Source organism: Rattus norvegicus, chromosome 9 (assembly GCF_036323735.1).
Source record: "Rattus norvegicus strain BN/NHsdMcwi chromosome 9, GRCr8, whole genome shotgun sequence".
Classification (NCBI taxonomy): domain Eukaryota; kingdom Metazoa; phylum Chordata; class Mammalia; order Rodentia; family Muridae; genus Rattus; species Rattus norvegicus.
In genome coordinates, this window is record NC_086027.1 from 573,367 (window position 1) to 695,262 (window position 121,896).

General features: G+C 43.5%; 2 long non-coding RNA genes and 3 pseudogenes across 4 annotated transcripts; 1 reads left to right on the forward strand and 4 right to left on the reverse strand.

Moving 5' to 3' along the window:
- Positions 1 to 15,964: 15,964 nt before the first annotated feature.
- LOC134480465 (uncharacterized) lies at positions 15,965 to 21,895 on the reverse strand. Of its 3 annotated transcripts, XR_010054909.1 has the most exons (4): positions 21,674 to 21,891; positions 19,816 to 19,864; positions 17,382 to 17,560; positions 15,965 to 16,933 (listed from the first exon to the last, which is right to left on the reverse strand). It is a non-coding gene; the product is annotated as an uncharacterized LOC134480465 (long non-coding RNA). The 3 variants fall into 3 exon arrangements; XR_010054907.1 differs by having other exon boundaries at positions 15,965 to 17,560; positions 21,674 to 21,895; XR_010054908.1 differs by lacking the exon at positions 21,674 to 21,891 and having other exon boundaries at positions 19,816 to 19,982.
- A 20,957-nt stretch (positions 21,896 to 42,852) lies between these two features.
- LOC134480464 (nidogen-2-like) lies at positions 42,853 to 49,622 on the reverse strand (annotated as a pseudogene).
- On the reverse strand, positions 42,853 to 69,081 carry LOC134480463 (nidogen-2-like; annotated as a pseudogene).
- Positions 69,082 to 80,821: 11,740 nt separating this feature from the next.
- Positions 80,822 to 100,339, forward strand: LOC134480466 (uncharacterized). The gene is made up of 2 exons (XR_010054910.1): positions 80,822 to 81,488; positions 99,281 to 100,339. It is a non-coding gene; the product is annotated as an uncharacterized LOC134480466 (long non-coding RNA).
- Positions 100,340 to 117,429: 17,090 nt separating this feature from the next.
- On the reverse strand, positions 117,430 to 118,472 carry LOC134480462 (glyceraldehyde-3-phosphate dehydrogenase-like; annotated as a pseudogene).
- Between the last annotated feature and the right edge of the window lie 3,424 nt (positions 118,473 to 121,896).

Genomic DNA, 121,896 nt, shown 5'->3' on the forward strand with positions numbered 1-121,896 from the left:
GCTTGGGAAGGACATGACTGTTCAAGGGGCAGCATGCAGAAGAGATTTTATGATAATCTCTCCCTGGTTGTGTTAAGGGCTATTGAAATCTACACATGTGATAAAATTTCACACACACACACACACACACACACACACACAAAGACACACACACACACAAAGACACACATACACACACAGGCACACATGCACACACAGGCACACATACCCATAGATACACACAGGCACACACACACACAGACACACATACACACACAAAGACACACATACACACACAGGCACACATGCACATAGATACACACAGGCACACACACACACAGACACACAGACATACACACACACACAGGCACACACACACATAGATACACACAGGCACACATGCACACAAAGACACACATACACACACAGGCACACATGCACATAGATACACACAGGCACACACACACACACACACACACGGGCACACACACACATAGATACACACAGGCACACACACACAGACACACAGACATACACACACACACATAGACACACACACAGACATAGACACACAGACACACAGACATACACACACACACACACATGCACACACACACACACACACACACAAAGACACACATACACACACAGGCACACATACACATAGATACACACAGGCACACACACAGACACACAGACATACACATACACACATAGGCACACACACAGACATAGACACACACACACAGACACACAGACATATACACACACACGCATACACACACACACACACACACACACACACACACACACACAAAATGAGATCTAACATAATTTCCAAAATGTCAATAGGTGACTTTATTTCACAGATAACAACTTTCCATTTAGAACAACCAGCTCTATGGTTCTACAATGGAGGCTCCTTGGACGAGGCTGGATGAAGATTCCGTAGTTTTCCTGAACCAGTGCTACATTATTTTTTTAATATTAAGGGCTTTTTTTTTCAGTTGGTTGTTTTTGTTTTGTGTTTGGTTTTGTGTGTCAGACTGGATTGAAACCTCTAGACAGTCTGATCCTGTGGTTTAATTTTCCTACACATTTAAACACAGTTAAACCTCAGGGATGGCTACCTTGAAATTCTGTTGCAAAGTAGCAAAGCTCCCATGATCTTTAAGGTAAGAATGGAGTCTATCAGCTGATAAACAGGACCTGGGGCTCGGACCCAGAAAGGAATGATGTGGGACTTTTTGTCTTTCTTTTTTTTTAAATTTTTCATTAGATATTTTTTATAAATTGCTTTTTGTATTAACTTTTCTTTTTTTAATTTTTTATTAGATATATTTCTTTACTTACATTTCAGATGTTATTCCCCTTCCCGCCTTCCTGTCCATCAGCGCCCATTCCCTCCCCTTTCCCTCCCCCAACTTTTTGTCTTTTTAATTGAAAATAGTTTCTTCGCTCACACGATACACCCCAAGGAGAGTTTCCACTTCCTGGGATCCAATAGGAGGGAAGTGTGAATCTTCCTGGGAAGGGGAAATGGAATCCAAAGGAATTTTGTAAACATCTGATTTGCTAGGGGCTTCTTTAAAATGTGTGCCATGTTAAGTTTGAACCCTCACACTGCATGGAAAACTGGCTTATGAGGTGCACCTAGGTAGTGGGGACACCAGCTCAGGCTTAAAGAGCAACAGAGCAAATGAGTAGCATCCCAGGATGGCTCACAAATGAGCCCCCACCCACAAGAATGAGAGCCCACTGCACATGACAGGTGCACATGTCGAAGCCTGATTTGCCAGAGGCTGAGAGTGACATGTTTACCTGGCGGCCGGATGGTTAGCATTTTAAGGAGAATCCATGTGTTGCCAGACAAAGCAACATTCCTACCTTTATTCTTGTCAGGTTTGTATCCCCCGCCTCCCAAGATATCTTCGAGATCCTTCTCTGACCAACCTACAGAAAAACCACACATTGCAGTGGCCAAAAGAAAAAAACCTCAGCAGCAAATATTTGGATTAGTCAAAGTTGTCCATGACACGTGAGTGTTCTTCATGGAACTGAGAGTGTGGTTCAGTGGTGCAGCAGATGTAAGGTCTCAGAACCACACCTTGTGCTCACACTAAGGATCGATGGGGAGGGGGAGGAAGAGAGGGAAGGGAAGGAGGTTGAGGGAAATGAACAAGGAAGAAAGGGGGTAGGCAAAATTTCAACCGGCCCCTCAGACAGCTCATTGCCGATGTATATGTTCTGTAGAACGTCCAATCATCTTGAGTGTTTTGTGTGACCACAGAGAGAAGAAATACAATCCTATAATTAAGTTCAGATGAGATACCATCCCCCTGCCTCGATGGCAGCTCTCTGAGGCTCTGACTCTATAGAAGACTCTGCTTCTTAACTGAACCAAGGAGATTAATGCCTTTCTGCAAAAATAAGTCTCAACTTTCTCACGATCTGCAACACAATCACAGATGACTAATACAAGAAGCAGAATCATTATTAACCATAGTTCAGTGATTAAGTACACATCTTCCTGAATGTCCTATGCTCTGTGTGCAAAGTGTGCTTAAAGCCGTCCCGCTGTATTCCAGAGGACAGAGGGGTGATTTGCTAAGCCCCTGGCATCACTGTTCCTTCTCTTACTTGGCTTTGTCTGCTTTGTGTCATGAGACCACTTTTGCTGGGCAGAATGAATGTCGTACCAACTGGATGACTTGGGAAGCATTTCTTAAAACTGAATGAAATGAATCCGTCAGTCCAGGTCAGCCACTGATGGTGCTTGTCGACAAGATTTCGGGTGAAGCCTTTGTAAGCTACCGTGAGTCTTTTCCAGTGGTATGGGTGGTGTTAGCAGCAAGTTAGATTTTTTTTATTATAGCACGCAGCATTACACTGAACTTTTATAAACCATAAGAGAACAAGGTTTTCCAAAGACTAACCTGCAATGCTAGAAAACTACAAATGGGCACAAGTCCATTGAACGGGTGTTGTAGTTCAAACGTGAAATGTCCCTATAGGCTCATGTGCTGGGACTCTTGAGGCATACTTTTGGAAATACATCACTGGAAGGTGACATCTGGGTTTTACTAGCCCACTTCCTGTCTCCGTCTCTCTGCTTCCTGTGTGTAGATACAACTCGAGCAGCAGAGTCATATCGGGGCCTCATCGCTTCTAAAATGATAAGCTGAAAGAATCCTTCCTCTTCTCTTCGCTTGCTAGGTACTTGGTCAGGGCAACCAGAAAAGTAATGAAAAGAGAACTAAGTGAGGAAAGGTACTAAACACTTTTTAAAATGTATTATTCATTTATATGTCTGTTTTAAACCCTTTTGAATTTAATTGTATTTAAGTGTGTGTGTTTGTGTGTGTGTGTGTGTGTGTGTGTGTGTGTGTGTGTGTGTGTATGAGTGTGTGTAGGTCAGAGGACAGCTTTCAAGCTGCATATCTCAATATGAGAATCCAGGTATCTCCTAGCAAGATTGACATTCTAGAAACTTCTAAGAAGTATAAAATAATGCAACTCTCTGACAAATTGTTTTTCTCTCGACACACAGACTCATACAATGTGCTATTTATGTTAATATGTATTGGTTTAGTATTATCATTTTATATGAACAATACTGATTTTTTTAAAAAATTAAATATATAGATGATAAACAGAGGTAGATATGACACACACAGACAATAGTTATTGAGATTCCCAATAATTCGGAGAATCCCAAGACCAAAATACATCAGTACTACTGTTGTGGGGTTCTCCTGCAACTCGACGTGGCCCATATCTGGCCCAAATCTACAGTACTCTGGACCTATCAGAATGCCATTGCAGGTATAAGACAAACCATACCAGGAACTATAGCACTGGCCTGTGATGTTGAGCATCTAGAACTTACCTCCTCCTCCTGTCCTTGGCTTTTTTTTTTTATTATTAACTTGAGTATTTCTTATATACATTTCGAGTGTTATTCCCTTTCCCGGTATCCGGGAAAACATCCCCCTCCCCTCCCCTTCCTTATGGGTGTTCCCCTCCCAAGCCTCCCCCCATTGCCGCCCTCCCCCCAACAGTCTAGTTCACTGGGGGTTCAGTCTTAGCAGGACCCAGGGCTTCTCCTTCCACTGGTGCTCTTACTAGGATATTCATTGCTACCTATGAGGTCAGAGTCCAGGGTCAGTCCATGTATAGTCTTTAGGTAGTGGCTTAGTCCCTGGAAGCTCTGGTTGCTTAGCATTGTTGTACATATGGGGTCTCGAGCCCCTTCAAGATCTTCCAGTTCTTTCTCTGATTCCTTCAACGGGGAACCTATTCTCAGTTCAGTGGTTTGCTGCTGGCATTCGCCTCTGTATTTGCTGTATTCTGGCTGTGTCTCTCAGGAGCGATCTACATCCGGCTCCTGTCGGTCTGCACTTCTTTGCTTCATCCATCTTGTCTAATTGGGTGGCTGTATATGTATGGGCCACATGTGGGGCAGGCTCTGAATGGGTGTTCCTTCAGTCTCTGTTTTAATCTTTGCCTCTCTCTTCCCTGCCAAGGGTATTCTTGTTCCCCTTTTAAAGAAGGAGTGAAGCATTCACATTTTGATCATCCGTCTTGAGTTTCATTTGTTCTAGGTATCTAGGGTAATTCAAGCATTTGGGCTAATAGGCACTTATCAATGAATGCATACCATGTATGTCTTTCTATGATTGGGTTAGCTCACTCAGGATGATATTTTCCAGTTCCAACCATTTGCCTATGAATTTCATAAAGTCGTTGTTTTTGATAGCTGAGTAATATTCCATTGTGTAGATGTACCACATTTTCTGTATCCATTCCTCTGTTGAAGGGCATCTGGGTTCTTTCCAGCTTCTGGTTATTATAAATAAGGCTGCAATGAACATAGTGGAGCATGTGTCTTTTTTATATGTTGGGGCATCTTTTGGGTATATGGCCAAGAGAGGTATAGCTGGATCCTCAGGCAGTTCAATGTCCAATTTTCTGAGGAACCTCCAGACTGATTTCCAGAATGGTTGTACCAGTTTGCAATCCCACCAACAATGGAGGAGTGTTCCTCTTTCTCCACATCCTCGCCAGCATCTGTTGTCCCCTGAGTTTTTGATCATAGCCATTCTCACTGGTGTGAGGTGAAATCTCAGGGTTGTTTTGATTTGCATTTCCCTTATGACTAACGATGTTGAACATTTCTTTAGGTGTTTCTCAGCCATTTGGCATTCCTCAGCTGTGAATTCTTTGTTTAGCTCTGAACCCCATTTTTAATAGGGTTATTTGTTTCCCTGCGGTCTAACTTCTTGAGTTCTTTGTATATTTTCGATATAAGGCCTCTATCTGTTGTAGGATTGGTAAAGATCTTTTCCCAATCTGTTGGTTGCCGTTTTGTCCTAACCACAGTGTCCTTTGCCTTACAGAAGCTTTGCAGTTTTATGAGATCCCATTTGTCGATTCTTGATCTTAGAGCGTAAGCCATTGGTGTTTTGTTTAGGAAATTTTTTCCAGTGCCCATGTGTTCCAGATGCTTCCCTAGTTTTTCTTCTATTAGTTTGAGTGTGTCTGGTTTGATGTGGAGGTCCTTGATCCACTTGGACTTAAGCTTTGCACAGGGTGATAAGCATGGATCGATCTGCATTCTTCTACATGTTGACCTCCAGTTGAACCAGCACCATTTGCTGAAAATGCTATCTTTTTTCCATTGGATGGTTTTGGCTCCTTTGTCAAAAATCAAGTGACCATAAGTGTGTGGGTTCATTTCTGGGTCTTCAATTCTATTCCATTGGTCTATCTGTCTGTCTCTGTACCAATACCATGCAGTTTTTATCATATTGCTCTGTAATACTGCTTGAGTTCAGGGATAGTGATTCCCCCTGAAGTCCTTTTATTGTTGAGGATAGCTTTAGCTATCCTGGGTTTTTTGTTATTCCAGATGAATTTGCAAATTGTTCTGTCTAACTCTTTGAAGAATTGGATTGGTATTTTGATGGGGATTGCATTGAATCTGTAGATTGCTTTTGGTAAAATGGCCATTTTTACTATATTAATCCTGCCAATCCATGAGCATGGGAGATCTTTCCATCTTCTGACGTCTTCTTCAATTTCCTTCTTCAGTGTCTTGAAGTTCTTATTGTACAGATCTTTTACTTGCTTTGTTAAAGTCACACCGAGGTACTTTATATTATTTGGGTCTATTATGAAGGGTGTCGTTTCCCTAATTTCTTTCTCGGCTTGTTTCTCTTTTGTATAGAGGAAGGCAACTGATTTATTTGAGTTAATTTTATACCCAGCCACTTTGCTGAAGTTGTCTATCAGCTTTAGTAGTTCTCTGGTGGAACGTTTGGGATCACTTAAATATACTATCATATCATCTGCAAATAGTGATATTTTGACTTCTTCTTTTCCGATCTGTATCCCCTTGACCTCCTTTTGTTGTCTGATTGCTCTGGCTAGAACTTCAAGAACTATATTGAATAAGTAGGGAGAGAGTGGGCAGCCTTGTCTAGTCCCTGATTTTAGTGGGATTGCTTCAAGTTTCTCTCCATTTAGTTTAATGTTAGCAACTGGTTTGCTGTATATGGCTTTTACTATGTTCAGGTATGGGCCTTGAATTCCTATTCTTTCCAGGACTTTTATCATGAAGGGGTGTTGAATTTTGTCAAATGCTTTCTCAGCGTCTAATGAAATGATCATGTGGTTTTGTTCTTTTAGTTTGTTTATATAATGGATCACGTTGATGGTTTTCCGTATATTAAACCATCCCTGCATGCCTGGGATGAAGCCTACTTGGTCATGGTGGATGATTGTTTTGATGTGCTCTTGGATTCGGTTTGCCAGAATTTTATTGAGTATTTTTGCGTCGATATTCATAAGGGAAATTGGTCTGAAGTTCTCTTTCTTTGTTGTGTCTTTGTGTGGTTTAGGTATAAGAGTAATTGTGGCTTCATAGAAGGAATTCGGTAGTGCTCCATCTGTTTCAATTTTGTGGAAAAGTTTGGATAATATTGGTATGAGGTCTTCTATGAAGGTTTGATAGAATTCTGCACTAAACCCGTCTGGACCTGGGCTCTTTTTGGTTGGAAGACCTTTAATGACTGCTTCTATTTCCTTAGGAGTTATGGGGTTGTTTAACTGGTTTATCTGTTCCTGATTTAACTTTGGTACCTGGTATCTGTCTAGGAAATTGTCCATTTCCTGAAGATTTTCAAGTTTTGTTGAATATAGGTTTTTATAGTAAGATCTGATGATTTTTTGAATTTCCTCTGAATCTGTAGTTATGTCTCCCTTTTCATTTCTGATTTTGTTAATTTGGATGCACTCTCTGTGTCCTCTCGTTAGTCTGGCTAAGGGTTTATCTATCTTGTTGATTTTCTCAAAGAACCAACTTTTGGTTCTGTTGATTCTTTCTATGGTCCTTTTTGTTTCTACTTGGTTGATTTCAGCTCTGAGTTTGATTATTTCCTGCCTTCTACTCCTCCTGGGTGTATTTGCTTCTTTTTGTTCTAGAGCTTTTAGGTGTGCTGTCAAGCTGCTGACATATGCTCTTTCCTGTTTCTTTCTGCAGGCACTCAGCGCTATGAGTTTTCCTCTTAGCACAGCTTTCATTGTGTCCCATAAGTTTGGGTATGTTGTACCTTTATTTTCATTAAATTCTAAAAAGTTTTTAATTTCTTTCTTTATTTCTTCCTTGACCAGGTTATCATTGAGTAGAGCATTGTTCAATTTCCAAGTATATGTGGGCATTCTTCCTTGATTGTTATTGAAGACCAGTTTTAGGCCGTGGTGGTCTGATAGCACGCATGGGATTATTTCTATCTTTCTGTACCTGTCGAGGCCCATTTTTTGACCAATTATATGGTCAATTTTGGAGAAAGTACCATGAGGAGCTGAGAAGAAGGTATATCCTTTTGCTTTAGGATAGAATGCTCTATAAATATCCGTTAAGTCCATTTGGCTCATGACTTCTCTTAGTCTGTCTACATCTCTGTTTAATTTCTGTTTCCATGATCTGTCCATTGATGAGAGTGGGGTGTTGATTTCTCCCACTATTATTGTGTGAGGTGCAATGTGTGTTTTGAGCTTTAGTAAGGTTTCTTTTACATATGTAGGTGCCCTTGTATTTGGGGCATAGATATTTAGGATTGAGAGTTCATCTTGGTGGATTTTTCCTTTGATGAATATGAAGTGTCCTTCCTTATCTTTTTTGATGACTTTTAGTTGAAAATTGATTTTATTTGATATTAGAATGGCTACTCCAGCTTGCTTCTTCCGACCATTTGCTTGGAAAGTTGTTTTCCAGCCTTTCACTCTGAGGTAGTGTCTGTGTTTGTCTCTGAGGTGTGTTTCCTGTAGGCAGCAGAATGCAGGGTCCTCGTTGCGTATCCAGTTTGTTAATCTATGTCTTTTTCTTGGGGAGTTGAGGCCATTGATGTTGAGAGATATTAAGGAATAGTGATTATTGCTTCCTGTTATATTCATATTTGGATGTGAGGTTATGTTTGTGTGCTTTCATTCTCTTTGTTTTGTTGCCAAGACGATTAGTTTCTTGCTTCTTCTAGGGTATAGCTTGCCTCCTTATGTTGGGCTTTACCATTTATTATCCTTTGTAGTGCTGGATTTGTAGAAAGATATTGTGTAAATTTGGTTTTGTCATGGAATATCTTGGTTTCTCCATCTATGTTAATTGAGAGTTTTGCAGGATACAGTAACCTGGGCTGGCATTTGTGTTCTCTTAGGGTCTGTATGACATCAGTCCAGGATCTTCTGGCCTTCATAGTTTCTGGCGAGAAGTCTGGTGTGATTCTGATAGGTCTGCCTTTATATGTTACTTGACCTTTTTCCCTTACTGCTTTTAATATTCTTTCTTTATTTTGTGCATTTGGTGTTTTGACTATTATGTGACGGGAGGTGTTTCTTTTCTGGTCCAATCTATTTAGAGTTCTGTAGGCTTCTTGTATGCCTATGGGTATCTCTTTTTTTAGGTTAGGGAAGTTTTCTTCTATGATTTTGTTGAAGATATTTACTGGTCCTTTGAGCTGGGAGTCTTCACTCTCTTCTATACCTATTATCCTTAGGTTTGATCTTCTCATTGAGTCCTGGATTTCCTGTATGTTTTGGACCAGTAGCTTTTTCCGCTTTACATTATCTTTGACAGTTGAGTCAATGATTTCTATGGAATCTTCTGCTCCTGAGATTCTCTCTTCTATCTCTTGTATTCGGTTGGTGATGCTTGTATCTACGGCTCCTTGTCTCTTCCTTTGGTTTTCTATACCCAGGGTTGTTTCCATGTGTTCTTTCTTGATTGCTTCTATTTCCATTTTTAATTCCTTCAACTGTTTGATTGTGTTTTCCTGGAATTCTTTCAGGGATTTTTGCGATTCCTCTCTGTAGGCTTCTACTTGTTCTCTAAGGGAGTTCTTTATGTCTGTCTTGAAGTCCTCCAGCATCATGATCAAATATGATTTTGAAACTAGATCTTGCTTTTCTGGTGTGTTTGGATATTTCATGTTTGTTTTGGTGGGAGAATTGGGCTCCGATGATGCCATGTAGTCTTGGTTTCTGTTGCTTGGGTTCCTGCGCTTGCCTCTCGCCATCTGATTATCTCTAGTGTTACTTTGTTCTGCTATTTCTGACAGTGGCTAGACTGTCCTATAAGCCTGTGTGTCAGGAGTGCTGTAGACCTGTTTTCCTCTCTTTCAGTCAGTTATGGGGACAGAGTGTTCTGCTTTCGGGCGTGTAGTTTTTCCTCTCTACAGGTCTTCAGCTGTTCCTGTGGGCCTGTGTCTTGAGTTCACCAGGCAGCTTTCTTGCAGCAGAAAAGTTGGTCTTACCTGTGGTCCCGAGGCTCAAGTTCGCTCGTGGGGTGCTGCCCACGGGCTCTCTGCAGCGGCAGCAACCAGGAAGACCTGTGCCGCCCCTTCCGGGAGCTTCAGTGCACCAGGGTTCCAGATGGCCTTTGGTGTTTTCCTCTGGCATCCGAGATGTGTGCACAGAGAGCAGTCTCTTCTGGTTTCCCAGGCTTGTCTGCCTCTCTGAAGGTTTAGCTCTCCCTCCCACGGGATTTGGGTGCAGAGAACTGTTTATCCAGTCTGTTTCCTTCAGGTTCCGGCGGTGTCTCAGGCAGGGGTCCTGCCGCTCCTGGGCCCTCCCCCACGGGAGCCCAGAGGCCTTATACAGTTTCCTCTTGGGCCAGGGATGTGGGCAGGGGTGGGCAGTGTTGGTGGTCTCTTCTGGTCTGCAGCCTCAGGAGTGCCCACCTGACCAGGCGGTGAGGTCTCTTTCCCACGGGGTCTGGGAGCAGAGAGCTGCTGCGGGCCGGGATCTGCAGGCGTGGGACCTCCGGCAAACACAGGATGTGCCGGTCCTAGATGAACTCTGCCTCTGTGTGTCCCGATCTCACCAGGCAGCTCTCTTGCAGCAGACAAGTTGGTCTTACCTGTGGTCCCGAGGCTCAAGTTTGCTCTCGGGGTGCTGCCCAAGGGCTCTCTGCGGCGGCAGCAACCAGGAATGTACTTGGCTTTTTGGGGCCATCTAGATCGTTCTGATCATCCAAGGCATCTTCCAACTCAAACCCATCAAGTTCTGGGGACCACAGAACAAAAGAGATAATCACTGCTGTACTGGGTAGTTTTTATGTCAGCATGAGCTAGAGCCATCTACAAGGAGGGAACCGTGTTTAGGAAAAGGCCTCCATAAGCTCAGGCTGTTAGGCATTTTCTCAGTGATCGATCAGTGGGGAAGGACACGGTACACCGTGGAAGGTACCATCCCTACACTGGTGGTCATAAGCCAAATAAAATAAACCCTTTCTTTTCTATGTTGGTTTTGATCATGGTGTTTAATTATCACCGTAGAAACACAAACTAGGATACCCACTGAAACAGGTAGCTGATGTGGAAAATCCTTCCTTCCTTTTTTCCTCTGAGAGCTTGTCTTACCCATAGGATTTGACGGTGCTCTAGTTGTTCCTGGCCTTCTCGTTGTAGTAGTGGTGACGTGGTCCCCTCTCTCTGACTGTAGGAGGGAAAACAGCAATAAAAAATAAATAAAAATAAAATGTATACCTACATCATAGTTTAAGGAAGTCACACCATGAATAGACCATCGTTAGTACTTATTAAAGCTCCTATACAACCTCATGACTACCCGGAAAAAGATGGCAAAGAGATGGAACAGGTTTAAGTGAGGGAGATTCTAACCATTCTTCATAGGTTGGGGACCGAGAGACCCACATCTCACCACTTGACCAGAGCTAGAACATGAGCCCAGATCTGCTGCGCACATGGAGTAGGGAATTCTAGACGATCCCCGAGACCTATGAGCTATGGTTTCCTCTACTGTTAGTGCAAGAACTGAACAGCAGATTACGATGCCCAGAGATGAATGAGCTGGTGTTGTCTGTAATGTGCAGAGAATTGTTTTATAAGCTAGCATTTATGTGATGTACAGAGAACTGCTTTACAAACTGAAAGTGGTTAAAGAAGCAAATTTGACCATCATGCTATACCGTACATTAAAATCAACTAAAAGTGGATCAAAGATCTAAAAAGCTAGTTTCTAAACACTCAGCAGAAAACATTTTGGAAAAAATATATATCCGGTTCCTGTCAGCCTGCACTTCTGTGCTTCATCCATCTTATCTAGTTTGGTGGCTGTATATGTATGGCCACATGTGGGGCAGGCTCTGAATGGCCGTTCCTTCAGACTCTGCTCTAAACTTTGCCTCCCTATCCCCTTCTAAGGGTACTTTTGTTCCCCTTTTAAAGAAGGAGTGGAGCATCCGCATTTTGGCCATCCTTCTTGAGTTTCATGTGATCTATGGCGATGCACTCTTTTAATCACAGCACTCCAAGGAACAGAGCAAGAGGATCTCTGAACTTCAGAACAGCCTGGTCCACAGAGTGAGTTCCAGGACAGCCAAGAGAAACCCTGCATTAAAGAAACAACAACAAAAACAAAAAGAGAAAGAAATGAAAAGAAAAAACAACAAGGATTTCCAAACAACTCACTTGCACCGTCACAGAACAACAAACAAATGGGTGTTGTAGTCAAACGTGAAATGACCCTACAGGCCAATTGTTGGGAATACGTCACTAGAAGGTGACATGTAAGTTTTACTATCCACTTCCTGTCTCTGTCTCTGTGCTTCCTGCGTGTCACTCCAACGTGAGCAGTGGGGTCACATGGGGCCCAGGTTAAGAGTAAAGGAGAACTACTGTGGCATTTTGTAAGTGATGGATAGGACGCTGCCTTGTCATCACTATTACATGTCGATGCTACTGAACTCATTTCAGCAGTGTCTCAGAAAGCAAAGTATTTAAAGCAGAGGTGAGGGAAATTACTATAAACGTAAAGTAAACCTAAAAGTTTAAAACCAAGAAGATCCAAATAAAGACACACACCAGAAAACACACCAGACTGGCAACATCAGCTCCCACACTCTCTATGTTCAATGAAAGCCTATAGAAGTCCCACTGATTGTTTCTTTCCAGAAATAGTCAAATTTGATCTAAACTTTTTGGGGAAGGCAGAACCTGAGATTGTCTTTTTTAAACCTTAAAAAGAATAAAGTGGGATGAATCACTCTACCTAATATTTCATAGTTAACATTTATCAAAGATGTGGCAAACAGATAGATACAGGCAACAGAACAGAATGAAGAGCTCAAAAGACCTCAGATCTGCTCAAGTGATTTTTGTTATACATATGCAAAGCAACTCAAGGGAGGAAAAAATCTTTTCAGCAAAAGGTGCTGGAATAATTAAACTTCCAAAACAAAAAGCAATGGGTTTCATTTTATATAAAACTAACTGCAAATGGATAGGTTCTATTTGCTTAAATATTAAACCATTAAATTTTCAGAAGGAAGTGTTTCAGAATTGAATGCTTAGTAAAGAATTCAGATCTTCGACAGCAGAAACACGGCCCATAAGAGGAAAAGTTGTTATGAAGCTGGAAAGAGCAGGCCACCTGGTGCACGGCCACGATCCAGGAAGCTGAGGTGGGAGGACCTGGCATTTGAGATCCAGCTAGGACTGCTTGCCAAGATAGTAAGATTCAGTCTCAAAAGAGGGAGGAAGAGGAAGAAGTGGCATAGGGATAGGATGTGTAGAAAGGAGAGAGGACAAAGAATTCTAGAGAAGAAAACCATCAGGAAGCTTTAATGGAGCTAAGGTTCTTGTGGGCTGGTGGCGTAGCTCAGAAGCAAGCATGCATTTACTTAGAGGTCCTAGGTTTTTCCTCAGAACAAACAGAGAAAAACAAGGGGGAGGAGAGGAAAGAAAGGAAATCTGGAGTTGGCTTTTTGAGAAAAGAAAACAAGATTCAAAACTTGTTCTAATGACTCAAAATTATAAATGGGAGAGGAGGCATTGCAACTAATACTAAATAGGTACAAAGGAAACTACAATGGACAATGTATTCCAACAAATCAGACACGCTAGAGGAAGTGGATAGAGTTCTAGAAGCACACAAACTATTAAGGTGATTATGAAAAATCAAAATATAAATGGATGGATGATAATTAGAATAATTAACAACCTCCCAACAAAGAAATATCCAGGTAAGAGAAGATTATAAAAGTGAATTCAAAGGGGGCTGGGGATTTAGCTCAGTGGTAGAGCGCTTACCTAGGAAGCGCAAGGCCCTGGGTTCGGTCCCCAGCTCCGAAAAAAAGAACCAAAAAAAAAAAAAAAAAAAAAGTGAATTCAAAGAAAAGTTAAAGCTAATCCTTCTCAAATCCTTGCAAATCTGAAGAAGAGGAAAGAATTCCAAATTCACTTTATGAGAACAGCCAGAGGAGAATGCCAAAAACAAGCAAAACTACATGAATAGAGGCAAAAATCAAGGAAACATTACGTTAGCAAAGAAAATGAACAGCATATTTAAAAGATTGCACCCTATAATCAAAACTGGATTTATGCCCGGGACACAGCATTGCTCAACATAAATTAAATCATTAAACATTAAAAGTATGAAGCATAAAAACCATGTGATCATGTCAGTAGGTATAGAAAGAGAAATTGACAAAATTTAACATCTTTTTGATGACAATTCCACATATCAGCCATAGAAGCTAGAGTGGTTAGCGGGAGTTGTCAACTCAATGAGTTCTAGAACCTCCTGAGAGAGCGGCCTCCAGCAATATGGTAGGAGATCATCTTGACTCGGTAAACTATGTTGAAAAGAAGCACCTACGGCAGATGACATGGTTCTTCTGTCTGAGATCCTAGCCTGTACACAGGTGATGGAGTGAGCTGAATGTACGCCATCATCACTCAAACTGGGCAAAAATAACTCTCCCTTAAGCAGCTTCCACCCTGGCGCTTTCTTACAGCAACTAGAAAAGTAACGAAGATGAAAGGGATGTCACCCAACGGAATGAAGACCACACAGGATGAGGCACCAGGGCACATAGTCAAGGGAGAAACACTGAAAGATTTCCTTCTAACCTGAGGAACAAGACAACCGTGTCCAATCTACCAATTCTATTCAATGCAGTACCAGCAGTCCTAGCAAGAATGAGGAAAGGATATTGAAAACGGTCTGTAGGTGACAGGACTGTATGCACAGAAGATCCACGAGAACCAAGTGTGGTGGTGCCCACCTATGAACCCAGAATCTGACAGGCAGATTCAGGAGGAAGAGGACTTGGAGGGCAGCCTGAATTATATAACAAATTTCAAATGAGCCTGGGCTACATACAGATATGGAAAAATAGACAAACTGAAAGAGGAAACACTGGCATATCCATGGTTTTGAAGATGAACGAAGTAGTCATAAGCCAAAGAATGTATATGGCAAAAGGAGAGAAATAACTCCCCCGCAGAGCCTCCAAGAGGAATGCTGCCACACAGGCACTAGTGCTTTGTGCCACTGAACTATCCCTGCAGCCTCCCTTGATCATATCTGCTGCCAGTAACGAAACTTGGAATTTAAAACAGTTTTCCGAAAACTTGCTGGTGGCTGTGATATGAGCAGCTTTTCAATACCTAGGTGGTTTTTTAAATCATTGTTTTACTCATCATTTATTTGTTTATTTGTTTTTGGACAAGAGATCTTTCTGTTGTAACCCTGAGTACCCTGGAACTTGCAATACAGAACAGGATTATCCTCAAACTTTTGGTATTCTCCCCACCTCTGCCTCCACAGTGCTGGGATTACAGGTGGTGCCACCCCGTATGACTTACTGAACGCTTTGTTTAATGAGATAGGTGGCAGCAGGAATCGGTGTGATTCTGTAATATATTACATTGTGCATTGGTTGGGGTATCAGTGTTTCCAAGTGACCAGTGCACAGCGCTAGCAAACTGTGAATGATCCATTCAAAGAATAGGAGAGTCCAATGGAAGAGCTGGAAGAAGGACTGAAGGACCAGAAGAGGTCACAGACTCCAAAGGACCATGAACAGAGTCAACTAACCTGGACCCTTGGAGCTCTCAGGGTCTGAACCGCCAACCAGGGAGCATGCACATCTGGCCCTAGGTCCCCACACATATGTAGCGGATATGCAGCTTGGGCATGTTGGCTCCAAACAACTGGAGCAGGGGCTGTCCCTAAAGCTGTTGCGTGCCTGTGAATCCTGTTTCCCTGACTGGGCTACCTTACTAGCCTCAGTGGAAGAGGATGAATCCAGCCCCAAAGAGGCTAGATGTGCCAGCTAGGTGTGGGGGGTGGAGAGTGGGGACGGATACCCTGGGGGCTCCACCCTCTCTGAGGAGAAGGGGCGAGATAGAGGGAGAGACTGTGTAAGGGAGCAGGGAAACTGGCAGCAATTTGGACAAAAAGGGAGTAAATAAATAAATAAGAAAATACTAAAGAAAAAAAGCACATTGAGTTCTTCCCCCTTTTCTCCTACACATTTGCAGGAGTCTGGATTTTCTCTGCATGTTGTACTGAACCTTAGGAACTTATAACTGCTCAATCCAGATACAGATATTAAAAATCCAGGAGGAGTGGTAACACACATCTGTAGTCCCAGCACAGGGGTCGGGGGGGTGGGGTGGGGAGGTAGAGGCAGGTAGATAGATCTCTGTGAATTTGAGGCCAGTCTGGTCTGTCTAGTAAAGTGTGGTCTACATAGTGATTCCTAGGTCTGTCTCACAGTAACACACACACACACACACAGACACACACATACACACACACATACACACAAACACACACACATATACACACAGACATGCACACACACACACATACACACACAGACACACAAACATACACACACACACACAAAGAATCCAGATGCATTCTATTGAAGCCAGACATTACAGAAAACTATAAAATAATGTCATTCATTACTCTAAATTATGTTTTCACCTTATAAGCAGAGTTATTTCTCATAAAAACCCACCACATATGTCAATGCATATGACTTTTTATTTTCCTCGGATTAATATAAGTTTTTAGTTCTAACTTCTCAGATGAGAAGTATTTATAGATGTGACCCACATACACAAACTCTCCCGAGATCTTCAAAAACTTAGAGAATTTCAAGAAAACGTCTGAATATCTTCATTGAAGACTTCTCCTTAGGCCTCAGGTTGCCCAACTCTGCTCGACTATGGATGGCTCATGTTTAACCTGGGAGCTATGGGGATAGGCTGGGGCTTAAGTCAAGTCCAGCTCACCCCTTCTGCCTCCTGTACCTGGATTCTGGCAGCCATCGTCACCCAAAGCAATAGGGAAGTGGAAATGCATGGCTTTCACGTAAGGCACAGTGACCAACCAGATGGGATTCTGTTGAATTAATTCTAACATTCACATGGGTGCCTTTGCTGACTTTTCATATGTGCAGCTAAAAATTCTACACGGCTCCTTTTGACCCTGTCCCAGATGGAGTCCCAACGAGTCCCTCCTTGTGTCCCTTCTCAGGTGAGTCTGGCCTTCCTCACTTCCCACACCTCATTACCTGCTGGATTTGATGAGGCTCTGGTTGTTCCTGTCCTTCTAGTCGTGGTGCTAAAGTGGCTCTCTGAAGGGAGAAGGGAGGATGAAAGGAAGCAGATTGTAAAACACAGTGGCTGCTTTATGGTTTACAGAAGTCACATCGTGAGAATGGTCTCGGTATCGGTCCCCGAGGCCATTGTGGGGATCACACTGAAGAATCATAAAAAGTCATGGGTTCTGAAGCTAGAAATGCACATCAGTGGCCAAGAGTCACTGTTGCTCTAGCACTGGACCCAAGTCAAAGCCGGCCTTGTTGGCACAGAGAATTTCAGGACAACTTGGGCTAAATCAAGAGACCCTGTCTCAAAACAAAACAGTGAGGGGTATGAAATGGGTCGGAGTTCTCTTTTTGTACAGCAGAAAAAAGGCTAAGGCAGATGCATGTTCTCTCATGGACTCGACATAGACTGAATGAAAAAGGAAGATGACACACGTATGACGAGACGACACAAGCCTTGCACAACAGAACTAACAGGTATCTGGAGGTACAGCTAGTCTCATATGCGTGTACTTTTCTGAAGGCAAGATTGTGACTGTGGTGCACGGCCGACCACAGTGTCTGCCTGGTGGACTTGTTGGTTTGAGTCACGCTTTACTCAGGAAGTTTCTTTCAGCGCATCCTCCAGATTAAAATCATCGAAGTCTCCATATCCTGCAAAGAAGAAGACAATTTTAAGTTTAGGTAGTTTTTAAAATGAAGGAAAGATTGTAATATTTTCTTTGTCCTTACCATTATAATTTGTGGTTCTGAGAACTGAACCTAGGACCTAGAACGTACTAGGCAAGTGTTCACCACTGAGGCTGATGCTAAAATAGACTCTTGACATGGTGTTTGTCATTTAAAAAAAAAAGGGGGATGTGAATGCAAACAGAAAACAAAAATCCAAAGTAGCTATACTTACGTGTAGGGAGCCGTATTGGATTTGGGCCTGGCTGCTTTGTGTGGCTCAAAGTGTCTACATGACTCTTGACTGCATGGCCACAGATGTTCAACCTTGAAATGACTGTCATAAGTCTTGAGAGTGTTGGACAAAAGCCTCTCCCATGAATTTACGGCACAGGAAGATAACATTCACCGGATGTTACAGTCTGAGGAAACACCAGACGTCTCCAGCGTCTCCATCGCATGACCTCTTCACCTTCTGCTCTCGCTGCTGGAATGCCCTTCTCCCTCCATCCTTTGTGTTTCACTAAGGACACTCCCCCTACCTGAAAGCCTTAAAAGCTGTAATGTTCACCCCAATAAACGAGACCTTGACAACAGATTTTTTGCTTGGTCTCCTTCTCTTCACCCCCATTTGATACACAGGTAGAAGGCCTCTTCGGGACCCTGAATAACTGGACCTGCTGGACGGGTCACTTACGCCAAGAAAAAATAGAGCAGAAGTCAAACACTCCATTGTTGAAACACTCCATGATTGAAAGAAACAGGTCATTACAAAATGCAAAAGGGCTACTTCAGCAACAAGTCAAATGCATTTGAGATATGTGCATGTGTGTGTGTGTGTGTGTGTGTGTGTGTGTGTGTCTCCATTGTCAAGCACCCAAACATATATGGCAATCATTAATAGATATGAACATAGAATGTAACACAGTAATAGGAAACTTCCATCATCAAATGGATGACCTAACCATGGGGAGAAACAGTGGGTTTTACAAGTATTCTTTGCAAATGCACACATAGGGAACATCACAGATCATGTGCTAATACACAAAGCACAATCCAGCGGTGATTATGGAAGAGTGAGATCATATCAAGTCTCTTTTCTGACTACAACAGCATGAAACTAAAACTGAATGGTGAGAGAGACAGCTCACAAATACGTAGAAATTAAACAACACTCTTCTCGACAATCCATAAGTCAAGGAAAACCAACTAGACGGAAACCAGTCAGGATCCGGACACAAGGGCAAATGGGATCACAATACATTCAAATGGAAAGCAGTCCTGACTGGAAGCCTGCAATACATCAGCCCTCATGTTACACCTCAGAAAGCTAGAAAGCAGAACAAAGGGAAAGCCAAGCAGAGCAAAACATTTTTAAAAAACAACAAAGTGGGTAATCTAAAGGAAACGATTGAAATTCCTTAAAGTGTGTGTGTGTGTGTGTGTGTGTGTGTGTGTGTGTGTGTGTGTGTGTGTGTGTTGTGTGTGTATGTTTTGGGGCGCCATGTATGTTTCTGCATGGCATGCATGCAGTGCCTTTAGAGGCCAGAAGAGGGTGTCAAGTCCTCTACAACTGGAATACAGATGACTGTGGTCTGTCATGTAGATGTTAGGGATCAAACAAACCCACGTCCTGTGGAAAAGCAGTCAGTGATCTTTACTGCTGGGTCATTTCTGGAACCCCACAGAAGAAGCGGTTGTATACAAGGATTAATTCAGAAAGCTGAATATCACACACTTTGTCTCAAATGGGAGAGTCTAGATTTTAATTTTTATTTATTTTTAATTTTTAAAAATTACACGTATGTGTGTATTTGTGGACATAGGTCCAGGTGCTCTTGGAAACCAGAAGTGAATGTCAGTTCCCTGGGAGGTAGAGCTAGCAGCCCACCATGGATGCTGGGAACCAAAATCTTAATGACTAAGCTAGCTTTCAAGTCTGAGTCTAGATTTTAAACAAGCACTCGAGGAACAGAACAAATAAAATCACACATCACAAATCCTAGGACTCAGTTTAGAATAAGTGAAAGCCCTGTGTGGCCAGTGTGGAAAGTGACAGGGCCAACATTGGTCAGTGACAGGCAAGAACTAAAAGTCGGCGATAATATAAAAGTCAGAAATACAAAATGATCTAAAATCCGTATAAGCGGTACTTGACCTGTATGCTACAAAGCTGCCAAAAATAAAAGCAAAATAATAGTAGTGTAAAATACACAACCCAGAAATAAACTCGAACTTACGGAGAGTTGAAAATGCACAAAGGGTTAAGGATAGTGTCTTCAGGAATCACTGGTGGGAAAACACAAAAGAATAAAATTAGACCTTTATTCCAATACAGTAACTGAATCATAATTAATTTGCAATTTATTAAATGTGATACCCAATCCTGAAGAGCTACTAAAAGAAGTAGCGGGAATTGGTCTGGCTTATGGTTTCCTGAAGAGCATTCCCAAAGCATAGGCAAAAAAGCAAACTGCAGCAGTGAGGCGGAGCTTACAGGCCAAGGGCTCACTCCGCAAGTGGAAAGCCCTGGGTTCAATTCCCAGCACCACAAAACAAGGAGACTAACATGCGTCCAACCAAAATGCTTCACCACAGCTAAAGAATGACCCATGCAATTATGTGACATTTTCCACAAAGAAATGATGTTTATGGTCAACCGATGAATTAAAAGATAATGCACGACAAGTCTAATCTTTGAGGAAACAAAAATCGCAAGTGCAATGAAGCTAGCTTTAATCCTAGCCCATGGAAAATGGTATGGACGCTCCTGAAAAGTAAGCATAGAATCATCCTATAATCCAGTTATATGAAGCTTGGGAACTGAGGTTGGTAAATCAGAGGCATCTGCACGCTCACGCTCAGTGCACAACTATTCACAGTAGCCAAGGTATGGGGAAAAAAACTCAAGCTTTATCTAGGTAAATGAATACAGAAAACGGTTATTAGACTAGGGAAATGGCTTGGTGATAGCACACTTACTTGGTGTGTGCAAAAGGCCCTTTATTTTTGAGATTATAACTACAACACTTTTCCCTTCCCTCCCTCCAAATCTTCCCATATACCCCTCCAAACAGCACTGTCAGCCCCACTTAAATGGAACCACCCAGTATACCATACTCAACCTGCCCAAAGCTACAGGGTCATGTGGACCCTCTCCACAACCTGGCGATTATTGCTAGTGCCAAGCTTACAAATGCACTGAACAAGTTTCTGAGTCAAAAGCTTACAGCCTAGTAGCCAAGTCTTGCTTCTTTTCAGAGTCCTTTACATATTACTTCCAAATCCTGAACATGGGATTCAGTATTATCAAGTCCAACTCTTATAATCTTCCTCCCACAGTGACACAGGGGAGATCAAGGTCCCCTCTGGGATTCGGAGTCACACTGACAACAGGACTTAAAAACAGACTCACAAAGAACCACAAGGACGATTTATTAGAGTTCAGAAGAAGAACCCCAGGACTGGCAAGCTGTAAAGCCCTAGCAGCTCCCAGAGGACGAGAAAGGAGAAGGGCCAAGCCATGCTGCTTAAGCTGCCATAGAGGTTAAACTCATGGACAGCAAGCAGCCACATGTGGGGTTACAGGTTTTAAGGAAAGAGTAGGGAGGCCCAAAATGCTGGGGATAAAGACCCCAGTACTAAGGAAAGAACACTTAGAAAAGAGATAGAAAATGTGAAAAATATGTATGCTTTTCTGACTTGGTCATAGAGTAGGACTTAGGACCTTTTACATGACTGGTCGGTAAGCTTCTGAACAATGGTGGTGGGAATCGTGGGAAAGAAAAGTACAATGTCTCATTTTAAAAACCATTCTATTTTTTCAGTAAGGTTTTAGCTGGTGAGCCAACCTTTCTATGGTGATCCCTTACCAAAGGGATCGAACCAGTCTCCACTCAGACCGGAGATCTTATCCTCTTGACCGACACTAACAGTACCATAAACCAGTAGAGATGGACAGTTCTCTCTCTAGCCCTGGGCCCAAAGCACAACCCCAGAAACACACACTTGAATGCTAACCCAACTTAACAGAACAAGCAGTCCATTAAGCAGTTTTCCCTGAGATACCAGTCTGGAAGTAATGCAAAATTATTTCACCTGTTTTATTGCTCCTCTCCCCTTCTCATGTTCTGGTCCATCTAATTACTGCTGCTCATAAGGAGATTCAAGACTTGTGTGTGAGCTGGATGATGGCTTAGGGGCAGCTAATTTGAAAGAGGAAACCTTTCCTCAGCAAAGGCAAAGAGTGATACTCTGCACCTACGTAGGCAAGAAATATATATAAATATATTTTTTGTTTATTTAATATATGTTATTAATATGACACACACACACACATAAAATCAACGAGTGTGCAAGAATCCTTGGAGATCAGAAGAGGGCATTGGATTCCCTAAAACTGAACTTAGAGGCATCTGCGAGTTATCATGTGGATGCTGAGAACTGAATCCAGGTCCTCTCGAGAGCCTCTCTACTCCCAGGAACTGGGAGTCAGCAGACGTTCTACTACAGGTGCAAGGCAAGCCTGGTATGCACAGCGATTTCAAGTATAGCTTGGTGTACGTGTCAAGTCCTAGGCCAGCCAGGGCTACACGCTGAAACCCTACCTCAAAGAAGAGGAGGAAGGTATATCATGAAGGAGGCCTCTTGAAGATAGAAACGGACTGGAGTGAAGCAGCTCTAAACAAGGCAGGGCAAGGATTTTAGTTCCAGTCTAGCTACAACCTACCCTGTGACTCTTTACTGTACACCGTTTTCTTTAAGGACTTTTGTCCCTTCCAACAGCTCAAAGTATGGTTCTCCATAAAGTCAGTCACTGCTAATCCCTTCCTACAGTGAGAAGGTAGACTTGTAGGGCACATAAAACTTAACAAAATGCCTCTGGTTCCTTGGGCTACCTGTAAATTGTTCAGAGCGCTCTATGTCTGTAGCTTTGGTGAGTCATCACCCATGCTGGGGTGGAACTTCAAAACCAAACTTTGTAGATGTATGTGCAGGTGTGTGTGTGTATGTTTCTAGGTTTGGGTTCACACACACCTTTGTGGGTACTTGAAGGCCCTTCTTTTTTTGAGACAGATCTTTTATACATACACAGAACATAGCAATTAAGTCAAGTCAGCTTGCTACTCAGTGCCAAGGATCTGCTCTCCCCCTTTCACCAACAATGAGAGCACAAGTGTGTGCCACTAGCATTGGCTTGTCACGTGGGTGTTCGGTATTGAGCTCAGACTCCTGTGCTTATGCAGCAATCACTTTACGGACTGAACACTCTCCCCAGCCTCTGTGGTGAGCTTTTGGTGATGCAGCTGCCTTTCAGTCACACAGTTTCTTCTCAGTAACTAAGCCTCAATAAATTAATTGATTTACGAAGCTAATAGACACGCCAAAGTGGATGAGAGCCTGTGAAGCCTCAACTCTACACAAAAACTACATGCAACTAAGAAATGCTGAGACTTTGATAGTCTTCCCTGGGGAAGAGCAGGTCAATTTTTACCCAATACCAAGTAGTCAGTACTGAAAACATAAACATACAAGCAACATCAGTCAGGTTGAATAGGTTATATTTATGTATGTAGGAAAATCTATACATAGTTGCATGTAACAACAATTAATGAAAAGGGAGGTCGTGGACTTGAAAGACCAGGCAAGAGTAGATGGGAGTCATTTTAACATTTTATTTTATTTTATTTTCATCCTGTGTATGTATGAATGCCCAAGGCAACCAGAGGCATCAGAGCCTGTGAGCTAGAACTCCAGGCAGTTGTGAGCCATCTGCCAAGGGTACTAGGCACCAAACTCAGTTCTTCTGGAAGAGTAAAATACACTTCCAAATACTGAGCCATCTCTCCAGCCCACATGCAAGGGTTTGGTGGGAGGAGAAGTGGAGGGAATGGAGAAATGTTGGGATTATGTTATAATTTCAAAAGTAAAAGTGATAATTTTTAAAACACACTTAAAGCATCATGTCCCTTTTCCCCTCCCCCCCAACCAGAGAATCATTATGTCCTGGCTATCACCCCACATCCCTGTGGGATCACTGGGTAGATGAGTTCTAACATTTCTGCACAAAGAATGCCCAAGAGGCCTGAGACAAGACACCTGTGGTAGAGCCGCTGAGACACAACCCCACTGTACACTCGACATGTTTGTCACACCTAGACCTGCATTGTGAGTAACATAGATATTACCAAATGAGACACATGCAAAAACATGAATACCAGACCTGTGCAAAAATAGCAGAACCCAGGCTACAAAAGAAGAAGACTGCATGCACAGTCCATTTAGCTTACTGTGTGCTCATTAACCACCACTTAGTGGAAGGAAAAAGTACTTAGGCCCCTGCAATGGGTCTGAGTCATTTCAGCTGACCCCACACTTAACACACATATTGTGGAATTTTCATTTCTGGTTTTCATAAGATCTTACACTGTTTTTAAAACCATATATGGAAGTTGTCTAGATATGATCTTTTCTGAGAATCTATTGTGGTTTTATGTAAAATAAAAACAGTGTGACATCATGACACAATGCTAATGATATAATGTTCAATTTCCTGTAATGCATGCAATCCCTCAGGGGTGTTCTCATTTCGAGTGTCAGGGCATACACAGTTGATACTTTATAAACTATAAAATATAGTTCACTATATTTTATATCATTATAAAAGCTTCACGGGCTTTCGTCCACTTTGGCGTGTCTATTAGCTTGGTAAATCAATTAATTTATTGAGGCTTAGTTACTGAGAAGAAACTGTGTGACTGAAAGGCAGCTGCATCACCAAAAGCTCACCACAGAGGCTGGGGAGAGTGTTCAGTCCGTAAAGTGATCACTATAAAATGTATCTAAGCTAGCTTCTAAGGTATTGGAGATACAGTTATTATCTTGTATTATCTGGACAGGCTCAAAGTGAATTCTAGGGTCATGATAAGAAAAGAAGAGTGATAATCAGACAACATGTGGTCAGTGGATCAGAGGAAGGAGCCACACATTTCACAAAACAAAAAGAAACAAAACAAACAATAAGAACAAACTCAGGAAAGGCAAAGAAACTAGAGCCTTCAGAGGAGGACAACGCTGCTAAAGCTGAACTTTATTCTAGTGGGAATCTTTCAGCCGCCTAATACCCAAAATGTTAATGGATGGATTTGTGTTGCTTTAGGCATCTAAGTTCAAAGCAGAAATAGAGAGACTATTTCCCCCTTTCTCCTATGTATATAACAATCCATCACAGGCCTGGAGAACAGTAAGAACATTGTATTCTTTGCCTGAAAGAAGTTTCCACAGCAGGTGACATCTGTTTAAAATAAACCATGTGCTCGCCTTTGATCTTCTGAGGTCTGCAGTATTCATTGGGAAATCTTTCCACATCCTATTAAGCTAACTCTTGAATGTCACACTTTTAACGAGCAAATATTCTTTTTGTAAAAAAAAAAAAAAAATGGAGTCCTACTTACCATTATGTATATTCTAACTGGGCAATATGACTGGCAAAGGCCTTAATTGAGGTTCATAATTCACACCTAGTGTATTATTAGGCCTTTGCTACACATTGGCATTTGTGAACATTGTACAATGACCCTGTCGTCTGCACAGCTTCTTGCAATTACTGTGATTACAAAGGATTTGTGAAAGCTGAGGTGACAAAGAATGCCATTCCACTCACCTGAGGGACACATCCTTTGCTCACACTAATCTAAATCCAGAAGAAAGGCTTCCAAGACATCACATCTATCCACAGGAAACTGGTTAGCTGTTCTTATATTTTAGAGAGATACAAAGTAGTTAAGAATGGCATGGGGGGAGGAAGGAAGGATTCCATTCAAATCCAGGAACACTCAGGAGCATGGCTCTGCTGATATTTGGAACTCTGGGGAATTCTACTCTGGGGAATTGGAAAAAATTATTATTTCTTTTCAAATTTTAAGTTATCCAGTTTATTGTACAGTTATCTTCTGCATAAAAAGCAGAAACCCTGATAGCCTGAACTCGATTCCTTGAACCGATGTAGAGGTGGGAAATTATCAACTCCATAACTTTTCTTGGACTTCCACAGGCACCATGGTACATATCAATCTCTCTTTCTGTGTGTGTGTGTCTCTCTGTCTCTCTGTCTCTGTCTCTCTTCTTACACATATACACACACATACACATAAATGTACACACTCTTGTGCATGCACGCACGCACACACACACACACACACACACATACACATGCACACACTCACTCATGCTCACACTAAATTACCCAAAATGTAAGCTCTCAGCTGCTCCTGACACCATGGCTTCTCTCTGCCATCATGGACTCTAACCTTCTGGAAACATCATCCTAATTTTATTTTTAATTTGCTTTGGCCATGGTGTCTTTCAAAGCAATAAAGAAATAAATAATACATACTGTCATGTATTCAGTCTTTAATGGATCAAATGTTGCTGTGTGGCCAGTTGTTAATATATACTTTAACTCCACTGTATCCCAGTAGCCCTAAGAAAGCAGTGCAACACAGATACCTACAGTGTCCAAACATAAAAATAGTCTGACAAGACTTCCTAAAAGCTGCCTGCAAGCCAGTCTTCTCCTATCTGCCCTTGGAAGATGTTGAACTCTCAGCTTCTCCAGCCCCACATCTATGTGGACACTGTCCTGCCCCGGCCCTGATGATAATGGACTGAACCTCTGAACCTGTAAGCTGGCCCCACTTTTTCCTAAAAGCAGGAACCATAGAGGTTGGCAAGGAAAAAGACAATGGACAAATGGGGTCTGTCTTTGATTAGAGTACTGAGCACTCCTTGAAGGAGGAGATAGTGAAGATACACTATTTTACACCTATCCTGTGATCAAAAATTATTACACAGATCAATAAGGAGGCAACAGAGAATCATTGATAGAGTGTTTGTCTAGCACACACAAGGTCATGGTTTCCAGCATCAGTACTCAAAAGAATGGAAAGAAGGGAGGGAAAATGGAGGAGGGTGTGTTTGAAACATTAGAAACTATAGCGTGTCAAATGACTATCTTTCCAGTATCTTTTTCTCCCTCAATGACCTGCTCCTCCTCACACTGTACATAGTGTACTAATGAATGCTCATGAACAGATCATAAGCACAAAAACACACATGTCAAACTATGCTTTGAAATCAGAGCAAGTTATAATGTGGGATGCCTCAGTAGGTATGGTTTCTAAAAGCAAAGATAGATCATCTTCGACTGGTCCTTTAGTTTTTGTCTAATACCTGACTGCAATTGTCATGTCCTCTTTACATGGGTACATGGGTATGTTACCTTCTTCATCTTCTAGATTTTCCCAGCATTCTCTGCTGACTTAACAGTCAGCCTGTAAGAGAGGGTGTGTGCTCCTGGCACGGTTTGTTGCCAGCCAAGGCAGGCTGGTGTGCACACGTGTGTTCTTTCTTCACACTCAAGAGAGAGGAAAATGGACTCCCATTTTGGAGTGTTTTCCTCCAAACAGACTCTTAAAAATCCCTCTGGTGCATTTGTATCTTTGGCCTTTTGCAAGAAGGGGAGAGAAGGAAGAGAAAGGACGACTGACTGAGAAGGTTGTTCTCATTCCCACTGTTGGCGAGGGGTTTGATTTCCTAAGTATTAATCAAAATCACTCTTGATTATAGCAAAAACAACCTTTGCTATAATTTTAATGAAATTAATGAGAATATATGGTAATTCTGAGCAACCTTGCTCTAGAGATTAAAGAACAGCCTGCCAGGAAACATACGAATAAAGCTTTAAGATCAAAATTTGCATAATTAAGTTTCTTCCCTTAATTGCCCACCCCACCCCCAGCATCACTAGCTGTGCTAAGATCTATGAAAAAAGATGTTTAAAGTCAGGTTGGCAAAGCCTGGGTTTCCCCCTGAGCCAGAACATCCTTTTCCAATACTGTTTTCGTGTTTTTAAAACTCATGCCTGCCAGACAAACAGATAGCCAATGATGATTGACCAAAATTACAGAGTGCACAGGTTTTGAGCCCTCCTCTTAAATTCTTAAATGAAAAAAAAACTGCTTTCCTGCCACTTTGGTACCATACGAATCTGTGTGTCCTGCTCTATGGAAGTGTCCTGCCAAGTCGTAGCCTAAGATGACAAGCATTGTTTAATGATACCGGACAGAAAGGCACCCCCCTCCAGTACTACTCCCTCAACAGAGGCTGTGAAGGCCTCAGCCCAGTCTACCACGTGACCCTCTATCAGCACAACAAACTCTGGTCCTTTCAGGAGGGTATGTGTTTGTTCCAAGAGTACAGACAAAGCAGTAGCCGCCTGTTTCCTGAGAATGTAAGGACACTCAGGACAGTGCACACATTACAGGTGTTTGTGCCCTTAGCCCCACCCTCAAAAAGATCTTTAACATTTAAAAAAATCCTGTAAAATGTCAACAGGCCCATTTCCCCCTTCAATGAGTAGTTCTTGGCTTTGTGATAAGGCTACAGCTGAAAGGTTAACAGTCTTTGATCAGAGGGAACAGAAATCATCATTTTTCGTTATCTGCCTCTATACAGAGAAAAAGCAGAGAAGAGGAAAGTGTCAGGGACAGCAGACCTGTTTACAGAGAACTTCAAGCTGGATGCCACACACATCTTATAATTAAAACATTATGTCCTCAGGCATGCATGTCTGTGTCCTTGGTCTGTCCAAACACCTGGGAAACAGTAAAAAAAATAAAAAAAGAGCACACGGGTGTCCACAGACACTAGCTAGACACAGGAGGCATTCCAAAGTGCTTCTACCATTTTTCTGTGTTTCAGTCAACATTTATTAGTGATTCAAAGCTCTTCTTGAGTGAATTTGTTTTTCTGATTTAAGCCACGTCTGTTCCTCTGGAGGTTCCTCTTACTCTGAGGAAGGATGGAATGTGCCATGCGTTGCTGCTGAGAGTGTAACATGGTAGGAGCACTTTAGAGAAGTTTCTTAAGACATGAGACATGTATGTGCTCCGTTAGTCAGGAATGCCCCTCCTTGGTCTCTCAGATATGTTTCATTGTAATAAAAACAAAGCAACTCAAATACCTATTTTCAGGAGAAACACGTGGAATACAGAAAATTACCCAAGAACAATGAAAAGGGTGATGCTGGCCAATCACATATCACTTGTAACACTACTGAGCAGACAGCAACACAGCCATCTTCCATTGCATGACAAGCAGAAGTGCAGGATCACTGGGGCAGTCCAGTCTGCTGAAAGGAATACAAGAAGAAACGGGGTGGGGAGAGAGGAGAAGGAAAGAAGAGAGAAGTAAAACTAGAGAAAGGTGAGGACAGGTCATCTCCTATGATGCAGTCCAGCTACGCAATGGGCTATCAGTCAGGTGCAAAGGCAAAGAGTCCTGAGCTACGCTGCAGCTAGAATGCACCTTGACAGCGTGTGTAACTGCAGTCTCTGTGCCTGGGATTATCTGATGGTAGGGACCAAGCAAGTTCTGAACCAAGTGAGGAACAGCCCAGCCCATCTCTCCACTCTCGGACTTCTAGTCTTGTGGCTGGGACAAACACTTGACAGAAGCAACTTACAGAGGAAGGCCTCACACTGACTCGAGTCTTAGAGGATAAAGTGCATCATGGTGAGGGAGGCCTAACAGAGTGGCTCGGTAAGGGACCACAGGAGTCAGCAGATGACATGTCTCACATCTTAGTGGATCAGGACTTCTGCAGCTCCCATCTGCATCAGTGATGCCCTGTATAATGTGTGCTGAGAAGAAGGATGAGAAATGGCCAAGTATTCAGGGTGTGAGGTGGAGAGAGGGAGGTCTTATGTCTTAAGGACCATAAATATACCTGGCTTCCAACCAAAACCTAAGCCTGACTGCCCAAGCATGAAACCAGCTGTGCACATGAGCACGAGGAACTGGGCGCTACAATTCCAATGTCAGAAAAGCCTATTCTATTTCAAGTAGTCAAACAGGGTTAGGGAGACCTCTGAGTAACGTTACTGCTGCACAAGCATAAGAGCCTGAGTTCAGGTGTGCAGCAGCCATGTAAAGGCTGGATGTGGTGGTGCTCGGCTGTAAATCTAGCACTGGGTATGTGTTACCTGGCTTACAACCGCCCGCACTCCAGTTCAAGGAGATCTGGCACCCTCTTCTGGCACTGCATTCAAGCGATGCACTTACATATGAGTAGCCAAAACAGACACAAAAGTGCAAATAAATAAATATATTTTTTTAAAGTAGAGAACAATTGAAGACACATGGTGTTGCCCTCTACCCATGACATGTATGCAGAAGTCTTCAGAATTACTGAGCCACAAGATCTCAAAAGTTAACCAACATAACTACAGGTTCACAGAGTTGTAAGAAGCAACATAAGAGGTTTCTTGTGCTTTGCTCAGTTTCCTCCAAAAGTCACATTATGGCAAGACATAGTCTATCATCACAATAAAAATACTGAAATTCACACAACCATACACTGGGTTTAGACTTCTGCTGTTTTACCTTCGTTCACTGGAGAATGTTTGCTCATCCATACTTTTGTCAAATGTGTCATGTGACCCCACCACAGTCCAGGCAAAGAACAGTTACATCACTATAATGGCCCCTTCTCCTCGCCTCCGATTAACACACATACTTGTCTCTACCTCTCCTAGGTCTCCATCCACTACCCACCTCAGACCCCAAATGACCACTAATTTGCTTTTTGCCTCCATAGTGAGGTAATTCCAATAAAGTCATACTTGTGGCATCATACTGCTTGAAGTGTTTAACACTGTCTGAGTCCATTCACCCCAACTGTGAAGCCATCTCTCCCAATGGAGTGCACCAAGTGATTGTTACAGTTCATTCCATTGTCGGGAACATATGCGTTCATTCCAGTATCAGGCAATTTCAAATAAAGCTGATATGAAAACTCATGAATAAGAAGCCTGGTGAGGCAGCGAGCTACCATAGAAAAGGAATCAGAGAATAAGAAGACACACAGACCATCTTCTTACTTCAACTTCCCCACTATGCCTGGTTCAAAACAGAATCACTATAGCTCTGTGCTTGTGAAAGGAAAACTTGGCATTTATCTGTTCTTCCTTCCATTGAACTGAAAAAAACCTACCCTCTTGCACATCCTAGGGATATAACAGTAAATACAACAGACCAAAAAACCTGTTTGTGTACGAATCATATATTCAACCGGACTTAATGGATAGTATTCTGTAACTATACATTTCAAAAACTTGGTCAAAACCAAGCATCCTAGCACATTCCTAGGCTACACAGCAAAACAAAACATGGGTGGAGGAATGTAGCTCAGTCAGTGAAGTGTTCCCTGTCTCCCTCTCTCCATCTCTGTCTGTCTCTGTCTCTGTCTCTGTGTCTTTCTGTCTCTCTGTCTTTGTCTCTCTGTCTTTGTTTCTCTATCTTTGTCTCTATCTTTCTGCCTCTCTAGCTATTTCTTTCTCGTGTGTGTGTGTGTGTGTGTGTGTGTGTGTGTGTAAAAAATAAATCTAAAACAATATTTTTTTTTGAGCTGGGGACCGAACCCAGGGCCTTGAGCATGCTAGGCAAGCGCTCTACCACTGAGCCAAATCCCCAACCCTAAAACAATATTTTAAAGCCCAAGTTAGGCCAGGAATAGTGGGGCAGGCCTCCAGTGGCAGCACTGTAAACCCTAAGGCGAAGGATTGAGATTTCATGGCAGACTGAGCTACACAGGAAGATCTTCTCTAAAAAATAAAAAATCAATGGCAGTGGGGAGGAATCCTAATAGCATTTAAAACTTTGAAAATTTTATTCTCAGCTGTACGTGGCAGAAACTTGCAGGCAAGTAGATCTCAAAAACAAAGCATAATTTTAGAAAGACAAGGTTGGGGCTGTGCATAGAGCTCAGAAGCATTTGGCTAGTAAGCGACTATGCTAGGTTCAATCCCTTGTTTATATTATATTCTCTTGGTTTTGTTGTACTAGATTATAAACTGAGAGCAAAGAAGAATATTTTACGTCCTTGTCTGTTAATACAAAGTACATGACTTGATAAACAAAAGATACTGACTTTTTAAAATAAGTCAATAAAGAAATTATCAGTCCTTTCATATACTACTTAAGATTAGGGCAAACAATTGGAATGACTTGGATAGATAGACAGACAGACAGATCAATAGATAGATATTGTAATGATAATGAAAAATATGAAAAAAATACAGCAAAGAAAACAGGAAAAAAAAGAGCATTGTGAGCAGGAACCAGGAGAAAATATACACAAGGAACTGAGCCAAAGGCTTGACCAGGCAATTCATTAAAGAAGAAACTATCTTAGACAACCCTGTAGTAATCAGAAGCATGTAAATTAAATATAATTACAAATAAATAATTATAATATAATTGTATAATAAATGTATAACTCTTGTGGGTTTAGATCATGATAAAGTTGACAAGTGCTGGCAAGGCCATTACACAATGGCTACTTTAGTACACTGCTGGTGGCCAGAACCAAAACAGCCACTTCAGGAGACAGTCGGGTATCACTTCATAACAATAAAGTGATAAACACTGTGCACAGCAGAAACCACTCTCCTGAGTATAATTTTGCCAAAGGAAGCATCAAACTTTTTGGTCTTACAACCCTAGATGCTAAAACACTTGAAGACCTTCATGTGCTTTTTAAATATGGTTTCTGACTATTGATATTTATCATATGACAGGTTAAAATAGATTTTTAAGGCATAAGACGGAGTGCATCTTCCGCTAGCCATCAAAGTACATTTTTTAAAAACTTTTGTTATAAAAGATTTTCAAATTAAACAACAAACAAACAACAACAAAACCAAAAGTAAAATAAAAGTCATCATGCACTGACACTGGCGAGACCTAACATCTACCCATCTCAGTGACTTGCTATACAGTTAGGACAGCCAAAGCTCACCAGAGTCCAGGGTGGGTCTGAGATGAGTGGACCTGACACCAACCCACAAAGATGGCCCCTGACCTCAATTCTTCCAACACATCTGTACTAGGGCAGCAAGGAAAACAGAAAACCTTGGTGTTTGAGTATATTGAAATCAAGAGAGGGAACTATAAAAAAAAAAAACAACAACAACAACAAAAACACATCTGCAAGCTGTCTGAAACCTTTATCCTTGCATTTCAGAGCAGAAGCAGGAGGGGCTTATAAGTTCAAGACTAGCCTGACATACGCACAGAGATCCTGTCTCTGAAAAACTCTGCCAAGGTCTAGGCTGTGTCTTGGCAGTAGTAGAGCACCTGCGTGATATGTACAAGGCTCTCCTCCTTCCCAGCCCTAGAACCACACGCATATAGAGATATCTCAAGAGTCATGAGATAGACATCTTTGTCAATATCACTGGTGCTCCACCAGTAGAAATCTACTGCTCAGCACACACTGGATGCTCTCTGCAGTCGTCTTCAGGTTGCAAGGCAAGTGAGCAGGGTGCTGTACCTGCTGGGTAAAGGCAAGAGATTATGTGCCAAACATCTTACACCACACAGGACAGCACCCACGTTTCCCTTGCTTACAAGATATCTACTATCAATCAACCAACTTTCCTTTTCCTGTTATTGCCCCACCACTACTTCCTGGAACCCAGAACCTCGTATATGCTAGACAGGTTTCTCACACTATGCTACCCCAACCCACATACAACTTCCAGGCTAAAATTCAAAGGCCTGGTGCTAAGGAACTGCTCTGCTGTCTGCATCTAGAAACAGGCAAACCTAAGTAACTTTTCTCTGTCATAGACAAGGGCCCCCAGGTTGCCCCAGCTCCTGATCTAGACTTCTGAAGACCAATGCTCTGCCAATTCCACTAAGGGAGCTGTCCCACTGGACATTGTACTCTCTGTATGAAGCCTCAACCATAGAGAAAATTCTAGAAAAATCTTTAGATCCAACTAGCTCACGCCCAACCCCAATGGAGAGGGAACGTGACAACCGACAATTGACAGACACATCATGGCCTCATTCAAAGGGCTAGAAATAAAGAGATGTGCAGGTCACCAAATACCTCTAATGGTCATTGCTACTCAAAGAACTAAAGGGACCAGCTTCATGCTAGAGGTACACAGTCACTGCCACTGGGGAGACTGGGGAAAACTTTAGGGGTGCAGCATTTCAGCAGGACCCTACAACTCCATGAGTTTGTGCCTGTTGAGAAACTGGAGCTAAAATTCATTGGACACTCCTCCACTTTCATGATGGAATATGTACCGTGACCTAGACTCTCCACCATCCTATGGGACTTACAATGTGCAGAGTTCAATGAAAGCAACACTGTGTGGCTGTGAAGGCCACAAAGGGCAGATATGTAGATGTAAGAAAAAGTGGAGTCAGGGTTTCATATACCACAGGGTAGCCTAATTGGCTGTGTAGCTGAGGCTAGCCTTGAAGTCCTGGTTCTCCTGCCTCCACCTCCTGAGTGTTGGGATTACAGACATTCACCACCACATCCAATGGTGATCTTATGTATACCTACTTTAGAACAACAAATCCTCAGTCACTGGACCTCTGAGAAGGCTACTGGGAGAGCTGAGTCTAGAGTAAACAAAGGTTCAGGAGCCTCTGAGCCAGGCTTTCTGGGAACCCAAGAGCAGCAGAGGAACAACATTAAAAATGTACAAAGTGACAGTAGACATAAAGTTGGAAAAGCCAAACCATCAGGTAGGAAGCACAACTGGAGACAGGAAAGTCAGTGTGTCTAGAAAGTCTACTCTCAGAACCCAGTGAAGCTCCTGGCTTCAGGCCCCTCTGAGCAGCCTTTTCGTTGTTATCTCACACAGTGACCCTTTAACACCATTTCTCACGCTGTGGAGACCCCCAACCATAACTTTATTTTTGTTGCTACCCACAAATATCCATTCAAATGACTTCTGTACACTTGATACAGGTACCTGGTGTCTGTCTTGTACTGAAAAATGAAGACATGGCCTATACCACCAAAGGAGGGGCTGAAAACTTATCAAACGTCTCAAGAATGAGGCTCTATACCCTGTGGAGGACTAGCTGATAAAATGGTGACCCCAGTACCATTGAGGGAAAGAAAATTCTCTCTGTCCTCATGATGCCCAATTCCCAGGACTGATGAAGGCACTCAAGGAGCTTGAAGCCAATCCCACACTCTTTCTGGGGCACATCTATAAAGCTTGATACCCCCAAATCAGTGCACAAGTTCCTGTTGGGAACTCAGCCTGTCCACTCAGTATAATTAGCACTGGGGTCATTGTGCTCTTACCCACAATTATGTACACCTTATTCTGGTTGGCTGTTTGCTGAGGGGAGTCTAGCCCCAAATTCAAGATCCTCCTGACTCAGTTCCTGGAGCACTGAGATTAAAAGGCATGTGTCACCATGTAGGGTATAATTAGGAAAGCATTTTTTTCTATTGGACATGATGTGGTATTTTGGATTCCTTTCCTTTCCATAGGCTAGTGTGGACCTCATCACGTAATCTAGACTGCTCTCAAACTTACAGCAATCCTTCTGCATCATCCCCAAATGCTGGGATTATAGACATAGGCCAACACATCCAGCTTACCTTTTTAAAAAACTTACATTTATCTACTCATTCCTTTCTTTTTCTGGGACTGAAGATAGAACCTAGGGCCTTGCACATGCTAAATATATATCCTACCTGACAGTGAGTGACATCTTCAGCCTTTGGGGATTATTTTAAATGAAGCACGTCACCCTTTCAATGTGTCTAATTCAATGATTTTTATGATACTTTAAGAACGTACAGCATTACCTTTCTCTATTTCTATAAGGTTTTTATTACTTCCCAAAGCCTTTGCCCTTTAAGCTGTCACTTGCCATCATCCCCTTTCCCCTTTTTGTTTGTATAGGTGTGAGATCTCTGACCATTTCATGTAAACAACACTGTCAGGATTTGCAAAGTGTATGTATTAAAATGTTGCTGGGAACATTGAAGAAGATTAATTTGTACTAATCTGAAAGGGGCTACTGGAAGGTAGGTCCTGTGCTAAGCACTTTAGACACATTTATTTAATCCTGATAACTGCCACACCAGGAGAAAAGGGCTGTCATCCCCATAGTATTACTGAAGATACAAATAAAAATGTCCCCAAAAGGTTGCTAAAGCCTTTGGAGCTACATGTTGCTTACGTAGGACCAACAGTCCTACTGTTACTGACCAGTTCTTTTATTTTGTTTTAAAAATTAACATATAAAGTAATGGGCTTCATTATGACATTTCATACTTCACTCATGCTCACCGTCCCCATTATCCACTACTTATTCTCCCTTCTGATTTCACATCTGAGAAAAAGGTTCTACTTTTCTTTTCCCTATTAACCTCCTCTTTTTCTTGCCACATTACTACTCCCTTACCTCTTCTCAACAGTCCTGCTTTATCTTCATGTCTTATGCATATAAATATATACATGGATCCACATATAGACTTGGCACATGAGGGGAAAAACTTGGGTATTTGTTTTTCTGGGTGACATGTTTTACTTAACATGATCATATCCAGTTCTATCCATTTTCCAGCAAGGAATATAACTTTTTTTTTCACAGATGAATGAAATCCACTGGGAGGCTGGTAAAGTGGTTCAGTAGGTAGAGGCACTTGCCATCAAGCCTGATAACCTGAGTTTGATCCTTGGGACCTGTAGGGTGGAAGAAGACAATCAACTAAAGAAACTTGTCCTTTGACTTCCATGTGTACCCTGCCGTGTGGCTAGACATATATACCCCAATAGTAAAATAATAATAAAAAGAATGATAATGATAATCATCTCAAAACTCCATTATGTACATGTATGTACCACATTGTCATTAGCTACCTGTCAACTTATGGGAGTCTAGACTGGTTCCATACCCTGGCTATTGGGAATAATCACAAACATGGTGCACAGCTATCTTCATGGTCTGTTGACTTAAGGTCCTTTAGGCACATGCACAGGAGTGGTGAAGCTGAATCATATGGGAGTTCTATTCACAGGTTTTGAGGAACCGCATACTAATTTCCACAGTGGCTGCACCAATCTTGAGTAAGCCACCCCCACCCCATCCTCATCAACACCATTCTAAGCTCAAGCAATTTCAATTTTAATTTCCCCAAAGACCTAGGATATTGAACATTTCCTCAAATATTTATTAGCCATTTATAGTTTGTCCATTGAGAGCTGTCTATTTACTGATTGGATGGTCCTGACTACGGTGAGATAGAATTGCAAAGCAGTTGGAAACAAGTCACTGTGTAGGTTGAGTGTCAGAGCAGATAACTGTGGCAACCTTCCCAGGTTGGTGCATGGCATACATGTGTGTGATGCACCTGTCCTCAAAAGATGTTTCAGAAGCAGTAGAACACATTAACATTAACTCCCCTTGGTCTCTATAGAGTGACGTTTTAATCACCCTTTCAACTTTTGAGAGCTAAAGTGTGTTGCTACTTCCTAGAGCCTGGAGGGACATTGGAACCCTCCAGGAGTTCCAAAGTGCTTCTGGAACCTTTTGCATGCCTTTTGCTTGCATTACTGAGGACCAGGAACAAGAATAAAGGGACACTGGGGCAGAGCTCCCTGGACCTGCTACAGAACAATTAGGTCCCTACCTTTAAAGCAAAGATACTTCTGGTTCAGTATTCTTAGGTCAAACGAAACAAAACAAAAAGGTCACAGAGTGGCGTTCTTATCTGGTTGAACCCTGCTATTCTTTCTGACGTGTAGCCACAGTCCCCTTACTTGGAAGTGAGGATATCTCACCTAAACAGTTGTAGTGTTGATTCAAAACAAGATGCACGTCAGACATGGTGGCACATAAGTGTAACTCCAAGTCTCAGGTGGGAGAGGCAAGAGAATCAGGAATCTAAGCCTAGGTCTCAGGAAGCAGAGGCAGGAGGATCAAGAGTTCAAGGCCAGCTTTGAACACATAGCAAATTTGAGACTCTATCTTTTAAAAAAAGAAAGCAGGCAAACAAGGATGGAAGGCATACGATGGGCACAAAAACACCAGGGAGTAGTACTTGATCTAAGATGGACACATTCCTGGACCAGAGACGTCTTTTGCAATTATTAGTCATTATATGGACTGATTGAACGGGTTTAGAGAAAGCCACAGAAGGTTAGAAGTGGGGCAGCCTCCAGGTCTAAATGAATTATGCCGCATGTTTTAAGATGGTGACTGTGGAGTCACAGAAGCCTGGGAGCAAACCCTAGCTGCCAATTAATCACTGTATGACTTCCCCTCTACCAGCTTCCCCATCTCTCTCACTTCAAAGCAGGAAAAGCTAAGGGCATCCACAGTCTAGTTTCAAAACCTCCATGCTATAAGATGCAATTATCTACCATGCACAGGGCTTCGTGCTTCAACTCAGCAAAGCAAAAACAATTGACATTTACAGTCTCAGGCATCTCCCGCAGTGTTTGGGACACAAAGCTCAAGGATAAGGTGTGCTACTGGATACTTTTCTCTACAAAAGGCACTAGACAATAAAAATATCCCCGAAGGGAGACTAAAATCATGAGCCACTCTTTATCCCTGTGATTGTTTGCTTTCTTCCCTCCTTAGCAGTCCATGACATAGATCTGACGTTTATGCTGGGTTTCTTCCTCTACCACATTGTCATCGCAGAGATACAAGTGTTGGCTGTCTTCACCCTCTGCAGCATCAGTTCTTAGAACCCAGAACCCAGACTCTCTGTAGCTCACTGAAAGGTTCTTGTACCAACACTAAGAGAATTGCCATTTCTGCATTCATTCATTCATTCATTTATCATAATGATCTGGGCAAGGAGTTCTCTTTCCCAGTATTCCTTATATGTGACATAAACCTTGCTAGAAGTCAGTGCTAAGGCCAAGTTTGATTTGCCTAAGCCTGTTTCTCACTGGTTGGGTTTGCCTTCATTTTTAGAAAGCTCAAAGCATAATGCTGCTTTGAATCAACTACAATTGCAGTGTTTTCTTGAAGCCATTTTTCCCTTCCTGATGTGGAGACGGGACATAATAAATGAAAGAAGACTCTGCTGGTCCATGCTTAAGATGCTATTCTGAATCACCGATTGTATTTATCATAAGAAGACACTACTCAGACTTGAATGTGCCTGCAAATTCCTGGGGATCTGATTACTATGCTAAATAGATCATTGAATCTGACACAGTAAATCAGGAGCTACTGCATTTCTAACCTTAGACCCCAGGTGATGCCACTTAGGCCTGGTCTATAAATTGAGTTGCACAAGGTGAAAGAAACGTGTTCCCTTGATTCAGCACAATTTCTGTGTCCATCTCCTCCACAAAATATGACCAGAGTCTCTAGAAGTGTAGGGACAGACACCAAAAGCACGTAGGATGCTGTTAAGAAGTACAAGTCACCCCCACCCTAATTTCCCTTTGTCTCGCTACTAACCCTCCGAGTTCCCGATGAAAGTGGCCAGAGAGTCTCCTGGGAAGCTCTCCAGATGCTTTTGCTGCAGGTGGCCTCAAGGCCAATTTTCAAAATGACTCTTTTTCCAAGGTTTTTCCCAAGGTACACTGCTGGGGACATCTGTTATCACTAATACTTGGCTAGGATTTTTAACATCCTAGTGTTTTCATACCAGCCCTAAGAATGTCCCATCCCTCATCTTCAATTCAGAGTTGGTTCAGTTCCAGAAAATCTTAGACCCTCATCCCTAGGCCCAGAGCAGCCAGGTCTCCCTATCCCTACCCCGACGCCACACCTCAGGCCAGCCAGGTAGAGACAAAGTCGCTCATGCACAGAGCGACCCCCAGGCACCAGGGCGGGGTCCCCGGGTGCCCCAGCCCTCACTCACCTTACCTGTCTGGACCAGGATGGCCAAGGAGAAAACAAGGTAAAGGAGGAGAGCAGTGAGCCTAGCCACCATGGCTGGGAGCAAGTGCAGGGCCCCAGAGGAGGACAGCTATCCCAGGAGGGCCTGAGAGGTGGGTGGGGAGGAGGGGCTGGAGAGGAGGAGCCTATCACAGCTGCAGGACCCCAACAACAGCTAGAACCACTTGAGCAGCTTGGCAGCAGTCTGGGGTGGGTCATGGGGGAGGGGCGGAGGCGGGGCTAACAGACACCCTTGGGTCCGGATTGGGTGGTGTGTCTACTTGCTACCCACAGAACCCTCCCCATCCTGCGTCACTATGGGAATGTCAGAAGCGGCCTGCGAGTATCAGAAGCCAGGGCGTGAGAAACAGCAGTGGAGATGGTGCTCAGAAATGGCCACCTGTGAGACCACCACACCCTGGCCCAGAGCTTGCGACCTGGCCACACCTTCCTCCTCTACTTCAGTTCTCCCAGCTGCGAGGACCCCAGCACCTCAGCAGCGCTTGCTACTCCAGGTTGAAAGCTGCAACAAAATCCCTGCCTCAGACTAAAAGAACTGGTCTGTTTGTGTAGCTGCCTGGAACCAGGTGGAAGCTGAGGATCAGGGCAGGCAACAGGGAGGGTGAGCTCAGTCCAGAGTAAAAGCTGTAGGGAACAGTTCCCGAGGCTTGAGTTAAGGATGGCCTTAGTGAAGGGAAAGTTCACAGCTGCTCAGTCTACTGAGACTAACAAATGCGCTGCAGTCTGTCCCCATTAATCTCTCTCTCTGCAAATGGAGTCCACCTCCCTGGCAGTGAGAATGCAGATACTCTCTGCTGTGACAACCAAAAACCTACTGCAGCCTGGAATTGAAAGCTCCCAATATGAGCAGGGCTGCAGCCAGCTCTCAGGACAAAGAAACACTGCTCGGGGTAGCGGCATGGAACCTGTCTATACCATCATGCTGCATAAGCTGCCCTGGGGCCACTTCAGAGCACCTCTCCTATTCCTATTCCTATGAGGCAGATACAACACATATACATATGCACAGGCAGGTGTGCACAGACACACACACAAACACAGACACAAACACAGACACACACACACACACACACACACACACACACACACACACACACACCCTAATGAAAACAATACTAAAAAGAAGAGAAATTTTCTGAGCCTTTAACAAAATCCTAATTCCCTGACTCAGCAAACCAAATCCTATATGCTTAAAGGGAAAGTTAAAACTTATTGAGAAGGGTGCTCTCTATTCAGAAAATAAGGTTCAAACAGCATCTGTCTTCAAACTACACAACAGAGCTGCAGGGGAACTCAAGTCCATCCACTACCAGAAGCCACGCATTTCCTACCTTGAGCTGGTACTAGAAGGTCTCAGCCCCATGTCAACAGCTGCCCAGAGTAAGCCCACAGCTGCTGGATAAACCTCTGGGACAGCAGTGTTTCCTCTGGACATAAATAATAACAATTACATGTTTCTATGGTTCACAGAGCTCACCAAACATTCTTTCTTAAGGGCTAGGCTTTCCCACACATGAACTTGTACACATGAACACACATAAATATTTTTTAAATAAAATTTAAAAGTATTTTTCTCCTCTAAGACTTAAAAGCTTCCAGTTGGACAATCTCCCCCTGAATGTCTTTTTCATAAACATTCTAGCATTTAGATGTCAGCATTGACTACATTTGGCAGCTGATTAAATACCACAGATCATGTCCCTCCTGGGTTATGCTGTTACCCTCAGTTCCCAGTGACTGGTTCCATTTCAGGCCTTTCTGAACTCTTAAACAGCCACGCACAACCTTTGACACTGTGACACATTATCATCTACAAAGTTCACGCTTCAAGAACCATGACCGATTGCAAAAGAAAACTCTCTGAAGGTTTTAGATCAGTTTACAGTTTTGTGCTGGGCCATAGCCTGCTCCTCAGGTTTCAGACAACTGTACATACACCCACTTTCCAATAACTGTGCGCTCTTCCTGGGCCAGGAAAATACAACCCCCAACAAAAGGCCACTCAAAAACACATCTGTAACACAAAATCCCTTTGAGGAATCTTTTGATTCATGCCTTTAAATCTCTTAGATAGAAAGAACTCACACTGAATATTTTAGGAGATTGTTAGAAGAATTTGAAAGTTCTAGAACTTTTAAAAGAAATCCATGCTTTTGGCTTTAACAAAAACAAATGCTCATCAAACTTCATCAAGCAGAAAAGGAGCCAGTAGGCAAAAGCTTTTTAATGAGACTTTCTGTTTTCAGTTTCTCTGTTTTCCAGCCCAGCTGTTCACTGCCCCCCCCCCATCCTCCAGTTTGCTATGTTTTAAATCCTCTAAAGATTAGTAATGATGGCTGTAATTGTCTTCTGAGGAACAGACTAATGCAGGCACTCAAAACATAACATATACTAACAACAAATCCTGGCAATACGTTTATAAATGAAAATCAGAGACTTGAGGGTGAAATAAGTTGCCTTAGCATGGCCAAGATTCAAACTTGACAAGAACAGTCCTACCCTAACTATTACTCTATACTCTGTTAAACACAAAGTATTTTCTTCTCTCCTGAACTATTTCTCTAAACAACTCCTGAACCTGCAGAAAATGTCCCAGCAGAACCAGAAGGTCCTCTGCTAGGTTAATGTTTTTGTCAATACACGGACAGAAAAACTGTGAAGTTGAAATGCTGTGGAGAGAGGTGTGACCTCTGACATGTCCTCCTGGCAGAGATCATTGAGCAGGGAGAGCGGGAGATAGGTGTGGGGGAGGATGAATCTAGGGCCAGTTTCCCAGTCCATCAGGGTGGATGAAAAGTTGTTCCCTCTGGGCATTCCCCTGCCTTCTTCCTGCTACCTTTAGTGCTAGTGAGTCACAGAACCAAGTTAAGGTGGTTCAGGGGAGGTGAAGGCCACAGCTGTGGGGACAAGAACCAATACTAATAGCAGACACAGGTGTCTATACCATGTTCTCTCCCTAAGGCTCTTCAGCATGTTTGCCTAAGCCTGCACAGCTAACTACCACAGTCAAAGCTAAATGGCTGTACCCTCCATCCTGCAATGCCTATGAAGCTTCAACATGGCTCACCTTCTCTGAACTTGCAAACCGAAATTTTTCATTACACTTGGGAGGAGAGCTGGCTGTATAATACAGGGTGGCCTAGAATTCTCTATATGGCCCAGGCTACTCTTGAACCTAGACAATCTTTCTGTCTCAGCCTGCCCCAGCCTTCCCCAGCCTGCCCCAGCCTGCCCCAGCCTGTCCCAGCCTGCCCGGTACAGGGATGGGCCCAGGTGAATGACCATATCTAGTTTGTCAACTTTGCTATATTTTCTTTAAACAAAACCTCAAATGCCCAGTTTTTCAATGCACTTGCCTTGAGCTTTAGAACTCACGTGGTCATCCAGTCCTACCACAAACCTCCCTCCACTCAGGGGTGGCATGTACCAGAATCGGGGCGAAAAGCTCTCAGGGAGAACTTTTCCTCGGGATGGAGACCCTCCAACTCCAAAGACCAGACCGAGACACCACAGGATGCAATCAGCAAGAGGATTTGGTTTATTGTCGGGATACACAGGCACAGGCACCTGCGGGCGCTTCAGTCACTCGGGGGACTGGCGCGCCCCATGGAACCAAGGATGGGCTTTTTATAGGATTTTGGGGAGCAGAAGCAAGCATACAGAAGCAGATGCATGGTTACAGGGATATAATTGGTGGATTCTAATATGGCAAGGGTTCAGCCCGGGGGCAAGTTTCCTAGCTACCTTCCTGAAACATAAGGGCTGACTCGGCCCCCCAAGGGTTCAGCCCGGGGGCAAGTTTCTTAGCTACCTTCTTGGAACATAACGACTGACTCAGCCCCCCACCAGGGTGTGGGACCTCTCCCAGGGCTTTTTTCATTGTCAGGTGCTCAACCGCAGTCGTCCTGTTGTCAGGCCTTCAACCAAACACATCCTGCTTGGCAGCCGCTTTGTACTCAGTGTTTTAACCTTTCTCTGAACCAGTCATCTTAAGTACAGCCTTGCAAAATGGCGTTACTGCTGCTAAGCTGGGGTCTTTCATTCCCCCATATTTTTTTTTTGCTAACTTTGAGTGAAATCTTTCACTCGACTTGGTCAAGAAATTTCTGTCTGGTGGGGGCTTATTCCCCCACTGACTCTAGGCCACAAAAGGACTAGGAGGAGCCACGTAGGAGTTTTAACTTTAAGGGGTTTGGAATGCGCTGAACTCTCCATGTCTGGGGTGTAGTGTTGTGATTAGTCAATTCCTCAGACCGGACTGCCTTGACGTGTGGTGCGTGGATCTAAGCCGTGACTCCGTCTACCTTTAGGGCGGTCGGGGTAGTCAGGAGGACGGTGTAGGGTCCTTTCCACCGTGGCTCGAGATTCTTTGTCTGGTGTCTGCGCACCCACACGGTGTCTCCAATCTGGAACGGGTGTGGCACCACCGGATGCTCAAGCTTGTCCTGGTAAGCAGCGGCCAAAGGTCTCCAGACGTCTCTCTGCACAATCTGTAGGGCCTGTAAATGGGCCCTCAGAGAAGGGCTGTCAGCAAAATCAGCAATGTTTGAATCAAAGAAATGGACAAATGGGGGTGGTATTTCATACATTATTTTAAAAGGAGTTAGACCATGGGGGCCCGGGGTATTTCGGGCCCGATATAGAACTAGGGGAAGGAGGGCCACCCAATCCTTTGAGCCAGTTGCAAGCGTAAGTTTGGATAAAGTCTCCTTAATTGTTCTATTCATGTGTTCTACTTGACCTGAACTCTGGGGTCTATAGGCACAATGTAATTTCCAATCAATCCCCAGCAATTTGGCCACCAACTGACTTACTTGGAAGACGAAAGCGGGCCCATTGTCCGACCCCAACGCTTGAGGCATGTCATACCTGGGAAAGATTTCCTCGAGGAGCTTCTTGGTGACCATTTTTGTAGTCTCGTGTTTTGTGGGGAAGGCTTCGACCCATCCTGAGAAGGTGTCTACAAACACTAGGAGATACTTGTATCCATATATACCTGGTTTAATTTCAGTAAAATCAATTTCTCAATGGATGTCGGGACGGTGTCCCCTAGGACGAACTCCTTGTCCAATCATGGTCCTTTCCGAGTTAACCTGAGCGCACGCTTTGTAACTCTCAGTCACCTTTTGTATCGCTTTGTCCCGATTCAAAAAAACACAGATTTATCTCTTCCCAATCTAGTAAGGTTTTCATCTTCTTAAACCCCAAATGGGTTAATTTATGTAAAAAGGAGATCAATTCAAAAGTCCTTTGTAGACCCACTGTTTTAGTTGAGGGTGGTAGATGGCCCCCATTTTTTTAGGAGCTCTATGTCCTCATGGGCATAAACCCAACTGGTTTGTCCCACTGGTGGGGGCGTGGGTTGGTCTGGGCTATTTAAGGGCAAGATTTGTTTGCTCATGGCCGCTTCTCGCGCTGTGGCATCGGCCAGCCGGTTTCCTCGTGCCTCTGGGTTGTGCCCTTTCTGGTGTCCTGGACAATACATAATACTCAGTCTTTTGGGCAAGAATAGGGCTTCTAAGAGGGCCAGAATTTTAGCCATATCTTTACCCTTAGATGTGAGCAGCCCCCGCCTCCGGTAGATCTCCCCGTGGATGTGTGTCGTGGCAAAGGCATAACGGCTGTCTGTATATATATATTTAGCCTCTTACCTTTTGTCATCTTGAGCGCCTGAGTCAAGGCGATGAGTTCAGCCCGTTGTGCGGAGGTACCAGCAGGCAGGGCTTTCGCCCAAATCACTTTGTCCTCCGTAGTGACCGCAGCACCAGCCTTTCGCTCTCCCTCTGTCAAGAAGCTGTTGTCATCCGTGTACCATGTGTGGTCAGCATTCTGAAGAGGCTGGTCCGATAGGTCCGGCCTGGTTCCATGTACTTAGGCAGTCATGCTGTTCTGCCTCCTCTGGTAGAGGAAGCAAGGTGGCAGGATTGAGGGCGACTACGGGCCCAAACTGAACCCGTTCTGCATCCAGTAACAAAGCTTGGTGTGAGAATTAGAGAGCCAGCGGTCTGGGGGCTGCTTTACCAAGGCCTCCACTGCGTGGGGTGCTAGGATGGTGAGTGGCTGTCCCAAAGTCAATTTTCCAGCATCCTTGATCAGGACAGCAATAGCAGCCACCATCCTTAGGCACGGTGGCCAGCCGGAGGCCACAGGGTCCAATTTCTTAGACAGGTAGGCCACAGGGCGTTTCCAGGGTCCCAACCTTTGTGTTAGGACCCCTTTAGCATACCCCTGTTTCTCATCGATGAACAGTTACTGAGCAAATTGTAAGGGTTTGGAACAGTCGGATGAATATCTTCTATCCTCTTTTGACCTTTCTCAAGTCTTGTACTGGCCTATAATCTCCAGTGCCGGGTTTCTTAACAGGCAGAAGAGGCGACCGGCAGGGGATTAGGATGCCTTGATCTAGAAGCCTCGTAATGTGAGGCCTTATACCTTGATAAGCTTCATGTGACAGGGGGTATTGTTTTATGGAGACTGGAGTTGTAATTAAGGGGGGCTGTTGGAGCGCCAACCCCATCCCACCAGTCTCTGCCCAAGCCAGTGTCCTGTCCCGGTTCATAGGGTTAGAACTTGAAGGGGAGTTCCGTGGGGGCCAGTTATTTGGGCCCCTCCTTCCTCAAAATGAATTTGTGCTTTTAGTTTGGTGAGCAGGTCACGGCCCAGCAGAGGGTACGGGCAGTCCGGAACATGTAAGAAGGAATGGAATGGGTCACCTTACCGGTAGCCAGCTGAACCCGGCGGTCCGTAGTCCATCGGTATTGTTTCTCACCAGTAGCTCTTTGTACCCAGGCCGTCCGGTCGCTGAGTTGTCCTGAAGCTCGGGTAAGGACTGAATGCTGGGCTCCTGTGTCTACCAGGAAAGTAACCGGCTGCCCCCACAACTTCAAGTGTTACCCTGGGCTCAGGGGGGGGGGCCTCCTGGCCCTGACCTCCCTAATCTTTATCTAGAGCCAAGAGGGAGGTTCGTGGTCGAGGCTTTTGGGGTCCGCCAGGCTTCTTGGGGCACTCTCTGGCCCAGTGCCCATTCTCTTTGTAATAGGCACATTGATCTTTATCCAGCTTCAGCCCCTTTCGAGCTCCCCCCTATCTCCCTTCCTTTCTTGGCCCTGAACTATGGCAGCCAAAATTCGACTCAATTCTTTGTTTCTTTTTTATCTCTCTCTTATTAAAAATCTTTTCAGCTTCTTTAAGTAAATCCTGTAATGTATAGCCCTGCAAATTTTCTAACCTCTGTAACTTAGTCCTGATATCTGGAGCAGCCTGCCAGATGAAGGACATAGAGACACTCGTCATTTGTCCTGGGTCATCTGGGTCATAGGGAGTGTACATACAGTAGGCCTCCTTAAGTCTCTCTAGAAAGGCGGAGGGAGTTTCCCCTGCTTCCTGTAATACCTGTTTTACCTGAGCCAAATTAGTAGGGCGTCGTATAGCCCCTCGGAGACCCGCTAGAAGCAACTGGCGATAAAGGCATAGGTGTCCCTTACCTTCAGCTGTATTAAAATCCCAGTTTGGTCCTCAGGCAGCTGGGTGGGACGCCCATCATCTCCCAGAACATGCTTTCTGGCCTCTAGGAACATTCTTTGTTTTTTTCTGAGGTTAAGAGGGCCTGTGAGAGCTGTTGGCAGTCATCCCAAGTAGGCTGGTGGGTAAGTAAAACAGATTCTATTAGGTCGGTGAGTGCCACCGGATCTTTGGAGAAAGAAGGGTTGTTTTGTTTCCAATTGTAAATGTCAGCTGCTGAAAACGGCCAGTATTGGGTCTGGCCACCGGTTCCCTGTCTAAGTGGGAAAGCCTGGGAGGTTGTATCTGGCATCACCTCGAGCTTATTGCGCAATCTCCCTGCGACAGGGGAGAAACCCTTATCAGACTGTGGCCCGGCAATTGATCTGGCCGGCGGCTCTGCCTCCTCCGTTTTAGCCGGGCCTGTCAGAGAGAAGATCTATGAGAGGGGAGTTTGGGTCTGCCGGGAGGACAGGTTTCTTAGAAGGCTCTGATTTCACAAAGGTAGAGAGAGGAAGACGTGGCCAGCGGACCGGGCGGGGCCGAGGGGACAGGCTGGGGGTTGAGGGGAGGCCAATTCGGGTCCACGAAGGGTTCCGCCCAGGGGGGGGGTTTAAGGCGAGACTCTCTCAAGTGATAATATAAGAAACCTGGTCAGGATGTCCGTGGACGACCCGATCTTTAACCTGTAAAATAATGATCTTATTAAATGTGCCATTCACTGGCCATCCCGCTCCGAAAGTGGGCCACTCAGATGTGCAGAGAGTCCTTTTTTAACCTCGACGGACTGGTTGTGTGCCCGGTCGTGGACGTCTTCCCAATGATCAAGAGTGAGACTTAGGGGCATTGTTAGGGACTGTCCCATGTTAGTTCTAAGGAAGATTAGAACACAGAGAAAACAAACAACACCAACAGTCAAACAAACAACAGACAGGCGTGCTGCACGGCTTTGGTACCAAACTGAAAGCAAAAAGTCAGATGGAGGTGGCAAAGGTCCGGGGCCCTCTGAAAGCCAAAAATACAGACAGAGGTGCCGTTAGTCCGGATCTTTTTCCTCTAACCAGAGTCCCAGATTGGGCCCCGAAAAGTCGGGCCCTTAACACGCTTGGAACGTCTTCCAGGGCTGCGGGGCGAGAAGTCCGAGCTCGTCAGCTCCTTCTTCGTCCCGCCCAAATTCCAAACAACCTGGCTGAGCGCTCACAGAACAGACCTGGCTGAGCGCTCACAGAACAGACCCGGCTGAGCGCTCACAGAACAGACCCGGCTGAGCGCTCACAGAACAGACCTGGCTGAGCGCTCACAGAACCTGGCCGAGCGCTCACAGAACCTGGCTGAGCGCTCACAGAACAGACCTGGCTGAGCGCTCACAGAACAGACAGAATAAGGCAGAACGAGACAGAATCAGACAGACGCCAGCCGGCTTACCTCCCAGTGGGTGGTCGGTGGTCCCTGGGTGGAGGATCTCCTTACCCGGCCAACGCACCAAATGAAAAGCTCTCAGGGAGAACTTTTCCTCGGGATGGAGACCCTCCAACTCCAAAGACCAGACCGAGACACCACAGGATGCAATCAGCAAGAGGATTTGGTTTATTGTCGGGATACACAGGCACAGGCACCTGCGGGCGCTTCAGTCACTCGGGGGACTGGCGCGCCCCATGGAACCAAGGATGGGCTTTTTATAGGATTTTGGGGAGCAGAAGCAAGCATACAGAAGCAGATGCATGGTTACAGGGATATAATTGGTGGATTCTAATATGGCAAGGATTTAGCCTGGGGGCAAGTTTCCTAGCTACCTTCCTGAAACATAAGGGCTGACTCGGCCCCCCAAGGGTTCAGCCCGGGGGCAAGTTTCTTAGCTACCTTCTTGGAACATAACGACTGACTCAGCCCCCCACCAGGGTGTGGGACCTCTCCCGGGGCTTTTTTCATTGTCAGGTGCTCAACCGCAGTCGTCCTGTTGTCAGGCCTTCACCCAAACACATCCTGCTTGGCAGCCGCTTTGTACTCAGTGTTTTAACCTTTCTCTGAACCAGTCATCTTAAGTACAGCCTTGCAAAATGGCGTTACTGCTGCTAAGCTGGGGTCTTTCAGGAGTAATTAGGAAGGATTTCTCCTTTCAAAGGAGCGACGGGAACATCTGGCTGTGAAAGCACTGGCCGTGCCTCTGAATAGGACTGGGTATTTCTGTTCCCAAGGTCTTTCCTGCCTGGAGTTAGGAAAGCTGCATCTGCCTGTTGAGGAGCTGGGGTTCTGGTGCCCATTGGATCCAAAAGCAATGCTGGGTCCTTGAAATCCAGGACCTCTACCTCTCCCACAGGTGGCCCCTGTTTGATTTGACGGACCAAAGAAGCCGATTATGTTTCCCGGTAGGATGACCAGTTACCAGGTGCTGGGTGTGGCAAAGGAGAATCGTGATCAGAATCTGGAGACGTGGTGCCAACATCCACAAAGCTCGAATTAGCCTTTGATTTGAAAGACACATCAATACATCGATTCTGCTGTGGCCTTCCAGGGTCTCCCCTGGTTCAATTGGTGGGTATTCTACATCCTCTCCATTCTCATTGTGGTAATTGCAACTGTCCTCAGTACAGATCTCCAGGGCTGCAGCATGGTGGAAGGAGTGCTCCAGCGCTGAGGAGCAGGCTGTGGAATGGTCACCTCTGACTGTGGCTGCCCAGACATTGTCCAGGGCCAGCCTGCTGCTGATGTGAAAAGCCCACGCCCCAGGAATCCCCGGGTTGCTTAGTCTAAGAACAGAGGAAAGAGTGGATTGTAACCAGTCCATTCATCCTCCTTCAGAATTCATATTGAAATCAAAAGACTTTAACGATCAAAGTCAAACTTTGCCTGCTATGTCAAACAGAAGCAAAGCTTCTAAGTAACTGAGATAAATACCATACAGGAACTTTGTTATAAGCTGCCTTTTGTCTGGCATTGTGTATGGAACACTAAGCTATCAGGTTATATGTCTGCTCCAGAAGCCCAAATCAAATATTCTGTCAAAAACCTGGCTGTCTTGAGAGCAAACATGGAATGCAAGAATATTTTATGCTTTCTCGACGTGAATGAAAACTTAAATCGGACTCAAGCTTACTTAAGCTTAAAATTCCTAAAACACTTAAATAGTACTGATTTCTACAAGCCGTGCCTACACCAGTGCTTATCAGTCTTCACTGTGCTCTGCAAGATGGGGGTGGTAGCTGTGCTAGTTCTTAGTGAGGAAAAAGTTGGTTTTGAGAGGTTAGCTAATCTTCAGATCATACAGCCAAAAGTTGGCAAAGCCACGGCAAGAATTTCATGCTAACACGAAACTTTGTCTTCCAAACATCTCTGTGTACTCTGATTCACATGGACTAATATATTAATGACAGAGGATGATAGATCTATCAGTACTTTTTAATGACCAAGTCTAAAACAATTTTTGAGCAAAAGTTCAACATAGGTAAGATACAAATGTATTAATCAAAATGAGGCTCAGTATTTGGGAACAGATCTTCATTTTCTCTGTAGAGTAGACCATGAAACCCTGTTAGTTCCCAAGAATCTCTTTTCTCAGAGGAGTCTTACCAGATAGTCCCAGCTATCCTGAAACTCGAGATCTTCTGCTGGGATGTGGCACTACTCTTGCCAGCTCAGTCACCTACTATCTCAGTGTCAATGGTACGCTTGCTGTGAAGAGGACAGCCATGTGTAAGATGACTCCTAACCCTAAGAGAAAGCTCGGGTTCGGAAGGATCTGGAAGGATGAAGGAACGCCCATTCAGAGCCTGCCCCACATGTGGCCCATATATATACACCCACCGAACTAGATAAGATGGATGAAACAAAGAAGTGCAGGCCTACAGGAACTAGATGTAGATCTCTCCTGAGAGACACAGCCAGAATATGGCAAATGCATAGGTGAATGCCAGCAGCAAACCACTGAACCGAGAATGGGACCTCCCCATTGAAGGAATCAGAGAAAGGACTGAAAGAGCTTGAAGGGGCTTGAATCCCCATATGAACAACAATGCCAACCAACCAGAGCTTCAGGTCACTAAGTCACTACCCAAAGACTATACGTGGACTGACCCTGGGCTCCAACCGCATAGGTAACAATGAATAGCACCAGTGGAAGGGGAAGCCCTTCATCCTGCCAAGACTGAACCTCCAGTGAACGTGATTGTTGGGGGGAGGGCAGTAATGGGGGGAGGATGGGGAGGGTAACACCCATATAGAGTGGGAGGGGAAAGGTGTTAGGGGGATGTTGGCCTGGAAACCAGGAAAGGGAATAACAATTGAAATGTAAATAAAAAATACCCAATTTAATAAAGATGGAGAAAAAAAATGACTCTGGAAAACGGGACCTAGCCAATGATATCAATCCTGTGTTTGCACAAAATACCAAAGCTCAAATTATCCCAGACTATGTAATTTCCTCAAAAGTCAACAATCAAGAATAAGAGGGAATGGCTAAAAAGAAGTATTAAGATTCACTGAATCATATAATGAGATCTTTGTTCACTGGGGCAAGTATTCATCATTCTAGTCTCGGTTTCTACTGCAATAATGAAGAGAGTTGAGGTTTTCTTCAGTTCTCTATCTCTCTCTCATTCTGTGCACTGTCCACTAGCCACTACCTGTACCCAAGTGTATTCATGATACTCTGCTGTACTGGCTGGATTTCGTCACCCTGATGCAGACCTGAGAAGAGATTGCCTCAATCACACAGGCCTGAAGGCAAGTCTGGGGGAGGGGCGTTTTCTTGGTTAATGATTGGTGGGAGGAAGAGCAGTTCACTATGGGTGATACCACCCTAGGGTACCATCTCTGGTTGTGTAAGAAATCAGGCTGAGTAAGACAGAGGAACCAACCAATAATAATGTTCCTCCATGGCTTCTGCTCCAGTTCCTACCTCCTTCTAGGTTCCTGTCTTGCTTTAGTTCCTGCCTTGGCTCCCCTAATGCACTGTGTGACCCAGGACAGTAAACCAAATAAACCCTTTCCTCCCCAATCAGGTCAGTGTTCGTCCCTTCTGTGACTTGTTATATTCAATTGCTAAGGTTTCTTTTCATTTTTTTGAGACACAGTCTCATGTAGCTGATGATAACCTTGAGCTTCTATTCCTCCTGCCTGCACCTCCCAAACACTGGGATACCAGGTGTGATACTAAACCCTGTTTGTGTGGCAACAAGGTCAAAACTCTGGGCTTTGTGTCCGCAAGTGTTCTACCAGCAGAGCTTCAACTCTTGCCCTCAGTTGGTGCTTATAGAAATTAGGGTTGCAAATAAAACACACCACAGAAGACAAAACTCCAGGCTGAAAAAATGACTTAGCAGGGAAAGCCACTAACCTACAAGAGCTTAGAGCTATACCCAGAATCCACGTGGTAGGGCGAGAGCACAAACTCTGACAAACTGGATTCCGACCCAGACACCTCCCCAACAGCTGCCTCCAACCCCCAACTCCCACACAGTAATGTAATTTTAAAAACTGAAACCAGTCAGTAAGAAGAGACCCTGGAGCCCCAGCCCATCCCACAGCAAGGTATTGCAGCTGGGAAACCTCTTTTTTTTTTTTTCCCTGGGGCTGGGGACCGAACCCAGGACCTTGCGCTTCCTAGGTAAGCGCTCTACCACTGAGCCAAATCCCCAACCCCCCCTTTTTTTTAAAGATTTATTCATTTTATTATATATAAGTACACTGTACCTGTCTTCAGATACACCAGAAGAGGGCATCGGATCTCTTTACAGATGGTTGTGAGCCACCATGTGGTTATTGGGACTTGAACTCAGGACCTCTGGAAGAGTAGTCAGGTGCTCTTAACCGCTGAGCCATCTCTCCAGCCCCTGGGAAACCTCTTGAGTTTGGAAGTGGACAGCTTCAAAGCCTCAAAGAGTAAGAAAATACAAATCATGCAAGAGTGGAGCTAAATAAATGCCTTCTAATGAGACATAAATCAATATCCTGGCGTTTGCCACAGCGACTGGTGGGAATCTAAACAGTTAATTTACCCTCCACACTGAGGTCGTTTATGAATGCTCACAGATAGAATTTGTCTCCTAGAAAGAAAAACTGTATCACAAAACAGAACAGCCATGCTGGCCCACCTGTGACTAATCCCTTCCCAGGAACTACTCTCTCCCCTACCTGAATATGCATATGTTTCAGAAGAGGCCTGCAAACATGAATAATGTATGACCTCTGTTGGAGGAAGAGATTCCAGGACTAGGAAAATGTTCTTCTCCTTGGAGGGGTACAGCAAAGCATCCAGAGGGAGCTAGGACCATGATCCTGAGCTACTTTAGTTTACAAATGTTGTCCTCAATGCTGGGCATGTGTGATGCAATGTTTCAACCCTTAAGACAACGACACTGACAGAATCTGGAGGAAAGAAGCCTAGGAGACAGTGTTAAGTATGGAAACACTGAATGGGAGGCAAAGCCCACGCTGAAAGGGGAGGTAGCAGAGTTGTCACTCAGAGTAGTGGCAGGATAATTCTGACTTGCATTTTATGTTATTCCATTGTCTGTAGTTTGTCTCATTTTATCAAGCGTGAGGCACACCAAATCTGTCAATCACTCTGGTCATGTCTCACGCTTCTCCTTTCTGGCACACGCCTGTGTCTTAAAAATTGTAGTATTTCAAGCATTCAGCCCTCCTTCCAAGGGGCTCTAGGTACAACCCGGGGAGAGAGAGTCTTTAAGGTAGAGGGTAAGAGGTTAGAGGAGAAAGGATAGAGGCCAACTGCTAAGTCTGTTCTAGAGTCTAGACTACACAGACTAGGGTGAGATGGAGACCAAGACCCAGTACGGATCACAGAACAGGAGGGGACACTTGTATGTAGAACCCTTGGAAATAAGGCTGAGTGCTTGAAATACTATGATTTTTAAAGGCAGAGCCCCTGGACACCAACAGAATCTGGGAAGGACCAAGCATCACAGAGTATTAGAATGAGAATTGGTACCTGCATAGCCATAAGAAGCTGCTGTGCGTGTGCATGTGTGTGCCCGTGTGTCTGTGCCTGTGTGTATGTGTGCAAAAAGCATGTGAGGAGAAAGTTGTGTTTCCCTACTAGAGCCAGAAAGGCCTTCATACACGTGCTCACACACACATGCATGCAAATCCATGCACACGTACACGCGCGTGCGCGCACACACACACACACACACACACACGCACACGCACACGCACACAAACACTGTCATCCATTCACTCCGGTTCTTCACTGTCTTTTTTGATGCTTTCCAGAAATATCAAAATTGCAGGAGAGGGGCAGAGTGAGCTGTAACCGGAGTGACTGATAAAATGAACCAAAATACAAACAACCAGGTAACATGAAATCCAAGTAAGAAACACCCTATCTATTCTGCATAAGAGATCACCCCTGTATCCATACTTCAGAGCTGTATTGACTATGGCTCGGCCATTTAACTCTGACATAAGCACCTTTCATAATTTCGGTAAGACTATTGGTAAAACTGGGAAGATAGTTATACTTACCGCCTGTAAGTTGAGAGAGTTTTAATTAAGATAATATCTGCAAGGGTTTTATCACAATGCTCTGCAGATAAAGTGATCGGCAAATTTTTGCTCTGTCACTCTATCTGCCCATGATCTAGTTTGACTGAGAAGCAACTATGGGAAGTCACAAAGTAACTACTGTGGGCTAAGCTAATATTGCAAAATACAAAGACAAAAGAGCCCACCTGAAGTCAATAGTCTCTTAGGAGCACCAACTGGACAGACACCTGCGGAATAGCCTATTGCAGCACTAGCAGAATAACCCACTGGGGAGACTAAGAAATGGATTTGTCTCTGGCAACGCTGTAGATAAACCAGTCAGCATGATTTCTGGTGATGGTGCCAAAAGAAACCTGAGACGACTAAAAGCCTCATCTACCTCCCCCCTCCATTATAGTACTCATAATTTAATCCTTAACAATACCTGTTTGAAAGACTGAATCATGATGCCTCCTCTCCAGAAAAGCGTCCACTGAGGCAGTTAGTTATGACTGGATATTTTTATGTAGCCCCAAGAACAATGTTTTTCACAGCAAGCCCCAGTAGTTCTGCACAAACATATAATCACTGCTGGTTCTGGTTTCTATGCCTGACAGATAGTGCAGGAAAAAGAAAGAATCTTTTAAATCTTGGACAGCCTGAAGCGCCAGAGGTCCAGCTTACCTCTTGGTTTTCAAACAGCGCCTTTCTTAGAAGCCACCAAAGGTTATTATCAAATGGTTTCTGGCCACTAGAGATAGTGTCCCTCCTAAATGTCCTTCCAGTGCATAGCACAGTCACACACTCCACATTACTCACGGGTAGAGATTCTTCACCGACTGCTCACTGTTAGTCAGGCTGAAATACAGGGCTTTTCTCTTCACGTCATCTGCTTCCCCTTGGCAGAATCCCACCTTAGCAGGAAACTGCAGCTGGACACTGTAGGATTCTTTGGGGTGAGTTCCAAAAACTGAAGACCATTGGCAGGATAGAGAAAGAGGGCATAGGAATCACATTCATCGGATGCCAGAACGGCCTGGAAAGTGTTCAGCTGTGGACAAAAAGGAATTGCAGACACCCTTAAACAAAGAAATAAACAAAAGAAGAAAATCAGAACACAGGTAAGGTGTTCCAACAAGGGGGAAGAGGCCAGATCCTTTTTAGGATTTCCCCATGTTGGTTTTGAACATAATCTCCTTTAGAATCCCCTCTTCAAATTACAAATATAATTTTGTAAACCATGTGTTATTTTTTAATCTTTTCTACCAATTTAGATCAATAGTTAAATAATGCATAAATGAAACACTGGTTTAAAATCTTTAGGATTGCAGGGAAGAGGATGAAGAAGAACTAACTAACACTAAGGATATTTGAAAAAGCCATATGAAGGGCCAGAGAGACGGACAGTTAAGGGCACAGGCTGCTCTTCCAGAGGTCCTGGGTTCAATTCCCAGCACCTACTCGCCCATGGAAACTCACCCCTGCTTTTAACTTCAGTTCCAGGACTTCTGACAGCCTCACACAGACATACAAGTAGGTAAAACGTCCATGAACATTAAAATACAAAAGCCATATGAAAAGCTACTTGCCAACTTACAACGAACGTTACAAGGTGGGTAATTCTCCTTCCATTGGCTACAAGTTCTCAAAAAGTCCAGAGTTAGATGTAGGACACCTTGCTCTCAAGTTGTTGGTCGAGGATGTCACAGAGATGATACCAGAGTTGTCAATTCTCATTGCTCAGGGCTACCCATCAGAATGTGATGGTAAGATCCTATAGCTGATGACACCACACAAGTAGGTCAAAGAACTTGAAGAAATAACACAGAGCTGCCTGCACAGTACTTAGCAGGAAGCTTCCACCCCTGCTAGCTACCCTTTATGATGCTACAAGATGCTATGCAGACTATTCTCATTCCACTGTGACTACTCAGGGCTACATAACAAAAGCCCATCCAGATGTACTCACGGGTGTGCCATTAATGGCAGGAATGTAATGAGGATCACCAATCATTTTCTGGGTGGATTCAAGGTCTGCACTACAAGAGGAAACTTTTGCCTGGCATTGTAAATCTGGTCAGGAAAACCATGGCAGACAGGCTCATAAGCCCTGGGAGTGAACCATAACTACTATTTTCTTAAATGAATGTATAGTATCAAACTATACCAGTTACAAGCTCATAGATTAACACAGCTCTCGGTGGTCATTGGGGGAGCATCTTCATACAGTGGATGGTAGGTAATACACATTCATAACTAGTCCGAGTATTGAGAATGAACTCTCTGTGGAGAGCTCAGCCACAGAAGTTCCCACCGTATCAAGTTCCCGCAAGGCTCAGGGAATATTGGAAAGAAAAGAGGTGGAAAGAGTTTAAGATCCAAAGGTCGGAAGGAGTTGGATCAAAACAATGACATGTTCTCATGGTATGGTCATTGAACTCACAAACTCAGTGCAGTTGGTGTCCAGCAGAAGAGCAAACCACTCAACATTCCAGCATGGATGTGGTAGGGCACTAAAGCCCCTGCCTGCAGCTGAGAAGATTCTGTCACTTGAGAACTGCTAGGGGAGGGTTTTCTTTAGGGGTATGGTCCCTAGTGAGTGGACCATGCTGCACTGGTGGCCCCTCACTCATGAGTAGGCTTCGCTGTATTCAAGGGATTATTCAAGTGGATATACTGAAATATACTGTATCAATGTATGAAATTCTCAACAAATAACATTAAAACAGTGTATTTAAAAGTGGTAAGGTTGTAAGCTTCTCCAGCCCAAACTCTTTTGAGAGTTCTGGACAAGGAACAAAATTGACTTGCTCATTCCTATACCCTCAGTTTTTATTTTGTGTCTGGACGGCTTTCACATCCATATATCATATTAGCATCCATGCATGCACCCACCCATGCATCCATCCATCTATGCATCCATCCATCCATGCATCCATCCAGCATGCATCCAGCAAGCCATGCATCCATCCATCTATGCATGCATCCATCCACCCATCTATGCATCCATCCAGCATGCATCTATCCATCCATCTATGCATCCAGCCAGCATGCATACAGCCAGCCAGCTATGCATCCATCCATCCATGCATCCAACATCCATGCATCCAACATCCATGCATCCATCCATCTATGCATCCACCCATTGCCTACTGCAGGCAACACTCAGTCAGGAAGCAGCTGATCAAAAGGCTTCCTTACTGATCTCACAGCCAAACTCCCTTTCCGCTTCAATCTCTTTACAACACGAGTTATCTTGTCACATTGCAGATGAAGAAAGAGACCCAGGGGCTTGCTTAAGGTCGGGCAATGATTAATGGTGGAAGCCAGCCGGACCCAACGGCGCATCCCCTGCAATAGACAGTCATCTGAACTCTACCAAACAAGCCTTCCAGGACACCTGCTCTGACCCAATCTCCCTTCCCAGGCTCAGCTCCACTAAGACCTCTACACAGTGTTTAAGGGTCCCCACTCCTACTAAGTGCTTTGATGCTCTGTCCATATTTCCCTGCACCAAGAAAATCCTAACCAGCAAGCACTGCCTCCTGGGGGTCGAGGACTGTGATTCCCTGCGGAACCCCTTCCATCCTTAGGCACCCACTATGTTGGTTTTACAGTATGTATTTGGCTCCTGTTGGTTGTCTGGTTTGGCTTTGGCCTCCACTCACTAACCCATCTGAATATTAATTCATTGGGGTTGGGTCCCCGCTAAACCACATTATGTTTGATGCTGCAGTCAGGACAGAGCCAAAAAACTATGCCCCAAGAGCCTGAATTATAGGAGAGAGAAACAGCCTGGACTGGAATTTTAGGAGAGTGACTGGGGACAGGCATGGTGGCCGAGGCCACAGAAAAAGGAGAGTGTCGAGGACATCAGAGTGGGGTAGGGTAGCATCACAGTGGCAGCCAATGAATGAAGATAAACACTGTGGGAGCCAAAGCAGACCTAGATGAGAGTTGGAGTCTGAATTAACACCAGGGTGACTGTGGAATTACTCCCTGATATTTCATTTACTGAGTTTCAAAGGGACCTTTTCTGCCATTACCACCTTCTTCCACCAAAGAATTAGTTAAGGGATGCTCCACTGTCTTAGACTCTGTAGTTGGCCTCTCTCACTAGATCATATATGCTTTACAATTTAATAGGTAACTGGGGAGACATTTCTCTTACAAATACTCGCTTTATAAAGAAGGTGGATGACAAGAAGGAAAAGAAATCACTTATTGGTATCATTACCTCTTCATTTTGCTAAACAAGACAAACTGACACAGCAAGAACCTCAAAACTGAATACAAGGAACAAATGTGTCCTTGTGTTTTTTTCTGCCTTGTTCTAGAACATCTCAAATGTTACTTTTACCTTTCTGACACATAATGCTAAAGTACAGCTTTGAGGTTTGGGTAATAAGACAAAGAAATGCAGATATTAATATGGTTTCAAGAAAAAAAACTGTAGCGCCTCTGTATTCTCTAAATGAAAGAGTCTGCTTACCTTCCTTGTTTTTCAAAAAAAAGTTCATGAATTCAGTCCCCACATTCTACATTTGTTGCAGCTGTAGTCCTCAAGTATGTCATCTGCGGGGCTTGACCCTCCCCAGAAAGGTCAAAACCTCTAAGTTTCCAACTCAGGTACACGAAGAACATGCGTCATCCATCATCAGTCAGGGTAGGACCAGAGGCTGCAAAAGCTTTATTTCAGTCACAACAAAGTTCAAGTAGGAGATAAAAAGCCGAACTAATAATCCCATCCTTAAATAACCAACTGTGGAGGCTCCTGGTATGGTGGCCACAATCAACTTCACAAGATAAGGGAGAACCAAGGCTCTAAATTTACAGAAATTTCATATGATAAGGGCTGTCTGCGTGTGGAGATCAGAAGGCAGTGGGGAGGAGGTCTGGGGAGAAGTGAGGAGGCTGTGATGGGAGAGCCTGACTTTTAACCTGGAGATCTGCACATGCGGTGCCTTATTTGCTCTATGTCTTTTCTGTGTCACCTTTTGGCGAAGCACTCACTTCAGATGGCGAGTTTTTAATGTCCTCCCCACTAAAAGAGGCAAATAACAGAGGAGAAAACAACAAAAACTTCCTTTTAATATAGTTTATGATCCCAAAGTACATTCCGGAAGAGTTGAGCTGCTTGAAATCTGCCACACATGAACCCCTTGTCAGGGCTACAGACTTCCACACAGAATCACTAAGAGGCCACTTCATAGGCCCTGCAGAGCCCCTCCTTAGAGACCCCCTCTGTCTGACTCTTGTCCAAAGGGAAAGGCCCTCACATTCCCAGAGACAATTTTCCAAGAGTCCTCCACACTGGTTCTGAAAGTAAGCCCTCAGGTGCACTGCCAAAACCTGTACAAGAGTCATGGCCTCCCAACCTCCCCAAAGAGAAAGAGAGAGTGCCAGCTAGGAGAGGAGCTCTCCACAGGGTGCAGAGCAGTACAAAGAGGATCAGGTCAGAGTTGCCCAGCTGCAAGGTCTCCAGTTTCCTGTTCAGACAGAAAACCAGAAGGCTTCTCAAACATACCATCCAACAAGGGTAAAACATCAACCAGCAGAATGACATCTTTACAACAAGGGATTTGTCTATTCAGCCTTACCAAAATGATAACAAAATAAGAAATGAGGTGATTCCTTCCTGGGGGGACAAAGTTCAATGCTCAGTCTTCCTTAAGGACACATTCTCTGGAAGTGTAAGGCCACTGATTCTGGCCTCCGATGTTTGGTGTGAACAATGTTACTTTTTCCCCATTCCCATGGGGACACTGATGTGCTTGGGGTATTCCAAATTCACCCTGGTACTGCAGAGTTAAGAGAATGCCTAATGCTTTCACGATGGCATAGTGTATCCTTCTTCATATGTAGTCTTCAAGGACACCTAAGCAGTTTTCTTCAACCCATTTTCATATATCTAGTTATTCTCTATCCTCTCTGTCTTCACTGACATGTGGTAAATTACACACGTACTGTTTCTGTGGACTCTAGCTTCATAAATTAAAAGCTCCAGCTAAATCCAAAGTTCTTAATGAACAACCATCACCTCTGCACCAACTCAACACCCACCATTCCATGTTAAAGTATCCAGGGACCAGCTGTGATGCATACTATTAGCTGTCAATCTGACGCTATCTACAGCCATCCAGGAAACAGTCACCAGGCATGTCTCTGATAAAGTATCTTGATTAGATTAATTAAGGAGGGAAGACCCACCCTAAATATAGACACCACCATTCCCTGGGCTCAGGCTTGCACTGCCTTACCAAAGAAGAAAGAAAGCTTAGAAACAACACCCATCTTTCTCTGCTTCCTGGCTACAGATGCAATGTTTCCATCCTTTTCTGAAGCAATTTCCACGCTCCCATCCCTCTCCCAGGATGCAGCCCAGACTAGGGCAAGCTCTCCTACCACTCACACTCAGTTCCCATTCCTGTGGTCCTTCCAACCCAAATGAAATTCCTCATCAACAAAAACCTTCAACATACTATCTACCTCAGTTCTAGATAACACCCTCCTCCCCAGTGAGAACACAACAGCCTTCCCCTGACACCAAAAACACACAGAGCAACAACCACAACCACAACAACAACAACAACACGGTACCCATCATTACTCAGATCTTCCGGCCATAACCTCTTTGCTCTATGAAGTGACAGTTAAGAAATCTCAGATTAACTAAATGTACATTTGTTCATTTTTGTAATGCAGTTGCACCATGCCATTCTTGCATGCCAGGTAGAACACTCTGCCACACCCTATGTGAACATCCTGGAGGGAATGAAGAGAGCAGAAACATTTCACACTGTAAAGATATTATTCCTCTGATGTCATTTCCAGTGACTAATATTAATATTACTATACCAGATGTAAGACAACTATGTAGAGATCACAGAATCTTCCAGGCAAAGGAGATTGGTGTGTGCCAAAATCTACCTCAAAAATAAAAAAAAATCTATCAAAGCAATAGTTCAATCCCAGGATCTTCAAAGTATTCAGAAGAGCCTTCCACAGGAGTAATTGAGAACACATCTTGTGCTCAAAACCTCAGCGAATGGAACAAGTCCTGAAGCCCATTCAGCCTATGGCAATATCTGAAGAACAATATGGATGTTTGGAAAAGTTAAAAAACAAGAAAGCTACAGAATTTTCCCCACCAAATTCCCCTGCAAAAAGATAAGAAAAACAAAGGGGAATAAACCCAAAACAGTAATATGGAAAACCCTCCATTTAAAAAGTACTTATAAAGAGGGCCAGAGAAGGCTCAAAAGGTAAATAAATCCCTTGCCTTGAAATCTGAGTTCAGTTCCAGGAAGAACTGGTAAAAGGAGAGAACTGGTACTGGGAGGATCTCCTCCCAATCTCTGCATGTGCACCCCGCTACGTGCACACATAAATCATACAAAACCACATACCATACATGTCCTACACACCTACCATACACACACCCCACATATATATCATGCACACACAAGTGGCCTCAATGCAGTATGTACATACCATACAAACACCACATACTCACACACAACATGCACACACCATATGCATATAAACACCATACAGACACACACAAGCACACACATCATGCACATACACACATCATACACACATACCATATACAGACACACACATCACACACACACATATTCATATACATATACAAGCACACACATCATACACATACACACATCATACACATAAACCATACACAGACACACACATCACACACAAACATATACAAACACATAATGCACAAATGCAGACATACATATACATCATGAACATGTAGACACACAATTTCATATACAGCATAAACATAGATTATTTACATACACACACACCATACATAGACATACATATTCACATGTAGCATGTAAACATATACGTACACATACATGCACACACAGAGAGAGAATAAAATGAAATAAAACAACCAAGTCCTTACATAAAGGAGTTCTACCACAAGATCGTTACATGGCAGGAACAACACATCACCTTGGTTAATTCTCATGACAACCCTAAAAAGTCAACACTACCATGTCAATCTACAGCTTAGAAAATGAAGACTGAGGGCTTGTGTTTTCCAAGACCACTGCTGCAAGTGTTTTCTGCCTTGTTCCTGACTTCACAAGTACCTGGAAGGTGTAATGAAAGAATTACTGTGCCTATGGGTGTTGCTCATTCATGAAGGACTTGCTTAGCTAACCTTCATGAGGACTTGTGTTCAAGTCCCAGAACTGCAAAATTGAAGGAAGAGCTGGGAATATGGTTCAGTGTGAGGAGTTGCTATTCAAGCATAAGCACCTGAGTTTGATCCCTAGAATACACACTGAACAAAAAGTCATGGTGTCTGTCAGTCCCAGATTTGTAGTCCCATAAGAAGGAAGGCAGCTCTGCGAGCCTCATCACCCAGCAATCAATCCTGGCTTAGCTTCTGAGTACTGGGTCAGAGGGAGGTGTGCCTGAAAATGATTTGAAAGGGAGCTGGATAGAGTGCTCAGCAGGTTAAAGGCACTTACTTCTGAAGCCTGATGACCAGAGCTCAATTCCCAGACCCCATCAAGGGGGATTAGCAGAGAGCTGACTCTAAAGTTGTGCTGTGACTACCACAGTGTCAAAGCATGCACACATATGCAGAACAAATAAATAATTTTTAAAAGGTGGATAGTGCCTAAGGAATGACACTCAAAGTTCTTCTCTGGTCTGCACACACATGCATCTCCACACAAATGTGAGCCATGCATGAATGTCTGTGTGTGCCTGCACATGCACACACATGCGCAGGCACACACAGAGACACAGGTACCCGTGCACGGACACCAAAAGGAAACTGTCAAAGACTGTTTCTAATGAAATGTTGCTACTGAAATGAGAATCCTAAGTAGTAAACTCATCTCTCTAGGGCTGTAACCTTCATGTCAAATAAACACTAAAACACTTGGGACTCACTGCAGCCTCAAGACCCCAGAGCCTCAGTGCAAATGCTTCTTGCTCTAATTTTTGTTTGTTTGTTTGTTTGTTTTTTCTGTTGCAAGAGGCTAGCTAATTCAGCTGAATTTTCCTTGGGAGCAGCAGAACAGTAATTTCATAGTGAGGTTATCATCAGAAGCATCCTTCACAGCAACTTCACTCCAGTTCACTTCCTTTGAATATGGCTCCAAGAACTGTCCTAGCACCAAAGCCACAATGAACACTAAAACGCTAACCTTATTTATTAGATGTCTTCAGAAAAAGCGCAGCGATTGTTACTGTAACTACTTATATGATTCGTATACAGAAAATGGATCTTGCATGAAAAGTGTAAGAAAGGGGAAAAGTATGTCTTCTAAGGTGACTTTGCCTCACTTAAGGCAGATTTGGAAATTATTTTCTCTTCTGTGATATAAACAGTTATTACTGTACTTATCCTGTGGGACTGTGTTGAGAAGACAGTATAAAACACTCCTGCAAGAAAGTAAGGAGAGGGGAGCAGAGGGATGGCTCCCTGGTTGAGATCATTGGCTCTTCTTCCAGAGGACCCATGTTCATTTCCCAGCACTCACATGACAGCTCACAACTGCAGGTAATCCGGTCCAGGGTATTCCACGGGCACTGCATGCAACGGTGTGTAGGCATATGACCCATGTGCATAAACACAATTTTAAAAATTTAAAGAGAAATCTGATAGTGTGAACAAACAGACTATTTAACAGTTGTCTAAGTAGTTTGCCCTTCGACCCTTACTAACTAAGGTCACCAGAAAGACTGTGGCTCAGCTAGTAGAGTGCCTGGTCAGCCTGCACTCTCGGTTCAGTTCCCATCAAATGGGTAGGGTGTGATGCTGCACACCCACTATCTCAGCACAGGTCAGTCAGGTCAAAAGGATCAGAGATTCAAGATCATCCTCCATTATGAGGTTTGAGGCCAACCTGAGATGCATGGGGCGGGGGGATCAAAAGCAAAACAAAAGGAACAACATAAATGTCAGACTCCCCACTTCAAATCGTTCAAGGCTGCCTACTTCCAGGAACCAATTGCAGTCCTCAGAGGGGACAATGTCTCTACCCTTGAGTGCTCCTGCATCAGATCCCAGAACCCTGCTCTTCTGAAAGACACTGTGCCTGCCATGCCCCTAGTACATTAACCTCCAATGCACAGGCTGATACATGCTCTGCCTTCTATCCTGGAGAAATTGCTTGCTCACTGAAACCTACCCAAATGGAATACCTGAATCAAGATGGGTTAGGAGGAAGCTCTAGCTGGAGAGTCTACCATATTACCACAACAAAAGGTTATCAATAGTGTTCCTACTAAATGTAAGAGAGGCCATTCAGAGTAAGAGCATTCCGCTTAGAGTCTATGTCTATTTCAGTGCCGATATAAGGAAAATGTGTAAAAGTAGTTTCTGAATTAACAAATATCGACTATGTTCAGATAGAGATTATATATGATATATATGACTCTCTGCATATATAACCCTAACCCTAACCCCTAACTCCTAACCCTAAACCCTAGCTCCTAACCCTAACCCTGTGACATAGATTTTTTTAACATTACAGGAGAAGCTGGGAAGGCAGCACACCCTATGAAGTGCTTGCTGTGTGTGCATGAAGTCCTGATTTGAATGGCAGCACCCAGATCAAAAGCAGGTCGTGGCAGCATGCTTGTAATCTCTGCTCTGGAGAGAAAAACAAGCAGATCCCTAGGGCTCACTGGCCAGCAAGCCTAGCCTAACTGGGGAGCCCCAGGTCCCAGAGAGACCCTGAGTAGAAAGACAAGATGGCTCCCAAGCAAAAAAGTTGACCTCTGGTTCACACACGCATATGCACACATGTGCATGCACACCCACACTCTCACTCATAAATTAAAAAATTTTAAAAAGACTGTAAGAAAATAGAAATATTAGAATTGGCGACCTAGTTGCTTGTATTAGAAAAGTTTATTTTTTTTTACTATAAGCTTGTTATACATGATATTAGATAAACGTTTTAAAAAGAATGTATGAATGAATGGCTGAGTGAATGAAACTTAACAGTGGGGACTGGCTTCTCTAGCCCTCTAGCTGACTGGCCTGTGCCAAGGAGGCAGTGTTTGAGTTGAAGGTATTCTGTTGAACTGTAATTGAGATGGCAAAGCCAAGGCATTACAAGGCTAGTCAGTAAACAAAACTGGATGTTAACCTGTCAAGTAAGAAACTGTAACTTCAAACAATTTCTCCATCTCTGCTGGTGCAGGCTTTAGGAAAACATGTCTCTTCCTTTAAGTTCACAGAACAAACACAGGAACAATGGGCAAGCTCTTAGGGAAGACATCACTTCTGTAGCTCAGAGGCACTAGGGGAGTTAAAGCAAACACAGATTTGCTCCAGGTCTATGGCATTTTACACCCAGGTGGAATTTCACAAGAGGACTCTGTCTCTGCCTACACCAGGAATGAGGCCATTTACCCTCACCCACCCATACCAGCTTCACATGTTGCCAAGACCAAAGCCAGAGCAGAGTTGGTGTTTTCTCCAGGGAGACTGCAAAGCAGGCTCCTGCAGACAGAAGTATGTAAACTGTTACAAAGGCAATGTGGAGAAAGCTACAGGGAACTTACTAAGAAGTTCATGGCATGCTTGCTCACTCTCCTGTGATGTCAGCTAAGGCTGTGCAGTGTTTTGACACTTTAAAAAGTGTTGGCTTTGAAGAGGTGGCTCAGCACCTAGTAGTCCTTTCAGCATGCTAGCTCAAATCTCTGTATCCATTGTCAGTCAAGCAGTTCACAACTGCCTGTATGTAACAACTCCAGCTTCAGGGGGCCCAAGCCCTCTTCTGGCCCTACCAACACAAGCAGACACAGAGAAAGACAAACACACACACACACACACAAACACACACACACACACACACACACACACACACGAATAAAATAAAAACCTTATAAAGCGTTTTATAGTATTGATTATAGTAAAAACGTCACGGGAGCAACGTTAATGACCACTAGGAAGGGTGAAATTTTATACGGTTGTAATAAATGTTACAGAAATACACTGACCAGAGCATACTAAATAGCAGAACTAGCAAGTGAAACAGTAATATGGGCACTGTGGACCCACTGTTGTCAACGGCAACAATATTAAAGAAATAACTAGAAATGTACACATGAACCTACGGGTTATTTTTGGTTTCTCCAGACAGGGTTTCTCTGTATTCTGTCCTGGAACTCACTTTGTAGACCAGGCTCGCCTAGAACTCACAGAGATCTGTTTGCCTCTCTGACTCTGCTGGGATTGAAGGTGAGTGACACCACACCCAGCTCATACAAAAAAAAAAAAAAAAAAAAAAAAAAAAAAAAAAAAAAAAAGTTGTTCCTTTTTAAATTTCCCAAATTTTTAATTTTTTTGATGAATATATCATTAGAAATATTTGTGTACTTATAGGTGATTCCAGAAAAAAGAAAAAAAAACCTGTGAAGTGCCTTAAGTTCCCTCAGAGTCTTTGGTATCTGCACCTTAGTCCCTCATTTTACTAAGTAATTTTCTTAGTGTTGAGGAGCGGAATCAAGGGAATGCCTCTTAGCCAATGTCTTAGTTTCCTGTTCAAGCCCAACCCTTCTGTTTATTCAGCTGCAGGGTACCCCTCGCTTACCTCTCCAGACCACGCAGCCCCAAGCCTGTCCTCCTCCTTGGCGCCCACTTGCTCCCAGGTGGCCAGGAAGAAGTGGGTAGGGGGGAAGCCTGTGCACAGGTAGCAAGCAGCCAGACTCAGCACAGTCCAGGAGGTGTCCTCCATACAGGATCTGGCCACTGCTGTGACTCGAGTGGATGTCAGCCAGGAATGGGGCGATGGCTGGGAAGTCAGTAGGAAAATCATCAATGACATATTAAGTCTCCCTGGGTAAGTCCTGGGTGGAGATGATGCCATTGGTGCCCACCTACAATAAGACCACAGTGCGGTGAGACAGTTCAGCAGGTAAGGGCACTCTGCTGTCAAACCTGACGACTTGAGTTTTAGGACTCAACAGAGGGTGGGATTAAAAAAAAAAAAAACTGGTTGTTCTCTGCTCTTCACACGCATGAGGTGGCACGTGAATCCCGCCCCACATAAACATTTTTAAAGGGCAAAACGGTGGTCCCTCAAACTGGTGGTGGGCAACCACCAGTCGAATGCACCTACGGTCCGAGTTCTACTCGAGTCAAGAAGACTCCCTCCTCTTTGCAGGTTGAGACACATCCAGGGTAACAAACTCAACTTTGGCGACACTGCTCAAGTGCACTGTGACCCACAGGTGCGGCCACTCATGAACCCACTCATCTTTCTCCACCACTGCACACCTTGGGCGCCGTGTCCTTAATTAGATTGCTATGCCTGTGTGCACAGCCTCCCACCGCCCCTAAACGCAAACCGCACTAGCAGCCTCAACTTCATCTTCCTGCCTGGGAAGTCGAAGTAGAGGGGGACGGTTCCAGCTCTCCCTTGAAATGATCCTTATTCCTCCACAGTAGGGATCAAGAAGCTGCAGCGCCACTGCTAACCCCGGTCCCCAGCGGCGATGACAGTTAAACATTGAGGTTAGTTGCTCCACACCCTGGGAAGAAACTACAACCCCACACCAAGCCACGCACCTCTGGGAGCTGAACTTACGTAGAGGTTGCTGAACTGGTCACAGTAGAAGCATAGAGGTACTGCTAGCTTCACAGCCGGGGAGCTTTCAACGTCGCCCTCCCGTGGCAGCAGATCTCCCCAGAACTCCCCATAAGGAAAGAGCTCCACAGGACGCAGAGCCCCGGCTCGTGACAGCAGCACCAGCACCAGGAGCAGCGATAGGCGGTGATGGCGCCTGGCTGTGGGGTCCCAAGACATACTCATTCCTCCCTGGCTCTGCCCTCCACACCTGAGTCTCTGCCGGCCACTGTGCCTGCCAGATGCCCACTCGGACCTTTGGTCCGCAATGTGGGCCCAAAAACCGCGCTGATTGGCTACAGCTCTCAGCCACTGACCAATCAGCGACTCTGAGAAAGTATGCCAGTGGCCATTACAACTGGCTCTCATTAGGTTTCCTAAGACAGCTGTAGTTTGGTGGAGCAGCCAGCCTGGGAAGGTGAGACTGTTGGTCGGATCTGATCTGGGCTGTCCCAACTACTCCTGAGCTACGCACGACTCTCCAGTATGGGTAATGACGCTGCAGGAGGTGACCTCCTGGGCTGGAGGGACACTCGGTGTGCGGGCAGCTGTAGGCTGTAAGCCACTGTGCCCTCTAGGTTGGCAGAGCGAGGGAGGGTAATGAGATTACGCACTGGAGTTTTCTCCCTGCCCTGGCGTCCCAGGTACCCCTCTCGCAAGAGGCCAGGCCTTCCGATAAAGATTCAAAGAAGCTTTGTCTCTATCTGGGGACTGCTCCGCCCCACCCACATTTCCTGCTGAGAAGCATGCCTTTGTGAAAGGCTGACTCCCAAGTTCTATCCCCAATCACTGGCTAACCTTTGGGAGGACACTGCCACCCTCTGAAATGTCCTCCCCAGCTGTTTACCTTCCCTGGGACACCCCAGGTTACCCCTGTGGTTACCCCAGCACAGACTGTGAATACCACTTTGTGTGACACCATTCAATTGGAGCCTGGAGTGAAGCTGCCTGGCGCCAGGGCGGGACAACTGAGTGTTTTCTCCCAAAGTGAAGGAACTGCCCTAGCAGGAGGCCACAGAGTCCATAACCCCAGCTGCCCTGTATGGCTAGAAACCTCACAACCTGGAAAGCAGCTGCACCTGTGTTGGGGAACCCCCTCCACAATAAACATCCCTTCTGCTCTAAGCCTCGGGAGCCGGATGAGATTTTAGTACCATTTTATTATCAGGAGCGTGAAATTTCCCACGTACAGCCAGTTTTCTCTCAGCTAGGCCCACCCGCCACAGGCTCCTTAGAAGCAAACGTAGTTTTTAAAAAAGCCTTAGACATACTTTAAAGGACTCACAAAACCAGCTTTCTCGTTGTGTTTTTCCCAGCCTTGTAATTCTTAATTATTTATATATTATTTAATATATTTCTTTAATATTTGGCTCCAAGGGGCCAAATACTAAAATCCTTGAAGATACCAGACTGACAGACTCCGAATCAACACAACAGAAAAGGCCCAGAGCAGTTTGTCCCTGCAAGCTGGAGAGAGCTGTTTTCTCCCTCAGAAAACAAACTGAAGCTTGCACATTTTTTGCCTCATTTGCCCCGCTGTGACCAAGTATTTACATTTTGCTGAGGACAAAATGGTATCTGGGAGGCAGGAGGCGATTTGACTTGTCCAAATTATTGACTCTTATTTACTCTTAGTTATTTATTTAACCTTATTTACTCTTCCACCCACAGTACAATCTGCCTCTGGCTCAACATTCCTCCTCTGGCTCAGCATCCCTCCACTCAGCATAACAATAGCTCTAACACTGACTGGAGGTCTACCCTACAAATTAGAGGCAAACCAAAATCCAAGATGGAATCCCCACAGCTTGATTTCCTAGTGTTCTCTCTCCTGTATAAATGCCCATCCTCCCATGCACTCCTACTCTCCAACAACCCACCCCTGCCAACCTGAGAAGGGTGGGCTAGCTTGTGAATTCTGACCAACAGAATGGGGCCATAGTGATCAGAATTCACTTCAATGGCCTTTCTGTCTTGCCAGTCAACACCATATCTCCTCCACTGGTTCTGAGGAAGCTATATACTGCCTTAGGAGGGCAACACATAGTAAAGAACTCCAGAGAGCCTCTGGTCACCAGACAGCAAGAACCAAACTGCCAAGAGACCTGTAAATGAGCTTCTGGAGTCTTGAGATAGCACCACAACCATGGTTGACTTTGGTTGCAGCCATGTGATAGACCTTTGAAGCAAGGGCCTCATTTAAGCCATAACACATTCTTAATTCATAATGACCCTGAGAATTACTAAATATGTGTTGTCTTAAGGCATTTCATTTGAGAGGAGTTGCTGGACATCAATAGATATCCAAATCAGGAGAACACTGAGCTAAGGAAACTAAACCTGAAGAGTGTTTGGGGTTTTTTGTTTGTTTGTTTGTTTGTTTTTTAAGTGATTACTGTCACGTGACTGGTGTATGTCAAAGCTTATCTTTAAACCCAGTTTTGTCTTGTCTCTAGACTTCTACCTTCAACTGCAAATTGTACTGACTCAATGGCATTTTTACTTTGCAACATAACTTAGGTTAGATTCACCTCTGGCTATGCTACCAGCTGTCAAATGCCACCTCCTACATTTCATGATGCAGAATAACTCAAACACTAGTCCCGTTCCCTGTGGTGGGTAAATTTTTCCACCAGTCTACAAATGACCCTTTGTATCCCTCAAGGCATGAAGCAATAGTCTTAGAATGCTTTCCTGGACAACAACTTGATTTAGAAGCCTCTTGGTCAGCACATACCCCACGTTTACTTACCAAGGTGGAATGTCTTCCCACATCTCTCTTGTGATCCAATTAGACACCTTCAGTATGTTTTGGGAGAAGAAATGTTGTCTTATTCTGAGCCTGTCAAATGCCTAGAAATTCGAGGAGTATTTGTTGAGTGAGTAAAGCTAAGCAAGCCAGCCTGGGACTAGGACCCAGTTTTGCTGGCCCAGAACAGCGGTCTTTCTCACTGTCCACCCCACCTTTTCTACTAATGGGACCTAATTTGTAATCCTCTTTACCAGGCTGCTTAGCAACCCACCCACTACTGTACTCCAGTTTTCATCAGTCTCTCATTCATTTGGCAATATTCCTGCAAGCTTACCCAGGTGGGTAAGCTATGAGGGCTTTCATGACCTGGTCCTCGACCTTACCAGCCCATGATCACAATTAGGTTTGGAAACTGAAGCATAAGTACAAGGCTCTAACATATCATGTAGTCACCAGCAAAACAGGCAAACTGACTTTGAAAGTAAAGATAGTACTGGATTTGATTCCTACATAATCTGAGGATCAAGAAGTGAATCGGCAGAGAGATGGCTGAAGTGAATGGTCTTGTGTCCCTGAATTACAGCTGTGCTTAAACAGACATTCTTTGGAGTTTCTACATTTATTTTTAAATGACTCCATGGCACCAAAAGAGAGGCTTCTCCTTTAATATGTCACTTTGTGTCTTGGGGAAAAGGCAATTTCTGTCATAGCTGTTCCACTAATCAGAGGGAAGAGCTGCTTCTCTGGTACCTATAGCTCCGTTTGCAAGGATAGAATTTCTGTGAGCTGCCCAGCTGGCTGAAGGGGCAGAGGCCCCTTTCAAGCTCAGATGATAAGGGACTACAGAAGTGTTTAGTCCTCTTGGATTGGGTCCTTACGGTGACTGACACCATTTGAGAACTGAGATTATTCTATCCCCCTCAAGATAGGGACTGAACCAGACACCCTGCTTCCCAATAGATCTCACGTGACTCTCCACACATTCCTGTTATGAATACTGTGACCTCAAGAATGATGATACTTCCTGTTATTTTGCTTAGGAAAATGAAAGCACATCTGTTCTCTGTGTGCAGATAAATGCAAGTTCTCAAGAGCACGTTCCATGCATAGGCGGGGGAGCATGCTCAATGGTTAGTGAGATGAGCATGCTCAACGGTGAGTCAGATGAGCATGCTCCATGGTGAGTCAGATGAGCATGCTCAATGGTTAGTGAGATGAGCATGCTCCATGGTGAGTCAGATGAGCATGCTCCATGGTGAGTCAGATGAGCATGCTCCATGGTGAGTCAGATGAGCATGCTCCATGGTGAGTCAGATGAGCATGCTCCATGGTGAGTCAGATGAGCATGCTCCATGGTGAGTCAGATGAGCATGCTCCATGGTGAGTCAGAGGAGCATGCTCAATGGTGAGTCAGATGAGCATGCTCCAAGGATAGGCCAGAAGTATATGCTCCATAGACTGTCAGACAAGCATGCCCCATGCAAAGTCAGAGGAGCACACTCTCTGTGTAGACCAGCTCTTGTAGTACTCAGGGACTCTTCGCATAACTTTGCTATCCAACTATATTCCAAGGTTGGTGTGATGGCCTGTGAAAAAATAGATTAGGGCAAATTAGCACGTCTTCTCAGACTGAGGCTCACGTGGAATTATGTTGGGCCTAAGAAATACCACGCGCAAGATAGCATTTGATGAGATGTACGGTGTATAATGACTGTGAGTCTTGCAGTCTTGTCGTCTGTGTTACTGAGCATGTAGGTTTCCTATAATTTTAAATACAGAGATGGTGGGGGGGGGCATTCAGATTCTTTCCCAACAGCCTTCCTCTTCTTTTCTTTGGACTCAAAAGCTTCATACTGTTCAGATTCTGTGTGCAGCAAAGCTAGGAATGGTGGCCCCCATTCTGACAGACAACTAAAATTGGTCCGGCAGTCATGATTACAGTTGCTACCTCTTCCATTGCAGAACACATCCCCTGGATGTCTGAAACTGTGTGTTAGGGCTTTTCCTATGCACCCCTAGGACAGCATTGAGTTGTTAATTAGGTGCAGCTGAAGGGGCTGGAGACTGCTCAGCAGTTAAAAGAATTTGCTGCTCTCAAGGAGCCCCTGAGTTTGGTACTGGGCACCTACTTCATGCAACTCAGGACTGTCTCATAGTCTAGGGAACGTGTAAAACAGAGACACACAGACACACATACCTACACGTAGTTAAAAATCATAATAAAAGTAAGCCATAGAGGCATTTAAAAACAGAATGGAACAGGATGCTTTAATAAGACTCACTGAAAAGGACCTATGCATTATTTATTTCTGGAAGTGTGGGGGCTGCAGGTAGGTGGCCATGAATAACTAAGGCAGTAAAATACAAACCCATGGATAAAGGGTGATGCCTGAATGCCTTTTCTCATTCCTACAAGTGTCTCCTGTGCCTTCAACCATTCCCTTCCTATTGGCCTTTCTCCTAATCCCTAACTATACCCCAGTCAAGCCATTAATGTTTCTCTCTACTTCCTACTGCATTGATTTCCTTCCTCTGCATTTTTAGAGTCTCTGCTGAGAAGGAATTTAAACTAGCCAGGTGTCTTCCTTTACAATACAGGGAAACGGACTGTTCCATTTCCACCAACAGATGGCTCAGCTCGAGACCAGCTATGAAATCATATGAGAAAATTCTCTATGCAATTTCCAGCCTTTTACCTTTAGACCTCTTTGGTATTTCTCGCCCTTCTGGAGTCTCTTTCTAGAAATTCTCTGCCAGGCTCTCCTCTCTGGTCATCTCCTTATATTCTTCCTGCTCTAAAAGCATGTCATTACTGAGGCCTGATTCTCTTTCTGCTCCATGCCATCCTGGAGTGTCCAGACTCTTCTAATGGCCCCTGCTCACAGCTAGAGTCTCAGACCCAGCCCTGAGCCTTTGGCTTTTGAACTTACATCCAGCCCTTTGCTGAGCTTCCCCTGAGATGGCCCCTGACTCCACATCAAGAACTAGAAGAATTTCTACATTCCACGTTTCTTCTAAAGGCATGTATTGTTACCATTAGCCTGCTGCAGGTCCTCATTGTATCTCACCTGCTCCCTGTGGTAGAAGAAATGGTAGCTTAACTTATTCATTGTTTATTCCCAGTTTCCCATGCCCAGACCTTTTATACAAGGAGAATTACTGCTTGCTTAGCTTCTCTTACAGGCAAAGGTGGCCATTGGAGATGGTATGTACTTGCAGAAATCTACTGAGGCTGTTGGTCTCTGGAAGGGCCTTTATGATGGATGATAAAGGAACTGTTGGCTTATACCCCACTCTTGTATCATTAAACACAATTGCAAGGTCCTGTGCTCAACCAACCATCTTCTTATGGCAGAATGGCCTCTATGAGAGCAAAGCATGACAAAGCCAAACTGCAGAGAGCAGAGTACTGCCCTCCTGTCACCACCCCTTCACTATGAGAGAAAACACACCGCTGCTGGCGTAAGCTTTTCTTACATGTAGGAATTCCTATGCCTTATTAATACACTCTACACTTAACCCTGCACTGTCCATAAAATTTAAACAAGTCTATGGTATGTCTCTGTCTGACATGCTTGGGTGGAGCTTCCCCACCTTCCTGGAAAGCTAATGCTGTTCTGTATCTCCTCTGATATATCCTGTTCTTTCCAGCCTTACATCCTCAGAATACTGAACTGTTTCTCTCCAGTACCCCATCTGCAAAAACAGCTGGATCCTGGTATACCTCAGCGGATGCTGCTCCTTGCCATTCCCACCTGCAGATGTTCCAAAGAACCTGCTCTTTCTGCATGCCTAATACTTGGGCATATGTTTCTCGGCCTTTCCTCTAAACTCTTTAGTTCTCTAGTTAGGTCTGTCATTTCCAAAGGCTCCAGGGTTTGAACTGTAGTTTCATGTCATGGTATATCTTTGACCCACTCTGTCTGTCTCTGTCTCTGTGCTCTCTTATCTACCTTATGTAGTCACTTAAGAATGCTTGTTTCTCTGATCACAGGACAAGAGATAGCTTTACAAATGTATTCCTGGCTGGCTTTGCATAGTCCTGGGAATACATATAGTCAGATACATATAGTAGCTCTTTATCTTATTTTTCACAGCACAGACCTGCTACACAGGGCTGTTCAGCAAACCCTTGCTGACATGAATAGGAATAAAATACTACTAGGACAGCTTTCCTAACTCCCACACTTTCTCCTGTATAATCCACTCCCTGATTCTTTGTTCTTGCTACATTCTTTTTTTTTTCATCTTTATTAAATTGGATATTTCTTATTTACATTTCAATTGTTATTCCTTTTCCCGGTTTCCAGGCCAACATCCCCCTAGCCCCTCTCCCTCCCCTTCTATATATGTGATCCCCTCCCCATCCTCCCCCTCTTGCTACATTCTTGATTGTTACTAAGAATACATGGGACTTGACTTAAAAAACAAAACAAAACGAGAGACAAACCCACACACAAATTATACTCACGTATATTCTATCAGGTTCTGTGTCCTCCACACAGAAGTCTTCCCCTCTCCAGACTCTGTTTCTCTGAGATGCTACTTTTCATTTCCTTTAAGACTTTCCCAGCTGCCCTAACACAGTGTTCTGTAAATAAATGCTGGTGGACTTCTGATGATGCAGAAAGAGCTCATGGCTGCCCAAATGTAACATCAGTGTGAGCTGTCTCCACTGGGTAGTGAAAGCAGCCATGTTTCCAGTTGTCTTTGGCTTTCTTTGTGCTGTTTGCCTAGATATACTGTGCTTTTCCCCAAATCAAATCACCTGTTACTGTTACATGTGACCTGCTGGCCACCAGCACTTCCTCTAGAACTTGGTACTTGAGCCAGAACGATGTTCCTGAAACCAATTATAACAATAGCAAGCCTTAACTGAGCCATCTATAACGTACAGGGCTCGGCCTGGGCACTCTTTCCACTGTTTTGTTCATCCAGTGAACGTACCCCATTTTCAGATACAGAAATGGAGTGGAGAGGGATTACCTGACTTAACTAAGAACCCACTCAGCAAGAGTGAAAAGCAAAATTCAAGCCCACACTATCTGACCTCTGACCTCCTTCAAAACATGGGCAACAGCTCAACCTCTAATTCTGCCAGCCACTTCTTGTGTTCCCTATTTTCATGAAGTCAGAATTATGTGCTCTCAACTGGACATACCTCATAAAATTAGAGGACTTTAAATATCTGAATTCTTTAGACTGAGAAAATATGACACCATGCCCTTTAAAAGCTTGAAGTCTAGATTTGTTGCTGATGTTGTCATAATTTATTAAAAATTTATTACACAATAGACATTGGAATGGATTCACAATCTTCATCACATCATATGAGATAAGAAAATTGAGATTTTGAAATTTTAAGTGGCTTGCTCAGGCTCCAACAGCTAACAGTAGCTAAATGAGAATCTGAATGGCCCGAAAAGCAACCTCACCCATAAACATAGCTATGCTTCATTAATCCAGCAGCAGGAACAGGGGCTGTAAGCCATCCAGAATGACTGCAAAGTTTTCAGAATTCTTCCAAGAATGAGCATCACACATTATACCACAACATAAAATACTAAATGAAGAGTGGGTTCCACTGAGATGGTATCGTTTACTGGTAGTAGAATGTCATGTCATACACTGCATGTCTCTTCCTACTGAAATACTATTGTCAAGATTATCCTGGGCAGTAGTGAGTTCTCACTTTCTCAGTGATGGAAAAGGGGGCTATATTCTAAGGCTGCTTCTCTGTACAGAGCCATATTGGATTTGGGCCTAGCCGCTTTTTGACTGCATGTCTCAAAGTGACTAGGTGACTCTGGGATGTTTGGCCACAGACATTCACCCCTAAGATGACTGCCATAAGTCTTAAGATTGTTGAATGAAAGCCTCTCCCATGAATTGATGGCACAGGAAGATAACATTCAAGGGATGCCTCAGCTCCCTTAGCAGATACCAGTTATCTCCTCAGTCAACACCCAGTGTCTCCACCACCTGACCTCATCGCCTGACTTCTTTGCCTCCAGCTATCACTGCCTATACCCTCATCTCCCCCTCCTTCATGTTTCACAAAGGTCACTCCCCCTACCTGAAATCCCAATAAACGAGACCTTGACAACAGAATCTTGCTTGGTCTCCTTCTTCTCTCGACCCCCATTTAGGCCCAAGGGTAGCGCCCCTTCGGGACCCTGAATAACTGGGTCCCCGCTGGCGGGGACACTTCTCTTCTTTGTTTTGGTCATTGTGTTGGCTATTTTTAACTGTCATTTTTACACAATCTAGAATCACCTAGGAAGAGAGTCTTACTTAGGAATTGTTTCGATCATGTTGGACTATAGGTGAAAGACCCCCAGAGTGGGGAGACCCTCACTAAAGTCTCGGGATGCTGCGACCCCCCCAAGAACTCACGTAAGATCATCCTTGCTGTAATTTACATGAGGTTTATTGATAGGAACCAGTGCACTGGGGTCGAGACTCGTATCCCACACAGGGGCAGTGAAGTTCAACCACAAGTGGCTGGGAGAACAGGTATTTAAAGGAAGAAACCACAACCCAAGGAGGTAGGGAGGGCGTCATTGAAAAATGTTGAGAATACCAGTGAAAAATAACAAAGAGAAGCTTCCTGTTTCTCAAGATTGTTTAACTTTATGGTCAGCTAGTTCCTGGGAGAGAGTTGCCAAACCAGCTGGTGTAATCGCAGTTCCAGGGCCCGACCAGTTTCTTCTGCTCTAAACTTTTGTCTAGGGGGCAACCTTAAAACTTCTACCTTTCATTCCCCACTTCTTCTAGTGGCTAGTTCTAATCATAGAACTAAATTTCAGTATCTTCATAATATTGGTTTTCTTGTCCTACTAAAGCATGATATTGTTGGCGTAACATCAAAATCTGAACAGCACTCACTCTTTCTCTAATGAAGGTAACTAGTTTGTTTTTTTTTAACACACATTGACCTATAATCAGAAGCAGAAGCAAAACTAAGAAGGGTCCCATAAGGGAAGATATCAGAGTAGTCATCAAGGAGATCTACTAAAACAGCTTTCGAACCATCCCTGATGCGCTTCTCTGTCTCTCTGTCTTTTGTCTAACCTTTCCCTAAGTTTACTCATGGAGTCTTTAATTACTCCTGAATGGTCTACATAGAAGCAACATTTTTCTTTTAGTGTAGTACACAGACCTCCTTCTTTAAGGACTATCAGGTCTAATCTTCTTTTATTCTGAAGGACTATCTCTGAGAGGGAGGTTAGGGATTCTTGGAGATCAGCTAAAAAGTCTTTTTTACTCTTTCTATATCTAAGTCAATGGCAGTTCTGAATTCTTCATGAGCCTTGTGTTGCAGGGCAATAGCAGATGTCCTTGAAGCTGACCTTGCAGTACCTAAACTCTTTAGTATAAGGATTCCAATCTGGACACTATCTGAACCTACACACAAAAGTCATGACTGCCTTTTAGAACTTCTAAACTTATACAGATTGTGATCCCTGAGGCACAGTCCCAAGAAGTGTTAGGAGTACTAACATATACAATATTACATCATTTGCAATAGAAATCAAGCCTAACCCAGAACCTACAGTTGGGGGACCTATCTCAGTGGAACCCAGGGCAAACATGAAATTCTTGTTTCTAAAGTACACTCCTCAAGTGAGCATTATAGTAACCTCCCAGTCATGTCTCTGATGTATCCACTTATCTGATGTGCAAGTCTAGGGAGCTTTTTGAAGATCTGAGTGTCCCTCTAGGTCCCAGCTCTCAGCTAGTATGAGGCTGGTGAGGGCTGAGACTTGATGGCTGTTGGGGTGGTCAGCAGCACCAGGTACGGTCCTTTCCAGCAAGGCTCGAGTGTCTGGGCTCGGTGTCATTGTATGTAGCCGAGTCTCCAACCTGGAACTAATGAGATGTCTCAGGGGTCCCCAGGACATAGGCTGCTGCCAGCTATGACCAGATTTCTTTCTGTATCACCTGTAGGTCTTTTAGCCTGGCATATAAATCATTATTACTATGACATGTTGGTTTAATAACATCATTTAATACAGTCAGAGGAGCTAGGGTCCCATATAAGATCTCAAAGTGGGTAAAGCTGAATCTGGAAGGGGTGTTTCTTGCTCTGAAGAGAGCAAGAGGGAAGGAGTGCCACCCAGTCTTTGCCAGTCTCCATGGTCAATTTGGTCATGGTCTCTTTTAGAGTTTTATTTATTACTCTACCTGTCCTGAACTTCAAGTCTGTAATGTAATGTAATTTTCAATCGACCTCTAAATACTTGGCCACACCCTGGCTTGCCTTGGCAACGAAAGTAGGGCCATTATCTGACCAGATTACCTTGGGCATTCCAAACCAGGGGGAAGATATCTTCCAGTATCTTCTTGATGACTACCAAGGCTGTCTCTTGTTTGGTGAGGAAAGCTTTTATCTATTCCTGAAAAGATATCTACAAGCACTAGGAGACACTTGTGATCATATTTTCCTGGTTTTATCTCAGTGAAGTTTACTTCAACTTCTCACTAAACTCTCTAGGTCTCTTTGCCCTGTTTGTTTGCTAAGCATTCATTTACTGACATACCTCATACTTTTTTACTGCCTCTCTGACTAAAATCTTAAAGTCTATTACATATACCTTAACTACTTGGACAAGCTTTTTATCTCTTAAGTGAGTCCATTTGTATATTTGGCAAAGTGAGTCTTTTGTTTGTTCTCTGGGGAATATAGTTCCCCAGACAAGTGTGCCATTGTCTTTTTTTCTTTTAAGCAATTTGGGCCTTTTCTTCTGTTGTACATTCTAAGTGAGGCCATCCCTTAGTCCGATCCCAGTTCCCAGTGGCTGTCTTTTGCAGGCCTGTAACCAGGATAGGCTCCTGTATAGCCATTTTTCGAGCCACTTGATCTGCTTTGTTATTGCTCCATGTCACCGAATCTCTTCCCTCCTGATGTCCTGGGAAATGAATAATACTCACAGTTGTCGGCTTCATCAGGGCATCCAAGAGATGGCAAAGGCATCTGTGCTGATGTGCTGGGGAGTAGAGGTTTGTCTATCCCAGATGATGTTTGTGTTGTCCACCATGGCATCACCCACTCATCTCTGACCTTCATGAAGAGAACTGTTCCTGTCTGTAGACAAGGTAGCCTCGGCTTTCAGCAAGGGTCAATCAGTCAGTCACAGAGGTCTTTCTTCTACCCAGGGGCTTCTGCCAGTGCTTGACATTTGTGCTGTGGTGGCTCCAGGTCAGGATTGAGCAACAAGGTAACCAGATTGCCCCCAACCAGTGGAGAATCTAGTCCATGTCAGCTGACCAATGGTTTCATCCTCTGAGACATTCCATTAAAAAGCAAAACATCAGCCACTCTACCACAGTTTAAGGCCTGGATTGGGTGATAATTGTTAGTGCCCGGCTGGCAGGAGTGGTTGTTCCAGGCAGAACGGCACTAAGCCACACATCTCCCCACATCAGGTACTGGTGCACTGAGACAGGTCTTAAGCTCCACATACACCGTCTGCAAATATGCATACACATGGCCTCACCCAGCCATTTCAGCCCACGTAATCCATTTTGGAGAGCAAATTTCTTGTGAGCAAGGGATAGGGGCAGTTAGGGATGACCATGAACTAGTGGGTTACCCAGCCCACACCAAGGTCCACTGTTCTTTGGGTAGTCCACAAGTATTGTTTGTTGCTGGTAGCCCCCTGTACCCAAGGTCTTTTGATGGGCACTGGCCCACTGGGGCATAGGAGCACAGAGTGTTGGGCCCCTGTATCTACAAAACACTGGGTGGGCTTCCTCTCTATCGTGGGGCAGTCCCTGATCCAGTGACCTTTTTTCTTATAATAGGCACACTGATCTTTAGCCAGGAATTCTCTTCTGTCGCCAGGTACTGTCTTCTTAGTCTCTCTAACTACTGTGGCCAGTATAAGTTTCTCTCCTGTCTTTTATCTCTCTTTAGCTCTCTAGCTTTTTCTTCTTCAGTCTCTCTGTTATGCACAGACCCTGAACCACACATCAACTTTACTTTCTCTGCAACTTATACTAACACTGTCAGCAACTTAGCTTAACCCCTCAAGTTTCTTTATATGTTTAGCTGACTGGTCTATGAAGGCCATAGTAACAGTGGCCTTCTGTTTTTCTGCTGTAGGATCGTAGGGCGTGAACTGACAAAAAACCTCCATCGAACATTCTAAGAATGCTGAGGGGGATTCTGTCTGCCTCTGGACTGTTTCCCTTACCTTAGCCAAATTGGTGGGGTATTTTCCAGCCCCTCAGAGACCCACCATTGGAGTCTGATGGTAGACCTGGTGCCCCCTACCTTCAGGCATATTGAAGTCAACAGGCAGAAGTGAGGGCCTTCCATCCGTATCTGGAACATTTTTGTTGGCCTCTAGTAGGATTCTGTATTTCCTGTAACAGCTACTAACAAGCATCTCAAGTGGGAAGGTGAGAAAACAAGAAGAGATTCCAGAAAATAGAGGTCCGCAGAAGAGGACAAATAGCGTTCAGTCACACAGAAAGACAATCAAAAGATTAACAGACAAAAAAAACCAGAAGTGCGCACAAAAACAAAAAACAAGCAGCCGCTATGAGATCACCACAAGACTGAACTGATTCAGACAGGAGCTTCCATGAGCTCACCAAAGACAGATGAAGGGGAGGAGATTCCACATCAGTCCTCCTTCCCAACAGGACAGATGAAGTGGGTCTTCGGAGACAAGGTGGTCACCAATCCCAGACGAGCCCCCAAATGAAAGACCCCTGGAGTGGGGAGAACCTCACTCAAGTCTCGGGATGATGCGGCCTCCTAAGAACTCACGTAAGACTGTTCTTGCTGTAATTTACATGAGGTTTATTGATAGGAACCAGTGCACTGGGGTCGAGACTCGTATCCCACACAGGGGCAGTGGAGTTCGACCACCAGTAGCTAAGAGAAGGGGAGTTTAAAGGAAGAAACCACAACCCAAAGGGGTAGCAAGGGCATCGTTGAAAAATGTCAAGAATACCAGTGAAAAATCACAAGGAGAAGCTTCCTGTTTCTCAAGATTGTTAACTTAATGGTCCACTACTTCCTGGGAGAAGCTTCCTGCTTCTCAAGGTTGTTCTCTAAGATTTTAATCTAACATTATGGTCAGCTAGTTCCTGGGAGAGAGTTGCCAAACCAGCTGGTGTAATTGCAGTTCCAGGGCCCAACCAGTTTCTTTCTTCTGCTCTAAACTTTTGTCTAGGGGGGCAACGTTAAAACTTCTACCTTTCATAGGCATGTTTTGGTGGTGGTGGTGGTGGTGGTGGTGGTGGTGGTGGTGGTGGTGGTGGTAGATATCTTGAATTTTTTTTTAATCTCAGCACCCAACAATTATCTTACTCTTGGTACCAATTTTTGTTCTAGTCTTATTTGTCTTACTGTCATAACATATTCTGCCATGGAAGAATAGGATTCTGCTAGGGAAGAAGGGATTATGGTGGTTTGAATGAGAATGGCACCCAAAGGCACATGTGTTTGAATGCTTAGTAGGAAGTCCTAGTTCACTGTGGGCAGCACCATTCCCTAGGTTGGGTCCTGAACTATACATAGAAGTGAAAAAAGCTTCCAAGTAAGGATCCATGCATATATGCTCTCTTTACTCTTGATTGTGAATATTTTTCAGCCATCTGCCTCAAATTCCTACAATTCCTATGATTTTCCTGAAATAATGGACTGTTACCTGAAATTGTAAGTCAAATAAACTCTGTTAGTCACTATTCTATTGCTATGAGGAGACACCATGACTAAAGCAACTCTTGTAAAAGAAAATATTTAATTGGGAGCTTGCTTACAGTTTTAGAAAATCAGTACATGTTATCATGGCCAGAAGCAAACAGGAAGATGCTGGGGCAGTAACTGAGAGCTGTACATCCTAATATAGCCCAGAATGATACACTGGACTTTGAAACCTCAAAACCCACTCCTCCAATAACATGCCTCCTCCAATAAGGCCATACCTATTCCAAAAGGCCACACCTCCTAATCCTTCTCAAACAATTCAACTCCCTGGTGACTGAGTATTCAAACAAATAAGCCTATTGGGGCTCATATGCAAGAGAACGTAAATGACTATACTCAGTACTACACCAAGGACTATGGAGAACCAACCCACTCATTGGTCATTCTGTGCATGTGATGGCTTGTACTGGGTAGGGTTTCTCCTAAAAGGAAGAAACACACAATGTAAAGCTATACAACTATAGGATGCACAAACTGTGGCTTTCCTCATTGTGAAACACTAATAGACTTTAAAAATCCAGTTTTTATAATAATCACAAGCGACAGAATTCTAAGACAGCCACATGCCCCTCTCTCTATGAGAGGTCTGAAATGGCACTATTGTTTTTCCCTGATCTTAGAGAAGAGACAATCAGATAATTTCAGTTGAGATCTAGAGGTGAGGGGGTCCATTCAGGTATTTTGATGTTCAGAAGCCTACCTCCAAGAAGACAACCCAACCAACCAGCTTAGCCTCAACACAACTCTTTTCTTCTGGTCAACTTTAAATAGTGGGAGGGAAAAAAAAACAATAAAAGTCCAAAGCATAATAAGGTTATGAGGAGGTAAAGAGCTGCTCTATAGATAAAAAAAACTCCACAAAGGTTCACTGAGGTAATCCAGAGCTAGAACTGAAGCATGTGGATTTCAGTGAATCCAAGACAGTTGTGTAACACCAGTGTCAAGTATTTTACACACTGCAGGCCCCCTAAGAATTGCACCCCAAGCATCATCAACTGTGTCCTGTGTATTGAGGACTTACACATTCTGTTTAAGTAGTTTCTGACTACATGTGTTCTCTACCGTGTGGTGATATTTTGGTACTATCCCTCTAGGACCTTGCCAATCCTACAGGCTTGCCTTCTCTTGGGCATGCTTGAGGTTTTAGGCACAGTCAAAACAATACGCCATTTCTTTCCATTCCCCCTCTGTATTGTTAAGTCAGCAGAAGATAAAGCAACTTGGATTGCACTAAAGGTACCTTGGTTGAATTAAGATTAATGTTGTTAGGCTTTCCGTTTTAAATTTTCATCGCCTTTTTATGTGTATGTATGTATATACATGTATGGGTGCGGAGGTCAGAGGCCAACTTGTGGGTAGTAGCTCCTTCTACCATATGTGATCCAGGCATTGAATTCAAGTCATCAGGCTTTGTCAAAAGCCTTTTGCTGAGCCTTCATGCCAGTCCTCAATTTTTATAATAGGTCTTCATGAGGAAAATGGACTTGACAAACAGATCTTATATTCAAGACCATTATATACTGTTGGTGAACGTTCCCATATTGATGTAAAAGGAAAAAAAAAAAAAACCTCCTAAACATTAATGATTGAACGAGATGAGCATTCAACTAAATGGGTAACTCCTCAGCTAGGCTTTGAGAAATTAGAAAACTACAGAAATAGCCAAGCCCAGGAGTTTAATGTAGGCCTTGTTCTGTCTGAGAACAGAACTTGAACTAGATGTTGGCCCTTCACATCATTGTGTTGAACATTGAGCATCCTATTTCCCCAGTCCATCCCTCTCCTGCATTCCCCTGTTATCTGTGGCACTGCTTTGTGTAAGGTGATGTCATTTTGGAGCAAGGCAAGTCCAGGATAAGGTGTACCCTATCATCGGATGAGAAGGAAGGGTAGGCAGGGAAAAGTCTAGGAAGGAGGGAAGAGGAAGAGAGGTGAGGAAAATCAAGATGGAGACAACAGAGCAGGATGATCCAGGTCCAGGTGGACTGGGTTGATTTTGTCTTGTGTAGGTGGGCAGTTTAATTCTTTACTAATTGTCAGTGAATTTGTCATGTGGATGTATTGTGGGTTGGGAATTCAACATGGAAATCTACAAGTTTCTGAAACTTTGATTTACTGAGCTAAAGAGGACAGTGTATGAAAGAAATGGCTGAGAGGCAGTTGGAGCGTGCGGACCTGGTTCTGCTTCCCACATGGAGTGAGAACACACAAGGGCCAGAAGAATGATAGGTGCAGTGTGAGTGTGCGTATGCGTGTGTGTGCACATGCACATGTGTGTGCGCACATGCACGTGCACATGTGTGTGCCCGAGCATACCAGACATGGTAACTACCACCTAGGGGACCGAGTGGAGAGAGGGTGGCTAAAAGAGAGATAGCTGGGAGAAGGCAGCTTGTGGACCTTGAGGTAGAGTAGCAGCCATAGTGAGTGGATCTGACTTGCAGGAACTGATAGAAAACTTTCCTTTTTAACATTACTGAAACAACTGTGTCCCCAAACACCCCCTGCAAAAGACATTTTGACTTCCCAGTTTACATCACATTGATGCCGAGTTACTTTACAAGGGCCCCAGTTCCTAAATGCATGAAGACATAGATTCTGCCTGCTTTAGTCACTGAAGCATTCCCAGTTCTCCACAAGAGAACTGTTCAGTAACGGATGTGTGAGTGATGGCCACAGAATTACTTTATGCAGAGTTTCTCACCTCTTCTTACTTTACAGACACTGTGCAACTGTGAGTCCTCGGCATCTTTCCTGTCATAGATGCCCAATGTCTATCTCATCCTGAGACCCCTCCCTCCTCACAAAGTGCACATGGCCCCGTCTCTGTGAGTTCAGGTGCTGCTCACTACTTACTGTGAGTTTCTCAGCTTCTTCCTAGCATGAAAGTACCCTTGTTCTAGTGTTCAGGATGAGTGCTTTACATCATCCTTATGTCTTGTCTTAGGATTTCCATTGCTGTGAACAGACACCATGACCAACACAACTTTTATAAAGCCAAACATTTAATTGGTGCTAGCTTACAGTTTGAAAGGTTCAGTCCATAATCATCATGGCAGAAAGTATGGCAGCATCCAGGCAGGCATGGAACTGGAGGAACTGAGAGTTCTACAGCTTGCTCTGAAGGCAACCAGGAGGAGACTGTCTTCCAAAGGAAGCCGTGAAGAGGCTCTGGATCACACTGGCCAGACTTGAGTGTACATATATATATATGAGATCTCAAAGTTCTGCCTCCACAGTGACATATTTCCTATAACAGGGCCATACCTCCTAATAGTGCCATGTCCCTTGGGTCAAGCATATTCAAACCACCACATATCTATTTCAAATAATAATTGTATAGCCTGGGAGGAGAGAGGGCAGAGGCCAGTCTGTGACAGTTGAAGAACAGAGGGCAGGATCGGTGTGGGGTCAGATGGTCTATACTCTTTCAGAGTTTGGCAAGAAGTGGAGGTTATGTATATGAAAGCAGTTTAAAGTGGCCAAATGTCATAGTTGGGCACATTTGATAGATATGCACGAAGAAAACCCTGAATCATTTTCTAAGAGCCAAAATGTTTCAGGGCATCCCAGCAGCAGCTGTCTTACTTTAGACATACTTATGCTAAAGACTTTAGTTCAAAATCTTATGAAATTATCACAACCCTTGTATTTGAGGAGTTTGTGATTTATGACTTGCTTACTTTTTATTCTATATGCATGAGTCTTTAGCCTACATGCATGTCTGTGTGCCACATTTAGTCCTGGAGCCCTCAGAGGCCAGAAGAGACAGAGAATTGTATCCCCTGAAACTGCGGTTACAGAGAACCAAGAGCTGCCATGTATGTGGGTTCTGGGAAACCAAGCCCTGTCCTCTGCAAGGGCAGTAAGTATGCATAACTACTGAATTCTCTCTCCAGCCCTGAGTTAGTGGATTCTTTTCTCTTTCAGAGTCTCTCTGTGTAGCCCTGGCTGCCCTGGAACTCTTTCTGTAGACCAGGCTGGACTCCACCTAACAGAGATCCACCTGCCTCTGCCTCCTGAGTACTAAAATCAAAGTGCCACCACCACGAGCCAAGTTAATGATTTCTAATGCACACTTTCATGTGTATTATTTTACATAATTCATTCCAACATTGTAGACAGATCTGCATCAGCAACCTAGTTGAATGTCAGGGGACATGCTCAGAGCCACCCAGGTAGTCAGTGGCTGTAGTTGATGCACAGAAACTATGGCTCTTTAGGACTACAAAGACCTCATTTTAGTGGCACTTGAAGCACTTGGCAGCCATGGTAAATAATTACAGACTCAAAGGAACAGAAGAGAGGTTCGAAGCTGCTGGGCTCCCAGCAGGAAGAAAGAGGTGGTCTATTGCAAGGGTAGACCATGAGCAATAGGAAGCACTTAGTAACTGTAGTTCCCATTGTCCTGGACCTTGAGTAAGTGGCTGTGTGAAATGGCCACTTAATTAAGAAAGTCTAAGATGCCATAGTCACTACCCAGGCCTATTTACACAGAGCTGCTTATTTATACCTCTTATTTTCAAGGCCTAATTTCTTAGGTCTAACTCTTTAATAGTACTCAATAATAATACTGTGCATAGAGTAGGATCCTTCCTCAGAAAGTCTGAAAAAATGGATCTAACAAAGTTTAGCCTTCCAGCTTCACCCAGAGGTCCCCCAACCCTATTCTTCCTTTTCCATTGCTTCTGTATCATTACCTCTGTCCCCTTCTCCCTCCCCCCTTTTTCTTGCTCTGGATTCACTATTACTGCTCCTCTATTCTCCACATAAACTTAAAAGAGAAGCAACCCAAAGCAATGCTTTTGTTTTACTGTATAATAATAATAATAATAATAATAATAATAATAATAATAATAATAATGTTATTATTGTATGTATACATTTTGTGTGTGTGTGTGTGTGTGTGTGTGTGTGTGTGTGTGTGTGTGTACACAATAGTGCTAGCTTTACGGTGCTTACAACTGAGGAGATTAATCTCAGATACTCTAGTATTGGCTAGTGTAGCATTATGAGTTATGTGTTTGAGCTTAAACAGATACACTGAGTTCAGTCCAGAAACCTGTCAGAGGAGAGACACCTAGCCATGGCTATAACACACCTATTTATCTAGTGTTTGTACATGGAAGAAGTTGAGGGACGTAAGGCAGACATGACTGAACAAGGTGAGGCATTCCTCCAGTATGAAAGAACAATCGGTTGCTGTGAAGGCTTGGCATAGACCACCCACGATGTGGGGTGTACTCACAAGTGATTAGTCTCCCTGATGAAGTGTTGGCCTCTGCCTCCTCCATTCTGCAGTTGTATGGAGTTTCCCAAACTGTAACTATGAACTCCCAGATTTTCAGTCATCTTCTGGATTCAGTAGAGCGACTGCCAGTTTCAAAGCTGCTTCTCTTGACTAGAAATAGCAAAACCATGAGATAGCTTCGGAGGTGGGAGGAGCCAGGCAATGTAGCTGTCAGCAGAGCTTTCCCAGCATGCACAAGGCCCTGGGGCCCATCCTCAGCATGACAACGAAAGCTCGCCTGTGAAGCAATTTCTTTTTTTTTTTTTTTTTTTTATTAACCAGTATTTCTTGTATACATTTCGAGTGTTATTCCCTTTCCCGGTTTCCAGGCAAACATCCCCCTCCCCCCTCCCCTTCCTTATGGGTGTTCCCCTCCCCATCCTCCCCCCATTGCCGCCCTCCCCCCAACAATCTAGTTCAGTGGGGGTTCAGTCTTAGCAGGACCTAGGGCTTCCCCTTCCACTGGTGCTCTTACTAGGATATTCATTGCTACCTATGAGGTCAGAGTCCAGGGTCAGTCCATGTATAGTCTTTAGGTAGTGGCTTAGTCCCTGGAAGCTCTGGTTGCTTGGCATTGTTGTTCATATGGGGTCTCGAGCCCCTTCAAGCTCTTCCAATTCTTTCTCTGATTCCTTCAACGGGGGTCCTGTTCTCAGTTCAGTGGTTTGCTGCTGGCATTCGCCTCTGTGTTTGCTGTATTCTGGCTGTGTCTCTCAGGAGCGATCTACATCCAGCTCCTGTCGGCCTGCACTTCTTTGCTTCATCCATCTTGTCTAATTGGATGGCTGTATATGCATGGGCCACATGTGGGGCAGGCTCTGAATGGGTGTTCCTTCTGCCTCTGTTTTAATCTTTGCCTCTCTATTCCCTGCCAAGGGTATTCTTGTTCCCCTTTTAAAGAAGGAGTGAAGCATTCACATTTTGATCATCGGGCTTGAGTTTCATTTGTTCTAGGCATCTAGGGTAATTCAAGCATTTGGGCTAATAGCCACTTATCAATGAGTGCATACCATGTGTGTTTTTCTGTGATTGGGTTACCTCACTCAGGATGATATTTTCCAGTTCCATCCATTTGCCTATGAATTTCATGAAGTCACTGTTTTTGATACCTGAGTAGTATTCCATTGTGTAGATGTACCACATTTTCTGTATCCATTCCTCTGTTGAAGGGCATCTGGGTTCTTTCCAGCGTCTGGCTATTATAAATAAGGCTGCGATGAACATAGTGGAGCACATGTCTTTGTTATATGTTGGGGTATCTTTTGGGTATATGCCCAAGAGAGGTATAGCTGGATCCTCAGGCAGTTCAATGTCCAATTTTCTGAGGAACCTCCAGACTGATTTCCAGAATGGTTTTACCAGTCTGCAATCCCACCAACAATGGAGGAGTGTTCCTCTTTCTCCACATCCTCGCCAGCATCTGTTGTCCCCTGAGATTTTGATCATAGCCATTCTCACTGGTGTGAGGTGAAATCTCAGGGTTGTTTTGATTTGCATTTCCCTTATGACTAAAGATGTTGAACATTTCTTTAGGTGTTTCTCAGCCATTCAGTATTCCTCAGCTGTGAATTCCTTGTTTAGCTCTGAACCCCATTTTTTAATAGGGTTATTTGTCTCTCTGCGGTCTAACTTCTTGAGTTCTTTGTATATTTTGGATATAAGGCCTCTATCTGTTGTAGGATTGGTAAAGATCTTTTCCCAATCTGTTGGTTGCCGTTTTGTCCTAACCACAGTGTCCTTTGCCTTACAGAAGCTTTGCAGTTTTATGAGATCCCATTTGTCAATTCTTGATCTTAGAGCAGAAGCCATTGGTGTTTTGTTCAGGAAATTTTTTCCAGTGCCCATGTGTTCCAGATGCTGCCCTAGTTTTTCTTCTATTAGTTTGAGTGTATCTGGTTTGATGTGGAGGTCCTTGATCCACTTGGACTTAAGCTTTGTACAGGGTGATAAGAATGGATCGATCTGCATTCTTCTACATGTTGACCTCCAGTTGAACCAGCACCATTTGCTGAAAATGCTATTTTTTATCCATTTGATGGTTTTGGCTCCTTTGTCAAAAATCAAGTGCCCATAGGTGTGTGGGTTCATTTCTGGGTCTTCAATTCTGTTCTATTGGTCTATCTGTCTATCTCTGTACCAATACCATGCAGTTTTTATCACTATTGCTCTGTAATACTGCTTGAGTTCAGGGATAGTGATTCCCCCTGAAGTCCTTTTATTGTTGAGGATAGTTTTACACTATCCTGGGTTTTTTGTTATTCCAGATGAATTTGCAAATTGTTCTGTCTAACTCTTTGAAGAATTGGATTGGTATTTTGATGGGAATTGCATTGAATCTGTAGATCGCTTTTGGTAAAATGGCCATTTTTACTATATTAATCCTGCCAATCCATGAGCATGGGAGATCTTTCCATCTTCTGACGTCTTCTTCAATTTCTTTCTTCAGAGTCTTGAAGTTCTTATTGTACAGATCTTTTATTTGCTTGGTTAAAGTCACACCGAGGTACTTTATATTATTTGGGTCTATTATGAAGGGTGTCATTTCCCTAATTTCTTTCTCGGCTTGTTTCTCTTTTGTGTAGAGGAAGGCTACTGATTTATTTGAGTTAATTTTATACCCAGCCACTTTGCTGAAGTTGTTTATCAGCTTTAGTAGTTCTCTGGTGGAACTTTTGGGATCACTTAAATATACTATCATATCATCTGCAAATAGTGATATTTTGACTTCTTCTTTTCCGATCTGTATCCCCTTGACCTCCTTTTGTTGTCTGGTTGCTCTGGCTAGAACTTCAAGAACTATATAGAATAAGTAGGGAGAGAGTGGGCAGCCTTGTCTAGTGCCTGATTTTAGTGGGATTGCTCCAAGTTTCTCTCCATTTAGTTTAATGTTAGCGACTGGTTTGCTATATATGGCTTTTACTATGTTTAGGTGTGGGCCTTCAATTCCTATTCTTTCCAAGACTTTTATCATGAAGGGGTGTTGAAGTTTGTCAAATGCTTTCTCAGCAATAATGAAATGATCATGTGGTTTTTATCTTTCAGTTTGTTTATATAATGGATAAGGTTGATGGTTTTCCATATATTAAACCATCCCTATATGCCTGGGATGAAGCCTACTTGATCATGGTAGATGATTGTTTTGATGTGCTCTTGGATTCTGGTTGCCAGAATTTTATTGAGTATTTTTGCATTGATATTCATAAGGGAAATTGGTCTGAAGTTCTCTTTCTTTGTTGGGTCTTTGTGTGGTTTAGGTATAAGAGTAATTGTGGCTTCATAGAAAGAATTCTGTAGCGCTCCATCTGTTCCAATTTTGTGGAATAGTTTGGATAGTATTGGTATGAGGCCTTCTATGAAGGTCTGATAGACTTCTGTACTGAACCCATCTGGACCTGGGCTCTTTTTGGTTGGGAGACCTTTAATGACTGCTTCTATTTCGTTAGGAGTTATGGGGTTGTTTCAATGGTTTATCTGTTCCTGATTTAACTTTAGTACCTGGTATCTGTCTAGGAAATTGTCCATTTCCTGTATATTTTCAAGTTTTGTTGAATATAGGCTTTTCTAGTAGGATCTGCTGATTTTTTTATTTTCCTCTGATTCTGTAGTTATGTCTCCCTTTTCATTTCTGATTTTGTTAATTTGGACACACTCTGTGTCCTCTCGTTAGTCTGGCTAAGGGTTTATGTATCTTGTTGATTTTCTCAAAAAACCAACTTTTGGTTCTGTTGGTTCTTTCTATAGTCCTTTTTGTTTCTACTTGGTTGATTTCAGCTCTGAGTTTTATTATTTCCTGCCTTCTACTCCTCCTGGGTGTATTTGCTTCTTTTTGTTCTAGAGCTTTTAGGTGTGCTGTCAAGCTGCTGACATATGCTCTTTCCTGTTTCTTTCTGCAGGCACACAGCGCTATGAGTTTTCCTCTTAGCACAGCTTTCATTGTGTCCCATAAGTTTGAGTATGTTGTACCTTCATTTTCATTAAATTCTAAGAAGTCTTTAATTTCTTTCCTTATTTCTTCCTTGACCAGGTTATCATTGAGTAGAGCATTGTTCAACTTCCATGTATATGTGGGCATTTTTCCCTTATTGTTATTGATGACCAGCTTTAGCCTGTGGTGGTCTGATAGGATGCATGGGATTATTTCTATCTTTCTGTATCTGTTGAGGCCCGTTTTATGACCAATTATATGGTCAAGTTTGGAAAAAGTACCATGAGATGGTGAGAAGAAGGTATATCCTTTTGTTTTAGGATATAATGTTCTATAAATATCTGTTAAGCCTATTTGCTTCATGACTTCTCTTAGTCTGTCTATGGCTCTGTTTAATTTCTGTTCCCATGATCTGTCCTTGATGAGAGTGCGGTGTTGAAATCTCCTACTATTATTGTGTGAGGTGCAATGTGTGCTTTGAGCTTTAGTAAGGTTTCTTTTATGTATGTAGGTGCCCTTGTATTTGGAACATAGATATTTAGGATTGAGAGTTCATCTTGGTGGATTTTTCCTTTTATGAATATGAAGTGTCCTTCCTTAGCTTGTTTGATGACTTTTGGTTGAAAATCTATTATATTCGATATTAGAATGGCTACTCCAGCTTCTTCAGACCATTTGCTTGGAAAGTTGTTTTCCAGCCTTTCACTCTGAGGTAGTGTCTGTCTTTGTCTCTCAGGTGTGTTTCCTGTAGGCAGCAGAATGCAGGGTCCTCACTGCGAATCCAGTTTGTTAATCTATGTCTTTTTTTTTTTTTTTTTTTTGGTTCTTTTTTTTTTCGGAGCTGGGGACCGAACCCAGGGCCTTGCGCTTCCCAGGCAAGCGCTCTACCACTGAGCTAAATCCCCAACCCCTTAATCTATGTCTTTTTATTGGGAAATTGAGTCCATTGATGTTGAGAGATATTAAGGAATAGTGATTGTTGCTTCCTCTTGTATTCGTATTTGGATGTGAGATTGTTTGTGTGCTTTTCTTCTCTTTGTTTTGTTGCCAAGACGATTAGTTTCTTGCTTTTTCTAGGGTGTAGCTTGCCACCTTATGTTGGGCTTTACCATTTATTATTCTTTGTAGGGTTGGATTTGTAGAAAGATATTGTGTAAATTTGGTTTTGTCATGGAATATCTTGGTTTCTCCATCTATGTTAATTGATAGTTTTGCTGGATACAGTAACCTGGGCTGGTATTTTTGTTCTCTTAGGGTCTGTATGACATCTGTCCAGGATCTTCTGGCTTTCATAGTCTCTGGCGAGAAGTCTGGTGTGATTCTGATAGGTCTGTCTTTATATGTTACTTGACCTTTTTCCCTTTTAATATTCTGCTTTTAATATTCTTTCTTTATTTTGTGCATTTGGTGTTTTGACTATTATATGACGGGAGGAGTTTCTTTTCTGGTCCAATCTATTCGGAGTTCTGTAGGCTTCTTGTATGTTTATGGGTATCTCTTTCTTTAGGTTAGGGAAGTTTTCTTCTATGATTTTGTTGAAGATATTTACTGGTCCTTTGAGCTGCAAGTCTTCACTCTCTTCTATACCTATTATCCTTAGGTTTGATCTTCTTATTGAGTCCTGGATTTCCTGTATGTTTTGGACCAGTAGCTTTTTCTGCTTTACATTATCTTTGACAGTTGTGTCGATGATTTCTATGGAATCTTCTGCTCCTGAGATTCTCTCTTCTATCTCTTGTATTCTGTTGGTGATACTTGTATCTATGGCTCCTTGTCTCTTCCTTTGGTTTTCTATATCCAGGGTTGTTTCCATGTGTTCTTTCTTGATTGCTTCTATTTCCATTTTTAATTCCTTCACCTATTTAATTGTGTTTTCCTGGAATTCTTTCAGTGATTTTTGTGATTCCTCTCTATAGGCTTCTACTTGTTTATTTATGTTTTCCTGCCTTTCTCTAAGGGAGTTCTTTATGTCTGTCTTGAAGTCCTCCATCATCATGGTCAAATGTGATTTAAAATCAAGATCTTGCTTTTCTGGTGTGTTTGGATATTCAGTGTTTGCTTTGGTGGGATAATTGGGCTCTGATGATGCCGTGTAGTCTTGGTTTCTGTTGCTTGGGTTCCTGCGATTGCCTCTCACCATCAGGTTGTCTCTGGTGTTACCTTGTTCTGCTATTTCTGACAGTGGCTAGACCATCCTATAGGCCTCTGTGTCAGGAGTGCTGTAGACCCGTTTTCCTGTTTTCTTTCACCCAGAACAGAGTGTTCTGCTTTCAGGCGTGTAGTCTTTCCTCTCAACTGGTCTTCAGCTGTTCCTGTGGGCGTGTGTCCTGAGTCCACCAGGCAGGTCACTTGAAGCAGAAACGTTGGTCTTACCTGTGGTCCCGGGGCTGAAGTTGCTCCTGGGGGGCTGCTTTTGAGCTCTCTGTGAGGGCAGCAACCAGAAGGGCCTGCCTCGACTTTTCCCGGGGCCCCCATGCACTAGGGTCCCAGATGGCATTAGGTGTTTTACTCTGGAGTCAGAAATGTGGGCAGAGTTTAGTTTCTTCTGGCTTCCCAGGCATGTCTGCCCCTCTGAAGGTTTAGCTCTCCCTCCCACAAGATTTGGGTGCAGGGAGCTGTTGACTGGGTCCCTTCAGGTCCGGGCAGTGTCTGGACCTCGGGGGACCTGCTGCTTGAGTGCCTCTATCTTCCTGTTCCCAGAGGCCCTATACAGTTTCCTCTTGGGCCAGGTATGTGGGCAGGGGTGGGTAGTATTGGTGGTCTCTTCTGCTCTGCAGTCTCAGGAGTGCCCACCTGTCCGAGTGGTGAGCTCTCTCTCCCACGGGATTTGGGAGCAGGGAGCTGTGGGCCGGGATCTGCGAGGTTCGGGCTCCAGCTAAAAACCGGAAGTGTCCGGTCCCAGAGGAATTTTGCCTTTTTGTGTCTTGAGTCCACCAGGCAGGTCACTTGGAGCAGAAAAGTTGGTCTTACCTCTGGTCCCATGGCTGAAGTTGCTCTTGGGTGCTGCTTTTGAGCTCTCTGTGAGGGCAGCAACCAGAAGGGTCTGCCCTGCCTTTTCCCGGGGGCCCGGTGCACCGGGGCCCCAGATGGCGTTAAGTGTTTTCCTCTGGAGTCAGAAATGTGGGCAGAGTGTAGTCTCTTCTGGCTTCCCAGGCATGTCTGCCTCTCTGAAGGTTTAGCTCTCCCTCCCACGGGATTTGGGTGCAGAGAGCTGTTGACTGGGTCCCTTCAGGTCTGGGCGGTGTCTGGACCGCAGGGGCAGTTAGTTATTTTTACACAGTTCTTTTTGTTTGTCTGTGTGAGCTGTCCCTTGTAGATAACAGCTTTTTGTTTTCCTCAATGAGGAGTGTTGCTCATTTGTGAGCCTTCATTAACTCAAAGTGAAATGGTTAAAAATATTTATCCTGTCAGGGGCTGGGGATTTAGCTCAGTGGTAGAGCGCTTACCTAGGAAGCGCAAGGCCCTGGGTTTGGTCCCCAGCTCCGAAAAAAAAAAAAAAAACCAAAAAAAAAAAATATTTATCCTGTCAGAATAGACTGCATTGGTTTAATAACTCATTAAAAAACAACAACAACGAAAACAAAACTCTGGCTTTTGAGATGATTTATACTAATTCACATTGTTTACCTAGCTGTAGTGCTATATGAACACTACTTAAAAGGCAAAATAAACTTAGTTTACATTTTAAAAAGGTTTCAGAGCTGCAGCGGAACAGCCTTGAAAGATGCTACTGACATGGAGACTCCAGGCTCAGCCTCAGCCCATGAAGAAGATAACAGAACACAGAAATCTTCCTGTTCCTGCTAGCACTGTGGCAGCGCACACCTGCCCTCCTGATGCTTGGGGAACTGAGACAGGAGAGCCTGGAGTTTGAGGCTACAAAGGGAGGCACTGTGCTTTCTCATTACCAAGCCTAGTATAGCACAGATCAGCACAACTCAGAAATCGGTCTCTCCCGCTCTTGCAGTTGCAAAGGGAAATGGGATGTAGCTTTGCACAGTTCTCAAGTTCCATCCGAGTCTCCCCTCTCCAGCTCTGAGCCTGGTCTCGCCAGTTTGTTGGATGGGAATTCTATGATCCCAAATTCATGTGCAAAATCTTTTTTCCTATAATCCAGCTTTTCATTAAAGCCACTAAGAACCAGAAGCTAAACAAAAAGCCATGGCTTCTTAAGAACTTTTTACTTCTTTCATTTTCAAGGGCCCAGGTCACCATCAAGGAGACTAAAGCTGGGGTAGGAAGAGCATGAGAAAGTCTCAGAGGTATTGGGCCTGTACTGGGAAGATCTTTTCAGATGCCCCTGGAAGACTCTGAACTTACAGGCAGGGGATTTAGAGGTGGGACTCTTTATCCTAGTAGCTAGATGTGGAAATGGCACTTCCAACTCCTATTTGGCAGTTGCTTACCCAGGGAGCTTGGCTCAGTGGTTGAAAGCATTGGCTGTTCTTACAGAGGACCCGAGTTCAATTCTAGAAACTAATTCTCAACTCACAACCAATAGGATCTGACACCCTCTTTGGCTTTCTAGAGCATCAGGCATTCATGTGGACACCACATACATGCAGACAAAATACCCACACACATTACATAAGTAAAAACTGATAGCCAAATAAATAAATATCATATGCACATCCTGAAAAAAATCATGGCTGCTTAAAATAAAGAGAAATACCATGATATAGTATCTCCCTACCATTGAGAATTACTGCTGTCAACACTTTAGCTCAGCTCCTCCTCAGTACTGAAGGGTGAGGTATCACTGAAGTGTCACAATGTTTTGTTACCTGCTTGCTTTACTCAAGCTTCTCTAACTTTCCACACAGCACAGTTCCACCTATTAGAATTGATGTGTTTTATAAAAAGTATAGAGAGCCTTTCAGGGCTACTTGCTTCTAGACACTTGGCAGGAATCTGACATTATCAGGACAAAAGAAATAACCCTGGGGCAGAAATCTTGGTTGAGGCTTGGGATCAGAAACTAGGCCCTGATTAAGAACATTTATATTTGAGTTAATGCAAAGATCAGAGCCAGCTCAGCTGAAGCATGTGTGGCAGTCCTTTTGTCTTGATCATCCAGATTCGTCCCCAAAAAGGTGATTACAGGATTTTGTTTATCCCCTTGACTCAGAACTGATTTTACCATTCTGCATGTAATTAAAGTGATACAAAAGCAGACTGAGAAAAATAAAGCTGCTTCAGTCTCAGAACTGGCTGGAGTCATGTTAAACGTTGCCTAATTGTCTCTTTCTTTTTAATCCTCACTCCTGGAGAACTTGCTGAATGACTGAGCTAGCTTGGTCAAAAAGGCCAAGGATATGTTTTATAGAGTGTACAGGGAGGGGATACCTCAGCCAGCCCATGCTGAGGCATCCTCCCCTGCACACCCTGATACCAGCCATACAATGAGGACTAGTATAGAATAAAGTTTATTTAGGGGCATGGGAAGGGGAGTTGAGAAGGGAGTACAGGCAGACAAAAGGAGGGAGAAGGGAGAAAGACTGAGGGGGGAGGGAGAGGGAGAGGGGAGAAAGACTAAGGAGGAGGGAAGGAAGGAGGGAGAGAGAGAGAGAGAGAGAGAGAGGAGGGGAGAGGGGAGGGGAGGAGAGGAGAAGGGAGGGGAGGAGAGGAGAGAGGAGGGGAGGAGAAGAAGCTGGCTGGGAACATGTGAAGAGAAATGGGGGAGGAGAAGGGGAGAAAAGTGAAAGTGGTCAGGGAGAGCATGGGGGTTAGAGAGTCAGAGAAAGGAAGAGAGTCCAAATAGTCCCTTCTATACCAAGCCAGGCCTACCAGGCTGTTGCTAGGTAACTGTTGGGTGGAGTGTAGAATGAATGCCAACATTAACAATAATTCTGGTCCAAATGCAAATGTCTGCATCAAGTTCTCAAAAAATCCTTTTACGGTCCATTTGTTTGGACACATCCTGTTTCCAAACCCTGTTTTGCCTCAGGACCCACCTTCTTAGAAACACAATAGCTTGCTGAAGACTTGGCCTGCTGCTCCTGCTGAATGGCCTGCTTCTGCCTTCTGTTCTGCAACACTGACTGGAGAGTAAGATTCATTCTTAGGCATTGTGACGTTTGAACCTTTTACAAAATATATTATGTTTATTCATCTCTCTCTCTCTCTCTCTCTCTCTCTCTCTCTCTCTCTCTGTGTGTGTGTGTGTGTGTGTGTGTGTGTGTGTGTGTGTTTGTGTGTGTGTGCGTGTCATGAATGTCACTGTGCACTGTGTGGCAGCAGTGGATAACTTTTGGGAGGAGTTCTCTCCTTTGGACACGATTCCAGGGATCACACTCAAGTCACCAGGCTTGGTGGCAAGCTCCTTTACCTGATGAGCTTGTTGGTCCAGTCTGAGCTTTCACTGAACCCACCCTGTTTCACCACCAATCACAAGAAAGCAATCTCTGCAGGGTTACTTTTGGTCCTACATGACTTTCTAGGTCCCAACTGAAAGATCCCACGCAGAGAGACCCTTACTCAAGTCTTGGGAAATCGCGGACCCCAGACACAGAGAGACCATTTTGGATGTAATAAGCAAAGGCGAGGTTTATTACGGAGACCTATTACAGAGATCTCCGGGCCGACACGTATCCCGCGCAGGAGACAGAGGTGTCGGCCCCGAGAGGCTGGGGAAAAGAGTATTTAAAGGCAGAGGCTGTGAGCACCAGGGGATGGGGGATGTCAAAGGGGAATGTACCACAAGTTACAAGATTGTTTTATGGCTCCAGGAGATAAGGGGACGCCAGAAGGTTTTATGGCCCCCTGGTTCCTGGAACAGAGCTACTAAATCAGGAGAAGGGTAGGGTCTTCAGGTCCTCATTATTTTTAAAAGTTTGTCAAAATTGATGAAGCATCTGTATTTGAAACACCTCTGGTTAGGCTTGGGCTGTCCGGTTTCTTGGAGTGCTCTCTGCAGGACACAATGGCTGAAAAGCACAAGTAGGGGCTTATCAGGGTCTGGAGGACATCTGGTTAAAGTATGACTTTGAGTAAGCTGGGGGGATGTCTTTGGATGGTTTATGGGTCAGTCCTCGATAGCCTGAGCTGGTTTTTGCATTCCTTTTCTTTATCTTTATGGCCTGCTATTCCTGGCGGCAGGGCTTAGCCCTGAGTTTGTGGCTTTTGGGGCTAACTCTTTTAATTTTATATTTCTAAACCTAGAATTCGTATAATTCTCCTTTTACAACAACTAAACATTTTAATTAGAATTCAACATAGTAACTAAATTGCTAAATTTAATAGGAATTACAGAATGTGGGCTTTTCTGATTCTGTCTTGCTTTCCATATTCTTAATTAACAGTCTTCTATACAGTAAAACAGTCATCATTTGGACCTATTTGGTTTCCTTAAGATACAGTTTTAGGAAGATTTTAGGAAGTTTGGATGTTTAATTTGCTCCTCAAATACCAATTTTCAAACTAGGAAGTGAGTGTTCTATGAACTTCAAATGAGAACTCACTCAATAGACTTTTTAAAGACGCTTTTGAGTAATTCAAAAGCTGTTTCTACCTCCTTCTTTGCAGGTCTCAGAATTCCTGGGAGGCCTTTTGTTTTCCTAACGAGAAAGCAGACTGTGGTGGAGCAGTGGATGCACTGACACTCTCTCTCCTCTTGCTGTTCCTTCCATGCAGATGCCTGAAGCCTTGGAGGTGCTGCATGGTAGAGTTTCCTGTATCTTCCAGAGGAGAAGAAAACACCATCCAGAATCCTTGCTCAATCACAGGCAAGTGCTTGTCACAAGTGTCATGCTGCCTGTCATCTGAAAGGCAGCAGAGAAGCATCATCATGGTGTCCCCACTCTAAAGACAAAATGCAAGTCTCTGGGCATGCTGGTGGCATCCCACACTCCCCCTGATCTGCTGGCTTATCCTGCTGCATAGGACATCATCTGTACTTGGAACTCCTCGGTCTCCACCAATGGTTCTTCAAATCTCAAGTCATGTACATTTTCAGATCATCGAGCTCCTCTGAAGGATACTGGTGCTACTAAGGCTGGAGACAGTAAGACATGTGCACATCCAGTGTATCCTCAAAGGCTTCAGTCCTTCATGAGTTCTCATCTTTCTCTCATGAGGCCTGCAGTTAGCATTACCTTCATGGTTCTCATCTTTCTTGCTATTCTCTATGACCGGAGTTCTACTCAGACTGCCGTTCTAGCAGGTCCTCAATGAGGTTCAGGCTCAAAACGAGAACCAAGGATAGTGACTGATGGTGCTGGAGGATAGCAAACATCCAATAGCCAGCAACGTAGGAACTTCACAGGACTCTGTGTACTGTGTGGATGACAGTGCACATCCTTTAAATCTAATCTCCAGGTCTCAGTGACTTCTGTTTGCTGCAGTGAATGGTGTGAGCCTTGTCTAGTTTACTACCAGGCACAGATGGACTTCTTAGAAAACTCTCTTAGAAAACATTTAGACATGTGTAGAAATCAAGAAGTAAAGATTGAGTGGTTTGGAAGACACAAGTCCTGCCAATGGAACGATGCAAGCCCAGTGTTAGCTTCCTCCACGTAGTTCTCCTTTCCTTCACGTTTATCTTTGCCTTCCTTTGAAGAATGACCTACAGCAAGTAACTTGCCTTCCAAAGCCTCTGCTTACAGATCCATAAAGGAAAACTATGAATTTTAGATTTCAAGTAATAAGTATTAGTCAGAGTTCTTCAAAGAAATATAACCAATTGTATATGTCTCTCTCTGTCTGTGTGCTCTGTATACACAATCATATGATGCACAATGTTTTTGTCTATAGTGTATTTCACACTCAAGCTACAAAACTGCCTAGGAACAGTTTTCTCAGTCTGTATTCCAGTCCTTGATTTACATGTGTCTCTCTATGTGTGTCTACTTGTAAAGCCAGAGTTATATTTGAAAGAAATCTCAAAACTGAAGAACTCACAGTTGAGATTCTAATCAGCCTGACAGCCTGAGAATCAAAAATGTCACTGACAGATCAATCCCCCAAATCAAGCTAGGAATCAACCTTCACCTATAATCTTTGTTCTATTCAGCCAGCAACTGGCCAGCTGTCACACACACACACACACACACACATACATACACACACACACACACACACACATACACACACACATACACACATACACACACACACACACACACACACACACACACACACAGAGGAGCAGTTATGTCCTTTAGTCCACCAGTGTGGATGCTAAGCTCTTTAGAACACTCTTCCAGATATAGTCAGACATACTATTTAGTCAGCTCCTGGCCATCCCATGCCTGACCAAGTTGACGTGCAATTACTAATCACATGATGTTCCCCAAATACAATGGCCTCAAGAACAGGAACTGAAAATTAGCAAAGCTTTATGTCTCAGTTCTAAAGCTGAGGGTATCAATATGTTTTCTGTTAAGAAATCCTAGACTATGTATAAACTAAACTTGTACTGAGATGCTGATGCTACAATGAGAAGTGGGAAGAAGTCACTTTTGAACTACAAAATGAGGATTCCAATTTACTAAGCCAGCCTGATGGTCTAACTGCAGAAGTAGAGACAGAAAGGCAACCATCCAGTCATATGTCTGAAACACAGAACACAGTAGAACTGCTACCTCTCTCTGTCCAATACGGGAAACAAACAAACAAATAAACAAACAAAACTGGTGACTTGCATATGTGGCGACTGAAAGCACGCAGCCCAGAAGTGTAACTGATAAGATATGAAGTTCTAAGAATGTAAGACTCAGCTCTGGTCTCTTTCTTGTGACAAGTCCACCTTTAAGTAGGGATTACTCACCTCCGTAAGCCACCTGTCAGGCAGACAAACTTCCCTGCACCTGAGATCAGGGTATGCCCTGCTTAAATGTTTGCCCTAAGCAAAAGTCAGGGGCTTCATACTGGCTGCCTCACATTACTAGGATGCATATCCTAGGGTTTGAGGGGTTGTCATTGAGGAAGTGATGTAGACAGAGCTTGTTCATCAGAAACTAGACTGTCCACACACCTCTCTGAGAATCCTCTCACAGTGCACTACTGAGTTGGGGTGGAGACTAGCAAGATAAAGTCAGAGGGGTCTGGGGTGTGGATCTCGAATGTTCTCTGGTATCTATTAAAGTCAGCAGAGTCTGGACACCATGTACTCATGTAGTGACAAGCTAGAGACAATTACATAGAAATAGTGCCACAGAGGCTTTTGTTATAAGGGGAACATGAAAACAGAAAGGGTATAAAAGCATTTGGAAAGTAAACACAGTGGAAACAGCATCAGAGTCTGCATATCCTTCTCATTCCCCCAACCACTTGGGATGAGATGGTATAAAATGGAGATGCCACTTTGGGAGGCAGCGTTGAGGATGCTACTGGCCTGCAGTTTACAGCTTGAAGGAAAACTAGATAAGTTTCATACCCACTCTGTCAATGCTCTGTTGAGTTTAGCAGTGGGGTGGATAGTACTGCTGTGGGAAATGAGCCTGCAGGCTTCATAAGTAAATTCTGCTTGCTTTATTTTGCTAGAAAACCCTCCGCACTCCAGTCCCCAGGCAAAGAAACATATAAACAAATAACCCAAACTTTTTTTTTTTTTTTGGTTCTTTTTTTCGGAGCTGGGGACCGAACCCAGGGCCTTGCGCTTCCTAGGCAAGCGCTCTACCACTGAGCTAAATCCCCAACCCCAACCCAAACTTTTTAAATAAAATTGGTTCTTCTTCTTTCTTTCCCTCCCCCTTCCTCCTCCCTCCCCCCCCCCACCTCTCTCCTTTGGTTGGAGGCTGGATTTTTCAGTGATGCCGAAACTGAGATTCTTTCCATGAAATTTTTCCTTATCTTGAGAAGTATGCTTGAATCAAGCATGTCCTATTGGGAACTAACAGAATTTGCCGAGAAACTGAGATTCAGTCTGTGAAATTTTTCCTATATCTTGAAAAGTACGCTTGAATCAAGCATGTCCTATTGGGAACTAACAGAATTCACTGAGAAACAGATTCTTTCTGTCAAAATTTTCCTATATTTTGAGAAGTACACTTGAATCAAGCACATCCTATTGTGAACTAACAGAAGTTGCCAAAAAACTAAGATTCTGTCAGTGAAAATTTTCCTATACCTTGAAAAGTTCACTTGAATCAAGCACATCTTATTGTGACCTAACAGAATTCACCGAGAAACTGTGATTCTGTCCGTGAAAATTTTCCTGTATCTTGAAAAGTATGCTTGAATCAAGCACGTTAATTCTCAGAAGAAGCTCTACACCTAGGTGTTCTAACATGCCCAGGATCACAGTTTGAACCTGCACCCAGACCAGACCTGGGGCACTGGCTCTGTACCCACACCTACAACAACCAGAGGGAGCCTAACTCCCAGGTGCTCTGAAACACCCAGGATCACAGGAGAGGCCACAACAGCTGCCCTAACACCCAGAGTAACTGGGTCCCCTAGGATCCAGGGATGCAGGAAACTAAGCCCAACAGTGGCACGGGTTCCTTCTGGTCTGAACCTAGACCAGGAAAAGAATTGGGGTACTGGCTCTGCATCCTCTCTTACAACACCCAGAGGGAGTCCAACTCTGGAGAGGTGCTCTGAAATTCCCATTTTCACAGGATCACAGAGGAAACTCAACTCCCAGGAGATCAGATACATCCAGGGGCACTGGAGTTGACACATTCAAGCTCACTGTTCAGGCTACAATATCTTTCACAACACTCAGTGTAACTGGGACCCCCACAGGAACCAGGGAAACACAAACCCCCCACCTACCAGAGGCATGGGTTCCTTCCAGCTTATACCAGTGCCCTGAGCAAACCCAAGGCTCTGGTTCCTCACCCACTTCTGTAACACCCTGAGAAAGCTTGACTCCCTGGAGCTCTGACACACCCAAGATCTCAGGATCACAGGACAGCAGGATTCTGAGAAGTTCTGACACAACCAGAATCATAGGACAGGCTACAGTCAGAGACAGCAAGGGCAGGTAGCACTAAAGATAACCAGATGACAAGAAGTAAACACAAGCACATAAGCAACAGAAACCAAGGCTACTTGACATCATGAGAACCCAGTTCTCCCACTATAGCAAGTCCCCATCACATCAGAAAAGCAAGATTCAGATTTAAAAATCACATATAATGAGGATAATAGATGACTTTAGGAAGGACATAAAAAACTCCCTTAAAGAAATACAGGAGAACACAGGTAAGGTGAAGAAATTAAACAAAACCACCCAGGATCTAAAAATGGAAATAGAAACAATAAAGAAATCACAAAGGGAGACAACCCTGGAGACAGAAAACCTAGGAAAGAGATCAAGAGTCATAGACGCAAGCATCACCGACAGAATACAAGAGATTTACCTGTGTTATAGCCCCTTCCAAGGGCTGGCCATGGACTGTAATTTTTCCAGGGATTTCCAAGATACCAGTCACTCTGATTCTCTACCAAGCCCAGGACCTGTTGACCTGTAAAACAGAGTACACAGATATCTTAGAAGCAGCAGTCAGACATCTAGGGCTGGAAAGTATAGAACACAAGGAATGTTTATGCAGATCATAATAACAGTTCATATCCACTGGGGACTTTCTAACTAAGTGCCAGGTCCTGACCTAAGTGTTTAACTTGCATTAACATATTTTATTTTTACAATTATGTGGCTGTTTTTATTATCTCTACTTTACAGAGAAGAGACAGCTTCCCAGAACAGTCAATTACTTTGTCCAAGGTCATCTATCTATTTCTGATAAAGCTAGAAGTCTCCATCCATCCATTCCCCTACATTCCCACCGATCCACCCATGTATGTATTTATTCCCTAAATCATGGGTCATGTGTGAGACATATCTTTACAGCCTGACATGCTAATCTTTAAGCATTTCAATCTGATTCTTTCCATACTGTAGTGATTTACTAGCTTTCTGAACCTGAGCTACAAGTGTTTATTTGTTTTGTTTTAACATCAAAGCCTAGGGAATGATCCTCACTTGATGGGATGGGAGCTTATAAGGGAAGGACCACTCTGTAACAAGCTCCTCACAATGCTTCTGATCTTACTATGTTCTTAATCTATGTCAATAAGCACCATGTCAACCCAAGAATGTCATCTGAGGGGATAATTACTCTTCTGCCTTGTCTCTGGTACACCATGATATCGCGTATGGGTTAGAGATGTGTGTCTGGAATGTAGGTAGGACAGAATTTCTGAGCTTTCAAGGAATGTTATCAAACCTACCTGGCTTCATTAAGACAATCTAGTAAGATAATAGTAAAAGGTATTGTCTTAGAATTACCTATAATAAAAAATTAGAATTTATTAACTAGGGATTGAGGCTCTCCTATGACCAGTAATTAATATAAGCCCTGGTGGAGCTAGTATATGAATCTGCATTTGTCTTTCCATTTCAATAAGTTAGTTCTTATTCTAATAAGTTTTAAGGTAGGTATCATTAATCCATATTTCACAGAAAAAGAAACTGAGGCTTAGGGACTTTAAGTGATGTGCTAATAGTCACAAAACAAGCCATTGATGTCTTTCACAGCTAACTTTCTAGAGTAAAACTTCTTATGCTGTTTGACAATCTGAAAAATAAAGCAATTTCTGACCAAATGAAAACTCACACTGGAGAGATGACTCAGGAGTTAAGAGCACTGACTGTTCTTCCAGAGGTCCTGAGCTCAAATCCCAGCAACCACATGGTGGCTCACAACCATCTGTAATGGAATCTGATGCCCTCTTCTGGTGTGTCTGAAGACAGTTATAGTGTACTTACATATAATAAATAAATAAACCTTTAAAAAAAAAAGAAAGTAAGAAAACCCACCAGCATGCTAAGAAACACAGCAGAACATTGGAACGCTGGGTGATATGGAACCTTCATGGTATGATGACAGCCCTCTGAAATGTTGGTTTGGTGTAATTTATTTGTTCAATTTATTGAGCTTCTATCTAAATCATCATCCTAGTACAAACACATATATTAGAGGCATGGGGGAAAAAATACTACCACTCACTTTGTCAGTGTAGGTTTTCACATCCCAAACTTGTATAATTCCTTAGAAAAGTGTTTATGCAATCTAAAGAGTGCAAGACCCAATTAATGTCTCATGTACTAATCTTGGGGTTTTGGTGCAGAACAACCATCTGGAAAAGACTTAGACCCCTTAGCTGAGAGGCTGGGATCATAATCCTGACACTAAAGAACAATTTGGTTACCTTAAATAGGAGCACAGGACAAAGCCAAAGTAGTACTTGGGAGGCCATGGCTTATACCGATTAAGGAGTCTGGGATAGGATCACCAACATTTTGGCTTGATAAATAGCATCAGAAGCCAAGGCCAAACAAAGGTATGGTGGTTTGGTTGAGGAGCCTCTCCTGGGCTCAGCATCTGAAAATTTGGTCACCAGTTGGTAAGCTGTTTGGAGAGGTGGTGCAGACTTGCTGGGGGAAATGTATCACTGAGGGTGGGTTTGAGAGTTTATAGATCCACCCTACCTTTACTTCTCTCTCTCCTTCATATTTGTGGTCCATGATGAGCTCTCCTAGCTTCCTGCTCCTGATCCAATTCCTGCTGCTTGCAATCATATCTTCCTGCCATGATTGACTCTTAGATGCTTTGGAGCCATAATCAAAATTAAACTCTTCTGTGAGTGAATTTTGATCATGGCATTTTATCATAGCAACAGAAAAGTAATGGATTCAGCTATCACATAATCAGAACTGGCAAACAGGGAATGAGGTTTTATTGCATGGAGGATGGTTACCTGTGTCTCAAGGAAGACGAATTTTTAATATCTAAAAATCCAAATTTTGTAGTTTTGCACCATCCCATTTTATTTGTCTTCAACCTATTACTTCAAACAAGTCTTTTCCTAGCCAATGCACCCAACAAAACACTAGGGTGTCACCTGTGTTCTTGCCTCTTGCTCACTTTGCACTTCCTCATCAAGGCCCATCTTTGCACCTGCGAGTCCCTGCCCACAGTTTTTTCACAGACTATATTAAGGTTGATACTTAACACATAACCCTGAGTCTCAGCTATACATTGTATCTATGGCCTTGCAGCAGATGTCTTTATTTAGTAATATCAATGTGTGCCTTCAGGTGATTAACATCCCTAAATTAATGACTGGGTAATAGTAAACATACTAGCACCTCCTACGTATTCCTACATTTGCACATGGACAAGGTCCTTCACATAGTATTTCACATAGTAGGTATTTAATAATGTGACCTATACAAATGAGTCTTATGGTTATATTTCTCTTAGCTAGGAAGCCCATTTATATTTGTGTGTTAGTGTTCCTGAATGTCTTTGTGTGTGTGTGTGTGTGTGTGTGTGTGTGTGTGTGTGTGTGTGTGAGAGAGAGAGAGAGAGAGAGAGAGAGAGAGAGAGAGAGAGAGAGAGAGAGTGGTGTGCATATGTATGTGTGCAAATATGCTTGCCTGTGGGTGTGTATAGGGGAGGACTAAAAGTGTCTCCTTGCACTGTTCCACACATTAAGTTTTCAAATAAAGTCTTACAATGAACCTAGACTTTGCTGTTCCAGCTAGACTGGAGCCCAGTGAGAGCCTGAAACACTGCTGTCCCAGTCTCCCAGCCTTGTTACAGATGTGCTCTCCCATACTCAGGCTTCTCCATGGGTGCTGGGATTAAGCTCAGGTTCTCGTGCTTGGACATCAAGCACTTTACTCACTGAGCTATTTTAGGTCTCATCCTGATAAAGTACTGTCAATGTAATCAAAACATCTGCAAGTGGATGGTTTCTTTTACTTTGGTTTATTTTTTTTTTACTATAATGGGGATTGCACAGAAGTCCCCATGCATGGTAGGCAAGTGGCACCCCAATGTCAAATACCCTCCCATCAGCTTAGGAATTTGAACACTGTGCTGTCAGTTGGTGGTATCAACATGCCATTCTACTCTCTCCAATTCCCAACACCAATGCATCTTCTATGTAGCTGTTGAACTCAGGAGCAGTCATTGTCCCTCACTTGGATAATGGCAAAGATGAAAGGAGTGGCAGTCACATCAGTCACAAAAGGCTTAGACTTAAGAATCTTTAGGAACAACATCGAGCTACCTCCAAGGACAGCATTTGAATTATTTTTTCTCTCAAGCCTAAACTATGTTTCTTCTGCACACACAACTCATTCATTCAATGAATGAATTTTTGTTCTACAAAAAATAAAAATCAACTAGAGACATAATTATAATTAATGAATATAATATATATTCATTGTCTGAGAGAAGCAAAATAATCAATAGCTAGAAGAATTGGTTTCGCTTTAAGTGGATTCATTAGCTGTTATGTCAATTATTAAAACAGAAGTGCCCAGAAGTGATTTTTCTTATTAGTCCTTCAGCAGCCTTGGGTACTGCATGGAGGCTTGTGAGTCCCATAAGCTGTCTGCTTGCTGTGTGAGTCCCAAGCCCACTGAGGTCTACGGCTGTGGACAGGGAACTGTGAGCAGCAATACTGCTGGAGGGAGGGGTGTAGAATCTGGGTTCCAGTGTTGTTCTCTGTGTTCATCTTTTAGAATACACCAACTTCTCAATGCCTTGTCATCATTTTGACTCCTGTAAATACACACATTTAAATGACTTTACAGGAATCAAAAGCTACACACTTTTGATTAGACTGTTTTATAACTTTGCTTTTCTGGATATGGATATAGGTGCCATCACTTCAGACACATCATGCCTCTATCCCCTGGGAATAGGCCACTGAGCTACAAAATAAAAGTCAATAGCTAATGGAAGGCCATGTCCTTCTGCTATTCCAGTTCCAAGAAGGACTTACTGGCCTATTTTTTTCATAACCCTTTCTCTACCCCCTTCTTCTTATGTGTGTATTCAATGTGCTCTCCCATGTTTCAGGTTTTATAGGACAGTCCTGTCCTGACAAGGACTCACTACTCAGGATGCGGCATGACAAGTTAGCAATTGTAACTATGTGCCCAAGTGTTAAAAAGAAATAATCTGGGGTTGGGGATTTAGCTCAATGGTAGAGCACTTGCCTAGCAAGCACAAGGCCCTGGGTTCGGTCCCCAGCTCCCAAAAAAAAAAAAAAAAAAATAATCTGCATTGTGGATGCACATTGGCATCACCCTCATCGACAACACAAGGTGACACATTGCTTTCTCTCTTTTATGTCTCAGCAAGTTAGTGTGTGGTGTGTGTGGGTTAGTTAGTCTTTCTGCGCACTCTCTCGCCCTTAGATATCAACATGATATCAACATTAGATATCTGAGCATGGTTCTGATCCCGGTGCCTTACAATCTGAGTTACCAAACCACTTCCTACATACATCTGTATGTATACTGAAGACAAATTATTGACATGTCTAGGAAGTTAGGCTCTGCCTTTAAGCATTAGGTTCATCTGCAGGGCTTGAAATACCATTAGCTTATATGGTTGTGCCTATATCCAGCTTACAAACTAGCAGGATGCAGTGAGACATTCCACTGCTAAATTTATTTTATTTTATTTTAAAGTGTAAGGGTATTTTGTCTACATGAGTGTCTGTAGACATATCTGTAGATATGGTATGGAGGTATAATATGTGTATTCCTGGTACTCCTAAAGGCCAGAAAACTGTTAGAGTTTCTGAGACTGGAGTTATAGATGATTGTGAGCTACTGCTACTATGTGGGTATGAGGAAATCAAACCCAGGTCCTCTGGAGAAAGAATTCATGCTCTTAGTCACTGAACCATGTCTCTAGCTTCAAGTACTATATACTTCTTGGATGCAGTTAAGAGAAGAAAATGGACATGAGAAAATTGTAAAGATTCAAGTCATGTTTTCTCTACTTCCCAGATGTGCAGCTGGGGAAGTTTCTTAACCTCTCAGTCTTTCCTTCTTTAGTCATCTGTGAAGAGTCAGGATAAATATATCAGAATTAGATTGTACCCCTCTAGGCCTAAGGTAATTCATGTTTATTCAAATCATACCACTCAGAAGACTCTGAAAAGAGGGTCCAGAGAGACGGCTGGTGGTTTAAAGCACTTGCTGTTCTTCCAAAGGACCTGGTTTTATTGCCAGTACTGACATGGTGGCTCACAACCATCTGTAAGTCCAGCTCCAGGATGCCCTCTTCCAGCCTCTGCAAGCACTGTATGTACATGGTACATATACATGCATATATGCATATAAGCAAACATTCACACATATAAATTAAAGATAGCAAAATATCCCTGGGGAATCTGGTGGTATCATTCTAAAAGCCCCCTGATGGCCTGTGCTGCTCTATGTGTCCCGACTGTCAATGCCCTCCATCTCTTCCCTGCCCGAGCTGGTGTATGGCTCTTGGTTTGTGGAAGCTCTATTTTAGGCTATTTTCTGCTAAGGATTTGCTTAGTGTCAGGCACCACACAAAATATGAAGGAATTAAATACAAATAAAACAGCCCTTGATTCAGAGACTGTTAGACAAGGAGAAAGATAAAGTTATGAAGCAGTGTGACATCTGAGTGACAAAAGCTCTGATAAGTTGGAGGAATGGCAAGCAGAGAATAACTGATTCTGTGTGAAGTTTCAGGGAGGCCTGTCTGGCAGTCAATTTCTTCCCTGAATCCATCTATCATAACCCCTCATGAACAGCATGCAGACCCTACCCTCACATGCAAACCTCACAGATCCCAGCTTTCTCACTAACTTTTCTGCTAGGTACTGTTCATTAACATCCATCTAGGACAGAAGTTCTTTCTGCTGCCTGGAGTCCGGGTAGATGAGACATGCATCCCAGCTCAGGACTTAATGGCAACAACATCCTGGCCTCCAGATGTTTCAGTCCAAAGAGTTGACCTTGTTTATATAAACAGCTCAATGAACTACCATGCCATCAAGAAGTGAATTCACTGGGATTCCTCTGGGGAATGCTGTAGGTTTCTACAGCCCTGACACACTGGGCATTCTGCGGTGCCTACTTCATCTCCAAAGAAGTTATTAACATAAAACACTGTGACTGACAGAAAAGGCTTTGTCATTGTTTTTGTGCTAGCTCTGTAGTTATGATTAACTGTGCTGTGCTTGGTCTTCTGTACTCTAGGCATACTCTAACTTATGAAAATGAAGCTGTCTTCTTGCTTACTTATACATCAACATTAACAACCAGACAAGCGGGGCTGGAGAGATGGCTCAGTGGTTAAGAGCATTGTCTGCTCTTCCAGAGGTCCTGAGTTCAATTCCCAACAACCACATGGCGGCTCACAACCACCTATAATCAGGTCTGGTGCCCTCTTCTGGCCTGTAGTTGCATACATGCAGGCAGAAAGCTGTATAGTGTATACATAATAAATAAATGTTTAAAAAACAAAAACAAAAAAACAACCAGACAAGCACAAACAAGCTTGCTATGCTTTGGGGGCTCTGCTGTTGGTGTCATCAGCCAGCAGATGAATGGCTCCAGGCCAGGAACTTCCCCGTCTTGTTCTTTCTTCATTTTCTGTCTCCAGCAGGGTTGCTGATGTTAGGTTAGGGGGTGAGAGGGAAGTGAGGAAGCAGGGTCAGAGAAGGATTCTGCTACTTATGGCTCTTGGGAATGTGAGACAAAACAACTGTGGCCATAACAAAGGAAACATGCCTATGACAAAGAAAAAAGGGATGTATGTTCTAATTAATTAATGTTATTACCATAGATTTGTTGTAGAAAGTGAAGGGTTTCATTTTAATCAAAGTATATCATGTATGTTGACTATATTCACCCTCTACTACCCTCTCCTGTCCCTCTTTCTTCTTAGTCTTCTATTCCATCCATCCATCCATCCAACCATCTATCTGTGATGGTTTGTATATGCTCAGCCCAGAGAGTGGCACTATTAGAAGGTGTGGCCCTGTTGGAATAGGTATGTCACTGTGGATGTGGGTTTAAGACCCTCAACCTAGCTACCTGAAAGCCAGTGTTCTGCTAGCAGCCTTCCGATGAATTTGTAGAACTCTCAGCTCCTCCTGCACCATGCCTGCCTGGACACTGCCATGTTCCTGCCTTGGTAATAACAGACTGAACCTCTGAAGCTGTAAGCCAGCCCCAATTAAATGTTGTCCTTATAAGAGTTGCTTTGACCAGTGGAAGGGGAAGCCCTTGGTCCTGCCAAGACTGAACCCCCAGTGAACATGATTGTTGGGGAGAGGGTGGTAATGGGGGGAGGATGGGGAGGGGAACATCCATATAGAAGGGAAGGGGGAGGGGTTGGGGGATGTTAGCCTGGAAACCAGGAGAGGGAATAACAATTGAAATGTAAATAAGAAATACCCAATTTAATAAAGATGGAGGGGAAAAAAAAAAGAGTTGCTTTGGTCATGGTGTCTGTTCACAGCAGTAAAATCCTAACATAAACACTATCCATCCATCCAACCTTGGTTTCACATATGAGAAAAGACATGTAGTGAGCGGACCAGAGAAATAACTATATACTCATGTTTAGAGCACTACTCACAATTACTGAATGATTAAATCAGCCTGTGTGTCCACCAAGTGATAAATGTATATAGAAAATGTGGTATGTAAATGAGATAGAGGTTTCTTCAAAAGTAAAGAAGGATGATATTGATTCTCTGTTCTCCCCACACCTCTTAGCACACCTTCACCAGACCTGTGGATTCTGAAACATACAGGTAACCTTCCTTTCCCCCACCCATCTTCCCTGCTCTGAGTCATCTTGGCACACCAAGCTGCCCTGAGCAGCCTGCTAGCCCAAGAGTACCTCCATTCAGTGCGACCTCTCTGCCCTGATCTGAGACTCCTGAACCATAGAGACCTGCAAATACTGAATCAAACAGACATAGAGATCTGGAACAATACAGCACAAGGATACCCCATCAGAGGCCTGCCACACCAGGACCATCATGGTCAACCACCCTTCCAATACTTACTACAACAGGAACATCCAAGGACCAAAGCCATCCAGATGGCTAAAGGGCCTCAAAAGAGCACAATCAACAAAAACCAGGGCAATATGACCCCTTCACAGCACACCTAGCCTACTACAGCCCTGGATAACCCAGCACAACTGAAACACAAAAAAATGTCCTTAAATCCAATTTTATAATGATGATAGAGGCCTTTAAGAGGAAATGAATATATCACCATAGGAAAATACAATCAAACTGGTAAGGTCTTTAAAGAGGAAACAAATCTCTAGAAGATACACTGGAAAATGCAATTAAACAGGTGAAGAAAATTAATAAAACTGTGCAAGACCTTAAAGTGGAAATAGAACCAACAAAGACAAAGCAAACTGAAGAAATCCTGGAAAGGAAAATCTAGGGAAGAGAACAGGAAAAACCAATGCAAGTATCAGAAACAGAATACAGAGACTGAAAGACAGAATCTCGAGTGTAGAAAATACAATTGAAGAAATTGATAAATTTCAAAGAAAAGATTAAGTCTAAAAAATTCCTGACACAAAACATCCAGGAAATCTAAGATACTCTGAAAAGACCTAATCAAAGAATAAAAATAGAAGAAGATGAAGAGTCCCAGCTCCAAGACCCAGAAAATATTCTCAACAAAATCATAGAAGAAAACTTTCCCAACCTAAAGAAAGAGATGCCTATACATATACAAGAAGCTTAGAGAACACCAATTAGCCTGGGACAGAAAAGAAAATCATCTTGACACAAAATAATCAAAACACAAAATCTACAAAACTAAGAAAGAATATTATAAGCAGCAAGAGATAAAGGGTAGGTAACAAAGACAGACCTCTTAGAATTTCTCCCAACTTCTCAACAGAGACTTGAAAAGCTAGAAGGGCCTAGACAGATATCTTGCAATCTCGAAAAACCTCAGATGCCAACATAGAACATACTCAGCAACACTCAAATACCACAGATAAAGAAAACACATTTCAAGACAAATCCAGGTTAAAACAATATCTATCCACAAATCCAGCCCTACAGAAAGTAATAAAAAAAAAAAAAAACTCCAACATGAGGAGGACAACTGCATCCAAGAAAACACAGGAAATAAGTAACTTCATACCAGCAGCAAGAATAATGGAAACATGAAAACACACACACACACACACACACACACACACACACACACATCAAAATAATAGGATAATAGTCCCTAATCATTGACATCTCTCAACAACAATGGATTCAATTCCTCAATTAAAAAGACACAGGCTAACAGAATGGATGTGACAGGATCCATTCTTCTGCTGCACACAAGGAACACACACCAGCAATAAAGATAGATATTACCTCACAGTTAAAGAGCTAGAAAAAGTTTTCCAAGCAAGCAACACAAGAAGTACACTGCAGTAGACATTCTAAACTAGAATGTCAACAAAATTAATCAAAAAAGACAGGGAAGCACACTTCAAACTCATCAAAGGAAAAATCTACTGAGATGTTATCTCAGTTCTGAACATCTATTCCCCAAACACAAGGGGACCTACATTTACAAAAGAAACATTACTAAAGTTTAAATTGCACACCAAACCTCACACATTAATAATAGGAGACTTCAACAGTGCATTCTCAGTAATTAACAGGTCATCTATACAAGAACTAAACAGAGAAACAATGAAACTAACAGACATCATGAATGAAATGGACCTAACCGAAATCTATAGACTATTTCACCCAAACATAAAAGAATATACCATTTTCTCAGCACCTCATGAATCCTCCTCACAATTTACCATCTAGTCAGTCACAAAGAAGCCTCAACAGATACAAGAAAATTGAAATAATACCTTGTATTTTATCATGGATTAAAATCATGGATTTTACCATGGATTAAAACTAGACTTTAACTTTAGAAACACCAGAAAGTCTCCAAACTCATGGAAATAACTCTTTACTCAATGATTTCTGTGTCAGGGAAGAAATAAAGAAAGAGATTAAAGGATTTCTAGAACTCAGTGAAAATGATGGCACAATATACCCAAAATTATGGGACTCAATGAAAACAGTGGTAAGAGGAAAGTTCATAGCACTAAGTACTTCCAAAAAGATATTTGAAAGTTGTCATAAGCAATTTAAAAGTACAACTGAAAGAAGAAGAAGAGGAGGAGGAGGAGAAGGAGGAGGAGGAAGAGGAAGAGGAAGAGGAGGAAGAAGAAGAGGAGGAGGAGGAAGCAAACACATCAAGGATGAGTAGAAGGCAGGAAATAATCAAAATCAGTGCTGAAATAATCAGAAACAAAGAAAGCAATTCAAAGAATCAACAAACCTAGAGCTTGTTCTTTGAGAAAATCAACAAGATAGGCAGTAAGACTATTTCCAAATGAACAAAATCAGAAATTAAAAGGGAGACATAACAAAAGACTCTGAGGGAATTAAAAGAATCATTAAGTGTTACTTCAAGAGCCTGAATACAACAAAATCTAAAAATTTTAACAAAATGTACAATTTTCTAGACACATATCACTTACCAAAGTTAAATCAAGGTCAGGTAAACTATTTAAGGAACCCTATACTTCCTAAAGAAATAGAAGCATTAAAAATCTCACAACAACAACCAAAAAGGTCATGGCCAGATGGTTTAGTGCAGAATTCTACAAGACTTTCAAAGAAGAGCAATACACCTGAAATTACTCTGCAAGGTAGAAACAGAAAGAACCGTGCAAAATTTATTCTATGAAGCCACAGTCACCCTGAGATCTAAATCACACAAAGACTCAACAAAGAAAAAGAACTTCAGACTGATTTTTCTTATGAACATTGCTGCAAAAATACACAATAAAATTCTCACAAACCGAATCCAGGAACATATCAAAAACATTATCCATCATGATCAACTAAGCTTCATTCCAGGGAAACAGGGATGGGTCAATATATAAAAATCCATCAACATAATCCATCATATAAAAAATTGGAAGAACAAAAATTACATGATCATCTCATTAGATGTGGAAAAATCTTTTGACAAAATCCAAGACCCCTTCATGTTGAAAGTATTAGAGAGATCAGGCATACAAAGCACATATATAAACAAAATCAAAGGAATATATAGCATGCCAATAGCCAACATCAAGCTAGGTGGAGAGAAACTTATAATAATTCCACTAAAATCAGGAACAAGATAAGGCTGCCCAGTCTCTCCCTACATGTTCAATATAGTATTTGAAGTTCTAGCCAGGGCAATAAAACGACTAAAGGAGATCAAGGGGATGTAAATCAGAAGAGAAGTCAAATCATCACCATTTGCAGGTGATAGGATAGTATACACAAGTGACCCAAAACTTCTTACCAGAGAACTTCTACAGCTGATAAATAGCTTCAGCAACGTGGCAGAATACAAAAATAAGCCCTCCTTTATACAAATGATAAATGGGCTGAGAAAGAAATTAGGGAATGAGCACCCTTTACAATAGCCAAAAATAATATAAAATATCTGGGTGAAACTTGAACCAAGCAAATCTGTATGGCAAGAATTTCATGTCCCTGGAAAAAGAAATCAAAGAAGATATCAGAAGATGGAAAGAGCTTCCATGATCGTGGATAGGTAGGATTGATTAACATGCCCATCTTATGAAATGCAATCTACAGATTCAATGCAATGGGATTCAAAACACAATTTTAAGCACCTTGATCAAAATCGTACATGTTCCTAGAGTCCAGTGGATGGATAGATGAATGGATAGATGAAAACAGAATCTTACACACAGTCCATCATCCTAGTCCACATGAACCTGTGAGCTCTACTGCAATCAAGTGAAAGTGGGTATGGGCTAGCTAACTTCTCTAGATAAGCTTGAATAATAGGTGGCCCCCATCACAATATGTAAGGTACCTTCACTACTCTCTCCATCTCCCATTCCCAGAAAAGCTTTAGCCTACAGAGAAATACTGTCAATCACTGCTGCACCTCAAGCCAGCTGTGCTTGCCTATATCATTAGTGAATACCAAAATGTTAAAACCTGATGTCCCTGAGTATCATAGGGGACCCCAATGATGCTCTACAACCTCATATTTACTCTAATATGACAGGATAGGACAGGATCGCATAGGCCATTGAATTCCATGCCTGAGTATAGGATGTCTAAAATAACAAAAAAATAATTAGTATCATGGTAGAATTTATTAAACATCCTGAAAGAACAGCTGCTCTGCCCTGGGTGCCCCTGGTAAGTCTGTGTAAAATACCAAAGAATCTCCTGAGAGGATGTGCATGAAAAGATATTAAACAGCAAGGCACAGATGGAACCGGACTGTTTATGAACTTGTATGTTTCACGGCACCTGCTACAGGAGTTCAGTTCCACCTCCAGGCACTTTTGGATGATACATTCTCAGATGAGCCTCAGGAACTTAGCAATTATGCTCTAAGAATCTCCTTTGAAAGATGCATTCACAAGAGGACTGAGGTGAACAGAAACATGGTCAGAGGAACTAGGTTTCTGAGGTTGGCTTCAGACTCATTCTTTTTCTTTCCTTTCTTTTTCTTTCCTCCTTCCTTCCTTCCTTCCTTCCATCACCTATGCACCTCAAATGGAGAGGACACTGTATCTTTCATTGAACCATAATTAAGTTCTCACCTGTTTTCAGATGCTAGCTCTTCAACATCCAAAATATTTCCTTGGGTAAGTTCTTGGATCTTCATTTACCTTCTTTATAAAATGGTAATAGCATCTATGTTCTGGGACTTCTCTGGAATTTTTTTTCTGGAGGGGGGTGGAGCAAACTTTATTGATGGTATTCAAGAGAGTAGGGAGGGCACCCTAGGCCCCTCCTGTAATTAAGGGGATCTGGGATGGAATTGTGAGGAAGATGCTCAGTGTTGGGGGCTGAATTGGGATGGGGACTCCTCAGCAACTGAGGGCCTCTCTCTTGCTCTCAGTGTCCTCGCTGGGCTCAGGTGGGTGCATCAGGGTTTCTTACTCCTTGGAGGCCATGTAGGCCATGATGTCCACCATCCTGTTGCTGTAGCCATATTCATTGTCATATCAAGAAATGAACTTTACAAAGTTGTCATTGAGAGCAATACCAGCCCCAGCATCAAAGGTGGAAGAGTAGCTGTTGTTGAAGTCACAGGAGACAACCTGATTCTCAGTGTAGTCCAGGATGCCCTTTAGTGGGCCCTCAGATGCCTGCTTCACCACTTTCTTGATGTCATCATACTTGGCAGGTTTCTCCAGGCAGCATGTCAGATCCACAACAGATACATTGAGGGTAGGAACACAGAAGGCCATGCCAGTGAGCTTCCCATTCAGCTCTGGGATGACCTTACCCACAGCCTTGGCAGCACCAGTGGTTGCAGGGAAGATGTTCTGGGCTGCCCCACGGCCATCACGCCACAGCTTTCCAGAGGGGCCATCCACAGTCTTCTGAGTAACAGTGATGGCATGGACTGTGGTTATGAGCCCTTCCACGATGCCAAAGTTGTCATGGATGACCTTGGCCAGGGGGGCTAAGCAGTTGGTGGTGCAGGATGCATTGCTGACAATCTTGAGCAAGTTGTCATATTTCTTGTGGTTCACAACCATCACAAACATGGGGGCATCGGCTGAAGGGGTGGAGATGATGACCCTTTGGCCCCACCCTTCTCCATGGTGGTGAAGATGCCAGTTGACTCCATGACATACTCAGCACCAGCATCACCCCATTCGATGTTAGCGGGATCTCGCTCCTGGAAGATGGTGATGGGCTTCCCGTTGATGACAAGCTTCCCGTTCTCAGCCTTGACTGTGCCATTGAACTTGCCATGGGTAGAGTCATACCGGAACACATAGACCATGTAGTTGAGGTCAATGAAGGGGTCATTGATGACAATAATCTCCACTTTGCCAGATGCAAAGAAGGCAGCCCTGGTAACCAGGCGCCCAATACAGCCAAATCCATTCACACCGACTTTCACCATCTTGTCTATGGGACGAGGCTGGCATGGCATGAGAAGATGCAGCTGTCTTTGGAACAGGGAGGAGCAAAGAGCCTTCTCTGGAACTCTTAACCAGGGTCATGTCTCCCAGATTTATATTGCATGTCCCTCGGATAGGATAAAAGCACTTCACATAACTGACGTTCACTTTGATTCTCTAGGTTCCATTTTAAAAGAAACATTTTGTGCTATTAAATCTTGCCTGTCCTCTTGATGGGATGTAAACTCCCCAAGGAGACACACCTCAGGGTATGTCTGTGAAGGTCAATCCACCTGTTGAAGTCAACAGAGCATTGGAGGCGAAATCACGGGAACTCTCTCAATCCAGACTGTGGACATAATGTGATAAGCATCTCAAGTATGTTATAGCTAGAGCTGACATAGCTTCTCTTTCAAATGGAATGTGTCTCTTAACCCAAGAGCCCAAAACCCAAAACAAACAAACCAACAAACAAAAAAGAAACAAAAGCAAGAATGCTTCTTTCAGGCTCTTTATCAAATATTTTGACATAGCAACAAGAACAATTTTATCCCCATTTATTCATTGCCCACTACAAGTTTCACTGGGAGGATACACCTCACAGATCCTGAGTCCAAGGCTGAGTCTGACTCCTCTACAAAAAAATTAAAATCTATATTGTTTGGAAAGTTGAAGAAAGCAAGAACGATAATAGAGAGGTTTGGCATGTGAGTGAGATCACTGGGAGCTACTAAAGCTCACCAAGGCAGAGAGGAGCTGCATTTTTCTGCAAGAAGCTTCCAGGATTCAGCTTTCATGCAGCAGGGATTTACTGAATTCCTACCCTGAACCATGCTTTTCTGACCACCAAGTACACAAGGACTGAGATCTGCATAGAACTTCAACACCTGTCTTGCTTCTGTTTTACAGATCTTGCTTCAAGTGTCACTGGGATAGTTTTTCCTTGTGTGAGTCTCGAACTAAAACAGCCCCTTGTCACTTCACAAAAACAGCCCCTTGAATTCCAGTGAAAAGCAGAGACAGGGCTATTCACAACTCAGGCCCTGCAAGGAGAGAGGGTGAAGGTGTGCAGTGAGCGGAGGACTGGACTTGGTCACATGGATGCTTCCTTCCAACCTCTAACGGCTATTCTTGATGTCAACATGAGGACATCTGTAATTAACTAAAACCCAGTTGACTGGGCACGCCTGTGAGAGTTTGTTTGTTTAATTAAATTATTTAAGGTGGGAAAAACATTTCTTATCTGGATCATTGGAAAGATAGCCTTTATTCCAGATTTTCTAAGGTAGAAAAATCCACCTTTAATTTGGACCAAACATTCTGCTGACAGTATATTTAAAGGACATGGAAGAAGGTTTGCTTTCTTTGTCTGCTTGAGCTTGTCCCTGTAAAGAACTTTCATCCTTTTCTGACATTTGAGCCCATTTCTTCAGGATTCCTGTGTATCATTAGACCAGCTGAAAAACCCATCCCATGTGGACTGAAAAACTACTGGATCCTTAGATGTTCAATGACAGCCATGAATCAATATCTCTCTCTCTCTCTCTCTCTCTCTCTCTCTCTCTCTCTCTCTCTCTCTCTCTCTCTCTCTCTCTTCTCCTGGAACCTTTTATAAGTATTCCGAGACCCTCTGTTGTATCTCCAGATGCTCAGGCCTTTCATTAACAATCCAAGGGCACTGAGATGAGGGTTTCTCTTCCCCAAGGCACCCCCAAGAGACACAGAGGAAGGACTGAGACTCAAAAGTAAAGGATTCAGTAACAGAGGCAAAAATGAGTGTTTTGCCATGATCCATAAGCAAGGTTCCACCTCCACTTCCCCCAGGTATTCCTTTGAAGACACCCATTATGTTATTAATTTATAGCTGAAAATGTCTCCTGCTCAACCTTCTATGATTTTGGTCTTTGGATATGTGAAAAACTAAAAAGAAGAGGAGGAGAAGGAGGAGGAGAAAAAGGAGGAGGAGGAGAAAGAGGAGGAGGAGGAGAAGGAGGAGAAGGAGAGGAAGGAAGGAAGGAAGGAAGGAAGGAAGGAAGGAAGGAAGGAAGGAAGGAAGGAAGAGAAACGTTGGGCTGCCGAGCTCTTTTACAAGGCAGGTTTTTATTACACCAATTCCCAAGATGCACAGCTGCTAATAATACCTCTTAGATATGGCCTCTATCAGAGATGCAGAGCTGGCCTGAATTCAGTCAACCACCTCTCTTTGGGCACTTCTTGATCTACCTTTCCTTTTTAAAAGATTTGTTTTCTGGCCTATTTGATGGTTCACTCATCTCTGTGATTTACCAGCCACAGTGCCAAAGAGCAAATGTCGAGATTATCTGAGTTTCAAGAATGGCACCTTGGTTAAGTATTTGATGGTGAATATTACAGTTCTAAAATTCCAGTTACCAAGTGTTGCAACTGGGCTAGCTCCTGCATTGTGAGTGTGCATTTTTATTTCTTGATAATAGATGATAATCAGATTTACCTTGTTGTTATCCGAAGGTTGCTCGGAGAATTAACTGAAATGCCTTCAATCAGGGAATCCTGTTCAGATTTGAGGAGTATTATCATTACTACCCAAAACTTTTGGGTGACACTAATTTAAATGATAATTTTTTCAATTCACATTTATTAATTAACAGGTAAGCAATCACACACACACACACACACACACACACACACACACACACACACACACACACACAAAGCTTATCCTGATTACTCAAAGCAAGCTCAAATTCTGAGTCATGCCAAGGTCTGGTTAAAAAAAAAAAACAAAAATATGCCAGGCATTCCTTCCTCCTAGTTCTGGAGAGGTTTCATAAGAGTAACAGGACATACGACCAAACAGACAGACCTCATTGTGGGTTATGGTACAGGCATGCTAACAAATGCCAGACTTGCACAGGGCCACAGAACATCAGGCATAAAGAAAGTCTTCACATGGTGAGTAATATTACACACGGAAACAGCTTCTAGCCCTCCTATTAACAGCTAAAAGGGACAGATGCTGGACTCTGGCTTCCTTAAGGCCATGGCATAAGACATTTCCTATTCCAAAGCCTCGGACTTTGAATAGCAAGCACTGAGATGTAATGAGTGAAATAAGCTGACAAGGGTTTGGAAGTCAGGGTTCACCTACATGTAGACAGACCATACTACCCTCTCCACATGTCTGCTCTCTGATGGCTGGAATTCCCTCTTAGAAGCCAAAAGCAACCTACCTATAACAAGCAGCCATTAGTCATCTCCTGCAGTAAAATCAACTTACTAATAACACCTCAACTGAGGCACTCTCTTTTAAAAAATTTTCAAATACTCTGTAAAAGAACAGTTTTTGATAGCATTTGATATTCATTCTAGTGAAAACTAAATGAAGGCTTCTGAATTCAGGGTAGACAATTCTTTGCAAAGTCACAGAAAAGGGTATGGGCGGCAGTGGGACAGAGGTAGAGGAGAAATGTCTTTTGTCCTGGTGTTCAGATTTACAGCCACTAAGCT